At 35.8% G+C, this 144,179-nt stretch overlaps 1 protein-coding gene across 1 annotated transcript; it reads right to left on the bottom strand.

Annotated features, from left to right (window-relative positions):
- Positions 1–60,882: 60,882 nt before the first annotated feature.
- LOC132267278 (systemin receptor SR160-like) lies at positions 60,883–65,035 on the bottom strand. Its single transcript, XM_059768403.1, has one exon. It carries the CDS (start codon positions 64,856–64,858, stop codon positions 61,253–61,255), a length of 3,606 nt encoding a protein of 1,201 aa, XP_059624386.1. The 5' UTR covers positions 64,859–65,035; the 3' UTR covers positions 60,883–61,252.
- Between the last annotated feature and the right edge of the window lie 79,144 nt (positions 65,036–144,179).

Genomic DNA, 144,179 nt, shown 5'->3' with positions numbered 1-144,179 from the left:
GTAATTCATGGAGGCTTATGAGTGATTCCTAAAGGCAAAATAATTACCAAGAAGATGGAGATCCAAGGAGAAGGCATCTTGCTAAGGGATCTACAATAAGTGAGAACATTCACTTTAGAGGAAAGTTTTAAAGGTTTACTCAGACCTTTGATGTAAGTATTCAATCCATTAATTGAATGATACATCATATTTTTATTTTTGCATAAAACTTGTCTCTATGTGATGAATCAAGATCTATGAATCAAAATCCCTCGAAAAGTTTTTAAAACTTGCACGTTTCCCAACACATTCAATATCTTGATATCTGGTACTATATCTGTATGCTAGTTGAGAGTAAGGCTATGCCATTACTTTGATTTACTAGGATAACAACACATTTTGATGCCGGTTCAATCAAAAAGGATTATAGAATTGATTCAATTTGCATGATTAACTTGTTTGATGTGTAGAGGACCATTTTTGCTTACATGATGTTGAAATGTTGATAATAGCTTAGAAATTGCAGAAATTTGCATACTTGAAGTAGTCTACTTTCAACACTTGTTTGATATGTGTCGTTGCTTCTCAAGTAAGAAAGAGTTGTTGATATTTGTGGGTACCATTTCTGGAAACCCTCACGAGACTTCACTCGTCCACTAGGGATAACCTAGGGGTTTAAAAGGCTTATTGCATATGCTAAATGTAACCGTGATCCCTACGAAAGTGGTGTTTCTTTATTTGCTTTATTAGTTCATAGTTGTATATATATTTGTTTCATTCTCATATACTGTAGTTCATTGCTAGGGACTAGCAATATCTAAGTTTGGAGACGTGATAAGTGCTTAAATGTTTCATATTTCAGCACCTAAACTAGCATATTTTAGTCCTTGTATCTATCTTATTTTCATGTTTTAGTTCTAATTTATGTTTTTATTAATTTCAGGTCAATAAGGTTCAAACGGACTAATTTTGGTTCATTAGAGCTTTTTTGGAGACAAGCAAAGACATTCGGAAAAAGTTCATAAAATGACAAAAAGAGGTCGCAACCCATTGTTCGTATAATGTGCTCATCCTTCAAAAGTGGTCAATTCTACCTTTTTCGGGCCTTTGATGATGTTCCCAAAGATCAAGAAGCAAACCAATGAGCCTGGGGCCAAAATGGAGCTAAATAAGGCTTAAAGGAAATTACCAACTCTGGGGGATCAATCCCCCACTATTCACAGAATTAAAAATGTCTTTTGGGATCGATCCCCAAGGCTATGGGATCGATCCCCCAGCACCTAGCAGCATTACGAGATTTTCTTATTTTGGGCTTATTTTTGTAACTTATGAGCTTTAATATGGTTTGTTACTTAAGGCCCAGTGAGCTATTAGTTTAGGGTTAGTTATTATTTTATTTAAGTGATATTATTATATTGATTAATGATTTCTTTATTTTTAGTCTGTATCGATATATTCTCTCTGGAAAAACACGTGAAAGAGGAGAAACAAAGAACGGGCAAGGGTTTGAAAGAGGAAGCTCAGAGATGATGAAGCAGATAATGGAGATTGTTCCGTTTTCGAATCCATCAATTATGAGTGGCTGATTCTTCTACTTAGGGTTGAATAAACCCTATTCTTCTACTTAGGGTTGGATAAACCATAAGCATGTAACCTAATCTCTCTCTTTTCACTTTTTGGAAATGAATTTGTGTAATTAGTGTATAGCCTTGAATGTTTATGAATAAATTCTTCCATTTGATTATCTATGTCAATATCATGTTCTCTTATGTGTGTTTGATTGTTAATTAAGTTCTACACTTGAATTCTTTGTTAATTGATTCTTGTGATGGCTATGAATGGTATTAATTAGATGTAATCGTGTTTAAATTGATGGAAAATTACTTCTATTCGATGGATTGCACTACATGTTTAGGTTAATTTATTATCTAATTAGTTTTAAATTCATGTTTAATTAGTTTAATTTAAGTTTAATTAATTTAATTGCAATTCAGTTATTAGGTAAGTAGATCATCCATACTTATGTTTGAATTCCATACTTTTTGTCACAATTGCATTATCTTCTAGATTAATATAGGCTAGAATTGTAACTTGAATTGATGAATCATTCTTTAGATTGGTGAATTGCACTACACTTAGTTTATTTGTTATTAGGTAGGCAATGCAGGCTTGAAATTGATGCTTCATAATTTTCTTTGTAAGTATTAGCTACATTAGAATTACACTTAATTATTTCCCCAATTAGTTGAAAGTGAGTGAGTTAGGGAATGTGCTTAGTGGTGAATCCTACACCCTAAGTCTCTTTCCAATCTTTTAAACTCATTATTTTATTGTAATAATTTAGCTTAAAATTAGTCTAATCACAAAACCAAACCTTTTTAGCAATCAAATAAGCACTAAAGTAGAATTCAATTCTGAAAAACCTATAATTGTTTAGATCTCTTGGGACAATCTCTGCTCACTTCATACTCCATAGTATAAGTGTTCAGTGGTTTTATAAGTTTTAAAATATGGTGCCCACTTGACATCATTTCTAAACCTAAAGTGTTGTGCATTATTTTGTGCATACGCTCGGTCACACCAATTGGCAAAGGATTTGTTGTACACCTAAGTATCTAGCTGAAATTTACCAAGCTTCGATGAAAGAAAAGGGGAAACAAAAATAAATGAATTTCATTGATCATAATGAGTCAGTTGACATCACAAATCTGAAAATGAATTTCATTGATCATAATGAGCCAGTTGACATTACAAATCTGGATGTATCAAATTTTTTTGAGAACCGTGATGGAAAGATAGACTTCTTGATTGGTGATGGAAATGTTTACACCAATTAATCCTATTTTCTTTTCATATTCTGTCTATTATGTTTTTATTTTCCTTGTATTAAAGTTTCTATTTTCTAGTTTGTATTAAAGTTTCTTTTGTTATAAATGTTTCTTTTCTGATAAAGAAATTTGCATGAATAGGAATGAATCTGACTAGTTCCAAAATAAATGGAGAAGATATATGTCTTGCAGATAGTGGAACGACACACACGATCCTTCGAGATCAAAAATATTTTTCTCATCTAACTTTGACAGACGCTAGTGTGAGTACAATATCAGATCCCACCGACTTGATTGAAGGCTTCGGACGAGCCAACTTCATTTTACCATATGGAACAAGATTACAAATCAATGATGTCTTATATTCTACAAGATCTCGGAGAAATCTGTTGAGTTTTAAAGACTTGCGTCGTAATGGGTATCATATTGAGACCACAAATAAAAAAAATGTGGAATATCTATACATTACTTCCATTACCTCATGCAAGAAACAGATATTAGAAAAACTCCCTGTTTTTTCTTCTGGGTTATACTATATAACCATTAGGACAATTGAGTCAAATGCTGTGATACATAAAAAATCGTGTGACCCAAAACTGTTTATGCTTTGGCATGATTGACTTGGTCATCCAGGGAGTACAATAATGCATCGAATTATTGAAAATTCACATAGACACCCACTAAAGGATCAAAAAATCATCTTACCAAATAATCATCTATACACCGCTTGCTCACAAGGTAAGTTGATTATCAGACTATCTCATTCAAAAGTCATTGTTGAGTCTCCCCCATTTTTATAACGAATTCACGGGGATATATGTGGGCCAATTCATCCACCCTGTGGACCATTTCGTTATTTTATGGTCTTAATTGATGCCTCAACACGATGGTCACATGTTTGTCTGCTTTCTACTTGTAATGTTGCATTTGCTAGACTTCTTGCTCAAATCATCAAATTACGGGCACACTTTCCTGATTATCTAATTAAGACAATCCGTCTTGATAATGCCGTTAAATTTTCTTCTCAAGCTTTTAATGATTTTTGCATGTCAGTTGGAATTAATGTTGAACATCCTGTTGCACACACTCATACTCAAAATGGTATGGCTGAATCTTTTATTAAAAGACTTCAGTTAATTGGTCGTCCTTTGATTATGCAAACAAAATTACCTGTTTCTACCTAGGGTCATGTCATATTACATGTTGCATCATTAATTCGTATACGACCAACTGCTTCATAAGTACTCACCATTGCAACTTATTTTTGGTCAACAGCCAAATATATCTCACATACGAGTTTTTGGTTGTGCTGTATATGTTCCAATTGCACCACCCCAACACACTAAAATGTGTCCTCAATATAGACTTGGAATTTATGTTGGTTTTGATTCTCCATCTGTTATTAGATATCTTGAACCACTGACAGGTGATTTCTTTAAAGTACAATTTGCTGACTGTCATTTTAATAAGGTTGTTTTCCCACCATTAGGAGGAGAAAAGGCACAACAGCAACATGATATTACTTGGAATGCCCTGGAATTGTCTCATTTTGATCCTCACACAAATCAATGTGAACGTGAAGTTCAAATGATCATTCACTTGCAAAATGTTGCAAACCAATTACCTGATGCATTTCCTGATACAAAGAAAGTAATAAAATCACATATACCAGCTGCAAATGTTCCAGCACGAATTGTTGTCCCTGAGAGACCTTCTGTCAGTAATGCAGCAAATGCATCTCGCCTGAAGCGTGATAGACCAGTCAGTGTAAAAGATATTGTTACTCGTAAGAAGAAATCACAAAGAAAAGCTGGCACTCCTAAAGAGGCCACAAAAGGAGCAACAGATCAATCTGAGATAATAGCCTTTGATAAGGCAGACGCTTTTGATGAGTCTCAGGTACCTAAAAATGATGAAATAATAAATATTGATGAGGCAAAGGCAACAGATGATAATATGGCCCTTAATGAGGCACATGCCCTTAATGAGGCAAAGGTACTTAAAAATGATGAGATCTCACTAAATTATGAAACGAGATGGAATAGAAATAAAATTGTTGTCGACAACATATTCTCATATGTCGTTGCTCTTGATATTGATAATAAGGATCCGGAACCTTAAAACGTCGAAGAATGTCAACGAAGAAATGATCAGCCAAAATGGAAAGAAGGAATACAAGGAGAGCTAAATTCATTAGCTAAACGTGAAGTATTTGGACCGGTAGTCTAGACACCTGGGGGTGTTAATCCTGTTGAGTACAAATGGGTGTTTGTACGAAAACGTAATGAGAAAAAATGAAATCGTGAGATACAAAGCTTGACTTGTAGCTCAAGGTTTCTTACAGAAACCTGGTATTAATTATGAGGAAACATACTCCTCTGTGATCGATACACCCACATTTAGATTCATAATACATTTGGCAGTCACAGAAAGATTGCATATGCATCTAATGAACGTGATTACGACATATTTATATGGATCACTAGATAGTGATATTTATATAAAAATCCTAGAAGAATTTAAAATGCCTGAAACAAAACCACGGAATATGTACTCAATAAAATTACAGTGATCCTTATATGGATTGAAGCAACTCAGACGAATGTAGTTTAATCGTTTTAGCGATTACTTACTCAAAAAAGGGTATGTAAACAATCATATTTGTTCATGCATTTTTATTAACAAATCAAAATCTGATTTTGTTACTGTTGCAGTATATGTTGATGATCTGAATCTTGTGGGAAAATTGGACGAGATCGAAAAGACGGCCACTTATTTAAAGAAAGAATTCGAAATGAAAGATCTCGGAAAGATAAAATTTTACCTTAGGCTGCAGGTTGAACATTTTTTAAGCGGTATTCTCATCCATCAATCAACATATACAGAAAAGATTCTGAGACATTTTCATACGGATAAAGCCTATCCATTGAGCTCTCCAATGATTGTCCGATCACTTGACATCAAGAAAGATCATTTTCGTCCTCGAGAGGATGATGAAGAACTCCTTGGTCTTAAAGTGCCCTATCTTAGTGTGATTGGTGCTCTTTTATATCTTGCAAATTGCATAAGACCTGATATAATTTTTCTAGTTAATTTATTAGCACGATACAATTCTGTACTAACTCGCAGACATTGGAATGGAATCAAACACATATTGCAATATCTTCGTGGCATAACTAATATGGGATTGTTTTATTCAAAGGCACCAAATTCTCAATTAATTGGATGTGCAGATACCGGCTATCTCTGACCCACATAAAGCTTATTCACAAATAGAATATGTGTTTACCTGTGGCGGCACTGCTATATCATGGTGATCTATGAAACAAACAATGATTACAACTTCTTCAAATCATTCTGAGATACTCGCAATTCATGAGGCAAGCAAGGAATGCATTTGGTTGAGATCAATGATACAACATATTCGAACAACATGTGGTCTCTCATCAATAAAAGAAAGCCCAATAGTATTATATGAAGATAATGCGGCACACATTGCACAAATAAAAGAAGGGTATATTAAAAGTGACAGGACCAAGCACATCTCACCAAAATTCTTTTATGCATATGAACTCCAGAAAATGGGTGATATTGATATTCAGAAGATACGTTCATGTGAAATCTAGTAGATCTATTCACTAAAACGCTTCCAACTACAACATTCAAGAAACTGGTGCACAACATTGGAATGCGTCAACTAAAGGATCTTCAGGGTTAAACTAATAAGGGGGAGCAATTGATCAAAAAGGTATTGGCATGTTGTACTCTTTTTCCTTCATCCAAGTTTTGTCCCACTGGGTTTTCCTGGCAAGGTTTTAATGAGGCAGTTTTTAATATATGCAATACCATTTTCAGATACACAAGAATACTATACTCTTTTTCCTTCGCTAGGGTTTTGTACCGCTGGGTTTTCCTTAGCAAGGTTTTAACGAGGCATATTCTTAGTGTAGTATTGTGGACCCTAAGGGAGAGTGTTATATATATATAATTGTGTGGGGTCCAAATGGATTAAGTAATCTTTGAGGTCACTTTTTTGCGTGGAGGACAAGGCCACATTTGTGGTTTATCAAGGAAGCTAAACTTTGAGCCTATATAAGGCCATGTATGTGTACTACTTTGAGACATACTGGAATAAATGTTTTTCGTTCTCTCTCTCTCTCTCTCTCTGTGAAAGTTTCTTTTCATTTCTAAAATAAATATTACTCTATAGATATATATATACACATATATTTATTACAATTACATTATACGGAGTACTAGTCTCTTGACGAACTTATCTACATCTCTCACTTTCATGGTCAATTAGAGTACTTAACCACGTGTATGATCACCTCAGCTTAATTATCAGAATGGGAAGGAGTGCGAGAAAGCGAAAATATTTAAGCCTTACAGAGTTTGAGCGGGAATAAAAGGATATGCTAAACCGTTTAAATGTGAGGTGACATTGATTGTGCGTTGTAAATTGTCTGAAATGTGACATTTATGATATGTTTTGGTTGAAGAAAATGATTGAAGATGGATGGATGAGAGAGAGTATGTATGTGTAAAAATTCGTCTAACTTAAAAAAGTCAATGAACCTTGCAATACATTTAAAAATAAAACAAATAAAAAAACAATATTAGCAGAGAATTGTTTCTCTTTATTGGGAGGTCTATGCCTCTACTTATAATGACTTATAAAGGTTGAAATTAACTAGGACACTCGCATTGTTTGTTCCTCAAAATTATACCATATAATATTTATTTCCTTGTATTACAAGTTTTCATAAAAAAATATTATAGTAAGAATGTCTCTTCCTTCATATTAGATTCTGCTTATTCATGGGTCGGACCTTTGCTTAAGAATGGGTCAGTATATGTATCATGACTAAATGCTCCACTGATGGACTAGACCTTAGTCACGTTCCTTCTTGACCACGAATTTGGTCTTTGGCCTGGTAATCCCCTGACCGGTCCAACTTGATATTTTTCCCGTGGCCCTTACATTCTGACATGGCACGTTTCTATTGGAGGGGAATTTTTTCCCTCCACTCTTTGTGTGATACCCCTGAATTTTCGCGTGTAAGTTGGCCAAGCTCACATCTAAAGATCCGGAGATATCAAAACAGTTGAGTAATAAACGAACACAGAATACAAGAGGGAATAAAATAAAAGTAATAATAATGCTGAAAGAAAACTAAATTAATAAATTTAATAATCTCTGATACAAAATTTTAGGATGATAAATAATGAATCTCTAACATATAACTCGAGAATCTGAATATTATGGACCCTTAATAAATCTCATACTGAAAACAACGCCTAAGTTTACTGAACAATAGATACATGAACTAAATCAACTTAGCGAAGATGAACACTGTAATATAATAGATTAGCTTAAATACAAGAGGGTAGATTAGCTTAGCATGTTCCTAATAAAATAAATTAAATGTTATGTTTGCTAAGTATGGGTATGTGTGGATGGAGTTAATTCCATATGGAAAAAAGGAAAAATGAAAATTCGGGATAATTAAACAAAGTTGTCATTTCATGAATTTGTGAATTCCAATGACGGAATTCTTTTTATTAAGGGGGAAGAATGTAATACCCTTATATTTTAAAGGAATTATTTAATGGGATTTATTGATTTTATTTTAATTTAAATGATTTATTTGAATTTAATTTGGAGTTCTAATTAATTGTCTTATTTTGATTAATTATATTTTGTGATCTTACTTGATATTCTGGCATTTGTTCTTCTTTGATTTGAGTACATTGACTGAGAGTGTTGTTTGATCATTCTATATTGTGTTTGTCTGCATGTGTTTGTTAGTTATTTTTAATTATTATTTAAGTAAATTATTTATTTATTTAATGGATTGGGTTTAAGGAGGATTGGGCCAAAGGAAGAGGCCTTGGATTTTAGAGAATGGTCTTAATGGGCCAATGATTATTATGAGGATGGATATATGTATATATAGGTATAATATAATATATATATATATATATATATATATATATATATATATTGGATTATTATTATGAATTATAATTATTTGTAATTATAAACATATTACATTAGTGATATATATATATATAGTAAGTGTATATAGTTACAACACGTATGTACATAAATATGTACCATATCTGTTAAGAGGGATTTATATATATATATATATATATATTTCATAATTCACATACATATACATATATTTATGTATAATTTGTATATAAAATATTCTTGGGTGGTCTAATTAGGGTAGGATTTGGATAGGTGTATCTACATATATATATATATATATATATATACACACACACATATTGTGTGGAGGAAAGGGGTTATTTTTGCGTGAAAAGAAAGGAGAAAGAGAGAGAGAGCCAAGAAGAGAGAGAGGGCCAAGAGAGAGGAAGAAAGAGAAGAAGAATGGAGGTCGAGCAAGGAGCAAGGTTGGATCAAGTAGGAGGATATCAGTGACTGGGAAAGCTATCGGAAATGAGGAGTGTGACAGCCCAAGTTTTACAAACCCGGTACATCAAAAGTGACCCAAAGTTGATTCGATATCGGATCTGGAATGCGGAAGCGAATAACATAAGCAAAGTCTCTAGAGATGTACATCATCCCTAGGACACAAAAGTGACCTCTCATGAAGTCACGAAACTCAAAGAGAACAAAAGCGGAAACTGGGGTTGAAAATAGACTAAGTATAACCCCAAGGGTAAAATAGTTTTTTCACACATAAATGAGTCTTATCGTGCACACTGTTGGAAATAAGACGAAAAATAAATAATTTTAAACTCTAGATTCTCTTGATTCGGAGTCCGGATGACAAAGATATGAAGATAGAACAAAGTGGAGTCCTACGATTAAGAGATACCACGATCATATCTCACTAAAACTATCATAACTCTCACTGCGGTTGGATTTTTTGTATGTAGTTGGTACCATTGGAAAGTTAACTTCAATCTCTTGATAATGGACTCAAAAATCACCTATTTTGGATTATAAACGAGCGAGATATGGCTGTTCAAAGTCAGCGTAACAAGGTTGTCCTAAAAACTAAAAGGGTACTGAGATAAATGGAGAATCAGCAAGCTGATAGCAAGGATCAGCCGGCTAAAACTGCATCATCAGTTGGCTGACGGAAAGGATCAGTAGGCCAAAACTGCATCATTAGCTGGCTGACGGCAAGGATCAGCCGGCCGAAATGTCCTGTCAAAGTGCAAACTCTCTGTCAAACCAAAAAGAGAGCTATCAGCCGGCTGAAACTCTTTGTCAGCCGGCTGGTGCACCAGATAGCAGCAAAAATGAGTTGCTACAAAATATGGAAACTTGACCCGGTCCAAACCTAGTCCCATACATGCATCCTAAGTGTCCCAAAACAGAATTTAAAACGTCCCAAGGTACCAAACAACCTTTTATAATGTGGAAAACCAATGCAAGTGTGTGCATCATGCCATAGTGTACAATTTGCCCCAAATGGAATTAAAATGAGAAAATGACCCCGAGACCTCGTTTAAACATGTCTGCAAACGTATCTTACATAAAGAAATGCGTTACAATGGCCCATGGCCTCATTACATGTCAAATACCAAAAGTCATGTCTCAAAACCCTATAGTTACAAAACAAGTCCCAAAAAAATACATAATACACCAAAATAAGCATGCTAAACATATTATACGCATCCAAAGCATATAAGGTATCCAAATGCAACCAATCCAAACTAAGGATGTTGTGCATCCCAAAATAAAGTCTCCTTACTTGAAAATATCCCAAATAACTACGATGAGTAAACAAGTTACTTGTAAGAAGAAGTGCATGCATATACCCTAAAGTTTTAAGTATCTTGCAAATTCAATATAGACTAATACAAGGGAGCATTCCACCTAACGTCTAAGTTGCAAGGTACACTAAGGGATCATCTCAAGCTACATAAACAATTGAATGATAAAATACAAGGCATATAAGTATACAAACACAAGTATATTAAACCATAAAGAAACTTTAAGCACTAAATCACAAGCTAGAAGTAATCTATGATTAACAACTTGGAATTGAATGCGAAAATCAAGTAGTTGGAAAAGACTAAAACATGTGATCTCAAGACCATACAAGTTATTCTAGGTAATTACGACCCAAAAGGTACTTCCCAGTGCGCAATATGTGGTAGGGAGAACTCTTATCTCCCATACTAGAGCTGAACCCTAACCGTCACATTTTTCACATCCTTACAAGCTTTCCAAAATCAATAAGTTTATGTCATATACTCAACCACAATGCATGAAACTACCTATCAAGCACAAATAGGGTGAAGCCATACAAATCATGTCCTAAGGTTTCATGTCTACAATGGCATACACCATGTCGAATCTTCAATGTACAATTCGTTACACACAAGATAATGATATCATATACAGCACTAAACCAATTTGTTTACTTGAAATTCAATCAAGAAATAAATAACCAATTAAAATTAAATAGGTAATTGTTTAATTGAAATTCAATCGAGATGTTTCAAATCATTTATAAATAAAATAATAAAATGATTTACCAAATAATAAAATAAGTTGCTAATTCAAATACATCCTATAAGTTACTAATTAAAATAAATCATATTATGCTTGGAATTCTTTAAGGTTATTGCAACTTTAATTTTTCTATTTTATTATATTTCTAACTATTTCCTAAATATAAATATAGATCAAAATCTATCCAAATAATAAAATAAATTACCAACTAAAATTAATTAAACAAGATGTTTCAAATCATTTATAGATAAAATAATAAAATAATTTACCAAATAATAAAATATGTTACCAATTAAAATAAATCCTACTATACCTAGAATTATTCAAGGTTAAAACAACTATTTATTTATTAATATAAAAAATATTTAATTTTTAATATAAAATGAATTAAAATAAAAAAAGTTTACCAAATAATAAAATAAGTTACAAATTAAAATAAATCCTATAAGTTACCAATTAAAATAAATCCTATTATACCTAGAATTCTTCAATTTTAAAATAACTATATTTTTTCTATTTTATTATATTTCAACTTTTTTCCTAAATATAAATATATATCAAAATCTGTACAAAGAATAAAATAAATTACCAATTAAAATTAGGTAAATTCAATCAAGAAGTTTCAAATCATTATTGAAACAACTAAAACAAGTTATGTATTAAAATAAAATAGGTAATTATTTAATAAAATAAGTTACAAAATAATAAAATAAATTGCCAATTAAAATTAGAAAGGTAATTGCTTAATTGAAAATCAATTAAGATGTTTCAAATCATTAAATAAATTATCAATTAAAATTAAATAGGTAATTATTTATTTAAAATTCAATCAATAAATAAATTACCAATTAAAATTAAATAAGTAATTGTTTAATTGAAATTTAATCAAGATGTTTCAAATCATTTATAGATAAAATAATAAAATAATTTACCAAATAATAAAATAAGTCACCAATTAAAATAAATCATATTATGCTCGAAATTCTTATTAAAATTAAATAGGTAATTGTTTATTTGAAATTCAATGAAGAAATAAATTACCAATTAAAATTAAATAGGTAATTGATTAATTGAAATTCAATCAAGATTTTTCAAATCATTTATAGATAAAATAATAAAATAATTTAGGAAATAATAAAATTAGCTACCAATTAAAATAAATCATATAATTTACTAATTAAAATAAATCCTATTATGCTCGAAATTCTTCAAGGTTATTACAACTTTAATTTTTCTATTTTATTATATTTCTGACTCTTTCCTCAATATAAATATAGATCAAAATCTATCCAAATAATAAAATAAATTACGAATTAAAATTAGATAGTTTTTTAATTGAAATATTTATTTAATGATTTGAAATATCTTGATAAAATAAATGACGATTACTAAATTACCAATGAAGATGTTTCAAATCATTTACAGATAAAATAATAAAATAATTTACCAAATAATAAAATAAGTTACAAATTAAAATAAATCTAATAAGTTACCAATTAAAATAAAAAAGTTATCTATTAAAATATAATATGTTATTATTTAATAAAATAATTTACCAATATCCTATAAGTTACCAATTAAAATGAAATAGGTAATTGTTTAATTGAAATTCAATCAAGAAATTTCAAATCAATATTAAAACAACTAAAATAAATTACATATTAAAGTAAAATAGGTAATTATTTAATAAAATAATTTATGAAATAATAAAATGACAAATTAAAATTAAAAAGGTAATTGTTTAATTAAAATTCAATTAAGATGTTTCAAATCATTAAATAAATTACCAATTAAAATTAAACAGGCAATTCTTTATTTGAAATTCAATCAATAAATAAATTATCAATTAAAATTAAATAGGTAATTGTTTAATTAAAATTCAATCAAAATGTTTCAAATCATTTATAGATAAAATAATAAAATAAGCTACCAATTAAAATAAATCCTATAAGTTACCAATTAAAATACATCATATTATATTCGAAATTCTTATTAAACTTAAATAGGTAATTGTTTATTTAAAATTCAATCAAGAAATAAATTACCAACTAAAATTAAATAGGTAATTGTTTAATTGAAATTCAATCAAGATGTTTCAAATCATTTATAGATAAAATAATAAAATAATGTACCAAATAATAAAATAAGTTATCAATTAAAATAAATCCTATTATGCTCGAAATTTTTTAAAGTTAAAACAACTTTAATTTTTCTATTTTTTTCTATTTCTAACTCTTTCCTAAATATAAATATGGATCAAAATCTATCCAAATAATAAAATAAATTACCAATTAAAATTATGTAATTGTTTAATTGAAATATTTATTTAATGATTTGAAATATCTTGATAAATTAAATGACAATTAATAAATTAGCAATCAAGATATTTCGAATCATTTACAAATAAAATAATAAATTAATTTATCAAATAATAAAATAAGTTACCAATTAAAAAAAATCTGATAAGTTAACAATTAGAATAAAAAAAGTTACCTATTAAAATAAAATAGGTAATTTTTTAATAAAATAATATACCAAATAATAAAATAATTTACCAATTAAAATTAAATAGGTAATTGTTAAATTGAAATTTAATCAAGATGTTTCAAAACAGTAAATAAATTACTGAGTAAAATTAAATAAGTAATTATTTAATTGAAATTCAATCAAGATGTTTCAAATCATTCAATCAAAATTTCAAATCATTTGATTTTTAAAAGACATCTTAATTTATTTTGATTGATCTGTTTTGCAACATGATTCAAAATTTTTTATTAATCATGTTAATTTATTTTTATTTTTTATTTTTCTGTGTTTGTTTAATTATATTATGTCAGCATTTATAAACTAAACAATTAAGTTTTTTAATATTATATATTTTCTTGACTATAAGTTTTTAAATATTATATATTTCATTATCTAATTATATACACATTATACAAATAATTGCAACATCTTAAAGTTTAGGTTTTATTCTTAAATTTTAATCTCGACAACACATTTGGTTTCATAAATATTTAAAATTTTAATTACTCAAAAAAGTTACTAAACAATTATTTGAAAAAATAAATTTATTTTGGTAATTTTTATATAAATTTTATAATTAAAATTATAAAATAAAATTTCATCACAAGTGTGTTTTACTAGTTAATATAAAGTTACTTATATTTTAAATGTCATTTGAAACATATGTTTTTTAACACATTACTCATCATTACGTGATGGAACTCACATATGCACTTATATATCCCCTATAAAAAGTATTTCTTTGTCCCACAAAAAAATTTCTACCTTCCAAATTTTACTATCCTAAAATAATTGTTTCATTTTAAAATTTAATGTATTTTTGAGATTTTTTGTGGGACAGGGAGAGTATACATTACCTTTTATTTTTTTGTTTTTATTTTTTATTATTTTTTTTCATATCACAGTGGCTATTTTTATCTCAAATCTTACATTTAGGCTTTGTTTGTTTGGATGTAAAATATTTTTTAAAAAATATTTTTTTATTTTTTGGCGTTTTATTGTCGTAAAATATTTACGAAGAAAAAAAATATTAAAATTTAACAAAAATAATTTATTCCTAAATTTTCGGCAAGTTATTTTACATGTTCCGCTCGACGGATTCGACCTCAACCTCAACCTCAACATAGATCTTTGTCAAACACCGACAAAATAAAAATAAAAAATATTTTACCTGAAAAATAAAAATATTTTCTAAAAAGAATATTTTATGTTGAAACAAACGGAGCCCTAAAACACGAAAACTTTAACCATTACAATGGCATGGTAATTAATTGAAAATTGAATTACATATGGGCCACGTGGCGAAAAACCGTATCACTCATACCCAACACTCGTTGTAAGCGTATTGTATATTACGTGCCTTCACAGCTATAAAAAACAGTATACAGCGCGTGACAATTGTGGCTCGTAAAAAGTGGAGATTGACCATGTTTAGAATTTGTGAAGAGGCAGACTCCAATTAATTTAGTAATTTTTTAATAAAAGCATTAATTATGATTATATTATTAATTATTATTTAATAGGGCACGTAATTCAAGCGTGTGAATTAAGTAAAAATAAGTATAAAAAAACACATAGAAAAATAATATACAAAAATTGAGAAAACTGACGAGGACTTGCGAACGACGATTAAAATAATGATATCAGGGCCGTCTCTTTTGTTTCTTTGTCGTTTCGTCGTCTTTATCCAGAGATGAAGAGAGAGGGACCCACTTTCTGGGTCAGCGCACGTGGGCAGCCCATTTGCTGAGCTACCTCCAGTCTTCCATTATTGTTCGTGGCCCACTTGCCCCCAAACACTGTCCCAGCTTTGTCTGCTGCCCGAATCCGGTCAACTTCACACGTGTGACTTTTTACTGAGTCTCACTATTGTCAGCACGTGTGAGAATCTAGAAAATTATGTAGCAATATTCCATTGATTTTTTTTTTTAGACCAGACCTTAATTATTTTAACAAATAGACCAAAATAATAAACCCAATAATTATTTTCTTTGAAAAAAGTATCAATATATCAATACTAATTTTATTTATTTTTATTATTTTTTGAATCCAATCTAATTAAAGTGTTTATGTTTAAATATCTCAATTCAACTTTAATATTGGATGGATGATTATACTTGTTGGATAAATACAATTTTTTTTCCGGTTTAGATTGATAGGATGAAAATTCAAGCTAAATTCTCATTAAATTTGAGTTGAAATGCAGAAAACCTAGTACGAATCAAATTGAGTATACGTGCCATTGATTCTCATCGTCATCTTATTTCATAAAAAGTGGGTCACATAATTTATTATTATTATTATTTGTTTATTACAAATCATTTAATCAAATATTTTTATATTTACACAATTACTGATCATTTAATTATTATTGGAGGGATCCGAATTTCACCGTTAGCAATGAGTTGAAATCAATCAAATTAGCTGATTTATGGGATTTGGTCTTCTCATATTATCGGACCCCATTAATTGCTGTTCTTCTCGTCCTCGTTAGGCTCCCCCCTCCATCCATGGTCCTTGCTGTTAGGTTACGGCAAGAATGAGATTGCAAGTCCTATATCTTGTTACACAAATAAAATTATATTTATTCTAGTGAAATTAAACATAATAATTTTTATGACAAAGATATGTTATATATATTAAAAAATAAACAAAGTAAATGATAATATTTTTATATATCAAATCAAGTACATCATAGACAAATACAAAAAAAGATATAACATTCTCTTATGTAACCTATTAAAGATGAACCTAAATTATTGAAAATGAACTCTCCGATCTTTAAGAGAATCAAATTCATTAACTATCAAATCTTTATTAATATCTTCAGCAAGTTCTCTTTCAATGTTGAAAATTATGCAATCTGTAAGAAATTCATCAGCCATTTATATTTGTTCATGAAGATGAGAAATCGGACCCAGACGCTCAAAACTTATGAGGGCAAATACCACAGCATGTTAAGAGGAAGAGTAGTAAAAATTAATTACATATGGATTGGGCTGATAGAAATAGTAATACTAAAAATTGATAGCATATGGACTCGGCTAAGAAGAAGAATACTATTATTCCATCAACCATTTATATATTGAAATAATAATAATTCATTATGCATGTATATTAATACTATGTTTGGCGGTACCGAATCATGACTTAGATTTGAGATTGGAGAAAATTTAATACAAAATTTGAACTAAACTTCTTTTAATTCTAAATTTAAGGCACCGAATCGATATTCTAAACATAATATAATAGAAATTGATTAGGGTCTTGTAACTTTTTTTTAACCGGAAACATCTCATACAGAAGTTCGATTTTAAGGTAAATCCACATCAAAGTTGATTTCAGTCAAAATTAAGAATTGAAACCTTAACCCTACAACACTTATACAAGGTAAAACAAAAAAGATCTAGAATTATTGTTGATGAAATAGAATATGTTAAATTGCAAGAATAAAATTCTTACCATAAGTTTTCAAATTACATGTGATAACAAAATTCTAGATCATCTGTTCTTTTACTTCATCTTCTTGGTATCAATCAGAGACTAAAATTAGGGAAGACTTTCAGATTGGTGCTCAAAATTAAGGTCATCATCATAATGTAACATCTTATGGTACTGTTTGTACTTTGGTAAGGACAATCAAATGACAGATTAATTAAAACTATTCATAAGTAAAGTTGTAACCCTTGCATATGCATCATCACCTAATATGTTGTTATTATAAAAGGTAGTAATCAGTGAGTGGACGAAAAACTAGAATGCGTTGCATCCCAAATCACTCATCTTTGGATTATTATCAGATTGAACCATCATCATATCCAAAAATTGGGAAATCAAGGATATGATAACCCCCGAAATATTCTAAAATTTTTCAAATCGTCCAACTCTCTAGAATCTCATAATGCGTCTCAACTTGTTTAAAAAGTTGTTCTTAGAGTCGGGACACATATTTTGAATGCCTTACTCAAAATGTGAGGGGGTAGGGTCGCGGCATTCATAATGTGAGAGTGATGGGGTTCTTAAAAACAAGAATGAAAAAAATTGTTTTGAATTTTGAATTCAGAATGTGAGAGGAGTGGGGTAATAGTAATTATAAAAATGTTTTTGGCATTTGAAATGCAAATTTCATCTAGGAATAGGTTTGGGTTTAGAAGGAAAATACATAATCCTTTTCAACGGGGAATTTTTGAAGAATAAAATAGTGTGGGGAAAAAAAATAGTAGTAGTTACCTAGAAGTATATCAAATTATTATCTAGCTCAATCCAATTTAAGAATTAGAGGTATCTACTTTAAATTCAATTCTATTTTGGTAAAACTACATATAAGTAGACTTAGTATCCTTAAATAATAAAATAGTCTTCATTTAAAGTTCATTTTTCAATTTGATTGAATGAAACAAAATAATTACAAATACATCAATAATAATTATTAAGGTCCAAAACACCCTCCAAACTCTTATTCTAAAATACCAAAATATCCTTAGAGTTACATAATTTCAAAATATTAGATGTCAATTAAGGAACTATCGAATCTTGACGGTGGATCCTAAGTTTGGAAGAAGCATGAGTGAGAAAATCTGTGAAGAAAATCAAATCCATTACAACAAGCATGACAAAAGATCTTACAAATCCAATTTTTTTTACACGGTATTTTCTCTCTTTATATGTACTATTTACATGTTTACACATATACCATATCTTCAATTAGATATGTTCTGATTTTTCCATTCTTTTTTATTTTCTCTTCAATAGTAAATTTTGGGATCAACCCTAGATGTTTATGGTTCAAGTTGTGACGCTTGTTCTTAATTTTGAAATAGATTTTCTCTCTTCAATGAGACTTTCTCTCTCTTCAATTAGATCTGTCTGATTTCAAAATTTTCTGAATTTTTTTTTTTCTAGGTTATATATGTAACATACTGGATATGGATCAATTGAGCCAAGAACCAAAATTTCTAGTTTATCCTTTATTTATTTTTGGTAAGCAAATCATTGTAAATAAAAAGATGAAGCTTAAGCCACTATACAAGAGATATGACGAAGACAACAAAGACAAGCCAATTAAAGTTTGTATAATAATCGACATGGCGGTCGCTCCCTCATCAAAGTGGTTGTTCAAAAAAGTTATCAAAACCAGGGCTAGAACGAGAGGGAAGAGAGAGACGATGAAGATAGAGAGGGGCACGGAATGAAGAAGAGAAGATAGCGGGAATGGAACCCAATCTAATTGAAGATAGAGAGAGAGAGAGAAATGTCATTTTGGAAAGGAAAAAAAAATGGTAAGAGCGATGATGTGTCCATGCCGCGTAAGAATCAGACCAAATTAGGCTCTAAAATATTGGACCAAGTATCATTATTCTTATATAATTATAAGGATATTTTAGTATTTTAGAATTAGAGTTTGAAGGGTATTTTGGACCTTAATAATAATTGTTGATGTATTTAGGGGTGCACACGGTTCCGGTTCTCACGGTTCCGGCTGGAACCGGAACCGGAATCAGAACCGTTCACGATGGTTCCTTGAAAACGGAACCGGAACCGGAACCGTATAGCATGGAACTGAACCGTAGAAATGGTACGGTTCCAGTTCGGTTCCCATGGAACCGTTAACTCTCAGGCAAGCACGGAGCTTCAGACGGGTTAGGACTGTTAGGTTTCGGCATCGGAAAGAGATGAGCATGAGAGCTTCGTCACCGATACTCGCAGATCTGCGATTGCATTTCAGAGAGAGTTTAGTCACCGCATCGAACCTCGAAAACAGAAACAGAACCACCGAAAGCAGCTCGGCTTGGGCGTTGAGAGAGAGATGGTGATAGCTCTGTCCCTCGATCTGAAACCACTGGCGACAGACGAGAGAGCATCGTTTCCGATTACCGGAGCCAAGCGACTGGAATATGCAAGCTAAGCACTTGTCAAGAAGGTTGGAGATGTAGTCGGGGAAATCAGGAGCGTCGGATAATGATGTCCTCAATTGACCAACATGCCGACGTCGGTTAACTCTCGGCAAGCACAGAGCTTCAGACTGGTTAGGTTTCGACATCGGAAAGAGATGAGCTTGGTACATCCGTACTAAATTACTAATCCCAGCTTTTCATCTTTGCTGCTTAATCTTGAATCTTCCACCTCATCAACTAAAAGAGCCTCGCACCCAAGAGCTGATCTATCAGTATCATCTCTCAAACCACTAGATTTTGTAGTGTACAGACATACAGTTGCAGAGAGAGAGGACAAGTTCAGAGTCGAGAGAATAGAGATGGAGATTGGAGCGATTGGGGAGGCTGAGGCTCAAATTAGGACAAAAAACTAAAAAAAATAGGTATATATACATACACGGTTAATTATATATAATATTTATATAATTATATATTATAATATGTATATATATACATATGGTTCCAGTTCTTACCGGTTCCCACGGGCTGGAACCGAAACCGGAACCGTATGTATACGGTTCCTAAATTCGGAATCGGAACCGGAACCGAAACCGTGAGAACCATGAAAAACGGTTCCGGTTCCGACGGTTCCGGTTTTTTTGTGCACCCCTAGATGTATTTGTATTTATTTTGGTTAATTTAATCAAATTGAAAAATGAACTTTAAAATTAGACTATTTTGTTATTTAAGGCTACTAAATTTACCTATCCGTAGTTTTCCCTCTGTGGTCACATCAAAGAATCTGAAAGTATATAAAATATAAAAAAATAAAATAAGAATAATAATATCCACTTCGGATATGGCCTAGCGGTTTACTATCTGAACTTTGGAGCTTAGCAAGGCCAAGGTTTGGGGTTCGAATTCTGTTGAGTGTTCTTTGTGGTTAGCCTCCGCTACCTCTGTAGTGACTTACTCGACCCAAGTGGGGAGGTGCCCTTCTGGATCCTTGGGGATTAGTCGAGTTGTTGAAAGACCCTAAGGGTTCGTGCCGTCCTGGACACCCGGTTAACTTAAAAAAAAAAAAAAAAGAATAATAAAAAACAAAATTTACATTAGAGAAATATGGTAAACCTTATCTATATGGAACCTTTTTATTATTTTTTATTTATTTTTTATTTACAGAAAATTATGCAACAAGTTCAACCATCCTCTTTTTTATTTTTATAATGAAGAATCAATCCACTCGTTAGTCACTTTCAATTCTGAGATGATTTAATTTCGAATGCACCCAATTATATGCAAATCACGTGCATTATTTAATTTTAAGTCTCACTTTTGAAGAGTCTCAAACCAGAGATCTATGAAGAATACATTCAAAGGAGGGGCTAAGTATCTAAAACACCCTAAGGTTTACTCTTTGACCAAATAACACCCATCTTTTACTTTGGGTATATAACTTCCTTAAAATTTTAAAAATGTTGTAAATTAGGACTTTTCGACAATTAACCATTAGGAATGTACCGTTAACAAACAATGTGCCTCACATATGATTAATTAATTGTATTAAATACTAAAAATGCCGTTAGCTTTTTTTTTTTTTATTTATTATTTTTATTATTATATAAATTTCATCATCTCCTAACGGGATCGTTTAATAAAGGTTATAATAGTCATTTTACAATAACTGAATTTTTTATTTTAATTGTAGGAACGACGTTTTAGTATTTTTATAACTCCATTAACGGCTGAATGAGGGGAGGTCCTTGTTTGTCCCTAAAATAAACATTAGGGAGTTTACATAATCTATAGGGAGTTATATGAACTATATGCATACTATGTGAGATATAAATTTGTAATTGGCATATTTTGTTGTCAAAACGAGTCCGATTGAATTGTAAATTTTCAGTTCGATTTGTCATATGATATGAGATAATATAATATGATCCTTTATGTTCTCTCCTCTCCTCTATACAAAAAGTAATCCTTATCCTTATATAGGTAGGACAAATGACATCCAATGCAATGACCCGGATTTTTCGGATAAATTTTTTCCGTTGTCTTTTCCCTTTTGAATTTGGTTTCTTGTCGATTAGTGTCATCTCGAGTGCTCAGGAGTGATTTATGAGACTCTTTTCTTTGGATTGACAACTTCCTTTGAGGATCGAGTCATTTTCACATTTTTTATTTTTTGACACTATTCACTTTTCGTCCTTTTCCCTATTTCGTCTTTTCCTCGTTTGGCACTTTGTTTGCGTAACCACACTTCTTGTATTCGGAGTTGGTTTTTGACTTCACGTATCTTCATTCCCAATGATTTCTATGAGATACGTATCTTTACTTTCGTGAGAAAGTACTCTGGTTACTCCCGGTGTCCATAGGGGCATAAATGCAAAGTTCTTTGGAAACTTTTTCTTTTCTTAGGGTATTTTTCATAAATATCTTTTGAAGATATTTTATTTCAGGGGTATCTAAGAAAATATCTTTTGGAATATATTTTCATTTTGGGGCAGTTTCGCAGTTTTCACTTTTTAAAGGGTCATTGTGCAATTAATGAAAGTTATTGCTAAATGCCTTGATTTGAGCCTGGATCCTCGTACAAGATTCATTTTCACATTTTGTTGAGTCACGGACTCTTAGAATTTCCTCCTGGACGATGTTTTTCAGTTTCAGGGTTTCTGGCCTCAGTTTGCGCCAAACTTGTTTTGGGTATAACTCTCTGCTCGGGACTCGGTATTCAACGCTGTTTCTTTCATTATTCATATTTTCTCATTTGGAATCTTTTTCGTTTACGGAGTTTTGCCATTTGAGCGCGTTTGCGCGAATTCCACTTTTCCGGACCTGGCGGGGCCTGTTCGGGGCACTTTTTGAGTTTTTCTATAACTAGGAGATCTTAGAAAGAAAAATCAGATTTTTCTCTCTCTCTCTCCTTTCTCATGGCCGATCCAAGCTCCATCCATGGCTGCCATCTTCTTTATCCTCTTTTGGACTTCTTCCCTTCATTAAAAAATGGTGATGCCTTTGTGTTTATTGTTCCCCTCGGCGAGGACTTCAATTCCAACCGATTGGAATCTCGTTTTGGCCATTTCTTGAGTTCGGGTTTGAAGTTAAGTTGTGTTTTTGATGTGGCTTCTTTGGGATTCATGTTCGTGGTGTTGTCCCCGACAAAACCTAGGAGTTTCGTCGGATTCGGAGCCGATTTATTTTGGTGGGGATTTGAGATTTCATCTCAAATGGAGGTAGGGAATGTTTTAGGCTTTTGTGTGTGTTGTAGTATTTAGCATGATTATACAACTTATATATGTGCCTTGTATCAAATCTAGAAAGTTGATAATTTTTAATTCTTTGTAAAAGATTTAAAATTCATGATGATATATGACTTTGATTTGAATTGTGGTATGGTAGAAAATCTTGTTTTAACATGTTGGTTAACATATATTAAATTTGGATTAATTAAATAAGAATTGCTCTTTTTAATTAATATTTATCTTTTGTGAAAGATTTAAGTTCATGGCCATACCTTACATGGAATTGAGTTGTGTTATGCTTCTAAATTAAGTTTTGGCATGTTTGTTAACATACTTTAATTTGAGAGCATTTGGTTGAGTTTGGAAATCTAGAGACTTTAATTAAGGGAATTAATTAAAATCTATTTTGGTGGTTTCATGGGCCTAATTAAGCTTGTGTGTGAATATATGTAATGACCATGATATGTCTATTAACATATATTAAATTGGGGCCAATTGGAAGTGATTTGAAATCTAGAGAGTTTAATTATTTTGATGTAATTAAATTATATCTTGTGTATCCATGGATCTAATCATGTTTTAGAAGTTATTTCTATTTTAAGAGCATGGATTTAGACTTGTGAAGTATTCACTTGATTGTGTTATATGCATTGAAGGGCATTGTTGTTAAATTTATATTTATGAGAATATGTTTCTATATGAATATATTGTTGGCTTGTGATTTCGTAGCATTATGGATATGAAATGCTTATTATGCACAATTGAGAGTTATATTGCTAACTTGTTACTATGTAATAGTAATATGTATAAGTTATGAACTTATTTGGCTTATTTTGGAATCTTGGAACATTGTTGAGTTGAGATGGCTAGGGTTTGGCTCTAGTACGGGACGTGAGTCCTCTAAGTCATTGAGATAGTGCGCACTTAGGGTGGTCTTCCCTACGGGTTAGTGCCCGGAATAACCATTGAGGTCTTGGCAGAATTCTGAGCGTGATGTCCAAGTCTTCCACTATTTGTTTTCGTATTCAATTCCAAGTTGACAATCATGTTTACCTTGTTGACTTGTGGTTTTGGCTATTGGCAATTTTGATGTTGTTAAGTACATCCATACTAAATTGCTATATTTAGTTGATTTCACACTTTTAGATTTATAGTTGATAACCTAGAGAATCTATGTCTTGATGTGTGTAATTAGATATTCTAATTATGCTAAATTGTTATATTTAGTTGATGTTGCATTTTAGACTTCAAGTTGATAACCTTGAGAATCTATATGTTGTTGCTTTATGTAAGCATGCGCCTGTGTTGTTGCTTTGTGTAAGCATGACCCTATGTTGCTAAAATTGCATGAATGAGGTGATTGATGCTAGAAATGATCTTAGGTAGTTAGGATGCTCCTTGAGTCTCACCTTTGACATAGACGTTAGGTGGAATGAACCACTATAATTAAATCATGCAAACTTGTAAAATGTAGGTCGATGCATACTCATTTCCTACGAGTAGCTTTATGTTACTCACCCCTGCGATACTAGGGCATATTTCAGGTACAAAAATTAAAGTTGAGGTCTTCATTATACTTGGATGGTTTGCGGACTTGGAGACTTCCATTTTAGGTGAAGGTTGGCTTGGAATGCCAGTTGTAGTCTTATATGTCAACATGTGTACATTTGATTCCATATATGTAATGTGTACATGAGTACACTCTTTACAATGTATTTGACATGTATGAGATGAGGCCGGAGGCCAATTACATGTAAATTGTATCCTATGTAAATTTTGACTTCATGGAATATTATGAAAGTATTGTAAAATATTGAGTTTTTGCTTCACCATGTTTGCATTGTGGGAATCTCATTTTGATTTTTCCATTAGCATTCATTCACCATGTATGAAGTGTGACCAAGGGCCAAACGGCATTTTGAAACCATCTCATGATTTTAAATTACAAGTTTTCGTTTCAAACTTCGTTTTTGGCATTTTGGCCGTTGGGGGGGTCATATTTTGTATCGGCCATATTTTTGGGCCATGGACCATTATAGCACATTTTACTAGGTAAGTTACGTTTGCGTGCATGGTCGTTTCCGGGCAAAGCTTCTTCTTTGGTGAAATGAGCCTCCTGCGGACTCATTTTACACTTTTGTTGCATATTCTAACCTAAGGGTATTTTGGAAATTTTCTTTAGGAAATAAATTCCGTTCTTCACATGGTCACTTAAAAAATGTGATTTTGAGGGGGGGGGGGGGGGGGGGGTTTCTTCTTCGTGTTTTTCCAGAAAATGCCATCTTGGCATCGGAAATCGCATCCGAAGTTCAGCTCTCAGTTTTTAAATTTAGCAGCTTTTTGGACCCTCTGGACCAGTTTTCTTGGGAGGGCATTTTGGGCATTTTACATTGCGTATTTTTTGATTTTCCAGTATGTCACATAGAAAACTTGATTTTGAGGGGGGTTTCTTCTTTGAGTTTTTCCAGAAAATGTCATCTAGGCCCTCAAATTTCTATTTTTTTCGGAAAAACCCCTGCTGCCAGGTTTTTGGGTCGCACCTTTACTGCCCCTTCACATCTAAACGGTTACGAAGGGTTTCGTAAACGGTTAGATGAGTGTGGGTAGCGTTTTTTTCACTATTTTTGGCTTCCTAACCGGTTAGGAAGGTCTCCTAACCGGTTAGATGTTCTAGGGTTTGCACTTTTTGACCGTTTTGCCCCTTCTTCTTCCGTTAGCCATATCTTCTTCATCCGGACTCTGAATCAAGTGATTCTTGAGTCTAAATTCATTAATTTTTTGTTATCTTTCCGATGGTGTGCTCAGTGGCACTCACTTTTAAGCTAAAAATGATGATTTTTCCCCTAGGTTCATTCTTGTTCTTTTTTGAAACGTTGCTTCCCCATTTGATTCCTTTGGGTTCCGTGACCTCGTTGAGGGTCATAATGGTGTCTTAGAGCCATGTTGTATCTCTATAGACTATTGTTTTGTCTTTTGCTTCTGCATTTTGGATCCGTTATCGGATCATCTTTCGGTTCATCACTGACGCACCGGGTTAAAAAACTTGGGCCGTCACATCCAAAATGAGCTGGGGTCGTACAACAAATATTCCCCAATGATTGGATAAAGGACAACTTTTGTGAGCTGAAAATTAAACTTTTTCGCACTGGAGGAAGTTCAATCGATCAAACCTTGGACTTGGATCGATCGAACTTGCTGAGATCTATCGAACTGAGGCTAGATCGATCCTCAATGGCGGCGCCTTTTTGGGTAAAAACAAATCTGAGATATTTTGAAGATATTTTTGGGAAAAGGACAAAAGTGGTTGGTAGGGTGGTACAACTGGATAAGATCAATTATTTGGATAATGACAAGAATGTTCGATCGATCGAAGAAGGAAGTTGGATCGATCGAACTTTTGAGATCTTTGAACAGAGACAAACATGGCTCAGATCTATCTTGAAGTGCTGAGATCAATGAAAGTTGGATCGATCGAACTTTTCTTGAGATCGATCAAAGTTGCTGAAATTCCACCCTTTGCTTCCTTTTGCTCTACTTTGCTCCTTTCTTTGATTAATCCCAGAATTGCTTCAATTATGCTCTTATTTGGCTGAGTTAGCTTATTTTGGGGATAAGTACCTGAAAATAAAAATAACATGAAATCAATACAAAACGGTAAAATAAAGTAGATAGAGGTTCTAGAATACCTAAGGTTAAGGGGTTTAAATATGCGCTTTTCAGCACTCATCACTCCCTATACTATAGTGCGCACTAGGGGAAGGTACCCATGGGTTAATAGCCCTAAAGTGATCTCAAGAGTACGGTTTTAGTTCGGGTGATATCCTGGTATCCACCTTAATTGATTTCACACTTTAATTTCCAAATTGATAACCTTGTGATATTGCATCTCATTGTGCTATGTTAAAAGTTTTAATGTCATTTTAATAGCATGGACTAAATTCAATTGAATTGTAAACTTTGTAATAAGTTAAACTTATGCATACTCATTCCCTACGAGTAAACTTGTTTACTCACCCCAAAATTACCGAGTGTTTTTCAGGAAAAGAAGCTTTATTGTGGGATGCACAACACTATTAGACTTGCTAGATTTCTTGGAGTATTTTTGGTGACATTCAATATGCACTTGTTAGCATATCATGATCCTTTTTGGTGTATTGTATAAAAACTTTTATTTTTTTGTCTAAGCTATGTAATGTGCACTTAAGTGCACCTTTTGTTATCCTATGGAGGTGTTTGTAATGAGGCTAAGGGCCAAGGAACAATTATATGACATGTATGCTTTATATCTTCATGTTTGTTTATGGAATATATGGGATTTCATGTATTGAATGGCCATATTTTGCATATGACATGCCATGAGACCGTAGGCCATTATAGCGCGTCTACTTATCCATTTTACGTATGCGTGCATGTTTACATTTCACTATACTTTTAAATTCCAACTTTTGAACTATTTTTGGATGATTTATGAAAATTTAAGCAAAATTCATGCATTGAGGTATCATTTAAAGCTTTATTTTGATTTAACATGTTTTAGATAGTTGCATGAGGCTAAGGAATGTTTTGAAACTTGTCCAGATCCAATGGGAAACATGCATAGCTTTAGGATTGAGCCAAACACCATCCCCATGGATTACAGCAGCTTTTTCTACTGCTACCAGGTCCATCGGTCGGCTGATAGCAGTCATCGGTCGGCTGATGACTATTCGAGACCAATTCCAGTTGCCTTTTTGGGATTTTTGGCAGCCGGCTGATGATTGGGGTTCGGTCGGCTGATGATGGGATGTAACAACCTTGGATTTTTCAACCCAGTGTGTCCTGTGATGACCCTAACTGGATCCAAGATGCGGAAACTAGAAACAAGACAATGGTCTCTCAAGGCACAACACACCTCTAAGACCCTAAGATGACCTTCCATAAGGTCACGGAACCCAAGGGATAAGTGCGGAAGCAAGAGATCGGAAAGATAACAATTAAGCCCCCAGGGGCAAAATAGTCATTTATAAGGATATAGATTCGGGTGTCACCGAGCACACCACTGGAAAGACTATGAAAAACTAATCAAGATGGACTTAAGAATCGCATGATTCGGAGTCTGGACAAAGGAGAAACGACAAGACGAAGAAAAACGAGCACTTAAGGCTAAAAGGATAAAATGGTAATTCCAAACTAAAATGAATACCCCTGTGTACACCATTGGATAGACAATGAAAAATTAACAAAGATGGACTTAAGAATTGCATGATTTGGAGTCCGGATGGCAAAAATATCACGTTCTGAAGTCAAAGAAAGGGAAACCTTATTCCGGTTCGAACCAAATTCTGACACTACCTTGCTAAAACATGAATATCTTGAGTTACAAATGGAATCTGAAGCTCTAATTAGTACCATTGGAAAGCTTATTTCAACGTGGTTAGTTTAGACTCAAGAACAGACCAATTCAGAGTTGAAACGAGCGAGATACGACGACCCGAAGTTAGAGGCACAGAGTCCAGAAGCAAGGCGAGCACTTGCCCAAAACCCGCGGGCGCCTGCCCAAATGGGCAGAACCATGGGAAATGTGTGGGGCCCTACCGGTCCCTCGCGGGCCCCAGCCATGTGCCCCCTCGGGCCTTGTAACGACCCGGTCATTTCCTTCCTTTTCTTTTTTCTTAGAATTTTACGGATGAATTTTTTTCGTAGAAATTTCTTTTCTGAGTTCAATTTCTCGTCGCTTAGTGTCATCTTGAGTGCTCGAAAATGGTTTCTGAGACTCTTTTCTTTGGATTGACAACTTCCTTTAAGGACCGAGTCATTTCCACATTTTTCGTTTTTCAATACTATTCAATTTTCGTCCTTTTCCCTATTTTGTCCTCTTCCCTATTTTGTCTTTTCCCCATTTGTCACTTGGTTGGTATATTTACTTTTACAAAAAAGTACTCTGGTTGCTCCCGGTGTCCATAGGGGTATGAATGCACAGTTCTTTAGAATCTTTTTCTTTTCTTGGGGTGTTTTTCATAAATATCTTTTGAAGATATTTTATTTCAGGGATATCTAAGAAAATATCTTTTGGAAGATATTTTCATTCTGGGGTAGTTTTGCAGTTAACCCTTTTTGTAGGGGTCATTGTGCAATTAACGAAAGTAATTACAAAATACCTTATTTTGAGCCTGGATCCTCGTACGGGATTCATTTTCACATTTTGTCGAGACATGTACTCATAGAATTTTCTTCTGGTCATTTTTCTCCAGTTTCAGGGTTTTTGGACCCGGTTGCCACCGAACTTGTTTGAGGCATATCTCACAGCTCGGGACTAGGTTTTCGACATCGTTTCTTCATTTATTCATATTTTCTCATTTTGAATCTTTTTCATTCATGGGGTTTTGCCGTTTGAGTGCGCTTGCTCAAATTCTACTTTTTCGGACCCGGTAGGGCCCTTTCGGGGCACTTTTAGGGTTTTTCTATAAATATGAGACTTAAAGATAAAAAATCAAATTTTTCTCTCTTTCTCCTCTCTCTTGGCCGGCAGCTATGGCAACCAAGGGGTTGCCACCCTTCTTCTTCATTTTCCGGCCACCTCCCTTTGTTGAAACATCGTAGTGCCTTAGCGTTTAATGCTTGTCTTGACGACGCACATCTTTCACCCTTATTAGAACCCAATTCTGACCATTTTGTGAGTTCGGGTTTAAATTCAAGTTGTGATTTTCATGGGGCTTCCTTGGGATTCATGTTCATTGTATTGTCCTCGACAAAACTTAGGAGTTTCATCAGATTTGGAGTGGTTTCAATTTGGTGGGGATTTGAGATTTCATCTCAAAATGAGGTAGGGGATGTCTTAGGTTTATATTAATGTTGTATTGATTGTTATATGAGCATATACAACTTGTAAGCATGCCTTTGTTCAAGTTTTATAATTTAATTTAATTATTTTCTATGTTTAAGATTTAATTCTCATGAAGGTGTGTAACTTAGAATTAAATTGTGGCATACTAGAAATTTAGGCCTCGGTAAACTTGTTGACATATATTAAATTGGGAGTATTTGAATAAGAATTGCAAAATTTATTTAATATTTATCTTTTGTGAAAGATTAATTCACATAGTTGTATCAAGCATGAAATAAACTTGTAATGTGATTTTTAAGTAGGCCTTGGTGAGTTCTTCAACATATATTAAATTGAGGACATTTGGATATGTTTGAAAATCTAGAGGAAAATTAATTAATTAGCTTAATTAATTTTATTTTAAGTGTTGTAGTCGCTTAAATTGATTTTGGGTATGATATATGTGAAGACCATGTTATGACCTTTAACATATATTAATTTGAGCCTATCTGGAATTGACTTGAAATCTAGAGACTTTTCATATTAGGTTGATAATCCCTTGAAATGGAATATGTTTAATTACCTTGTGAGTGTGCTACTAACTTGTTGTAGAATTAGTACTCGTAATCTCTAAAGATGGTAATTTGACTTAGCATGATAGGTGATATCATTGTCTTGAATAGCTTGTTTAAATATATCTTGTGTAGGTATATAGCTTGTTAGAATATTACAATTGTTTATCTTGAAAGCTTGATACTAAATTGTAGCCTATTTAGTACTTGTGGCTTAAGATGGTAATGTGGCTCAATTGTTGTAAAATATTCTTGTTTTGTATATAAATTGCATATTGAGGACATGACATGTCATATGCTATTTAGAGTTGAATTCTAGGATATGAATTGTGTGGATTCAACCTTACTTGTGCATGGAATGTGGTAACTTGCATTTGATTTTGTATAAGTTTTGAACTTATTGGTTTTAGAAAGCTTGTGAGGACATAATTTATGTGATGGCTAGTGTTTGGTTCTAGTACGGAGACAAGAGTCTTCTAAGTCATAAGTGCGCACTAGGTGGTACCTTGTGGGTTGTAATTACCCAAAAATACTTGCTTAGTCTAGCGACCACATGTCCTAGTCTTTCCACTATTTGATTTCGCATTTAATTTCAAGTTGTTAAACATGGATTACCTGTAGCTTGAGAATTGATGCTTGCCTTGGATATTTGAATCCTATTTAGTATACTTAAACTTGTATACTTGCTCCGTGAGTTTAGATTTCATTTAGTATGCTTGTGTCGTGTATACTTGTTTTAGGCGTATCTCTCTTAACTTAGTATACTTGTGTCGGTATACTTAATTTACAAGATTTTCATATAAAATGCATACTTGTGTGAATATGCTTAGACATTGCATGACTTGTCTTGATGTGGTTTAGTATACTTGGAAAAGTATGCTTGTATGTTGTATAACATGTTTTAACATTGCTTAGTAAACTTGAGCATGTAAACTTGTATGCCATTGTTCACTTTAAATTGCATGAGTAGCTTATCCCTGAGTCTTACCTTGACATAGACGTTAGGTGGCATGAACCCCTTTAACATGTTTCATCTTAAGGTGATAATTTTGTAAAATGCTAGGTCGATACATTCTCATCTCCTACGAGTAGCTTTATGTTACTCACCCACGTAGTGGAGACATTTTTCAGATACAGGGACCTTGATTTAGGATGCACACTATGCCATGGATGTAATGACCCGTTTATTTTCCTTCCATTCCTTTTTCCTTAAATTTTATAGATATTTTTTTTCCGCTGTCTTCTCTTTTCTGAGTTTGGTTTTTCGTCTCTTGGTGTCGTCTTAAGTGCTCGGGAATGATTTCCGAGACTCTTTCCTTTGGATTGACAACTTCCTTGTGAGGACCAAGTCATTTCCTTATTTTTATTTTTTCGGCACTATTCACATTTCGACTTTTTCCCGTTGTCACTTTGTTGGCACTACCTCACTTTTCGTGTTCGGATTTGATCCCGTTTTTTTTTTGCATGCATCCACGATATTTAAATTCCATGCCACGTGTATTTTTACTTTCTTAGAAAAGTATGCTAAATGTTTACTTTTCTTGTAAAGGGTATAGATGTACAGCCTTTTTGTAATATCCTTAACTTGTGGGGTTTTAATGTAATTAAATAAAGTAATTATTTTTCGTCTTAAGGACCATTTTGTAATTTAATTTAGAAAATATTTTGAAAAAGGACCTTTTTGTAATTTTTGAAAAGTGTGACAAGTGTCACACTCTCATTGGTCCACTTGTTGACATTTGTGTGGAAACACTTTGATGCCTTAGATGATGACATGTGGAGGGTGGAGATTGAACTACTTGTTGACCTAGGATAGGTGCACTTGTTAGCTTGGATGGTTGACAAGTGTAGGCTTAGGATTAAGCTTATAATAGATGCTTAGATGAGTGACAAGTGTATGCTCCAAATTAAGTCTTGCAATTATTTTTGGGCCACTTTGGGATTATGGTTTTAAAGAAGGATTTTTGTACAATTGACCATAGATGTGTGTGTTGACCATTGTGTAGGATCACATAGTGAGTGGAGGATTTCTATTTCCTCCAATCACACATTTTCACATTATGTCATTTTCTTCCTCATTAGAACCCTAGCCTCCATGGATGGAGCTTGAAGCCTTAGGCCTTGAACTTGATTTTTGAGGCCCTTTCACTTACCTTAGACTATAAAGCTTGGAATATTTTTTGTTTCCCTCATCCTCCTCTACATAAACCTTGAAGGGTTTGCCATTTTGTATTGATTTGCCTTGGATTCAAGAGGAACAATCCTCTTGTGAGGTAGGGGATGTTGTAGGTTTATATTTTTGTTATCTTGCATACTATTGATACTTATATAAGTTGTATGTATGTCTTTTGTTAATTTGAGAAATTAATGATTTGTCATAACTTGCATATAACTCATATTAGACTTGGTATATGGCATGGCCATGACTTGATCCTTGTTGTATATTAATTTGAAATGATTTAAATGAGTTTTCAAATCTAGAGATTTAATGAATTTAATTTGATTTAAATTCTAGTTAATTGTGTTTTGCTTGTATTCCACTTTAGACTTGATATATGGTATGACCATGACTTGGTGCTTGTTATATATTAATTTGGGATTATTTGAATAACTTTTGAAATTTAGAGATTTAATTAATTTAGATTAATTAAATTCTACATGATGATGTCTTGCTCATTTTGCTCTTTTGATTTGATCTATGTAATGAGCATGCTATGTTGTTTAACGTATAATAATTTGAGGTTATTTGGATTTGATTTGAAATCTAGAGAATTTAATTATTTTGTTTAATTAAATTATATCTAATGGCTCCATGGATCTATTTGTGCTTTAGAAGTTGTTTCTATATTCAAATCATAGACTTGGACTTGTTGTGTATTCACTTGGCTGTGTTTTGAGCATTGGATAACATTGTTGTTATATTTATATTCATGAGAACATGTTTTCTTTATGGAATATATATTGTTGCCTTGTGTAATGAATTGCACACTTTGTAATTGATATTATATTTGCCATTTTAGAATTTAAACTCTAAGGCATGGATTGTGTAGTTTCAACCTACTTGTGCATGGAAGGTGATTTCGTGTATTATATAAATTACGTAAAGTTTTGAACTTATTTGATTATTTTGAAGTCTTGGGACATTGTTATAAGTAATATGGCTAGAGTTTAGCTCTAGTACGGAAGGTATGAGTTCTCCCTATTTTATAGTGCGCACTAGGGTGGTCTTCCCAGCAGATTAATGCCCGGAATAACCATAGTTCTTGACTTTATCCAAGATTTCATGTCCAAGTCTTCTATTATTTAATTTCGTATTCAATTCCAAGTTGACAATTATGTTTAATTGTGACTTGTGGTTTTGGTTATTGGCGATTTGATGTTGTTAAGTACATTGGTGCATTATGATTTTAAGGAATCATCGCACGTTTTTAATGTTGTTAAGAACATTTGTGCATTATGATTTGCAAGAAATCATCGCATGTTGTTAATGTTGTTAAGTACATTTATGTATTATGATTTACAAGGAATCATCGCATGTCCTTGATGTTGTTAAGTACATTTATGTTATATTGTTCAAATGTAACTTAGGGATGATCCTATAGATTCATTTGGAACATAGACTTTAGGTGGCATGACCCACTATAGTTGTTTTCATGTTTTAGATTTCAAATTGATAACTTTGAGAATCTATATCTTATTGCTTTGTGTAGCATGCACTTATATTTTCTGGAATTGCATGAATGATGTGATTTATGCTAGAAATGATCTAAGGTAACTTAGGATGCTTCCTGAGTCTCATCTTGACATAGACGTTAGGTGGTATGAGCCCCTTTAACATGTTTCACCTTAAGGTGATAAAATTGTAAAATGTTAGGTCGGTGTATGCTCATTTTCTACGAGTAGCTTTATGTTACTCACCCACGTAGTGGAGACATTTTTTAGGTACTGAAATCAAAGTTGAATTTCTCATTACGCTTGGATGGTTTGTGAACTTGAAGATTTCCATTTTTGTAAAGGTTGGCTTGAAATGCCATTTGTAACCTTATTTGTCAAATGTGTATATTTGAGTTTAAACTTGTAATGTGTGCCTAAGCACACTTTTGATTCCTACTTTGTATGTATGACATTAGGCCAAGAGCCATTAACTTTAAAGATTACAAGTATGCTTTCTTTAAAACTAAAGTATTGTCATTGTAGCCTATTTGTGAGAATTTAGGGCTTAGTATGCCAAAACTTGTAAATGTATTGTGATGAGGCCATAGGCCATTGTAGCACATCTATTTTATCATATTACATACACTTGTATGCTCACCTTGGCAAACAATACCCTTCTTGATGAAACAAAAACTTAAGATTGCATTTTTTTGAGTTTTTATCCTATTCTGTTCCACGGGCATTTTGGATATTTCAAAATGTGTTTTTTTTTCATTTTTTTTTCCCATGTTGTCAGGTAGAAAACTTGATTTCGGATGGGTTTCTTCTTTCTATTTTTCCAGAAAACATCATCTTGGCCCTCAAAAACCCATTTTTTTTCCCGAAAAATCCTTGCTGCCAGGTTTTTGTTGATTTTTAATACAAGTGTACATGGTACTATTCATCGACTTTTTTTTGACAAGTGTGACGACCGATCCGAAACTTCTGGGGGTCTTGTGGGTGTATTTTAAGATTGTATTTTCAATTTAGGCAATTTAAAAACCTCCCGAAGCCCTATTTCCTTTTCTTCGGCAGTAGCTCGGAATGATTTTTGCCCTCTTGACCAAATTTTTTTGGGGGCATTCTAGGCATTTTTCAATGCATTTTTTTTTTTTGTTTCCGTTCTCATGGCCGGGTAGAAAACTTGATTTTAGGGGGGGTTTCTCCTTTGAGTTTTTCCAAAAAAGTCCGTTAGATGCCCGTTTTTACTCTCAGTTGCAGCGGCAGTGGGTTGGCGCAACCATAACAGTCATGACCCTTGTCGGGCCGCCGCGACATCGTTTTTGTTTTTGACCTTTCTCCCCCGTCCGGACTCCAAATCGAGTAAACTTTTTTTGAACTTGACTAATTTTTTGTCGTCTATCCAAAGGTGTGCTCAGTTATGCCTGTATATTTCTGAATAATTACCAGTTTACCCTTTTTGCTTTATATGTCCGTTTTTCTTTGTTTTGCCGTTTCTCCTTTGTTCGGACTCCGAATCATGCGATTCTTAAGTCCATCATGATTAGTTTTTCATTATCTTTCCAACGGTGTACTCAGTAGCACCCAAATCCATTTTTTTTTCACAAAATGACTATTTTGCCCCTGGGGGCTTATTTGTCATATTTCTGATCTTTTACTTCAGCGTCAGTTCTCATTGAGTTACACGACCTCATGGAAGGTCATCAAAGTGTCTTAGAGGCGTGTTGTGCCTTGGGAGACCATTGTTTTATTTCTTGCTTCCGTATCTGGATCCATTAACGGGTTAATCTTTGGTTCATCATAGGACGCATTGGCTAGAAAAAATTAAGGCCGTTACAATGGAAGTTTCGTAGACTTGAAGTATCATTTTCATGAAAATGTTTGCGTGAAATCCTATTTGTAGTTTTGTATGACAAAACTTGTATTTTTGTTCCAAATATGTAATGTGTACATAAGTACACTTTTTGTAAGGTAATTGATGTGTATGACATGAGGTCAAGGGTCACAAACTTTAAAGTTCAAGTGTATGTATGTAAACTTTAAGTTTTGCCTTTGAAATGCATTTTTATCATCTATGGAGGTTTGGCATGTCAAATTTTGTAAATGATATATAATGCTGCTATGGGCCATTGTATCACACTTCAATATATAAAGTACACTTGTTAGCATGCTTACATAGTTTTAAAGTTTGTTTTTGAACCATTTCATGATGGGGTTTGAGGCTTAGGTGAAGCCTTATTAATTCTAGTGCATAACAAGTGTTTTTGCACCTCTTCAAGTCATTTTGGTCATCCAAAACTCTATTTCGGTCAACCGATAGCTTTTGGTATTTGTTTGAACATCAAAAGCACTCATTCCAGTAGCCAAAATTGCCATTCAGGGCCATTTCGGTCGACCGATGGCTTATTTCGGTCGACCGATGGTTTATTTCGGTCTACCGAACTAACCAACCCTCAAAAACATGTTTTCAGAAAAGTTTCTGCCTAGTTCGGTTGACCGAAACTCTATTTCGGTCGACCGAAATAGCTTGTTTTCGCACAGCCACTCAGGTATATTTCAGCACTGAAGTTCCAACTTCAAACGGCCATATCTCCTTCATTTCTAATCCAAATGGGGTGATTCTTGAGCCTAAATTCATGAATTTTGAGTCAGATTTCCAATGGTACTAATACCATTCTCAGATTCAAATCATAGTGGGAGTTATTCAAGCTTTAATGAAGTAGTGTCAGTTTTCGCTTAAACCGAGAAAGGGCGTTTTATGGGATTCTTGTCCAAAGTTCTTAGAACCTTTTGGAATGTTGTGAAATGATTATATTAGGTTGTATTCACCTTGTTTGAATTGTTTAGAGTCAATTTTCCCTTTCTAATTATGAATTGACCATTTTGCCCTTCATTGACGAATTTTGCTCGTTTTTGACACCGTTTACTCCTTTCGTTTTCTTTAAGTTCCGTGACTTCATGGAAGGTCACATTGGTGTCTTAGGAATGATTTATATCCCTAGAGACCTTAGTTTATTGTTTGCTTCCGCATTTCGAATCCGTTATCGGGATAATCTTCAGGTCACAAGTTGAATAAAACTCGAGTCACTATAGGCCTTGTTTGGCGGTGCACGAGATAAGTTCTAAGGCTACGGATGCTTCCTAATTGACCTGGACAAGTTTCAAAAACATTCCGTAACCTCATTAAAGCGTCCAGAACATGCTAAAACAAGGGGAACTCAAAATGACACCCCATGCATGAATTTTCAATATTTTCATAGTATTACATGAAGTCAAAATTTACATTGGATGCAATATAAATGCCATTGGCCTCCGGCCTCATTTCATACATGTCAAATACAGTACAAAAGGTGTACTTATGTACACATTACATATATAAAATCAAATATACACATTTTGACAAAATGACTACAAGTGGCATTTCAAGCCAACCTTTACAAGAGTCATGAACAAGAATACACTCAAGGAACTTCAATTCATCGCAACGATCCCAGGATATTGTGCATCCTACACCAAGGCATCCGTACCTGACAAAACCCCCAGTAACTTCGGGGTGAGTAAACAAGTTTACTCGTAGAGAATGAGCATACATAGACTCAATATTCTTATAGAGTTTTAGACTAACATGAAACGATTCAAAAGGATCATGCCACCTAACGTCTATGTCAAAGGTGAGACTCAGGGATCATCCTAAGCTACTCATGCAATTGAAAGGAGATAGATGACATACATGCATACCGGTTATAAGTGTACTAAACGAAGATGAAAACATGCGAAATAAGTATACAAAACACAGGTATACTAAACGGAATCAGAAACACACAAGGCAAGTATACAAGACACGAGTATACTAAATGGAGTTCTAGATACAAGAAGCAAGTGCACGGTTTCAAGTGTGTCAAACAAGATCTAAATACATGACGCAGGCATAATGTCTATGCAATTAAGCAAGGTAGGAAATACCCCATACAATCACAACAAGGTTCTTAGATCTTCAAGAGATAACACTTGAAATCTAAGGGTTCAAAGATTATGTTTGATAGTATAAACTATTACATGTGGTCCATGCCACCTAGAATCTAAGTCAAGATGCTTATATAGAATCATTCCTAAGTTATATTAACATGAAGCAACATGAGTCATGATGTCTATGAAATTGAACAAGGTTGGGATAATCCAAAGAACACGACAAATTTATAAATTAACATGAATCACATTATCAATGCAATTAGCATGATTGGAACATTTCAGTTAACACGATAAGAAAAATACATGAAGTCCAGGATAATGCATACTATCTATGCAATTAGACAAGGTAGGAACAATTCATATAACACAAAAAGAATTACACGTGAATCAAGAACAAGGTATAATATCTATGCAATTAAATAAGGATGAAACATTCTATGAAACACAAAAAAAGTCTTAAATCTTCAAAGAATAGCACTTGAAATCTAAGGAGCAAAATCACGAATGAAGCATAAAATCTATGCAATGAAACAAAATTGGAGCATTTCACATACACGATAAGGTTTAAATCTTCAAGGAATAGCAACTTGAAGTTTAAAGAGTGAAATCAACCAATGTGGAAACTTGGTTATCGCCCGAATTAAAACCGTGCTCTTGGGATCACTTTAGGGCTACTAACCCATGGGTACCTTCCCCTAGTGCACACTATAGTGTAGGGAGCTCTCTATCTCCCGTGCTAGAACCAAGTCCTAGCCATGTCAATTCTTGATTGATATCCCAAGTTTCATAATCAACAAGTTATGCAACCAAGAATGTATTAAGATACAAGCAATGCATTAAACCACATTCCATGCACAACTAAGATTTTGGAACACACAAGTCATGCCCTAGATTCTCAACTATGATGGCATGTGAAATGTCAAAAAATCATGGTATGCATCTACATAGAGTACAACCAAGATATATATATATATATATCACATGGAATCCATTAATGTAAGTATACAACTAGTATAAGATTAATGATTCAATCATTTGTTTAACTACACTTGAACAATTAAATCATTCCAATACAAAGGTGAAAGTTCATTGACTATATTAATGAAGCTAAGTTGCAACAAGTCATGATACATGCTAAATAGGCAAAAGCCCCATGAAATAGATGTCCAAATCATTAGAACACTAAGTAGAAATTAATTAACCTAATTAATTAATTTCTCTAGAAATCAAAGTTGTCCAAAAATTCTCAAAATAATATATATGATTGTCCATTCCATGGTGATCACGAATATCATATCAATTTCACAAAGTGAGCAAAATATAATCATGTGGAATTTAATTAATCTAAATTAATTAAATCTCTAGATTTCAAAAGTTGTTCAAATGATCTCAATTCAATATATAACAAGGATTAAGTCATGGTCATGCCATATATCATGTAAAAAATGAAAAACAAGCAAAACACAATTTACTAGAATTTAAATTAAATTAAATCCATTTAATCTCTAGATTTGAAAACTCATTCAAATGGCTCCAAAAAAATTATACAACAAAGATTAAGTGAAGGCCATGCCATATACCAAGTCAAAAGTAAGTTATATGTAAGTTACAACAATCATTAATTTCTCAAATTAACAAAAGACATGCATACAACTTGTATTTCATACAAAGACAATTAAAAGCACTTAGAAAATAAACTATAACACCCCCTACCTCACAAGAGGATTGTTCCTCTTGAATCCAAGGCAAATCAACACAAAATGGCAAACCCTTCAAGGGTTATGAAGAGGAGGATGAGGGGAACAAAAAATATTCCCAAGTTCAAGCTTGGAAATCAATGGAAGGCCCTCAAAAATCAAGGTCAAGGCCTAAGGCTTCAACCTCCATCCATGGAGGCTAGGGTGCTAATGAGGAAGAAAATGACATAATATGAAAATGTATGAGTGGAGGAAATAGAAATCCTCCACTCACTATGTGATCCTACACCATGGTCAACATACACATCTATGGTCAATTGCACAAAAATCCTTCTTTAAAACCATAATCCCAAAGTGGCCCAAAAGTAATTTGCAAGACTAAATTGTGAGCCTACACTTGTCACTAATCAATGGCTCCTTCCTAGGTTTAATCTCAAGCCTACACTTCTTAACCATCTAAGCCAACAAGTGCACCAATCCTAGGCCAACAAGTGGTTCAATCTCCACCCTTCACATGTCATAATCCAAGGCATCAAAGTGTACCCACATAAATGTCAATAAGTGGACCATTGAGAGTGTGACACTTGTCACACTTTCCGAAAATTGTAAAAAGGTCTTTTTTGAAAATATCTTCCAAATTAAATTCCAAAATGGTCCCTAAGACGAAAAATAATTACTTTCATTAATTACACAAATGACTCCAAAAGAAAGAAGAATTATAAGGAAAGTATGCATCCACACCCCTAAGGAAGAAAAGTGAACAAATAACATGCATTTCTAGGAAAGTAAAAATACACATGGCATGAAATTTAAATATCATGGATGCATACAAAATTGGAATCAAATCCGAACATGAAAAGTGAGGTTGTGCCAACAATTTGATAAATGAGAAAAGGACGAAAGATGAATAGTGTCGAAAAACGAAAAGTGTGGAAATGACTTGGTCCTCAAAGAAAGTTGTCAACCTGAACGAAAGAGTCTCGGGAACCAATTCCAAGCACTCGAGACGACACTAAGTGACAAGAAATAGAACTCGGAAAAGAAAACTAAACGGAAAAAAAATTATTCGTAAAATTTCAGGAAAAAGGAAAGGGAGAAAAATGAATGGGTCATTACATGGGGGTTCAGCCAGCTGATCCTCCCTAGAACCTTTCACTTTTGACTTTCTTGGATAGCTTTGTTGCATCAACTTCAAAAAGCCGTAACTCTTTCATTTCTTATCCAAATCAGGTCGTTCTTGAGTCTAAACTCAAGATCTTGAAGTTAGCTTTCCAATGGTACCAACTATAAATCAAAACTCCAACCGTAGTGGGAGTTATTGCAGTTTTAGTGAGATAGGGTCGTGGTAACTCCTAAACGGAGAAGGCCATTTTGTTCTAAATTCATATATTTTCCTTCCAGACTCCGAATTAGGTGATTTTTGAGTCCATTTTAGTTCTTTTTTTGTTGTATTTCTAATGGTGTGCTTGGTAGCACCTACTTGAATTTTGGAAAAGACTGTTTTGCCCCAGGCTCATTCTTGTCCGTTTTTGAAACGTCGCTTCTTCAATTGGTTTCTTTGGGTTCCGTGACCTCGTTGAGGGTCTTATAGACATGTAGTATCTCTAGAGACCATTGTTTTACCTTTTGCATCCGCATTTTGATTCATTGTTGGTTTTATGTTCGGGTCACCGCTGATGCACCGGGTTGGAATAAAACTTGGGTCGTTACAAGTGGTATCAGAGCTCTTAGGTTCGAAAACCTTAGAACAACGGGTTTTGAGTTCATATCATGCTTTTGTTGGTGTACTTGATTGATTCACATGTCTTTGATACTTTGGAACTACTCTACACTTTTGGGGCAAATTAGAATTTTTATAAACTTTGGGGTCTTGACATTCAATTGCATTGTAAAAAACTTCATGATAAGAATTATGCAATGACTGAACAATAAAAGAAGGAATTATGCCACTCGACTTCTCATTTTCAAAACAAAGTTAAAAAATTTCCCTTTTTAAACATTTGAAACCCAATAAGTGTGATCACAAAGTATTTTAACAAAGAAAGATCATTTTACCAAAACAATTCACTCAAATCAATCAAAACTTTTCAAAGAGGTCCAATTGAAACATTTTTATGCATTGAAGATAAGACTTAGCATTTTCAATTTCAAAATCACAAATTCATGTCAATTCATGCTTGCACTCAAGTTAGATAACTTAGAACACACCCATGCATTTCATATTCAAGACAAACAAGTGAGACAAGTCGGGACTATGCTCTCAACAATTTAAATTTTTCAATGCCATGTAAGTTCAAAATCAACATCTCAACTTTTAAAACAAGTTAAAAATTTCTTTATTTTCAATCCAAAATCAACTTTAAAATTCTTTTCAAATTCCAACTCAAGTTCCAAAATCAAACCACATGCCTTTTTGGATTTTAAAATCAAAGTTCAAAATTTTTTTGAAAATCCGGCATGGTTTCCCCTTAAAAATGGACTTTTCAAAATTTTTTAACACAACAAATTCATGCATTTCATTTAGTCAACCATCAATTTTAAGAATATATGGCACTCAATGAGTTCAACAAGCAAATAGGGACACTGCCCGTAACAATTCACAAATCCAATTCAATTTTTGCCCATTCTCCTTCTAAACTATATCGAGAACACAAACCAATCTCCAATACATCCAAGTATACCCACCACCATTCAACCAAAATCAATATTAAAATCCTCAATCCAAAGGTATATGCACAATTTTTTATTTTTTTATTTATTATTTATTTTTTTTAAAAGAAGTTTTGCATTTTTTTTAATTTGTATTTGTTTTTTTTTTTTTTTTTATTCTTTTCAATTTTTATTTGTTTTCCATTTTTTATATACAAGATTATGTAAAAATGACAAATAAAATGAAAACTAGAAAAACAGACTAGCAACAATAAAAAAAATAAAGTAAACAAAATAAAACAAAATAAAAATATTTGGCACATACCCGACCCAAAGAGGTGAAGAGTAGAGTGAGATGAAGAGATTTGGGCAAAAATGGAGGTTTTTCAAACTCGCTGGAGTCGGAGAAGATGACTGGAGACTCGCTGGAATTTCAGAAGCTCGCCGGAGAATGATTCAAGTCTTCCTTGGCCTAAATCGGTTGGAGGTAATGATTTTGATGGCACCCGAGAGAGAGAAGAGAGATTGAGAGTGAGATTTGGCCTTAGGGCCAAAAATCTTGCCGGCTTTAATGGAGGAAGTGGCGGCAAGAAGTTCGGGCTTCTTGGGTTTTGCTCGCTGGAATGGAAGAGAAGGTGGGGTGGTGAGGTTTGGTTAAGGTAAGGGAGATTGATAGAGATTGAGAGATGGGAAGAGATGGAGAGAATCGGGGATAGAGAAAGAGTTGGGTGTCAAGAGGAAGAAGAGAAATGGAGGAAGAGAGAGAGAGAAAAAGAAAAGGAAAAGAAAAAGAAAAAAGAAAATAAAAATAGGGGAGGAGAGAGAAGAAAAAGAAAAAGAAAAATAAAAAATGAAATTAGGGTTTGGAAAATGAACGGCCAAGGGATTTCCAGAAATTCAAATGACGCTTTTTCAATCGATTGAAGGATTTCAATCGATTAAACTCTAAACTTTAATCGATCCAAAATGGATTTCGATCGATTGAATTGGACTTTGATCGATCGAAATGGAATTTGAAAGGTCCTCAACCCAGGTGATTCGATCGATCAAAGTGCAACTTTGATCAATCGAACTGGAGTTCGATCGATCGAAACCGTACTGGTAGTGCACAAATGCAGGAAACGGCCCGTAAGCCGGATTTTTCAATTCACCACATATCTAGATGACATAGAAATATATGAAAATAGAAATGAGGGAGGAATAGGGTTGTCAAACCCTACGGAATGCACTGATCAAAAATCTTGAATTGCATCCCCTCCTTGGCGGGGTAAATGGAATTTTGAATCCCACCCAATAAATTGTTCCATAAAGAACTTGTTGGATTTGATTTAAAGGAGATTGATGGTCCTTTGTCAACAAAACTTTTAGGCTTCTATGCCTTTCTGACACTTGTTTTTAAAACAACATCCTTTGGAATCTTTTTAGAAGACAAATCATTGGAGTTTTCAACTTCAAGCAAAGACTCAATTTTTCAAATTCACTTTCAAGACATTTTTCTACAACACACACTTCTTCATGCTTGTCCATGGAATTGGGGGTTGGATTACATATGTTCAACTTAACCTTCTTATGGCCAAATGAAATTTTCATTATCCCCGTCCTACAATTGATGTTGGCATTAGCGGTTGCCAAGAAGGGATGGCCAAGGATAACGGGAATTTGGCTCTTGGGATTTGGAACCGGTTCCGTGTCAATGACAATGAAATCGACCTGGAAGAAGAATTTCTCAATTTTAATTAAGACATCCTCAATGATACCCCGAGGCTTTTTGATGGATCGGTTGGCTAGTTGCAAAACTACTGACGTTAGTTTTAAATCTCCCAAGCCCAATTTAACATAAACCGAATATGGAAGAAGGTTAACACTTGCTCCTAAATTAAGAAGAGCCCAGTTACTGACATGGTCACCAATGATGCAAGAAGTAGTAGGTGAACCGGGGTCTTTAAATTTTGGAAGAGTGTTGTGTGCAAGATAGAGCTTAATTTCTCAGTCAAGACAACTTTCTTTGGTACTTGGCTCTTATTCTTCCTCTTTTGGGTGTAAAGATCTTTCAAGAATTTGGCATAAGTCAGAATTTGTTTAATTACATCTAAGAGAGGAAGATTAATCTTCACTTGCCGAAACACTTCAATTATTTCATTGGCTTTGGTCTTTTGCTTTTCAAGAGAATTGGATCCTTTTAAGGCATCTGGAAATGGAGCCTTTGGCTCAAAAACTTTTTCACAATCCTTTTTGGAATCACTTTCAACATAAGAATTTTTCAAATTATCTTTCAAAAATTTCTCAACAAAGGGGTCTTGCATATGCAATGAAGGAGGAATAGAATGTGAAACAAGACGGATGTCAACTTTTGGTTGCACCGCTTCACTCTCATATTCTATTCCTCATTCATTGCATGTGCATGACCCCTTTGTTGAGAAAGTTTTGAAAACTGATTTGAAAAATTCTTGTGTTGAAAGTGATTCCAAAAAGGATTTTGAAAAAGCTTTTGAGACAAAGGCTCCATTTCCAGATGCCTTAAAAGGATCCAATTCTCTTGAAAAGCAAAAGACCAAAGCCAATGAAATAATTGAAGTGTTTAGGCAAGTGAAGATTAATCTTTCTCTCTTGGATGCAATTAAACAAATTTTGGCTTGCGCTAAATTCTTAAAAGATCTTTGCACCCAAAAGAGGAAGAACAAGAGCCAAACACCAAAGAAAGTTGTCTTGACCGAGCAAGTAAGCTTCATTTTTTAACACAACACTCTTCCAAAATTTAAGGACCCCGGTTCACCTACTACTTCTTGCATCATTGGTGACCATGTCATTAACCGGGCTCTTTTTAATATGGGAGCAAGTGTTAACCTTCTTCCATATTTGGTGTATGTTCAATTGGGCTTAGGAGACTTAAAACCGACGTCGGTAGTTTTGCAACTAGCCAACCGATCCATCAAAAAGCCCTGGGGTATTATTGAGAATGTGTTAATTAAAATTAATAAATTCTTTTTCCCGGTCGATTTTGTTGTCATTGACACGGAACCGGTCCCAATTCCCAAGAGTTAAATTCCCGTTATCCTTGGTTGTTCCTTCTTGGCAATCGCTAATGCCAACATTAATTGTAGGACGGGGACAATGAAAATTTTATTTGGGCATATGAAGGTGAAATTGAACATATTCAATCCAATCCCCAATTCCGTGGACAAGCATGAAGAAGTGTATGTTGTAGAAAAATGTCTTGAAAACGAATTTGAAAAATTTGAGTCTTTGCTTGAGGTTGAAAACTCCAATGATTTGTCTTCTAAAAAGATTACAAAGAAATTTTTTTTTAAACCAAGTGTTGAAAGGACATGGAAGCCTAAGAGTTTTGCTGACAAAGGACCATCAATCTCCTTTGAATCAAATCCAACAAGTTCTTTAGGGAATAATTTGTTGGGTGGGATTCAAAATTCCATTCACCCCGTCAAGGAGGGGATGCATAACAAGATTTTTGATCCGGGCTAAAAAATCCCAATATCTTGCTAGGGACGTTAAAGACTAGTGCATTTCATAGGGTTTGACAACCCTATTCCTCCCTCATTTCTATTTTTATATGTTTCTGCGTCGTTTAGATATGTGTTGAAATGAAAAATCGGGCTTACGGGACATTTCCTACATTTTGTACACTGCCAGTGAGGTTTCGATCGATCGAACTTTAGTTCGATTGATCAAAATCCCACTTCAATCGATCGAATCACCTGGGTTGAGGACCTTTCAAATTCCATTTCGATCGATCAAAGTCCAACTCAATTGATCGAAGTTCATTTTGGATCGATCAAAGTCCAACTCAATTGATCGAAATCATTAGATCGATCGAAAATGCGTCAATTGAATTTTTCGGAATTCTCGTTTGGCCGTTCAGTTCCTAATTTTTTTTTTTATTATTTATTTTTCTTTTCTTTTTCTCTTCTTCCTATTCATCTTCTCTTTCTCCCAAACCCTAACCTCTCTTTCTCTCGATTCAACCCTCCCTCTCCCATCTCTCAATCTCAAACTTTCTCCCTCAATCTCCTACCTCCGCGACCCACACCAACACCTTCTTCTCTCTTCTCACTGCCGACGGCACCTCAAAGAAGCTGAAGCTTCACCGCCATTTCCACCATGGTTTCCGATGAGGATTTTTGGCCCAAAGGCCAAATCCTATCTTCCACTCTCTCTTATTCTCGCTCGGGTAGCATCAACCACATCGTCTCCGCTTGATTTAGGCCAAGGAGACCTCGATTCCAAGCTCCGACGAGTTTTGAAATTCCGACGCGACTCCGACGAGTCTTCGGTCACCTTCTCCGACGTCGGTAAGGTTGGAAAACCCCTGTTTTGATCCAAATCTCTTAGTTTCACCCTCTCATTCTCTCTTTTGGATCGGGTAACCTCTCAATCTTCTTCTTTTATTTTTGTTTATTTTATCCTTTTCTTCTGTTTTCTTTTGTTTATTTTTACTTTGCATGACCCATTTTTATTTTCATATGCATATGGATAATTTTATTTTATTTTGTATTACTGTTTTATGCTTGTAAAAAAAAAAAAAAAAAAATGGAAAGCAAACAAAAATTAGAAAAGAATCAAAATAATAATAAAAAAATCCTTATAAAAATTAAAAATTGAAAATTGTTTATAAAAAATTAAGAACATTTGATTTAGACTGAACTTTGATGTTGGTTGCATGTTGATGGGAACAAAAAAAAAAAATGGATGATGGATTGTGGTGATTATAGTTGTAAGAAGAAGAATGGGCATAATTAATTGGATTTGAAAATTGTTGTGGGCGGTGTCCCTTGTTGGTGAATTGATTGGATTGATTTGAATTGAACATATTCTTGATTGTGATTATGATTCGCATGAAATTGTTATGTTTGACAAATTTTGGGAAGTCCATTTTTGAGAGGAAACCATGCCGGATTTTCGAAAAAAATTTGAACTTTAATTTTAAAATCCAAAAAGGCATGTGGTTTGATTTTGGAACTTGAGTTGGAATTTGAAAATAATTTTAAAGTTGATTTTGGATTGAAAAGAAGAAAATTTTAACTTGTTTTAAAAGTTGAGATGTTGATTTTGAACTTACATGGCATTGAAAAGTTGAATTGTTGTGAGCATAGTCCCGACTTGTCTCATTTGTTTGTCTTGAATATGAAATGCATGGATATGTTCTAAGTTATCTAACTTGAGTGCAAGCATGACTTGACTTGAATTTGTGTTTTTGAAATAGAAAATGCTAAGTCTTGTTTTCAATGCATAAAAATGTTTTAAATGGACCTCTTTATAAAGTTTTGATTGATTCAAGTGCATTATTTTGGTAAAATGATCTTTCATTGTTAAAATGCTTTGTGATCACACTTGTTGGGTTTCAAATGATTAAAAAGGAAATTTTTTTTGAACTTTGTTTTGAAAATGAAAAGTCGAATTGCATGATTCCTTCTTTTGTTGTTCATTCATTGCCTGATTCTTATCAGGATGTTTTCCTATAATGCAATTGAATGTCTTGACCCCAAAGTTTGTAAAAATTCTAATTTTGCCCTCAAAGTGTAAAGTAATCCCAAACTTGACCAAAATGTCCTTATTTGAGTTGAAGCTTGTTCCATTTGCATCCATTTGCATATTCTAAGTGCCTTTGAACTTGTTTGTGATGTAATTCTTGATTCTTACCATGCTAGGGCACATTTTGATGTCTTTTGACCTTCCTTATCATGATTTTTGATCTTCTCTTGCAAACTGGGTTGAATTGTCATTCCAACCCATCTGTGTGAAGTCAATTAATTCCATTGTTGCTTAAATGACTTTGAAACTTATCAACTGTGATCTCTTTTGAATAATTGTGTGCCCTTTGGAATAATTGCATCCTATTGCTTGTATATACACCATTTTGTACACACTTGTCTCACATTGACTGTTTTTGAGATTTTCTATGCATCTTTTGAGCCTGTTTTCTTGGATTTGATTTCTGACTAAGTTTGGGGGTGTGTTATGGATTCTTAGAGTTTTAACTGCATGATTTGGATGTAGTATCTGTTCTTTGGCCTTAGTCTCTCTTCTTGAGCTTCAATAGAATTTTGAAATGCATTTGACCTGACTTTGAAGCTATGCTTGTTTTGTTTTGAAAAATATCTGTTTCCATGCCATTGTCTTGATATCTTCTACACTTGTGATCCATTCTTGATGACCAAAGTTCTTTTTGGTCCAGATCTTAATTCCACAATGGTAAGCTTCTTGTATTTTTAGTATTTAACCATTTTATGCTTCATTTAAGCATTAGAGGAGGTCACGAGCCGTCAGTGATCATAGGATGTTGATTTTGTTACATTGCAGTACATGATATTTCTTTATCTGGAGCTTGTTAATATATGTGCATCATTCTAATATATGCCATCTAGTTGCATACCATGTCTAGGATTCATTCTAGAACTTGCCTGTCATAACATGCCTTGGATTGTAGTGTTTTACAACCGTGTATTTCGCTTAGTCTTTATTACATGACATGCCTATTTCATGAGTCTTAGGTTGACATTTTCCATGCCTATATGCTCTATGTTATCATACTTATTGTCTTTGATCTTCACTTTTACACTTCTAGACATTCTTGTTTAGGAATTGATATGATGTCATCCTAGGGTATTCTTATCTTGTCATTGTAGCATCTACTTGAGTTTTAGGTTTGTGAATGCACGTTGCCTCATTTATGCACATTACAACCTATACCTGCCCTGTTGTTCATCTTTTTGCTCAAAATTCTATATGTGACTTTTCTGCCCTCTATACCATTATTGCATGTCTGATCTATTTTGTTTAGCCGAGGCATATAGGATGATGATCTTGAAGTTTTCTTAATCACTTCTTGCACAAGCATGATCTTTCCTGTCTATCCTCTGTTCTTATCTGATTCAGACATGCTTTGTGTTTCCTTATCAGTTGCTAACCTTATCCTATACCTGTGCACTGATTTATACTTGTGTTTTTACAGATGCAGCGTAGAAGAAAGAATCTTGCTAGGAAAAGAGTTCACAGAGCTCCATAGCCTCCATCTCCAGTTATAGAGCTTTCTTCTTCTTCTTCATCTTCGGCATCAGTCTAGTATGAGACATCTGCCATGGACGCTGAACATGCCATTATTCGAGAGGTCCCCGCTAAGTCTTACGCCAGTAAGACACGGGAGCCCGAGTACAGATTTGATAGAGACCTATTCTCTACTTTGGATCAGACCAAGTGGTCTTATGATGAGCTTGTAAGGCTGGGTATTAATGCCATTATAACTCCAGTAGACACAGTCGTCTATCCCCGGTTGGTTGCTCTGTTATACCAACACCTCCCGATGGATGAGGATGACTAACTTCTTCTTAATACCACCATTGACGGCCAGGAGATTGATATTTCTCTTTCGGCCATAGCTGCTGCCAGTCGTTGCCCCCATACTTTTCTGTTGGCTTATTATTCTTAGGAGCCTCTATATTCTACTGCTCCACCTTTTCCCACTGAGCTGAGCATGGTAGCTACATTATCTCCACATGCTGCATTTAAAGGGCACACCTTTGCAGACCGGGTCAAGATTGATCCCCGATATTGGTTCTTTAATTCAGTGCTGCACCTCAATGCATTCCCGACAGGCCATGGCACTAAGCAGCGAGAGGGGATATTTCAGGTTCTATATTGGCTAGACCAGGGGTACTGGATTTCTATTCCTGCACTTATATGGGAGCTCATGCACAAGTTATGCAAGAACCTGCATCACACATACAGTACTAGAGTAGAGACTTGGTCCTTACTTTTTGGCCATTTGATTACTCAACTGCTTCTAGACTAGGGATATCAGTTTGACGCTGAGGAGATTCCAGAGCCTGATGTAGAGAGAGCGAAGAGAGCTTATGATCTGATTCGGTGGAATAAGACTTTCAATTCATGGCGTAAGAACAGGGAAAATAGGGATATGAAGAGACTACAGGCACAATAGCAGTACAGGTAGCTGCAGCAGACGATGCTCCAGAGGATGATACTGCAGATAGATCACCCCTCAGACAGAGGCGTCACATTACCACTTCAGGTTCTACTTCCCCAGCTAGATGTATATATTGCATCTCAGCAGACTGGCCCTTTACATGCCCCTCCTACTGAGCCAACAACACATACCAGTACTGATTCTAGCTACAGATCAAAGGTAACTCAGCTGCACACAGACTTCATATCTTTTAGAGCTGATATGACTGGGTGGCACGAGGATGTCACGAGAATGCATGATGATCTGGTGAGGAGACATGATGATCTGGTGGGGAGACACGATGATTTAGTTCGGTGATCTGATGAGCTGCGAGCAGATGTAGCTAAGGTGAGACGTGAGCTAGGCACAATGCGGACTGACCTTACAGATTCTCTCACTCGCCATAGCGCCGAGATGTCTGTCATGCTGCAGCACATTGCTGATATGATGACCCCAGATCCCACCACCTGATTCTCGTTATTTTCTCTCTCCTACTCATTATTTCTCATTGATATCTACCCTATTATGACTGAAATATTTCTGCACCATTTAGACACTTGCACTGGTTTTGGATATTGTTTGGATGTTTTAGATATTTTTGGATATTACTGCTTACATTACACTGATACATTGATTTAGCGATATCTGATCTTGCTTTTCTTTGTTATATATGGATTTTTGGGATATTGATATCAGTTTTGGCTATTCTATGCTATATATTGCTATATGCCCAGTTCTCAGTTTTACTTCTCATTTATATCATTGATGCATATGCTTTGACAGTTGTTAGTGTGACCATTTTCAGATAGGTTTTCGGAATCTAAGTTTAGGGGTGCGCCTTCTAATGCTAAGCTTCTGTTGCCGGGTCCCTTTTGCTTCACCCATTGGGTATACTCTTTCCATTATCTATTATTTCTTTGCACATTGAGGACAATGCACAGATTAAGTTTGGGGGTGTATTTGCATACTTTACATATCGCACTTATTTTCTATGCATGTGATATGATTTGAGAGTCTTAGGCTATGATTTTGATCTTTTGAGGATCATGATACTTTGAATTTAAAAATTGCTTGTCTTGAGAGTCCAATACTCCTTGTATGCCTTGTGGATGCCATTTAGGAGTACATTTTTCGAAAGATTGATATCTTGCTTGCATTTATGGTCCACATCATCTTGATTTTGTGATTGTTTTGAGATTCACCCTAGGATTCTACACTATCACAGGCGCACACTAGCATTCATTTGTGGGGTACATGCTTTGTTGATTATTAATTTAGTTATATCCCAATTGAGCTAGTAGTGCATTGAAAGCTTTCATCTTGACAAAAGTGGATAACAATCCCTTTTCATTGAGTAGCCGGGATTTTAGCCTCATCAAACATTGAATTTCTTGCGCAGAAAGGTGGAGGGTCCAAACTGTAGGTTAAAAAAAAAAAAAAACAAAGAAGTAGCAAAAGCAAATAAAAAGTGAGGACTTCTCCCAAAAAGTGACAAGTGGAAAATGATTAGATAGAAATTGTTTTGATTTATAGCCTAGTTGATTTGAGCTTGTAAGTGCTTAGGGGTGTTTAAACACCTAATGCCCTAAAGCTGTCCGGTTTGGGAGTCATTGACCTAACGCTCAACCTCATGTATCGCTAGAAAGCTTAATAGATCAACACATTGCACCATGCTTCCATCTTTGATCCTTAGGATTAGTAAAAATTAAAAAAAAAATAAATAGAGTGAAAAAAATAAGTGCACCTAGATGAATAAAAACTTTAATAAAAGGTCCATTCTTTATTTTAATGATCCGTACTAGATTTGTGTGCTAGTTTGAGGGTAAGGATGTGATCATTTCTTTAGTTTGCATAGATAGCAACATATTTGATGTCGGTTCACTCAAAAAGGATTCTTGAGTCAAATATGAATTAGTTGAGGTGATTCTTGTGTCTAAATTCATTAATTTTTTGTTGTCTTTCTAATGGTGTGCTCAGTTGCACCCACTTCCATTTTAGAAAAAGACCATTTTACCCCTAGGCTCATTCTTGTCCGTTTTTGAAATGTCGCTTCCGCAATTATTTTCTTTGGGTTCCGTGACCTCATTGAGGGTCACATTGGTGTTTATAGACATATAGTATCTCTAGAGACCATTAATTTATCTTTTGCATCCGCATTCTGATTCATTGTTAGATTTACGTTTGGGTCACCGCTGACGCACCGGGTTGCATAAAAACTCGGGTCGTTACAGTCTATGCAAAATAGAAAGTTGAAACATAAAAGGAAACAAGGTTTCAGAATTTGCTAAAGGACTTGAACCAGTTCAGCTTCTCCTTGAGCCGGTTCAAGTTGGCCAGTGTGAATTTTGAAATCCAATTTTTAAATACTTGAACCGGTTTAGCTATCCCTTAAATCGGTTCAAGTTGGCCAGACCTGAATTAGGGTTTAAAGTTAGAGAAATTAAGTATTTAAAGTTTTTAAAAACAAGCAAGTGTCCTAAACTCCACACTAAACTTATTAAAGTGTTGTTATTATCTTTTTTGAAATCATTAAGCTATTGGACACGACTAACTCTATCAATTCCGCTTTCGATCTCGATCTTGAAAAGTAAACCGAAAATTACAGCTCGATTGGATTTGTTTTGTCAATGAAATATGCCAATACAAAATATACCTCATAAAAGAAAAGAATGTGAGTTCTTGGAAAATAACGTGTAAAAAACGTTTATGAGAGAAAAATAACAACTAAGAACAGTGAGTTTATATATTTTTTTTCAATAATTTTGAGGAGAAAATATTTTTATAAAGTTTAAAACTATAGATACAAAAGTAAAATATACCAAAAGTGTGGGGTCAATTGTCTCCATTCCAACCATGCGTGGCTTCCTCACTGACCATTGCTTTCCATCTAATAGTTGAGAATGCCAAACTCTCACTGAAATTTACACACACACACACACACAGATAGATAGATATATATATTCATGCTAATCCACCTCCATCACCATCAATTAGGGAATACTTGTGCCTTTCAAGAATGAATTCTTAATTTTTTTTTTATAGTATTTCTCTAATAAAATTGAAAGGAGAGGAAAGTGAACAGCGGAGTATGAAACTTGGCATGCATAAAGCTTAAAGAGCCTATTATTTATCATATCCACAAAGAGAATTGTTAATGAAATATTGATCAAAAACTTTAAAATACCAATTTCTGAATTCTTTATATTGATCCTGTTGAAATTCAGTATTAATGGCAATTCTATCAGGGACAAAATCCATTAATACTAATATTCATGAGGGTCATTGATGTCTGTAGGATCATCAAATTGATCCTTGACAGATTCATTTCCGATTCCCATTTCAGATGGAGTTGGGCTGAATTCAAGTCCAAATTGGCGGCGAGACATACCTATTGGTGCTTTCTCGTAGACTCCTCTTGGAATTTGATTCTGAGATTGCTGTATTCCTTTCAACTTAAGTCGATTGGCACCAACCACTTCAGGGAGATCTTCCTTTCGGTAATCCGACGAGATCGAATGGCGAGAAGGAGGACAAGAAACATGATAAGGAAGATGACTTCCTTTAGATGATGTAGATCTAGGTAGATCTATGGATTTTCTGAAATTCAGAAAAACATCACCATCTTGGTCCTGAATAACACAGTCTAAGCTATGATTAGCAATTGGCTGTGCTGGAACGGCATTAGAAATCGTCCAGTGTTCAGGAAATGTTATCTCACTCCAAGGAATCATCCTTTTTGTGGCAACATTTGAAGATAAGGTTTTTCACTCTGTCCATCCTCCCACTGAACATTTAATTCTGAAAAGGATTGACCCTGACAGTGGTTCCAAAGTGGAAACCAAGGCTTATAGCCAACCTAGAATAATTGATCCATCCTGTAATGCTACTAAAAAGGACATTTCTCATGTTTACAGGCAGAACAATTATACTAATGTTTGCTTACAAACGGTAGGGTCCCAGCTTGGGAGAATTGAAACAGGCATAGACACGGTATTAAATACAATTAATACTAAGTGTATTACTGTTAAAACTTCTCCTCTAGAAGCTTCCTTATCCAAAGCATTGGTGAAACCTGTAATTGAAGTTCAAGGCTTCAATCTTACACATCCTAAGAAGAATGAAGAATTTCTTACTCTTCTTACTCAGAAAATTCAAGGACTTAAACTTCAGACTTTATCCCATGATGAATCTGAAATTGGTTCTGATTCTGAAAATGTGTTACCTCATCTTGAGGTATTCCAAAATGATTTTACTCAGAGGCCTGAGTTAAACCGAATAGTCTATGATAAGAATATCCACTCCAATACAGCTCCTGCTCCGAGTAGATATTATTATCCCAGACCCACACCTCAAGATATCTTGTATGAAGAAGATTATTTCCATACATAGAAATCTTTTCATGGCAAGACCATTTATGAATGGAACATAGATGGCAAATCTGATTATCAGATTTACGAGGTTATTCATCAAATATTGATGTATAGCCAAGTTTGTAAAATCAACAACAACACTGACCCAACCATTGCTAAGTTTGTCGTTGCTGGTTTTACAGGAATCCTTAAAGGATGGTGGGATAATGTCCTCACTGACGTTCAGAAAGCTGAAATCTTTTCTGCTACCAAGCTTGTTAAAGATGAAACTACTTAACAATCAGGACCTGCTCCAGATGCGGTTTATACCCTCATCACCACCATAATCCAACATTTTGTTGGCCCTGAAGGTGCTAATAGTGAACGCAGTCGTGAACTTCTACAGAATCTAAGATGTCCATCTTTAACTCATTTCCGGTGGTATAAAGATGTATTCTTGGCAAATGTTCTCCAACTCAATGATGCAAATCATGAGCACTGGAAAGCCAAATTTGTAGATGGTTTACCAACCTTCTTTGCTGAAAGAATCAGGAAAAAGCTTAGAGATATGAATAATGGTATCTCTATCCCTTACAGAAACTATACCTATGGTGGGTTAGTAAACATTGTAATCCAGGAAGGTCTAGCTCTCTGTAATGATCTGAAGTTACAATCCCAGTTAAAATCACAAAGATTAACTGGTAGAAAGGAAGTAGGTGAATTTTGTGATCAATTTGCCTACCAGACTCCCTTATCTTATCCTAAACCTAGGAAAAGAAATAAGGTTGAAAAACCTTATAAAAGGAAGTATCCCAAAAGAAAGAATTATTCAAAGGAAAAGGATAATTCTAGACAGTATACTAAGCCTAAAAGGAAATATATTCCTAAAGCAAAGGGTAAAGGAAAGCCCAAAGCTGAGGCTAAATGTTTCAAATGTGGACGTATCGGCCACCATGCAAACAAGTGCAGAACTAAGGAAAAACTCAATAGTCTTCACATAGAAGAAGAACTGAGACTTCAATTAAGTAAATTGTTACTTAATACTAGTTCTTCTGAATCAGAATCATCAAGTGATTATGGGGATGTTGTTATGGAATTACAGTCTTCTTCTTCCTCTGAAGCAGAAATTGGAAATCCCAAATGTTCCTGTAATCCCTCTCATGATGATTATTATAAGGCAATTGTTGAGATGAATGGGTTAAGCTTAAATGTTTTGACTTCGACTCAACAATCCTTATTAGATCTTATAGATCATATCCAGGATCCTCAAATCAAGATGAAAGTCTTTGAAATAGGTTCTGCTCTGGCACGATCTAATGAGGATACGGATAATCCAGATTTTCTAAGAGCAGAAAATCATTACAGCATGAAAGAAGTTCTAAGTAGATTAGAACACCAAGGACAAAATTCTCGTCCTGCTAATCTCCCTGATCTCAGAATGGAGATTAATCTTTTAAAAGAAGAAATTCGTCAATTAAAGTCTCGTCAGACTAAGATGGATTTGGAAATTACTCTTTTAAAAGCACAATCTGCAATTACACCTTCATCATCCCAAGATGAAGTCCCTCAATCAGAAGGTACTAATTATCTTCAACTCTTGAATCAAGTTACTTACCAAAAATGGTATATATCTATCAATTTGGTAATTAATCAGGAGTACACAATCACTAATGCAATTGCCTTAGTTGATAGTGGTGCAGACATGAACTGCATACAGGAAGGATTGGTTCCTACTCAATATTTTGAGAAAACCACTCAAGGTCTTACCAGTGCAAGTGGAGGTAAGATGCAGATTAAGTATAAACTTAATCATGTTTTCATTTGTAAAGAAGGTATTTGTCTACTATCTACTTTCTTATTCATCAGAAATATGGCACAACAAGTTATTTTGGGTACTCCCTTTTTAGCTTTAATCATGCCAATTGAGAAAATTGATTCTCATGGAATATACTCTAATTTACATGGCCAGTCAATTACTTTCCAGTTCTTGACCCCACCAGTAAATAAGCATATCAATGCTCTTAAAGATAACATTATCTTTAAGGAAAAGCAACTGAATTATTTGCAAAAGGAGGTATCCTCCTTAGCAATTAATCAAAGATTGGTACAACCCACTGAGCAACAGAAAATTGAGTCACTACGACAAAACTTTCTAAAGGAAATCTGTAGTGAGATTCCTAATGCTTTTTGGGCCAGAAAGAAGCATATTGTTTCTTTACCCTATGAAAAGGGATTTACCGATCGCATGATTCCTTCTAAAGCTAGTCCCAGCCACATGAAAGCTGACTACTTGGAATTATGTAAAACTGAAATCAGCTCTTTAATGGCAAAGAAGCTTGTCACTACTAGCTACTCCCCCTGGAGTTGCAGAGCTTTTTATGTCAATAAAAATGCTGAAAAAGAACGAGGAATTCCTCGATTGGTTATTGATTATCGGCCACTCAATCTTGCTTTGAGTTGGATCCGATACCCAATTCCCAACATCAAAGATCTTTTAGATAGGTTACAATCTGCTGTAATCTTTTCTAAATTTGATCTTAAATCTGGATATTACCAGGTACAGATTGCAGAAGAGGACAGGTACAAAACAGCTTTTTGCGTACCTTTTGGACAGTATGAATGGACAGTGATGCCATTTGGATTAAAAAATGCCCCTTCAGAATTTCAACATATTTTGAATGACCTATTTAATCCTTTTACTGAATTTTCTATAGTTTATATTGATGATATTCTCATATTTTCTAATTCAATAGATCAGCATTATAAACACTTGAAAATTTTCAAACATGTTATTTACCGAAGTGGTTTAGTAGTTTCTGCTCCTAAACTAAAACTGTTTTTAACTAAGGTCAGATTTCTTGGTCATGAAATTTGTGATGGGAAAATTAGACCTATTAATCGCAGTATTGAGTTTGCTTCTAAATTTTCAGATGAAATTAAGGATAAAACTCAGCTTCAAAGGTTTCTGGGTAGTTTGAATTATATTCGCAATCACTACAGAGATCTTGCACAGGATACCGCAATTTTGTACACCAGGTTAAGGAAATCTCCTTCCCCATGGACTTTGGAACACACCAAGGCAGTTCAGAAGATTAAACTCAGAGCAAAACAAATTCCTTGCTTAGCTCTAGCCAATTCTTCATGGTTCAAAATTGTGGAAACAGATGCCTCCAATATTGGATACGGTGGTATTCTTAAACAGAAAAATCCAAACACAGGAACAGAGGAGCTTGTTCGCTTCACTTCAGGAACTTGGAAAAATGCACAATTAAATTATTCAACTATCAAAAAGGAAATTCTTTCTTTGGTTAAATGCATTTATAAATTCCAAGATGATTTAATCAATCAGAAATTCTTGTTACGCATTGATTGTAGTGCTGCTAAACAAGTACTGGAAAAAGATGTAAAGAATTTGGTCTCCAAACAGATATTTGCTAGTTGGCAAGCTGATTTATCTGCTTTTGATTTTTCTATTGAATATATTAAAGGCAGTTCTAATTCTTTACCTGATTTTCTAACTCGTGAATTTTTGCAGGGTTCATGAATCCGCCCCCCCATGGGCAGGGCCGGGGTAATACTCCAAAGGCTCGTGGCAAAAACAAGGCTAAGGCCAAAGTGGTTATACCACTCACTGGTGATCAATTTCCATATTTGGAGCATGTTGCTGATCTGCTCAACACACCTTCTAAAGGAAGCAGCAGTACCCAGCAAAAACAACAGAAACCAACCATGAAAGAGGTTCTTGAACAAGAAACTCCATGGATACCTAATCAAAGGTATATTCAAACAGTATTGGTACTGGATTCTCAGGATGAGCAATGGATGCCAGATCCTTGGGAAGTAAAATCCAGATATTTTCAAACTCAACAATATGCTGCACCGGATGGTCGCCATAGATATATCTATGAAGCTATTCTTACTGAAACTTCCTCTGTGGAGATCAACCACACGAAGCAATTTCCGAATTCCAAAGATAGTCCTCTTACTTATAGTAAAGCTATCTTTAAGAGACTTATAAGGCCTAGTGACTGGGGATTAAATCCTAATTTGCCAAGGAAAATATCCTATGGTCACAATTACAATTATTGGGATTATATCTCAGCTTGGACATATTCTTTCTTTTATCAAAATCCGAAGCATAAGCATTCTTGGTTCTTCAAGATATGCCCTCAATCAGTTAAGGCTGATTTCCCAAACTGGGTTATACCCTGGTGGGCTATATTTGGCCCTGATCTGGATATGTTGCCCGAATCAGTCAGACAATTATACTTGCCATGGCAACAATTTCATCCTCAATTACGGGGACAGGATAATATTCCTGTAGGGAAATCCACCCTATTGTTCTTTACTGAATTTGGAATCCCTTGGATTTGGAAATGGGATTTTCAATGTGGTTATACCACTGACAAGTTACCAGTCCTTCAGAGGATCTTTTATTACCGATGGTGGTCAGGCATGACTCAAGAACCTATCCAAGCCCTCCTCCATCAGATCAGAAAGAAAACACTGGAATACATGGATAAGATTCCAAAGTTAACTATTCTAGAACTCGAAATCTTTAACCCATTTGAACTTGTTAAAGATATGATCAGAAAACAACAACCATTAATTACCGAAGCTGATTTAATGGTTAAATGCATGGATTTTATGAGGACCAAATTTGTTAAATCTTTTGATTCCTCCACACCCACAGTACGAGATGATGCATCCATGGTGTCAGTCTCTAGCCAGACCAGTCAAGAAGGTAATCAGTTTTCCTATCTAGCTGGTTATGCACAAGATCCCAATGAAGATCTTATTTCTGAAGATGAGCCTACAGTAGCCGACTATTGGGACTCTCTCACCAGTCACTTGATGGACAAGATGAATCCACCTAAAAAGTAAAAGATTCCTCTTATCCTGCCGACAGAAGAAGCCAAAGAACTTTTCCCAAAAGTCTTTGGTTCTACAGTATTTCCTTCATCAGATATCCACTTTCCATCCGATAAGGAGACAGAACTTAGTGGTGGGCCAACCGACTGCATTATTCCAGCACACGATCCCATGCACTATGCGGACTTCAAAATGATAATTTCAAGTCCATTTTATGTATAAATAGAGGACAAAGTTTCCCTTCAATGTATCTTTAAATTTCCTTTCTCTCTTTTGTAATATTTCTCTGTACTAACTTGGAAGTTCAATAAAGAAGGTTTTCTGTAAGTCTGTTTACATTATTCATAGTTCTTATTATTGTCAATAGTTCTTATTATTGTAATTATTATTAATTAACTAATTGCATTTCAATGGAGCAACATGTTGTGACATTTTTTTTATAAACAAAAATGGGTTAAGTGTAAGAAACACCCTTAGGAAATTCCTACTACATTTTTTTTTTTTTTTGCTCAACTAACCCTTACTGTATTTTTTGGTGCAAATTACTGCTAATCATTTATTTTGACTAATTCATTTTTGTAAAATTCCAAAATGCCCTCCTTGTCAGGTGAAAGCCATCGCCCGGTGAGCACCATTAAAGAGGCAGTCAACTTCCTGTTTTTAGTTTTCTCTGACATTCTATCTAATTCAATATTTCTGTACCCATACTGGCAGAATTATGTTTCCTAAAGTTTCTCTTGGTTTAAAGACCTTTGCTATGATTGGCATGCAATGAAAACATTTTGAACATTAGAGCCACCAAAAGACTTTAAAATTATTTAATTCACAACCTGATACATTTAATTCTAGCTCTAGGTCCACCAAGACAAACATATCTAGGTGGTTTTGAACAGCTTGGTCATCAAAGACGACGAGCTGCGAGGATAGGTGCGTTGTTCGGAGCTTCGCCGGATTGAAGCTGGGTTGATGGAGCTCACTGTTGAAGCAGGGTTAATGAGGGCCACGAGGCTCGCCGAACTAGAAGCTGGGTCTTTCTGTTTTGGCCAAGCTTGCCGTTCTTTGATCTTTCTGATGGGTTTTTAATGTATTGAGGCTCGCCGGAGTTGGGACACTCGTCACCGGAAAATGGTATCGGCCGGCGATGAATTTCGCTGGATTAGGAGGGCATTTTGGGATTTTGCTAAAAATAAATTGGTCAAAATAGTTGATTAAGGGGTAATTTACAAAAAAAAAAAATGTAATAGAGGGTTTATTTGCACCCAAAAAATTAGGAGGGGTGTTTTTTTTTTTGTTTTTGTTTTTGTTTTTTCTTTTTTTTCTTTGCACTTAACCCAACAGAAATAAAGCAAGCTAAAAATATTATAAGAGGACAGAGAACACATAATGTACCATGAAGAAAGGACCAAAAAAGCCCTTCACTTTGTCACTAACAATGAGGTCATAGATCCAACAGCTTCTTTCGAGGATTAGATCTTAATCCAATGTTAAGTTTCAAAGATGAACTAACAACAAAATCAACTCCAACAGATTCAAGCTACCATATGTACCAGTGTTACAACAAGTTTAACAAATTTTTTTATGTTTAACAACATTAACTAATGGTACTTACATGAACTGTTACAAATATACAAGAGAGATTTTTATTCCATTTTAAAGTTGGTAAAAGAGTGGGAAAATTTGGGAGCTCAATAAATAAATCTTCACTCCCTTCTTCCTTTTCAAAGAATTTTTTGGAAAATTGTAGTAGTTTCATCACCTACTGCTTTCCCAGCTTAGTGTCCTCTTTTATGCTCATTTCTATCCCTCCAACTGCACTAAAACTTTGATCATCCGTGCCAATGGCGGACGAGGAATCAATCCCGGACCCTGCTTGGATTTCCTTGAACATTGCCATGACTTGAATCATGGTGGGGCGTAGCCACGGTCGGTCATCCAAGCATGCACAAGCTACCTTCAGGTGCTGCAGCAGCTCAATCCTTAAGCCGGGGACTTCTTCGTTCATTAGCCGTGGATCAAAGACATCACTTATTTTCATGTTGGCATGCTGCTTCACCCACCCCACAAGATTATTGTCACCAAAATCAGATGAATCTATTGGTTGTTTCCCGGTTAACAACTCAAGCAACACTACACCATAGCTGTAAACATCGCCTTCCGTTGAGCATCTAAAGCTCTGGTAGTATTCAGGAGGGACATAACCAGGAGTGCCTTCTAGTGTGCTGACACTCAAGTGTGTGTCCACCGCGCTCATGAGCCGTGCCATACCAAAATCAGAAACCCTAGCTTCCAAGTTCTCATTGAGCAGTACATTGCTCGATTTCATATCCCTGTGAATTATACGAGGAGTGCAATCATCATGAAGGAATGCTAATCCGCTTGCAGCCCCAATCGCAATTTTCCTCCTCGCAGCCCAATTTAATTTGATCCCAATATTCTTCCGGTCATGTAAAACATCGAATAGGCTCCCATACTTCATGTACTCATAAACCAAAAGCCTTTCTCCTCCCACCTTGCAATACCCCAAAAGAGGAACGAGGTTTCGATGCTTGATCTTCCCAATGGTTTTTATTTCAGCAGTGAATTCCCGGTCACCCTGCCCACTAATGTGTTTTAGTTTCTTGATTGCTACAATGCTACCATCTTTCAATTGGGCTTTGTAGACATCACCAAAGCCACCCGAGCCTATACGGCCGTCAATGTGGAACCTATTCGTGGCTTCAAGAAGATCAGCAAAAGTGAGGTTCCTAAGGGGCTTTTCAAATGTCTCCAGGGTGATGCTCAATGCCTCCCGAACACTGGGTAGCTTCCATGCGGTAGTTGCAGTACCTGAATGGGAATGACCATCAATATAAGCTTCGAGAGAAGCCGCCTCCTTTTTCCTCCTTTTATTGGTTTCAACGGCAATTATTATCAGACCAAAGATGCAGAATAGGGAGAACAACAGTCCCATCGCCACGCTCCCTGCAAGAGATGCTTGTCTCCTGTGAGACTTCTGATGCTGGCTGTTTCCGGAGTTAGAAGTCCCGCAAGTTGGAAGAGGATAGCCACAAAGGCCTGAATTATTCATGAATCCGGAAACCGGAAGTGTATCAAATGGAGGCACTTGAGGAATCATCCCAGAGAAATTGTTGTTCGACAGATCAATCTCGCTAAGCAATGAAAGGCTAGTCAAGGATTGTGGAATCAACCCATTAAACCTATTATAGGACAGATCAAGAATGGCTACATTATTCAAGCCATCAAGTTCTTCAGGAAGAGAACCGGAGAGATCATTGTGCCCCAAATTCAATACAGAGAGATAGTGCATGGACCCAAGCTCCTTTGGAATACTACCATCCAACATATTGTAAGAAAGGTCAAGAAAAATCATCGACCCATTGTGATTGAAAGTGGGCCGAATAAAGCCATTGTACACTCTAGTGAAGTTGCAGGGATGCTTCGTAGAGATTCTATTCAACTGTTCCGGTCTGATTCCTCCAAACTCAAGCAAATTCCCAGCTCCATGACACTGCTTACTACCATCATTCTTGATATAAGCATATCGCTTTCCGGTGAGCAATGACACTGAAATATTGCCAGATTGTTTGAACAAAGCAGGAGGAATAGTCCCACTCAACTTATTGGTGCTGAGATCCAACCATAGTAGGCTACGACAATCTCCCAGCTCCGGTGGGATGCTTCCATTGATCGAGTTGTTTCCGAGCTTGATGATCACAACTTTCGCCAACCGGCCAAGGCTGGCCGGAATTTCACCACTCAACCGGTTGTTCGATAAGGAAATCCAATTCAAATTAGTACAATCCCCCAAACCAGCTGGAATTGTACCCTCCAATTCATTGAAATCAAGAATCAAATTCTCCAGTGTTTGGATGTACATAAGCTCATTTGGTATCTCCCCATGAAGCTGATTCAACCAAATGATCAAATCTTTCAGCTTCGACAGCGACCCTAAGCTAGACGGAATCGTCCCATTGAGGAAATTGAAGCTCAGATCAAGCGAAACCAACTCCGAACAGTTACTCAGACTCTCTGGGATTGGACCATTGAAATTATTGTTCTGAAGATAGAGCACTTTCAAGCTCTTTCCATGGTCTTGACCACAAAGTTCCCATGGAATAGAACCAGAAAGATTATTAGAACTCAAATCCAAAGTCTCCAAATATGGCAATTTGGAGAGTGAATCAGACAACCCACCATCGAAATTGTTGAATGACAACACCAAAGTCTTCAAATTGGTGAGGTTGAGAAGGGTATCAATTGGTAGTTCACCAGAGAAGTTGTTACTAGAGATGTCAAAAAGTTGCAAAGAAGAGCATGAACTAAAGCTTTCAGGAACAGTACCAGACAATTTGTTCTCAGAAATATCCAACTCTACTAAGCTCGAACATACATCAGTGACATACCATGGTATCTCGCCGTGAAAATCATTGCCGGAGAGGTACAGCAGCTCTATGCTCCCACTCGGAATCTTCGGAATGGGACCCGAAAACAGGTTGTTGGTGAGGTTCAAGAAACTCAGGCTCTTGCAGCCGGAGAGGACGGTGCTAATGTCGCCGGAGAATTTGTTCGACGACAAGTCAAGATGCTGCAGAACAGAGCAGTCGCTGAAAGTAGGAAAAGTTGAGCTTAAATTGTTCTGAGAGAGATCGAGATGTTCCAAGGTAAGACACTTAGATACCGGAATAATAGCTCCGGCGACTTTGTTCCCCTTCAAGGACAAGTATCGGAGGTTGCCGCAGCCACCAGAGAACAGCCAGGGGAGGACGCTTTCGCCGGAAATCCGATTGTTGGAGAGATCAAGAAACTCTAAATTGAGGTTTAGATCAGCGTAGGCAACAACTGTGAAATCGAGGTTGTTCTTGGAGAGGTTCAGAGTCCTCAAGCTCGAGCAAGAGGACAAGCTGGAGAGCTCCGAAATCGAACCCGAGAGGCCATTTTCGGCTACATCTATCGAGCTGAGAGACTCACTGCATCGAGATTTAGCAACCCATTTGAGCGAACCAGTGAGGTTTGTGCTCTTCAACGAAAGGGTCTCTAAATTGGGAAGAGTAATCAGAAAAGAACAAACAGATCCAAAATCGAGATTTAGATGAACAAAGCTCAGATCTATTGACGATACTCTAGAATCTCTGCATAATACTCCAGTGAAATTACATGGGTTTTTGTTGAAATGCCAGTTTTGGAGTGTGTTTGGACTTGAAAGTGAAGCTTTGAAGTTCAGAAGTTGCTGTGAGTCTTTGGAGAGTCCATTAATGGACGCTGATGAAGCTTTTAGAGAGAGTAGTGTGACATATAAGAAGAGTTTGTTTGAGGTGAGAGAGTGGTAGTGGTGGTGATAGTGGGGGCTATTGAGAGTTTTCATCTTCACATCTCAGATGGGGAGGTACTGGGTTTGGTTTTCGTAGGCTTTAATTTCAGCTCAGAGAGAAAAAGTCGCAAGAAGGGTATATATAGGGAGGGATGAAGAGGGAGAGGTCACAGCGGGGAGGGATGAAGAGGTCCATCACAATAAAAACTGTGAATGAGGTAATACACCAACTGATAATAGTTGTAGAATTCACTAAAATAAAATTCTTATGATTTAATTAATTAATTTTACAAATAAAAATATATTAAAAATGTAGAAAAGCTTTTTTCGTCCATCACATGCCATGTAGCCCACACCCATTTCTCCCACTATATCTCTAATCTTTTTCTCTCTATGTATAATAATTATATATATGTATATATTTTCTTTCTCTGATACAATCTGTTTGTCTCTCTAGCTTTATGCGTACGTGCGATAATGGATGGATCCCATCACTGTCCATGTTATTGTATTTGTTCACAATCGCGAGGATTAATTAAGGAAGTGATTAAAGCACTTCTATTTTATGAATGATCTTCTTCTTCGTTTTTTCAATAGAGAGAGAGAGAGAGAGGAAAAAAATAAAAATAAAAAGCCAAAACTAATAGCATACGCGGACAGCTTCCCCTGTTGAGAAGAGGTTGCCTTTGTGATAGGGTTATCTCCGTAGGTTGCGCCCGGTAAGAACAAATTCCTCTCGTGTGAAATAGTGATTCTATATATGTAGGTTATAATATTTTTGTAAAGCTCCAATGTAATTCTACATGCATACATCGCAACATCCTACATTGATCTTATATACTTATTAAGGGGTGGAGTGCTAATTGCAGTCGCGTAAGTGACTGTTCATTCACAATCACAATTAGGACTGATTAGTTTAAAATGTATTAATTATTTTGAATTTATATTTTTATGGCACTCTATTAACATTATTTTTTAGACAAAAATATCCTTTTAAATTATGTCTTTCTTCTTATGTAATCTTTTAATCAATTCATATGAGAATGTGTGTGTGTATATATATAATAATAATAATAATAATAATTAACGTGATGTGAATGGATACTGAAAAAGGAAAAAAAAAAAAAAAAGTGAAATAGGATAATTCATTCACAAGAAATGAATCCTGAAAAAAAAAAAGAAAAAAGAAAACGAAAACGAGATAGAAAAAAATCCAAAAAAGAAGAAGTAAAAAGAACAAGATAGATTCTGAGATTTAAAAAATATATATACAAAATTAGTTTTATATACATATATATTTCTTTTTTGGTGAAGGAATTATTTCCTTTTTTTTTTAAAAAAATCCATTTATACAAAAATAAAAACAAAAAGAAACATATATATATATATATAGGAAAAAACAAAAAAGGAAGAAATATATACTCGATTTTTTTTATTTTTTATTTTTACCTTTCTTTTTATTTTTTTTGGATTTTTTTTTTTTTCCTTCTTCCTTTTATTTTTTTCCAAATCCATCCATCTCTTGTGAATGAATTATCCTATCTATATTTTTTTCCTTTTTCAGAATTCATTCACATAACTATCACACATACTCTGCATTGGGTAAACAACCAATACTTCAACAACCGATTGGCCCAGTCTTAGGCGAAAGGGCCATGAGGGACGAACACGTACCGTTACTAATGAAAGCACTCCATCTATTTCGAATTCTTTCTAACTTCCAAGCTACTTAACTCAACTAAATGTCTATGTCATTTTCACCTTCCCTTTCAAAGGTTCGCTCACCACCTCACAGGCACGATTCGGGACTATAAAACAAGAAGCAAAGTGGGCGACGAAGCTAGGACCAAATTCTCACATGTCCGTTTCGTTATTAGAACCTTTTTTTTTTTTTTTTTATGTCAAAGACTCGAAGCTACACGCAAATTCTCATTGGAAATCTAAAACAACATAGGCTCAATGATGGGCAAAGTGCGGAGGTAGCTCTTTTCGAAACCTAAAGGCAAGTAGCACTTACAAAAATCCATAACGCACCAACAAGATAAGACTAGATTCAATAGTATTTGCAAGTAGGGCTACTGGGCGACAATCTAAGGATAGAGGCCAGGTCAATAACCGCTAAACAGGACAAAGGCAATTTAAGCTAATGCAAGAAGGCAAGACAATGGATTGATTCGATTAAAAGAGGAGAGAAGAAGAGAAGAAGAAATGTTAGATAATTTAAAAGGGTATTTTTTTTCTTCTATAAAGTAATGTTAGTAGAGTCCCATAAAAATAGAATTTCAAAGAAATTAATGCATTCAAAACTAAACAATCCTAACGCGATTGTGAATGGCCAGTCACTTGCCATTAGCACTCCTCATACTTATTATAACATTTTTATTATGTTTTTCACTAATAATGTAAAACGACCACTATTTGGTCGGATAGAATTCTAATTGACTATGTAAAATTAACCAACCAACTTAAATGGTGCACGTGAATTAATTTGATATGCCCAACTTACCCTTTATCTAATAGAGTAATACTCTGAGTGTGAAAACTAATCACTTTTCAGTTCATTGATAACATTATTGCTTTGAAGTGGTACATTACCAAGATTATAAATTATCTTATAATTTGCTTAGAGAGTTAATAAATGAGCTCTAATTTTTTATAAATGCATTTCACTTTGAATATGTAATTATAAAGTAAAATTGATATTTATGTCATTTAATTTTTTAAAAATGAAGTGAATACTGATAGGGAAAAATAAACCTAACCTACCTTGACCTAACGATAGAGGCAACTAAGAGTTGACTAGCCGCTAAACCTCTTTGACTTTCGAACGATGATATTTCTATCGGATAAGAATAATAATATTTCATTATCAAGGATAATGAAAGATGACGTGGTACAACAGGGTAAGGATAACCTTAGCACAATTTGAGGAAGTCAAAAGGGTTAAATCATATCCCTGACAAATCTGGCAACAAACGGATCTCCTCTGATCTCGCATAAGCGAATCTCCTCCGATCTCGCACAAGCAGATCTCCTCTGATTCCGTAAATGAACTAAGGGAGAGCAACTATAAGAATGAGATCCTACCAGTCAATAAAGGTATGACAAAAAACTATTATTAAATCCCTGCCTTTCTTTTAGACCTCCGGTAATTGACTTGATCGTCGGAGAGCTCTTGGCAGGCACCACACCGGTGCCGTCAAGATTCATCAATTGTGACGACCCTGGATTTTTCAACCTAGTGTGTCCTGTGATGACCCGAAGCGGATCTAAAATGCGAAAGCAAAACAAAAAAAAGTCCTTAGAGATGTACGTCATCCCCAAGACACTAATGGCCCTTTGAGGAGTTTCGAGGCTCAACGGAAGCAAAACGAAGATAATGGTATCAAAACCTTACCAAAGGAAGGACCAAGGGTAAAATGGTCATTTTACCCTAAGAGGAAGGAATTTGACTTCCAACAAGTCAAATGAGAACAAAAACATCCAAAAACATCATTTGGTAACTTCACATGAAGTCCCAGGGCCAAAGGAAGTGAAATCCCAGATGAACCCTATCCCAGTTTGAACCTAAACTGGCACCCTCTTACTAAAACAAGGATATCAAGTGGTACAAATAAAATTTAAAGCTCTAATTAGTATCATTGGAAATTTTATTTTGACATGGTCAATTTAGACTCAAGAACAGACCAATTCGGAATTAAAAAAAACAGATAAAACAATTTGAAGTCGGAGGTGCAGTGCTGAACAAAGACACACACACACCCATGAACAGTACGGACGAGCACTCGTCTAAGGGCGAAGAGTGCTCATACAGAGCATGCCCCAGGGTAAAAACCCACTGCCTTATTTACGAGCGCTCGTCCCCCATGGATGAGCGCTCATCTTGCAGACAAGCTCAACAGCTTTTTGGGTTTGAAATGTGATTTTGAGGACTTTCTGGGCCTTTATGAAGAAAACACAAAGAAGAAACCCCTCGTCAAAATCAAGTTTTCTACCTGACCCCATAGACTGAAACAAAAAAACTCACTGTGAAATGTCTAGAATGCCCCTAGATCAGATTAGGCTCAGAACGGCAAAAATGCAACTTTGCACCAAGTATGCATTTGACCCCAAATGCATTTCTAGGCTGAAACGAATATGCACACAAACGTAATGAGTGATTTTGAGCATGGGGGAATGGTCCGCGAAATGACTGATGAAAAATCTGACCCCCCGAAGGCCAAAAAGGCAAATATGCACATGAAATGAAAATTTTGAAAACCAAAATTAACAAATTATTGAAAATTACCATTTGGCCCTTGGCCATACTTCATACATGATTAATGAGACCCTATGAAAGAGTAAGAATGGAATTCCCACACCCGATGCAACCATGGTGAAACAATAACTTGTCATTTTTCAATACTTTCATAATATCTCATGAATTCAAAAGTTACATAGGGTACAAAATAATTGTCATTGGCCTCCGGCATTATCTCATACATATCAAATACATTCCAAATGGTGTGCTTATACACACATTACATGTTTGAAATAAAATATACAAGTTTTGAAATATAAAGTTACAAGTGGCATTTCAAGCCAACCTTTACAAGAACGAAAACCTTCAAGTCTATAATCATCCAAGTATAATGAAAATCTCGAACCTTGATTCATGTACCTGAAAAATGCTTCGGTAACTTTGGGGTGAGCAACATAAAGTTACTCGTAGGAGATGAGCATGCAAGGACCTAACGTTTTACAAGATTATCACATTAAAGTGAAACAATTCAAAAGGATCATGCCACCTAATGTCTAGGTCAAAGGTGAGACTCAGAGAGCATCCTAAGCTACCTTAGATCATTTCTAGCATAAATGACATCCTTCATGCAATTCCAAACAACATAAGGGCATGCTATGTAAAACAACAAGATATAGGTTCTCAAAGCCCTCAACTTCAAATCTAAAATACAAAAACGACAAAAGTGGGTCATGCCACCTAACGTCTATGTTCCAAATGAATCTATAGGATCATTTCTAAGCTACATTTGAACATTTTAATATAAATGTACTTAACAACATCAAAGACATGCGATGATTCCTTACAAATCATAATGCACAAATGTACTTAACAACATTAAAAACATGCGATGATTCCTTACAAATCATAATGCACTAATGTACTTAACAACATTAAAAACATGCGATGATTCATTAAAAATCATAAGGCACAAATGTATTTCACAACATCAAATAACCAATAACCAAAACCACAAGTCACAATTAAACATGATTGTCAACTTAGAATTCAATGTGAAATCAAATAGTGGAAGACTTGGACATCACGTCTCAGAATGAACCAAGAACAAAACGATTATTCGTAGCATTAACCCAATGGGAAGACCACCTTAGTGCGCACTATCTCAAATGGGGAGAACTCATACCTCCCGCACTAGAGCCAAACTCTAGCCATATCACAGTAACAATGTCCCAAGTGACTCCAAAATAATCAAATAAGTTCAAAACTTATACCTAATTTATATAATGCATGAAACCACCTTCCATGCACAAGTAGGTTGAAACCATACAATCCATGCTTTAAAGTTTCAATTCTAAAATGGCATATATAATGTCAAATACAAAGTGTGCAATTCATTACACAAGTCAATCATATATTCAATCATGAATACCGGTAAGACTAGCTCGGATGAAGGCCTGGTTCGGCGGAAGATCAACAGGAGGCTCATCCCATTCAGCGTCCTCCGTCATGGGATCATCCTTAGAAAAAGGAGGAGATGGAGAGTGGGGCAATGGAGGAGCAGCGAGCCGAGGGTGCCGAGAATGGCTTAGAACATTGGTCCACCGGCGGAGGGTAAAAGTCTGAATCTTTTTGCCTCTCGGTTCATGAGGAGGAATAATGAAGCCTTTGTGCTTCAAGAGCTTGATAACGAAGAATGGCAATGGCAAAGGCCGATTTTTAAGACACTGCTGCCGTGCATTGATACACTCGTCCCAAAACCGCATAAATGTGTCCCAAATGAGCTCCGTGACAGAGAACCATTTGCCTTGGTCCATGGCATACAAGGCTTGCAACATCAGGCCTCGGTGCTCGGTGCTGTGCGCCAAGGGGTAAACATTATACTTGAGAACGGAGTTAAGGAACCAAACTCGCTCCGGAAGAGTGGATTTGAGGGTAAAGCTCTGGGGTCGATGAGGGTCATCCACATTGCAAATGGCAGCGGTAACCTGCTCCACAGTTAAAGTATCCGGCTCCTCATATAAAGGAAGATTCTCACGATTGACAATGTCATCGGGACACTCCAGAGGACAGCCCGAGACTGCCACCATGTCAGCAAGAGTGAAGGAAAAAGGGATGCCATCAATAGAGGTGGTGAGAGAGATAGGCGGCTCTTCAGGGCAATTGAGATTCTGGTAGAAGAGTTGTACCACATGGGGGTAGGTGACCTTTACAACGGGTTGGCAAATGTGCTGAAGGCGCCGGTTGACTAATTCCGCAGCAGCCCATGAAGTGGTGGGAAGAGTGTTAAAGACACCCGTGAGTGGGAAGAGAAGCTCATAATTGAGCTTTTTGTCGAACCAAGGGGCTCGGGGCTGCTCATGAGGAACGACGGGGACATCCTCAAAGGGTCTAGGACGATGAAAAGGGCCGGCACGAGACATTTGGAGAGGCGGACGTGGTTGAGGAATTTCAGCGGGCACCTGGCATGCACTAAGAAAGAGAGAATGTGAGAATGAGGAATGGATGAAGAAACCCAAAAATTAACAGACACAATGCTCTCTATTGTAGAGCATAGCAACAATCACAACCAAACTCCAAGGATTTGATGCCTATACACCTCAAATGTAACACAAATGGAATAAAAAGAATGAAGAGAAAGAGGGAAGAGACATACCTTGAAAGAGGAATGAATAGAAGCATGGATGGAATGAGGAGGAATAGTGGGGGTGATGGGTATTTATAGGGATGGATGTGCAGGAAGGAGAGGAGTGAAATGGGTAGAGGAATTATGGAAGGGAGGGGAAAAGGTAGGAGGACATGGGTGGTTGGTGCATGAATGAGAGTAATGGGATGGGTTAGGAGGTAATAGAGAAAGAGAGGAAGTTGGAAGGGTTGAGATCATGGGGTGATGGAAGGAGTGTGGGGGTGGGAGGGAAGTAAGAGAGGAAGAAGGAAATGGAGGGATAAGGTCGTGGGTTGAGAGAATTGAAAGACGTGGGAGAGAGAGAGTCAAGACTAAAAAGGAGGGAAGGGGTTCGAGCGCTCGAAGTTAGTCCTTTGAGCACTCAAACTTTAGGCAGTAAGTTTCGAGTGCTCAAAAGTGACACTTCGAGTGCTCGAAGTTTGGATAGTGAGTTTGGATTGGCTTTTGAGCGCTCGAAGTGTGTCTTTGAGCGCTCGAACTTGAGGCAGTAGCTGTTTGAACGAAAAATGAAGGCTTCGAGTGCTCGAAGCTTGGACTTCGAGTGCTCGAAATTGGACCAGTGAGCAAAAACCTGGGTGAAATGACTGGAATTGCAAAGTTGTCAACCTCCCTTCAATGCATGGATGGAATTTGGGAAAAAATTTCAAACTTTGCAACATCACTCCAATACATGGATGGAGCTTGGGAAAAAATTTCAAACTTTGCAACATCACTCCAATACATGGATGGAATTTGGGGAACCATGATCCAACAATGCATTAAAAATGAGAGGTTACACACATGTGCAGCATTCCAAAGATCCGATGAAATTGCTGGAAAGAGATGGAAACATCCGGGAATGGAAACAAGGGTTGAGAAGGTCTAAGAAAACCAGTCTGAATTGCGGGAACACAATTTAAGATAGTTCTAGATAAGGTTAAAGTTTTGGCTTTTCTTAACCATTTCCCAGAAAATTTCAAAGCTCAGGCAATTGGAAATTAGGGAAGCATGGAAATAGAAAGAATTTCTTCCCTTAAGTGCTAAATTTAACGTCGATAGCTAGACGTACCAAGATCAGGTTACTCCTCATTACCCTATACCATGTCTCTCATGAGAGTCATACTTCCCCAAATAAGAAAGTTCTTTTAAAAGCGGAAGAGAAAGAGCTTGAAGACAAAAGTTGAAAAGGGGTACAGGAAAGACCTCAACCCACTCTTCTTCCTCAATGAAGAACTTTGGATTATTTAGGGGCTATTTTGGATGATGGAAAGGTGGATCAAGTGAGGGCACATCAAGCAAAGACTTGTGAAGGGTCATATTGAGCACGGGAATGCTTGACAAATTATCCTTCAGACTTTCAACATCCTCCTCACACTTATCTGGCGGTTCGGGCTCAACAGCTTGAGATAACTCAAGTGAAGAAATGAGAAGAGGTGCAAGCTCCCAGGAGAGGGATACATTTGATGTTGCCCAAGGAAAGAGAGTGAATGGGTGGAGGAATATCAAGCAAAGAATTTACCTCCCAAATAGAATTGTCAACATCAAAATCCTCACAATTGAAATGAGCCAAGCAAGCTTTTAGAGGATCCTCCATTGAAGGAGGTGTATCAAGCGAAGGATTCTTAAGGGGTTGTTTTGAATTTTTAAAGGAGACAATCTCTTTGTCATTATTTTCCTCATTTTGAACCACAAATTCTTCATTTTTTTTTTTGTGTGGCAACAATTTGATCTTCAACCGCAATTTCTTCATTTTCACATGTGGTAACCATTTGATTATTCTCATAATAAAAGTTACTAGGAGTAATCTCATCATTCATAGAATTTTCTTTTGGATTGGCCACAAGTTTAATGAGAAATTCTTCTTCCTTTTCATGATTTAGAGCATTAACCATTTGTTGAATTTGGGCAATTTGGTCATCTAACTCAACTCTAGATTAGGAATGAGAATAAGTGGTGGATTGCATGCTAACAATATCATCCAACATTTGCTTGTTGGAATCCATCATTTGCTTGTTGATAGACTCCATCATTTGTTTGTTTGCAGCGATGAACTCATCCAATTGAGATGGTGGAAAAAGAGAAGAGGGCTGGAAATAATGATCATTGGGTTGAAAGTTGGAGTGAAAATATTGCCCATGAGATTGTGGGGCTGAATTTCCCATGTCATGCCATAAGAAGTTTTGATGATCTCCCCAACCCGAGTCATAACCATTGAAGTATGGATCATTACCCGGTTCAAAGAAATTTGCATTGGGTTGCTCTAGATAAAAATCTGAAAATTGTCCTGGTGGAGGACAATCTCTTGTATGATGTGTATGACTAGAGTAAAATGCACAAAACTCATGTGGTGTGTAGAATTGAGTTGGAAGATAATGACCCTCTATCTAGGATTAATTCAGCCACTTGTTTAGATACATTAAGATAAATTCACACAAAATATATACAACACAAACAAGATACATAACAACCATTCACCAAAACATCCACATGCAATGATCCCTTTCTCCTCAATTATCAAGACAGAAATGTAAATGGCCACGACAAGGACCGATGCTTTGCAATTAAAAATAAACAAGACAATAGCCTCAACAAGGGCTTCACAACTTAACTATCACTAAATTTAACACATGCACGATATTAACAATTTCGAAACTAGAAGGTCAAGAAACTTACCCGGAGTCCTCTAGACTTACAAATTTGCTAGCGTTCCCTCAGTGAGCATCAAGTCCCTAGAATCTCACAAACAACTTACAATACAAAGATGATCAAAACCACACAAGAAATATTCACAAATCACAATATTAACAATCAAACCAAAATTAACCCTAGCACTTCGGTTGCTAAACCGTTTGCAGTCCCCGGCAACGGCGCCAAAAATTGATCGGTTGAGAATTCGATTTTATAATAAATCAACCTTCGCAATAGCACGAATCATTGTAAAATAGGGCTATTGGTCGGGTAAGTCGAACCACTGGGACTGCGCTAATTTATGGCAACCTAAGTGTCTAGAGTCTTTTTAGAATGATACGGGGTGTTCATAGAGGATTTGTTGGTTGTCACTTAAGCTATGAAATTAAGATGCATAAAATAAAAGCTTGCAAGAATTTAAAGGAGATGAAATACAAGTAAAGAGGACTAGGCAAGTGAATCCGCCTCCATCCCTATACACATGCTAGATTAGAGCTAAATTGGGCGAAAAATAATATATATTATGGTCATGATACATAGCAACACTTGGTTGCTATAATATCCTCAAAAAGTTTATTAAATCTCAAGCAAGCATGATCCATCAAAGGTGAACATGTTTAGACTACCTAACTAAGGTGTAGCTTAACCACATTTACTTGAATGAAAGATTATCAAGCCCTAGATAAAATGATGAAGCACATGAAGGTAAGAAATAAGCATAAACCATCAAAGGCTTCACCTAAGTAATGATCTATCAAAGTCCTTATCAACATGCCATTAAACCATTTCATAACCTTATCTCCATTCTCACCATGAAAACTCAAGCAATATGATTAATATAAGACATCATCTAAAACAAGATAATCAACTTACAGAAATCATCCATATATATCAACATTCATTACAACAAATGAAGTGCTCTTGGTTATGAAAAGACCATAGAATATACATTGTAATCCCCAAAATATAGCCTAAATTAGAACATGCTTATAAAGGAGGGGCCTCATCACCTCCTTAGATGGAGGTTTAGTTACCCATAGGAGCCTTAGAAGAAGGAAGAAGCTTGGAAGATCCCTCTATTTTTGAGCTCTTTTGTTGTAGCTTCAAGAACTCAATCTTTTCCTCCTTCTCTCTCTCTAGAAATCTTGCAAGATAAGAAATGATCTGTTATGTGTGATTCCCCTCACCTTCTAGACATCCTCTCCACCAAACCCTACCAAACAAGGCCCTCTTTTTCTTTTCAAAAGACATCTCTAACCAATTCATAAAGATAGAAATTAGAATTGAGGGAATCAAGGTGCAAGTGGGCTGAAATTATGGTTCCCGGAGAGCATTCTGCCCAATTTTCGAGTGCTCGAAATAAGCCCTTTGAGCGCTCAAAGTCAACTTGTTCAGCTTTGAGATACTTTGGTAAAATAGCTATAACTTTCTGCTCTGAACTCCAAAGGACAAACTGTTTGAAGATTTAGAAAGCTAATTCAAAGCGCTAAGTACGCCATGTTTTAATAGAAGTCCAGTTCTCAAGTTTGGTGGGTCTAAAATGAAGAGCAAAGTTGAACTTCACTGCTGCCAGGCTGTTCTGCGCACCTTTGGTAAAAATGACATAACTCTTTGCTCTGAACTCCAAATGAGGGAAACTCTATGTCTATGGAAAGCTGACTCATAGCCCTTCATATTTCATGTTTTACTAAAGGCCAAATTCGCACATACATAGGGTCAAAATTGGAGGCCAAAATATGATGGAAAATAAACCGGCGCCCGCGCTGTTACAGCCTTGCACCAATTTGCTACTTGCAACCTGAAATAATTTGGCTCGGCCCGAAGACGTGGCAATTCTTCCTAGAACTTTTTTCATAGAGCATCATGAGTCCCATGGATCATTAATCTTGGCCAAAATGAAGGTCCCTGGCAACGGCATGCTTTGATTCTTTAAGAACTCGTCAAAGCATCTCTTTTAAGTTTCTCTGGGGAACCAACCTAAAAATAAACAAAAGCATGCAAATGAAGCTAGAATATGCAATATGATAAAATAATGGACTTAACTAATGCAAATAAGGGTGCTTGAATATGCAATATTCGGCGCTTATCACCTATTCTCCCACAAATGTCGACACGACAAATATGAAAAGGGAGCAAAAAGGGAAAAACTAAACATGAAGGTTGTGCACAAAACAAGGAAGTGCAACTACCAAGAAAGTAAATCTACTCACATAGATAAAATCAAGGGTACATGCAGCACATCTCCACGTAAGCACAAAATCATAGTAACAACATAGTATCTCTAATCATATAAAGAAGGCATGTTAATGCCACAGAACAAGAAAGCAATGTGGACAAACTTCCATCTACTCATGCATCACAACATCCTAAATCACACTACTAACATGGTAGTAAAAGAAACTACAGAAGATAAAAATGATGCAATAATGAACCCTATGGACATCGTGTCCTAGAGTGTTTAGGCAAAAGGAAAGAACAGTCCTAGGCATAAACTGACTCCAAAAACTAAGGCGACAACAACTTATCTCAAAATAAACGTAAGCCCTTACCATAATAGTAAGACTTTAACAATCCATCTCTGAATCTAGAGGTGACATTACATGTGACACTAACAGTACAATGCTTTTTCTACCCGAAACATCAATCAATCGACTTAATCCCAAAAGCGTCATCACGCAAGGAGAACTCAAAAAAAATAGCAACTATAGCCATACCAACAACAACCAAATCAATCACTACGGCTGATCTTTAAGACAATAATCATCATCATCGATCAAAAGGACAATGCCTATCAAAACAAAACCAACATTGATTACATCCGAACTGCACTTGTAGCTAGCCAGTACAATAGCATGACAGTGCCATGCACCCGCCCACAAACATACCCGCTTATGAAAATTGCAATCCTAGAGGAATCATCTCGAACAATTAAGGATCCTAAGAGGTCCATAACCTTATCATGGCCCAAAACCAATAAATTGAGCACTACGGTAAAGTCAAATGACTCACCTCATGAGAGTCTAAACAAAAGGTGACTTACTACCTACCTCAAAACCAATGTTAGGTTGATAACAACCTATACTACCACGAAACTGTGATTACAATCACCATCAACCTCAACTCGTGCCTTAAAAATCAAAATATGCAACACAGTTATGCATATACTAAATCTAACCTAGCATACATCATATGTCATGCTCTTTATAAAAAAATCAAAACAAACAAACGGCATGCCACATATAGCACATAGGCATGTAAGCATGGCAACATAAGCATGATATGCACCCAAAACCCATCATCCAAAGGTTTTCGAACCTAGGAGCTCTAATACCACCTAGGACGACCCTAGATTTTTCAACCTAGTGTGCCCTGTGATGACCCGAAGTGGATCCAAAATGCGAAAGCAAAACAAAAACAAGTCCTTAGAGATGTACGTCATCCCTAAGACACAAGAATAGCCCTTTGAGGAGTTTTGAGGTTCAATGGAAGCAAAACGAAGATAAGGGTATCAAAACCCTACTAAAAGAAGGACCAAGGGTAAAATGGTCATTTTACCCTAAGGGGAAGGAATTTGACTTCCAACAAATCAAATGAGATTGAAAACATCTAAAAACATCCTTTGGTAACTTCACATGAAGTCTAAGGCCAAAGGAAGTGAAATCCCAAATGAACCCTATCTGGGTTCGAACCAAAACTGACACCCTCTTACTAAAATAAGGATATCTTGAGGTACAGATAGAATCTGAAGCTTTAATTAGTACCATTGGAAATTTTATTTCGATGCGGTCAATTTAGACTTAAGAACAGACCAATTCAGAGTTAAAACGAAGGAGATACAACAACTTGAAGTTGGAGGTGCAGTACTGAATCAAGACACACACAGACCAATGAAAAGTACAGACGAGCACTCGTCCAAGGGCGATGAATACTCGTACAGAGAATGCCCCAGGGCAAAAACCCAATGCCCTATTTACGAGCGCTCATCCCCCATGGACGAGCGCTAGTCTTGCAGACAAGCTTAACAACTTTTTGAGTTTGAAATATGATTTTGAGGACTATTTGGGCCTTTTTGAAGAAAACACGAAGAAGAAACACACCCCCCCCCCCCCCCCCAAAATCATGATTTTTACCTGACCATGTGGACAGAAACAAAAAAAACTCACTATGAAATGTCTAGAATGCCCCTAGATCAGATTAGGCTCAAAACGGTGAAATTGCAACTTTGCACCAAGTATGCATTTGACCCCAAATGCATTTCTAAGCTGAAACGAATATGAACGCAAATGTAATGAGTGATTTTGAGCGTGCGAGAATGGTCCGCGGCTTCCGAAAATGACCGATGCAAAATTCGACCCCTCGACGGCCAAAAAGGCGAATATGCACATGAAATGAAAATTTTGAAAACCAAAATTAACAAATGATTGGAAATTACCATTTGGCCCTTGGCCACACTTCATACATGATTAATGAGACCCTATGAAAGAGTAAGAATGGAATTTTCACCCCCGATGCAACCATGGTGAAACAATAACTTGTCATTTTTCAATACTTTCATAATATCTCATGAATTCAAAAGTTACATAGGGTACAAAATAATTGTCATTGGCCTCCGGCCTCATCTCATACGTGTCAAATACATTCCAATTGGTGTGCTTATACACATATTACATGTTTGAAATCAAATATACAAGTTTTGACATATAAAGCTACAAGTGGCATTTCAAGCCAACCTTTACAAAAACTAAAACCTTCAAGTCTACAATCATCCAAGCAGAAAGAGAATCTCGAACCTTGATTCATGTACCTGAAAAATGCCCCGGTAACTTTGGGGTGAGCAATATAAAGCTACTCGTAGGAGATGAGCATGCAAAGACCTAACTTCTAGGTCAAGATTATCACATTAAGTGAAACAATTCAAAAGGATCATGCCACCTAACGTCTAGGTTAAAAGTGAGACTCAGGGAGCATCCTAAGCTACCTTAGATCATTTCTAGCATAAATGACATCCTTCATGTAATTCCAAACAACATGACGGCATGCTATACAAAACAACAAGATATAGATTCTCAAAACCCTCAACTTGAAATCTAAAATACGAAAATGACAAAAGTGGGTCATGCTACCTAACGTCTATATTCCAAATGAATCTACAAGATCATTCCTAAGCTGTATTTGAACATTTTAAGATAAATGTACTTAACAACATCAAAGGCATGTGATGATTCCTTACAAATCATAATGTATAAATGTACTTAAAAACATTAAAAACATGCGATGATTCTTTGCAAATCATAATGCACAAATGTACTTAACAACATTAAAAACAGCGATGATTCCTTAAAAATCATAATGCACAAATGTACTTAACAACATTAAATCGCCAATAACCAAAACCACAAGTCACAATTAAACATGATTGTCAACTTCGAATTGAATGCGAAATCAATAGTGGAAGACTTGGACATCACGTCTCGGAATGAACCAAGAACAAAATGGTTATTCCGGGCATTAACCTGTTGGGAAAACCACCATAGTGCGCACTATCTCAAACGGGGAGAACTCATACCTCCCGTACTAGAGCCAAACTCTAGCCATATCACAGTAACAATGTCCTAAGTGACTCCAAAATAATCAAATAAGTTCAAAACTTATACGTAATTTATATAATGCACGAAACCACCTTCCATGCACAAGTAGGTTCAAACCACACAATCCATGCCTTAGAGTTTCAATTCTAAAGTGGCATATATAATGTCAAATACAAAGTTCATTACACAAGCCAATCATATATTCAATATTGGAAACAAGTTCTCATGAATATAAATTTAACAACAATGTTATTCAATGCTTAAAACACAACCAAGTGAATACACAACAAGTCCAAAATCCATGATTTAAACATAGAAACAACTTCTACGATATAATTAAATCCATGAAACAATTAGATAGAATTTAATTAAACAAAAATAATTAAATTCTCTAGATTTCAAATCAATTCCAAATATTCTCAAATTAATATATGTCCTTACATAGCATAGTCATCACATATATCAAATCAAAAGTGCAAGATGAGCAAGATATCATCATATAGAATTTAATTAATTTAAATTAATTAAATCTCTAGATTTCAAAGGTTATTCAAATGATTCCAAATTAATATATAACAAGCACTAAGTCATGGTCATACCATATATCAAGTCTAAAATGGAATACAAGCAAGGTACAACTAAGTAAAATTTAAATCAAATTATGTAATGATCCAGTCATTTTCCTTCCTTTCTTTTTTCACAAATTTTACGGATAAATTTTTTTCCGTTTAATTTTCTCTTTCGAGTTTTGTTTCTCGTCACTGGGTGTCGTCTCGAGTGCTAGGAAATGATTTTCGAGATTCTTTCCTTTGGATTGACAACTTCCTTTAAGGACCAAGTCATTTCCACATTTCACTTTTTTAACACTATTCACCTTTTGTCTTTTTCTCGTTTGTCACTTTGTTGGCACAACCTAACTTTTCGTGTTCGGTTTTGCTTCCACTTTTGCATGCACTCATGATATATGATTTCTTAGAAACATGCATTTTTACTTTCCTAGAAATGCATGCCATTTGTGGGCTTTCTTGCACACTTTCTTTGGAAACTTTCTTGTTTTGGGGGTTACTTATGTAATTACTGTAAGTAATTATTTTTCATCTTGGAGATCATTTTGCAATTTAATTTGGAAGATATTTTAAAAAAGGTCTTTTTTTTTTTTGTAATTTATGGAAAGTGTGACAAGTGTCACACTCTCATTGGTCCACTTGTGATATTTGTGTGGAAACACTTTGATACCTTGGATGATGATATGTGCAGGGTGAAGATTCAACCACTTGTTGACTTAGGATAGGTGCACTTGTTGTCTTGGATGGTTGACAAGTGTAGGCGTAGGATTAAGTCTTACAATTATTTTTGGGTCACTTTGGGATTATGGTTTTAAAGAAAGACTTTTGTGCAATTGACCATAGGTTTGTGTGTTGACCATAGTGTAGGATCATATAGTGAATGGAGGATTTCTATTTCCTCTACTCACACTTTTTCACATGGTATCATTTTCTTCCTCACCAAAAACCCTAGCCACCATTAGAGAAGCTTGATGCTTAGGCCTTGACTTTGATTTTTGAGGGCCTTTCACTCACATTAGACCATAAAGCTTGGAATACAAAAGCTTTGCCTCACCTTCCTCTACAAAACCCTAGAAGGGTTTACCATTTTGAGCTTGCTTGGCTTGGATTTAAGAGGAACAATCCTCTTGTGAGGTAGAGGGTGTTATAGTTTATTTTTCAAGTGGTTTTACTTATTTTTGTATGAAATACAAGTTGTATGCATGTTTTATATCAATTTGAGAAATTAATGATTAATTATGACTTGCATATAACTCACTTTTGACTTGATATATGGCATGGCCTTGACTTAATCTTTGTTATATAATTATTTGGAGCCATTTAAATGAGTTTTCAAATCTAGAGATTTAATGAATTTAATTTGATTTAAATTCTACTTAATTGTACCTTGCTTGTATTTCATTTTTGACTTGATATATGGCATGGCCATGACTTAATCCTTGTTATATATTAAATTGGGATCATTTGAGTAACTTTTGAAATCTAGAGGTTTAATTAATTTAAATTAACTAAATTCCACATGATGTTATCTTGCTCACTTTGTGAAATTGATGTGATATTGGCAATCACCATGGAACGGACATTCACATATATTATTTTGAGAATATTTGGACAACTTTGATTTCTAGAGAAATTAATTAATTAGGTTAATTAATTTCTACTTAGTGTTCTAATGATTTGGACATCTATTTCATGGGGCTTTTACCTTTTTATCATGTATCATGACTTGTCGTATTTTGGCTTCACTAATGTAGTTAATGAACTTGCACAATTGTCTTGGAGTGATTTAATTATTCATGTATGGCTAGACAAATAATTAAATCATGTGTCTTATACAAGTGATATATTTACATCAATGGGTTCCTAGTGTTTTAAATCCTAGTTTGTAGTCTATGTAGATGCATACTATGATTTCTTGACATTTCACATTCCATCATAGTTGTGAACTTAGGGCATGACTTGCGTGTTTCCAAAATCTTGGTTGTGCATGAAACGTGGTTAATGCATTACTTGTATCTTGATACTATCTCGACTTGCACAACTTGTTGATTTTGGAAACTCGGCGATATCAATCAAGAATTGACATGGCTAGGACTTGGTTCTAGTACGTGAGATAACGAGCTCCCTACACTATAGTGCGCACTAGGAGAAGGTACCCATGGGTTAGTAGCCCTAAAGTGATCCCAAAAGTACAGTTTTAATCCGGGCGATATCCGAGTATCCACATTGGCTGATTTCACTCTTTAAATTTCAAGTTGCTATTCCTTGAAGATTTAGAACTTGTCGTGTTATATGAAATACTCCAATCTTGTTCATTGCATAGATTTTATGCTTCATCCGTGATTTCATTCCTTAAATTTTAGGTGTTATGTTCCTTGAAGATTTAAGACCCTTTTCGTGTTTTATGGAATATTCCATCCTTGTTTAATTGCATAGATATTATGCATTATCCTTGATTTTACGTATTATTCTTTTCGTGTTATTGATTTCATCCTTAAGTTTCAAGTGTTATCCCTTGAAGATTTAAAACCCTTTTCATGTCATTGATTTCACTCTTTAAATTTCAAGTGTTGCATTCCCTAAAGATTTAAAACCTTTTCGTGTTATATGGAATGATCCGACATGCTTAAATTACATGGACATTATGCTTTATCCTTGATTTCACTCTTTAAATTTCAAGTAGTATTTCTTGAAGATTTAAACCTTGTCGTGTTATATGGAGTATTTCTTATGTTATTTAATTGTATAGACATTATGCTTACTTCGTGTATTCAAATCTTATTTAGCATACTTGAAACTGTGTACTTGCTTATTGTATTTGTATTTCAATCTAGTATGCTCGTGTCTTGTATACTTGCCTTGTGCGCTTCTAATCTCGTTAGTATACATGTGTTTTGTATATTTACCTCGCATGTTTTCATTTTCGTTTAGTACACTTGTAACCGGTATGCTTGTATGTCGTGTATCTTATTTCAATTGCATGAATAGCTTAGGATAATCCCTGAGTTTCACTTTGACATAGACGTTATGTGGCATGTCCTTTTGAATTGTTTCATGTTAATGTAAAAATCTGTAAAGAAATCGAGTCTATGCATGCTCATTCCCTACGAGTAAACTTGTTTACTCACCCCAAAGTTACCGGGTGATTTGTCAGGTACGGATCCTTAGTTTGGGATGCATATTATCCCTAGATCGTTTTGATGAATTAAAGTTCTTTAAGTGTATTCTTGTTCATATCTCTTGTAAAGGTTGGCTTGAAATGCCACCTATAGCCTTTTATGCCAAAATGTGTACATTTGATTCTATATATGTAATGGGTACATAAGTACACCTTTTGTATTGTATTTGACATGTATGAAATGAGGCCGGAGGCCAATAATATGTATTTTGTATCCAATGTAAATTTTGACTTCATGAAATTTTATGAAAATATTGAAAAATTGCAAGTCATTGTCTCACCATGTTTGCATCGGGTGTGGAATTCCATTTTTATTCTTTCATAGGGTCTCATTAATCATGTATAAAGTGTGGCTAAGGGCCAAACGATAATTTACAATCATTTGTTAATTTTGTTTTTTTCAAAATTTTCACTTCATGTGCATATTCGCCTTTTTGGCCGTCGGGGGGTCGGATTTTGCATCGGTCATTTTCGAGAGCCGCGGACCATTACCGCGTGCTCAAAATCACTTATTACGTTTGCGTGCATATTCATTTCAGCCTAGAAACGCATTGGGGTCAAATGTATGCTTGGTGTAAAGTTGCATTTTCGCTGTTTTGAGCCTAATCTGATCTAGGGGCATTCTAGACATTTCACAGTAGTTTTTTTTTTTTCTTTTTTTCGTCCATGCTGTCGAGTAGAAAACATGATTTGAGGGGGGGGGGGGGGTGGTTTATTCTTCCTATTTTTTCAAAAAGGCCCAAAAAGTCCTCAAAATCACATTTCAAACTCAAAAAACTACTAAGCTTGTCTGCAGGACGAGCCCTCATACGCCTAGGGCAAAAACCCACAGCCCTATTTACGAGCGCTCGTCCATAGGGGGGACGAGCGCTCGTAAATAGGGCTGTGGATTTTTTCCCTAGGCGTGCTCATCTACGAGCACTCATAGCCCTTGGATGAGCGCTCGTCCATACTATTCTTGTGTGTGTGTGTGTATGTCTTGGTTCAGCACTACACCTCCAAGTTTGGGTCATCGTATCTCCTTCGTTTTAACTCTGAATTGGTCTGTTCTTGAGTCTGAATAGACCATGTCAAAATAAGCTTTCTAATGGTATCAATTTTAGCTTCTGATTCTACTTGTAGCTTAAGATATTCTAGTTTTAGTGAAGTAGTGTCAGAATTTGGATCGAACTAAGATAGGGTTTCCCTTCCTTCGACTTTAGGACTTGATATCTTTGTCGTCCGGACTCCGAATCAAGTGATTCTTGAGTCCATCTTTGTTAATTTTTTACTATCTTCCTAATGGTGTGCTCGGTTACAACCGTATCTTCCTGGATAATTACCAGTTTACCTTTTTAGCCTTGAGTGCTTGTTTTTCTTTGTCTTGCCGTTTCTCCTTCGTCCGGATTCCGAATCAAGTGATTCTTGAGTCCATCTTGATTAGTTTTTTGTTATATTTCCAGTGGTGTGCTCGGTGGCACCCGAATCCATATTTTTTAAAATGACTATTTTGCCCCTAGGGGCTTAATTGTTATTTTTTCGATCTCTTGCTTCTGCACTTTATTCCTTTGGGTTTCGTGACCTCATGGAAGGTTATGTTAGGGTTTTAGAGGTGTGTTGTGCCTTGGGAGACCGTTGTCTTGTTTCTTGCTTCTGTATTTTGGATCTATTTTGGGTCATCACAGGACACATTGGGTTTGCAAAAATCCAGGGTCGTCACAGGTGGTATCAGAGTGTCTGGGTTCGAATACCTTGGACGACGGGTTTTGGGTGCATATGATGCTCACGTTGTTTTGCTTTGGTATGTCATTTGTATCTTTATAACGTGTCTTGTTTGATAACATGTCTTGTATGATAATATATTCACATGCTCAGGTGTTTTGAGACATCTATTATTTGTTAAACATGCTTAATGTGTATATGTACTTTCTCATAGCATGGTCTGGGTTGCTATCATGTCCTGGTGTGATATCATGTCTGTGTGCTTATGTTAGCATGACCGTATGTGATGTATGTTGGCATACCTTACGTTTTTCATTCATGTGTATTGTCGTACCATGTACTTACATGCTTCTTGATAACATATTTTGAGTTAATAACATGTTTGTTTGCTTATGTGGTAACCTGTTTAGAAGCTTACTTTGACTGTCTTAGCATATGATATATACATGTTTACCTTAGCACATTATACCTATTTGTTGTTTTATCATATGGTATATACTAGTCTGTTTGAGTACATTGTATACGCTTGTTCATCTTGATATGATTATATGCAGCATATCGTCATGCTTCACGTTCTTCTCCTATATACACTAACATGTCTTATATGATCTTACTACTTATATGAGTAGATAGTCCGTTGCTATGTTGTATGCTAGCTGTTTCCTTTTATGTCTGGTTTTGACATTTTCACTTGGGGTCTGTCATATCCCTTAGGTGCATTCTTGTTTTACGAAGTTCTTCCTTGGATAGGAGAAATTCATTCTGTAAGGACCCATGTCAGGAACCTACTTATCTGTTTTGTTGGTTGGATGTTTCGAGACCTTAGTTTGACTGTTGATGCGAGTAAGGCTCATGTGAGCATAGAATCGCAATCCTTGTCTGGTGAAGTAAGACGCGGGCCTGGGTGGCATCGTTTCTTTTCCTTTTCCTTCGTGGCTTTACGACGTGGTTGGGGAGTGTCACGGGTGTTTTGCAATGTAGGAGCTGCTAGCTCTACTTGCACTGAGGATTTAAGGCCTTAAGAGTAATGGTGCCAATGACATTATTGTTAGAGTTTTGGGATTAGCTACCCTAACTCTCGCAGATGCCTGGTTCTCGTAGTGCTTTTGGTAATGATCATATTCGACATTGATGTCTTCGTATTGATAGGTTTTCCGAGTTGACCTGGTTGGGGACATTTTATGAACTAGTGCCTTATACTGTCATGCTACCTTACTGACAAGTAAGTATGGGCGGGTTCTGGTCGTTGTTTGTACTACCTTGTCATTCTCTTCTTTTATCGTTGTGACGGCCCAAGTTTTGTAAACCCGGTGCGTCAGTGATGACCAAAAGATGACCTGATAACGAATCCGAAATGCGGAAGCCAAAGGTGAAACAACGGTCTCTAGAGATACAATACGTCTCTAAGACACCAATGTGACCCTCAATGAGGTCATGGAACCCAAAGGAAAACAAATGCGGAAGTGTCGTTTCAAAAATGGACAAAAAGGAACCTAGGGGCAAAATGGTCATTTTATAAAAAGTGGATTCAAGTACTATCGAGCACACCACTGGGAAGACAATGAAAAACTAATCATGATGGACTTAAGAATTTTATTATTCGGATTCCGGACGAAGGAGAAACGACAAAACAAAGAAAAACGAGCAATAAAGCTAAAAGGGGTAAACTGGTAATTATCCAGAGATATCTGGGTGTAACCGATCACAACGTTGGATAGACAATGAAAAATAAATCAATTTTAAAAAAAAATTCACTTGATTTGGAGTCCGGATGAGGGATAAAGGTCAAAAACAAAATCGACATCGCGGCGGCTCGACGAAAGGCCGTGACAGTTACAGTGCCGTCAACTCATTACTGCTGCAACTGAGAGTAAAAACGGGCATCTAAACGGACTTTTCTGGAAAAACTCAAAGAAGAAACCCCCCCTAAAATCAAGTTTCCTACCCCGATCGCGGACGGAAACAAAAAAAAATGTATTGTAAAATGCCCAGAATGCCCCCAAGAAAATCTGGTCAAGGGGGTAAAAATTTCTCCGAGCTGTTGCCCAAAGAAAGGAAATAGGGCTTCAGGAGGTTTTTAAATTACCTAAATTGAAAATGCAATCTTAAAATATACCCACAAAACCCCCGGAAGTTTTGGATCGGTCGTCACACTTTTAAAAAAAAAGTCGATAAATAGTACCAAGTACATTTGCATTAAAAATCTGCAAAACCTGGTAGCAAGGATTTTCCGAACAAATATGGATTTTTGAGGGCCAAGATAGCATTTTCTGGAAAAACACAAAGAAGAAATCCCCCTTAAAATTGAGTTTTCTATGTGGCTTGTGAGGAAAAATGAAAAAAATGCATTTTAAAATACCCGAAATGCCCCTGGAACAAAATAGGGTAAAACTCCTAAAAAATGCTACTTAGAGTTTTTGTTTCATCAAGGATGGTGTTGTTTGCCAAAGTGAGTGTGGAAGTGCATGCAATATGATAAAATAGATGTACCAACATAGCCTAAAGCCTCTTTACATTCCATTAACAAGTTTTAGCATACAAAGTCTCCATAGTTGATAAAAATACATTTTCAAGCAAAATATGGCACCAATTGAATACAAGTGCAAATATAAACTTGCTTGGCCCTTGGCCTCGTGTCCTACATGTCAAATGCATTAAAAGGAGTGTACTTATGTACACTTTACATACGTAGAATCAAAGAATACAAGTTTGATACATAAAGCTACCAAACGATCCAAGGCAATGAAATCTTCAAGTCTTGAGTCCTGTACCTGAAATATACCCCAGTAACGTAGGGGTGAGTAACATAAAGCTACTCATAGGAGATAAGCATGCATCAACCTAGCGTTTTACAGTTTTATCACCTTAGGGTGAAACATTTTAAAGGCGCTCATGCCACCTAACGTCTATGTCAAGTGAGACTCAGGGATCATCCTAAGCTACCTAGATCATTTCTAGCATAGTCACATTGTTCATGCAATTCAAACAACATGGAAACATGTTATACAAAGCAACTAGATATAGATTCTCAAAGTCTTCAACTTGAAATCCAAAATACGAAAACAACAAGAGTGGGTCATGCCACCTAACGTCTATGTTCAAAATGAATCTATAGGATCCTTCCTAAACTACATTTGAACATCAAAATACAATTTATGATATCAATGCAATTTAACCGACAATAGAACTTCCAATATAACACAAAAAGCATGCTTTCACAAAGTTACATCTTAAGCTCAAAATAGGAAATCAAATAAGGAACCACAAGTTACGATATCATCTGGTTATCAACTTAAAATGAAATACGAAATCAAACAAAGTGGATACTCGGATGTCACGCCGGATCAGACCGACAACATAGTTACTTTAGGGTTACTAGCCCATGGGTAACCTCCCTATGTGCGCACTAGACTATATAGAGGGACAATCCCCCGTACTAGAACCAAGTCCTAGCCGTAGCCAACAACGACATCCCCAAGTTTCCAAAATCAACAAATTGTGCAATAACGTATATATATCAACATGTATATACAAGATATCAACCATTTACTAAGCACAACCCAAATTTTGGAAACATATACAATACATGCTTAAAGTCTACAACTACTATGGCATGAAAGATGTCAAATACAAAGTGTGCAATTCTTTACACATAGTAACAATATATTCAATAAGGGAAAAACATATTCTCATGAATATAAAAGTAACAACTATGTTATCCAATACTCAAAAGTAATCAAGTGAACATACACCAAATCCAAATCCATGATTTAAATATAAACACAACTTCCAAAATGCAATTAAATCCATGGAGTAATAAAATAGAATTTAATTAGACATAAATAGTTAAATTCTTTAAATTCCAAGTTAATCCCAAATAATCTTAATTTAATATATATTGAAGGACATGTCGTGGCATCACATATATAACATCAAATGACAATTTAAGTGATTAAAGCACTTAAAACAAAATTAATCAAACTAATTAATTAATTTCCTCTAAATTTTTAAACAATTCCAAATGCCCTCAATTTAATCTATGTTAGAGAACATGCCAAGGCCTATTTAAATACCACATTACAACTTGATTTCATGCTTGATACAACCATGTGAATTAAACTTTCACTAAAGATAAATATTAAATAAAAGTTGTAATTCTTAATTAAATGAGCCAAATTTAATATATGTTAACCAACATATCCAAGCATAATTTCCTAGCATGTTACAATTCAATTCCAAGTCATACATATCCTTGAGCATTAAATCCTTTACAAAGAAATTAATTAAAATTAAATTCCAAGATTTATACAAAACATGCATACAAGTTGTATAAGCATATATAATCATCAATACAACACAAATATTATCCTAAGACACCCCCTACCTTAATTTGAGATGAAAATCTCAAAAGCCATCAAAACGAAACAACTTCGAATCCGACGAAACTCCTAGGTTTTGTCGGGGACAACACGATCTATATGAATCTCCAAGAAGCCCCATGAAAATCCATACTTGGCCTAAATCCCAAAATCAAAATTTGGTCAGAAATGGTTTCTAATAAGGGGTAATGGTAGAGCACGACGAGGCGAGCAACAAATGCAAAGGTCGAAGGATTTTCACTTAGGAAAAGTAGGTTAAAGGATAAGAGAGAAGATGGCAGCTCCATGGGCATCCATGGCTGCCTTTGGTTGTACAAGGAGAGGAGGAAGAAGAAGAAAATCTGATTTTTCTTCTTTAAGGCACCTATTTATAGTAAATCACAAAAAGTGCCCCGAAAGGGCCCCGCATGGTCCGGAAAAGTGGATTTTGAGCAAACGTGCTCAAACGGAAAAACTCCATGAACGAAAAAGATTCAAAATGAGAAAATATGAACAACGGCAGAAATGACGTCGAAAACCGAGTCCCGAGCAGAAAGTTATGCCTTGAACAAGTTCGGTGGCAACTAGGTCCAAAAACTTTGAAACTGGAGAAAAACGACCAGAACGGAATTCTATGAATTTACAAGTCAACAAAAAGTGAAAATGAATCCCGTACGAGGATCAAGGCTCCAGATGAGACATTTTGTAATAACTTTCGTTAATTGCACAATGGCCCCTACAAAAAGGGTTAACTGCGAAACTGCCCCATAATGAAAATATCTTCCAAAAGATATTTTCTTAGATACCCCTAAAATAAAATATCTTCAAAAGATATTTATGAAAAACACCCTAAGAAATGTAATTAATTCCAAAGATTTATGCATCCATGCCCCTATGGGCATTGGGAGCAACCAGAGTACTTTTTTGCAAAAGTAAAGATACGTATTTCGTGGAAACCACTCACGATAAGGATACGTGAAGTCAAAAACCAACTTCGAGCACAAGAAGTGAGGTTGTGCCAAAAACTAACAAACGGAGATAAGACGAAACAGGGAAAATGACATAATAGGGAAAAAATGAAATAGCGCATAGTGTCCAAAAACGAAAAATGCCATAATGACTCGGTCCTCAAAGGAATTTGTCAATTCACATGAAAGAGTCTCAGAAACCAATTCTGAGCACTCGAGATGACACTAAGCGATGAAAAACTATCCACAGAAAAGAAAAGACAACTGAAAAAATTTATCCGCAAAATTTGAGAAAAAAGGGAAAAGGAAGAAAATGACCGGGTCATTACAACCTTCCCACTTTAAAGGGATTTCGTCCCCGAAATCCAGCTCCAACAAAATAAAAGGCAAAATTAGGATAACTACGGAGTACATCTCCGAGTACCCCAAACAACATGCAACGAAAATAACCCCAAGGCTGAAAGACAACGTTCAAGCCAATGACATTTGCACCCACGTGCTTACGACTGGACAACCTCTCAAAAGAAAAATGACCGCACGGCCACACGACAAGTCAAAGGTCACTCACAGAACCCAACGCCAGACAAAGGAACGGAAAACAACAACAGTAAGCATTTCTCCTGATGAACCATCATACCGATCCAAAAATAACCCAAAAAGAACTCCAAGATCATCACAGATCAAATCAAAGTACAAAACAAGGACAACGTGGCAGTACGAATAGCGACCAGAACCCGCCCACACTTACTCGTCAGTAAGGTAGCATGACAGTATAAGGCACTAATTCATAACCTGCCCCCCACTAGGTCTACCCATGAAACCTCTCGATACAAATGACATCAATGTCGTGAATCATCATTACCAAAAACACTACAGGAACCAGGCATTTTGTGAGAGTTGGGGTAGCTAATCCCAAAACTTTGACAACAATGTCATAGGCACCGCTAAGCTTAAGGTCCTAAGTCCTCCATACAACAAAACCAACAACTCCAACGCCTCAAAATACTCCTATTAACAACCTCAATCAAGAGTCCAAAGTCTAACAAGCAAAATATCATCTCCGAAATCCCAGATATCATCCTGAAACAGATCAACTACGAAACCACACTGAAATCAAACATCGGATCAAAATCCTTACTACGGATGACCAAATCCTCGAAATACAAGTCTACTAAGTGGTACACATATCAAGTCTTGACAACCAAAGTCACAAAATGAATCTCTCAAAATCGTGCTTGGCATCACTAAGCTAAATCAAAATCCTTTAATTTCAATTTACAATCAGTCATCAAAACCATAACTATGCCTAGCCATAGCTAGGACGAGAAAACTCCATAAACAAGCCAAATCCAACAGCGATCTTCCAAAACTTCTCATAAGAGTCAACCACATCTAAGTCTCTAAAAACCAAAGCAAGTCTCCAAAGGACATTCTCAAAAGAGTAGCGAGTTCACCTCACGAATTAAATAAATCCTCAATGATATGGACGCAAGTCCCTGTAAAATGATCTCACACCAATCAACTCACTCTGAGCACCACAACTCCTTCAACAACCATGGCAAAACTCCCCAAGGAAAGATACGAAGGAAAGGAAACCACTAGTCCTAAGAAGGATAACACCACGACTCCACCTCTGAAATGAATGACAACAAGGTCAAAGACTTCACCCCTTACATGAAAGTAAGTCGACCAAAATCCATCAAATCCTCGCTAAAGACTCAAAATGACAATGATGATCCTCACGGACCAACTAACCCCAAAACTGCGCACAAGGCGACGAAGAGAAGAGACTCATTCCTTATGAAGTCCCAACCACGAACCAAGAAAGAAGAGAAATCCCATTCTCCCACTTCCCACCTTAAAGAAATGGACAGCTCAAGACCAAACATATGTGACAACTCCTCTATAAGGAATCTCACAACAAAATCGGACACACTACGTACGACTGAGGGAAACAAAAAAGAGAATCAAACACGGAAGTCATGCATATGATAAGGAATGCAACTACTAAATAAATAAATCTACTCACATAGATAAAACCAAAGGTACATGCGGCACGTCTCCACGTAATCACAAAAGTTATGTCACAAAAATGCAGTAACAACATGGCATCTCTAAGCATATAAAGAAGGCATGCTAAAACCACATAACAAGAAAACAATTGTGGATAGACCTCCACCTACTCATGCATCGCAATAACATAAATCATACTACTAACATGGTAGTAAATGAAACTGCAGAAAATAAAAGTGATGCAACAATGAACCCTATGGACATCGTGTCCTAGAGTGTCTAGGTAGAAAGAATGATCGGCCCTAGCCATAACTGTCTCCAAAAACCAATGCAACAACAACCTTTCTCAAAACAAACATGAGCCCTTACTACGATGGTAAGACTCTAACAATCCATTTCCAGTCTAAAGGTGACACTACAAGTGACACTAACACTACAATGCTCTCACCAACCTTAAATATCAATCAATCAACTTGATCCCAAAAGCGTTATCACGCAAGGAGAACTTAAATGAAATGGCCACTCTAGCCATACAATCGAACAATCAAAACGATTTCCAAAATCATCCTCAAAATGACCATCAATCACTGACCAAAAGGACTACACCTCTCGGAACAAAACCCAACGCTGATTCCATCCGAACTGCACTCGTAGCTTGCCAGTATGGTAGCATGACAGTGTTATGCACCCGCCCACAACGTACCTGCCCACGAAAATTACAATCTCAGAGGAACCTTCCAAAACAACCAAGGATCCCAAAGGGTCCAAAACCTAACCATGGCCTAAAATCAACAAATCTAGTACTACGGTTGTGCCTAATGGCTCATCCCACGAGAGCCTAAACAAAAGATATCTCTTTACCTACCTCAAAACCAACTCTAGGTCAACAACAACCTAAACTACAATACAACCGTGACTACAATCACCATCAACCTCAACTCGTGCCTCATTGACCAATCCCATGTCATGCCAAATATGCAACACAGTTATGTATATGCGAATCTAATCTAGCATACATCATATGTCATACTCTTTATATTGGAATCAAAATAAGTTAAATAGATAGCATACCACGTATAGCACATAAGCACCTAAACATGTTATCAAACCAAAACATATTATCATGAAGCATATAAGCACGTAAAACAAAGCAACATAAATGTGATATGCACCCAAAACTTATCATCCCAAGGTATTCAAACCTGGGAGCTCTGATACCACTTGTGACGGCCCAAGTTTTGTAAACCCGGTGCGTCAGTGATGATCAAAAGATGACCCGATAACGGATTCGAAATGCAGAAGCGAAAGGTGAAACAACGGTCTCTGGAGATACAATGCATCTCTAAGATACCAATGTGACCTTCAATGAGGTTATGGAACCCAAAGGAAAACAAATGCGGAAGTGTCATTTCAAAAACAGACAAAAAGGAACCTAGGGGCAAAATAGTCATTTTGTAAAAAAGTGGATTCAAGTGCTATCGAGCACACCACTAGGAAGACAATGAAAAATTAATCATTATGGACTCAAGAATTTTATTATTCGGATTCCAGACGAAGGAGAAACGACAAAACAAAGAAAAACGAGCAATAAAGCTAAAAGGGGTAAATTGATAATTATCCAGAAATATCTAGGTACAACTGAGCACACCGTTGGATAGACAATGAAAAATTAATCAATTTCAAAAAAAAATTCACTTGATTTGGAGTCCGGATGAGGGAGAAAGGTCAAAAACAAAATCGACGTCGCGGCGGCCCGACGAAGGCCGTGACAGCTACAGTGCCATCAACCCACTACTGCTGCAACTGAGAGTAAAAACGGGCATCTAAACATACTTTTCTGGAAAAACTCAAAGAAGAAACCCCCCCGAAAATTAAGTTTCCTACCCCGATCGTGGACGGAAACAAAAAAAAAAAAATGCATTGTAAAATGCCCAGAATGCCCCCAAGAAAATCTGGTCAAAGGGGTAAAAATTTCTCCGAGCTGCTACCCAAAGAAAGGAAATAGGGCTTCGGGAGGTTTTTAAATTGCCTAAATTGAAAATGCAATCTTAAAATGCACCCACAAGACCACCGGAAGTTTCGGATCGGCCGTCACAATCGTGTTTCAATGTTTCGTTGTCTTGGGATTCTCTCGATGGTTGACATTGAGTTAACGTGCCGATTCGTATGAGTTATTGTCTTAGTTCATGGTTTGATGTTTATTCAGTTGATCTTGAGACTTTTGGAGTTGTCCTTCAGTGCTTCATAAGCTCTCCGTTGGTTTGACCTGGTGTTCGGTCCTTATTCTGTTCTTTTTCTTCTATGTTCCTAATTTTGGGGATGAAATTCCTTTAAGGAGGGTAGGTTGTAATGACCCAGTCCTTTTCCTTCATTTCATTTTTCTCAAATTTTACGGATAAATTTTTTCAGTTTAATTTTCTCCTCCGAGTTCTGTTTCTCGTCACTGGGTGTTGTCTCGAGTGCTTGGAAATGGTTTCCGAGACTCTTTCCTTTAGATGGACAACTTCCTTTAAGGACCGAGTCATTTCCACATTTTCACTTTTTCGACACTATTCACCTTTTGTCTTTTTCCCGTTTGTCACTTTGTCAGCACAACCTCACTTTTCGTGTTCGGTTTGCTTCCACTTTTACATGCACTTAAGATATATGATCTCTTACAAACTTGCATTTTTACTTTCTTAGAAATGCATGCCATTTGTCGGCTTTCTTCCTTAGGGGTGTGGATGCACACTTTCTTTGGAAACTTTCTTGTTTTTGGGGTTACTTGTGTAATTACTGTAAGTAATTATTTTTCATCTTGGGGACCATTTTGTGATTTAATTTGGAAGATATTTTCAAAAAGGACTTTTTTGCAATTTATAGAAAGTGTGACAAGTGTCACACTCTCATTGGTCCACTTGTTGATATTTGTGTGGAGACACTTTGATACCTTGGATGATGATATGTGCAGGGTGGAGATTTAACCACTTGTTGACTTAGGATTGGTGCACTTGTTGGCTTGGATGGTTGACAAGTGTAGGCTTAGGATTAAGTCTTGCAATTATTTTTGGGTCACTTTGGGATTATGGTTTTAAAGAAGGGGCTTTTGTGCAATTGACCATAGAAATTGATGTGATATTTGCAATCACCATAGAATGGACATTCACATATATTATTTTGAGAATTTTTTGAAACTTTGATTTCTAGAGAAATTAATTAATTAGGTTAATTAATTTCTACTTAGTGTTCTAATGATTTGGACATCTATTTCATGGGGCTGTTACCTTTTTATCATGTATCATGACTAGTCGTATCTTGGCTTCACTAATGTAGTTAATGAACTTGTACAATTATCTTAGAGTGATTTAATTATTCGTGTATGGCTAGACAAATAATTAAATCATGTGTCTTATACTAGTAATATATTTACATCAATGGGTTTCTTGTGTTTTAAATCTTAGTTTGTAGTCTATGTAGATGCATATTATGATTTCTTGACATTTCACATGCCATCATAGTTGTGAACTTAGGACATGACTTGTGTGTTTCCAAAATCTTGGTTGGGCATGAAACGTAGTGAATGCATTACTTGTATCTTGATACTATCTCGACTTGCACAACTTGTTGATTTTGGAAACTCGGCAATATCAATCAAGAATTGACATGGATAGGACTTGGTTCTAGTACGGGAGATAGAGAGCTCCCTACACTATTGTGCGCACAAGGGGAAGGTACCCATGGGTTAGTAGCCCTAAGGTGATCCCAAGAGTACGGTTTTAATCCGGGCGATATCCGAGTATCCACATTGGTTGATTTCACTCTTCAAATTTCAAATTGCTATTATTGTGTTATGTGAAATGCTCCAATCTTGTTAACTGCATAGATTTTATGCTTCATTCGTGATTTCGTTCCTTAAATTTCAAGTGTTATGTTCTTTGAAGATTTAAGACTCTTTTCGTGTTTTATGGAATATTCCATCCTTGTTTGATTGCATAGATATTATGCATTATCCTTGATTTTACGTATTATTCTTTTTATGTTATTGATTTCATCCTTAAGTTTCAAGTGTTATCCCCTGAAGATTTAAGACCCTTTTCATGTCATTGATTTCACTCTTTAAATTTCAAGTGTTGCATTCCTTGAAGATTTAAAACCTTTTTATGTTATATGGAATGCTCCGACATGTTTAAAGTACATGGACATCATGCTTTATCCTTAATTTCACTCTTTAAATTTCAAGTAGTGTTTCATGAAGATTTAAACCTTGTCGTGTTATATGGAGTATTTCATACATTGTTTAATTGCATAGACAATATGCTTGCTTCGTGTATTCGGATCTTATTTACAATACTTGAAACTGTGTACTTACTTCTTGTATCTGGAATTCAATCTAGTATACTCGTGTCTTGTATACTTGCCTTGTGCGTTTCTAATCTCGTTAGTGTACATGTGTTTTGTATACTTACCTCGCATATTTTCATTTTCGTTTAGTACACTTGTAACCGGTATACTTGTATGTCGTGTATCTCATTTCAATTGCATGAGTAGCTTAGGATGATCCTTGAGTTTCACTTTGACATATACATTAGGTGGCATGTCCCTTTTGAATTGTTTCATGTTAATGTAAAAATCTGTAAGGAAATTGAGTCTATGCATGCTCATTCCCTATGAGTAAACTTGTTTACTCACCCCAAAGTTACCGGGTGATTTATCAGGTACGGATGCTTGGTTTGGGATGCACAATATCCCTAGATCGTTTCGATGAATTGAAGTTCTTTAAGTGTATTATTGTTCATGACTCTTGTAAAGGTTGGCTTGAAATGCCATCTATAGCCTTTTATGTTAAAATGTGTATATTTGATTCCATATATACAATGTGTACATAAGTACACCTTTTTTTTATTGTATTTAACATGTATGAGATGAGGCCAGAGGCCAATGATATGTATTTTGTATCCAATGTAAATTTTGACTTCATGAAATTTTATGAAAATATTAAAAAATTGCAAGTCATTGTCTCACCATGTTTGCATTGGGTGTGGGAATTCCATTTTTATTCTTTCATAAGGTCTCATTAATCATGTATGAAGTGTGGCCAAGGGCTAAACGGTAATTTCTAATCATTTGTTAATTTTGGTTTTTTCAAAATTTTAACTTCATGTGCATATTCGCCTTTTTGGCTGTCGGGGGTCGGATTTTGCATCGGTCATTTTCGGGAGCCGCGGACTATTACCGCGCGCTCAAAATCACTTATTACGTTTGCGTGCATATTCGTTTCAGCCTAGAAACGCATTTGGGGTTAAATGCATACTTGGTGCAAAGTTGTATTTTCGCCGTTTTGAGCCTAATCTGATCTAGGGGCATTCTAGACATTTCAAAGCAGTTTTTTTTTTTTTTTTTTTTTTTTTTTTTTTTTTTTTTTTTTTTTTTTTTGTTTTCGTCTGCGTAATCGGGTAGAAAACATGATTTGGGGGGGAGGAGGGGGGTTCTTCTTTTTGTTTTTTTAAAAAGGCCCAGAAAGTCCTCAAAATTATATTTTAAACTCAAAAAGCTGCTAAGCTTGTCTATAGGACGAGCACTCGTCCATGGGGGACAAGTGCTCATAAATAGGGCAGTGGGTTTTTGCCCTGGGCAGGCTCATATATGAGCACTCGTAGCTCTTGGACGAGCGCTTGTCCATACTGTTCATGTGCGTGTGTGTGTCTTGGTTTAATACTGTACCTCCAACTTCGGGTTATCGTATCTCCTTTGTTTTAACTTCAAATTGGTTCATTCTTAAGTCTAAACAGACCGCGTCAAAATAAGCTTTCCAATGGTATAAATTTCAGCTTCAGATTCTACTTAGAGCTTAAGATATTCTAGTTTTAGTAAAGTAGTGTCAGAATTTGGTTCTAATCGGGATAGGGTTTCCCTTCCTTGTACTTCAGGACTTGATATCTTTGTCGTCCGGACTCTGAATCAAGTGATTCTTGAGTCCATCTTAGTTTATTTTTTGCTTTCTTTCCAATGGTGTACTCAGTTACAGCCGTATCTTCCTAGATAATTTCCAGTTTAGCCTTTCAGCCTTAAGTGCTTGTTTTCTTTGTCTTGTCATTTCTCCTTCGTTTAGACTCCAAATCATGCGATTCTTGAGTCCATATTGATTAGTTTTTTTGTTGTCTTTCCAGCGGTGTGCTCGGTAGCACCCGAATCCATAGTTTAAAAAATAACTATTTTGCCCCTAGGGGCTTAATTGTTATTTTTCCGATCTCTTGCTTCCACACTTTATTCCTTTGGGTTCTGTGACCTCATGGAAGGTCATCTTAGGGTCTTAGAGGTGTGTTGTGTCTTGCGAAATTGTTGTCTGGTTTCTTCCTTCCGCATTTTGTGTCCGTTTTGGGTCATCACAGGATACACTGGGTTTGCAACAATCTAAGGTCGTCACAAATTAAATTCATTTATTCTCTAGATTTGAAAACTCATTTAAATCATCCCAATCTAATATATATCAAAGATCAAGTCATGGCTATGCCATATACCAAGTCTAAAATGAGTTATATGGAAGCTATGATAAATCATTAATTTCTCAAATTAATAAAAGACATACATACAACTTATATTTCATACAAAAGCAAGAAAAATCCTTAAAGTAATAAACTATAACATCCCCTACCTCACTAGAGAAGTGGCTCTCTAGAATCCAAGGAAAATGAACACAAAATGGCAAACACTTCAAGGTTTATGTAGAGGAGCATGAGGGGAACAAAAAGTATTCCAAACTTTATGGTCTAAGGTGAATGGAACGCCCTCAAAAATCAAAGTCAAAGCCTAAGCATCAAATTTCTCCAATGGTAGCTAGGGTTTGTGGTGAGGAAGATAATGACATAATGTGAAAAAGTGTGAGTGTAGGAAATAAAAATCATCCACTCACTATGTGATCCTACACCATGGTCAACACACACATATATGGTCAATTGCACAAAAACCCCTCTTTAACAACATAATCCCAAAGTAGTCCAAAAATAATTGCAAGACTTAATTTGGAGCATACACTTGTCACTCATCCAAGTATCCATTGTAGGCTTAATCCTAAGCCTATACTTGTTAACCATCTAAGCCAACAAGTACACCTATCCTAGGTCAACAAGTGGTTGAATCTCCACCCTCCACATGTCATCATCCAAGGAATCAAAGTGTCTCCACACAAATGTCAACAAGTAGACCAATGAGAATGGGACACTTATCACACTTTTCAAAAATTGCAAAAAGGTCTTTTTTGAAAATATCTTCCAAATTAAATTGAAAAATGGTCCCTAAGACGAAAAATAATTACGTTACAATAATTACACAAATAACCCCAAAAGAAAGAAAAATTTCAAAGAATTATGCATCCATAACCCTAAGGAAGAAGGTACACTACTAGCATACTTTTCTACAAAAGTAAAAATAAATATAGCATGGAAATATCGTGGATGCATGCAAAACCATAATCAAATCCGAACATGAAAAGTGAGGTTGTGCCAACAAAGTGACAATGGGAAAAAGACGAAATGTAAATAGTGTCACAAAAGTGAAAATGTGAAAATGACTCGGTTCTCAAAGGAAGTCGTCAGTCCAAAGGAAAGAGTATTGGAAACCATTCCCGAGCACTCAAGATGACACTAAGTGACGAGAAGCTGAACTCAGAAAAGAAAAGACAAACGGAAAAAAAAAAATATCAGTCCAAAGGAAAGAGTATTGGAAACCATTCCCGAGCACTCAAGATGACACTAAGTGACGAGAAGCTGAACTCAGAAAAGAAAAGACAAACGGAAAAAAAAAAGTATCTGTGAAAATCTAAGAAAAGGAAAGGAAGGAAAATGACTGGGTCATTACATCGATCTTCTACTCTTTTCTTTGCAGGAAAACGGTGTCATATCAAATCGTGTAGATTTCACCCTCAATAGTTGGCGCCGTCTGTGGGAACGACGATTCCCTTAAATCAATTACTCGGTTGGGTATATGCACTTGCGGTCCTGTATGGTAATTAGAATAGAAACATCGTTGCAGGGATTCAGTTAAACAGAAGGGTCGGGTGAGCACCTAGACATCCCGAATGACCAGGAACGACTTGCAGCATTAGAATTACTGGTTGAAACTCTGAATCAAGGTATAGATTAGTTGATCCAACAAAATGCTGAGATCCTGTAACATCTTATCCCAGCGGGACCACCACCTCAACAAGAATTGTCCGACCTATATCCTCCCAATTTGAATGATAGGGGACAACATGAGGAGGACCGAGAAAACAATCCTTCTCATAAGTTCGAGGCAGAACAAAGCTAAGTTAGAAACCAACACAGAGAACCTCCTTCCCCGCCTCTACGGAATCCCAAGTCTCAAACAGGCACAACCTTCTGTGTTAGGGAAAAGACAGAGAAAGTTACCTATTTTGACCTACAGATCGAGGATCTCAAGGCGAAAATGGAAGATGAAATGCAGGCTATGAAAGGGAAAAGTCCTGCCACCATAGATAACCTGGTGTAGAGGACCAACTTGCCATTCAGCCCCACCATTATGAAATGCCCCCTGCCTAGCAAGTTCAAGATGCCCTCAATCGAAAGCTTTGATTGGATCAAAGATCCCCTCGATCACCTGGAGACCTTTCAAGCTCTTATGCATTTACACGCCGTGCTAGATGAAATCATATGCCGAGCTTTTCCCACTACACTTAAGGGATTGGCAAGAGTTTGGTTCAATAAGCTGAAGCCAGGAACCATCAACACCTTTGAAGAACTGAGTAAACAATTTTTGAGCCACTTCATTGCAGGTCAAAGGCATAGGAGGCTGGCCACCTACGTGCTTACCGTGAAGAAACAAAAGGGAGAGTCGATTCAGGAATACATCACCTGATTCATTGCAGAGATGTTGCAGGTAGAAGAGGTGGATGATAAGGTGGCTTTGATCACTTTCATAGGAGGACTCCAAACCTCTAGATTCTTGTTCGCTTTATCTAAAGAACCTCCCACCAGCATGGCAAAGTTATTGATTAGAGTGTAGAAATACATGAACGCTGAAGACACCACGAATGCACGAAAGGGAAAAGAAGGAGAGGACAAGAAGAGGTTAGCCCCTCTTACCAGGGATGAAAAGGATACCAGCTATAAGAGATCATTCTTCAGCTAAAGCGATAGGACACATCGTAAAGAGGACTCAGATAAGTATACCGACTAACAATTGTCTCACAGCTGGAACTAGCCTTATCAAGTCATTCAAAATAAAGATTGGGGGCATCTTAGTTCATCATTTTAAATGGAGGGTAACTCCTTCACGTGTTATTTCGTTTTTCAATAAAGTCACCATTACCAATGAGATGGATAACCCTTAATTTTTACGCAATAAAATATTACGTTTTCAGTTACCTACTTATGTGGTAATATTAAGCTCATAGTAATCTATTTATCTTATTAAAGGGACAAGAAGCCAACAACAACTTATTAAAGGTTTTTCTCATTAAAGGGACTAAAGGCCAACAACACATTCTTCCCTCATTAAAGGGACAAGAAGCTCACTACTCCTTCTACACAGAAGGGGGAGATAATTACAGCTTCCTTCATTTACTAGAGAGATGAGACAACTACCTCTCATGTTAAAGGGGTCACCCTCCTTCAGACTACACCTCTTTCCCCCATAAGGGAACGAAGGGTCAACTTCATCTTCTTCCCTTGATAAAGAGACGAGGGGTTAACTACTCCCTTATTAAAGGGTGAGCTCACAACACTCGACCAAATCTACCTCCCTTATTAAAAGGGGCAAGAAATTAAGCATACTTAGCTCAGTAGGACTTGGCATTCCCGACGCTTGACAAAAATCTAATTCCCTTACTAAAGGGATGAGCTGAGTGAAGCTTGTAAAACCTAATTCCCTTACTAAAGGGATGAACTGAGTGAAACTCATAAAACCTAATTCTCTTACTAATGGGACGAGCTGAGTGAAGCTCGTAAAATTTAATTTTCTTCTTAAAGGGACGAGCTGAATGAATCTCGTTCCCTTATTAAAGGAGTGACGAGCTGAGTGAAGCTCGTAAAATTTATTCCCTAGCTAAAGGGATGGGCTGACTGAAACCCATGAAGTTTACAACTAGTATATTGGATTTTCAAAAGAAAAATCCAGTTTTACATCACTAAGAGTCATTGACTAAGGGTTTGATTCATGCCCTTCCAAAACAGATCCTTGATTTGGAATCTGTATAGATTCCACCATCGGGAATATTACCCAATGGAACAGTACCCAGGGGAAAATTACCCAAGGGAACAACACCCAAGGGAAGATTACCCAAGGGAACATTACCCAAGGGAAGAGTACCCAAGGGAACATTACCCAAGGGAAGGGTACCCAAGGGGACAATACCCAAGTGAAGACTTCCCAAAGGTACAAAAAAAAAAAAAAATAAAATAAAGTTTACTGTTCAAATAAACAGTACCTGTGGGCACTGTTCCTAGGAAAAAAGGTTTACTGTTCAAGTGAACAGTACCCGCGAGCACTGTTCCCTAGGGAATAGTGCCCAGGGCAAAACAAAAAAAAAAATTCACATTCCTAAAGCTAGACGAGAAAGCTTGGGAATGGGGGGCAATTGATAGGGAAAAATAAACCTAACCTACCTTGACCTAACGATAGAGGCAACTAAGGGTTAACCAGCCGCCAGACCTCTTCGACTTTCGAACGATGATATTTCTATCGGATAAGAATGATAATATTTCATTATCAAGGAGAATGAAAGATAATGCGGTACAATAGGGTAAGGATAACCTTGGCACAATTTGAGGAATTCAAAAGGGTTAAATCATATCCCTGACAAATTTGGTAACAAATGGATCTCCTCTGATCTTGCATAAGCGGATCTCCTCCGATCTTGCACAAGCAGATCTCCTTCGATTCCGCAAATAAATTGAGGGAGAGCAATTATAAGAATGAGATCCTACTAGTCAATAAAGGTATGACAAAAAACTATTATTAAATCCCTGCCATTCTTTTAGACCTCCGGTAACTGACTTGATCATCGGAGAGCTCTTGGCAGGCACCACACCGGTGCCGTCAAGATTCATCGATCTTCTACTCTTTTCTTTACAGGAAAATGGTGTCGTATTGGACCGTGTAGATTTCACCCTCAACAAATATAAACAAAAGTGAAGTGTATTTATCATTTCTCTTACCTAAGTGTAAAAAAAGTAAGCATAGAAAAAATTTGAATTATATTAATGAGATAAATTGGTAAGTGTCAACATTACAACTATTTATAGGAAATAAAAAAAAAAAAATGATCTACTATGGGATAACCTTTCCAAAAATTAAGCCTCGAGTCACTTACACTAAAGGATTTACCAAAAAAAAAAAAAAAACAAACAAACAAACCTAATAAAATAGGAAAATGTCGAAAAAAAAAAAAAAGAAGAAGAAGAAGCTAAGATAAAGGGTATGGATGATAAAATTTGATTGAAAATTCACTAGGTGTTATGTGTAAGGGGGACTTGTCTCACATCAGATTCAGATAGGAAAATGAATCGATATATATGGATTAGGTGTTATACCCACTTAATAGTTTAAATTTTTTGATCGGACCAAAACAGGGGCGGAGCTACAAATTAAAACTAGGGGGGGAGGGGGACACAATGAACGTGACAATAAATATAAATAGGAAAATATTAGTTACAAAATAATAAATAGAATAAGAAAGATAAATAGTTGACAAAAATTAGAAAAAGGAAAGAAAATATCACCACGAGAGAAAGAGATGGAGAGTACCTCAAAAATATCACCACGGTCTCTGTAATTACTAATGAGAGAACTTTGAAAGGGAAAAAAAAAAATTAGAGTAGGTTTGAAAAAGGAAAATGTAACTTTTTAAAAGAAAACTAAACAAATTTAAAGAGTAAAAGAGAAAATAAATAAAAACTTAAAGAGTTAATTTTAGAAAATAAAAATTTTAAGGGGGACATTATATGAATTTTTTTTTTCATATATATATATATATAGGAAAAAAATATATTTAGTGCATATATATAATAGGTAGGGCAGGGCCAGGGGGTATATGCCCCGTTGGGCATTAACTGGCTCCACCCCTGGACCTAAAGCACCCAGTCCAATATAGTTGATATTAGAGTTGACTCACTTCTTGATCCGCTATCACACCAAGCGCCTAGTCTAGAGGTGTCCGGGACCTAGGTATGCAGGGTAGTCTAACTACAACGAGTTATATATGAATGCGTTGTGAGTTCGGGTGAATGAGAATGTTACAAGGGGGACTTGTCCCATATTGAATTTAGATGGGAAAGTGAATGAGTATATATATGAATTGGGTGTTAATTATTGTCGCACATTAGCTTTTGTGTCCGACCACGGTTATTTTGCATCATACCCTTGTGTCAAAGGTGGTGTCACTTGAAGTAATCTTGTACATGTACTGGATCCTTTTTCTTTTCTTTTCTTTTTTTAATTATTGGAGCAAATAAATTAAAATCTACATGTTAAATTTTTTTTATTATTATTTGGATTCAATTATATGAATCTATTTCAGTCATTCTATTCAATATGAAATTGTCACTTCATTTATACAGCACATAATTATATCTTTTCCTATTTTTTCATATGGTGCTAATTTTGGCCTACCACTCTTTTTTTTTTTTTTTTTTTTTGTAATATCATAGTTTGAACTACATGGTTCTAGTGTTGTTTAAGTTTAATCAATCTTAATTATTTTTAATTCTGTCTTGAATAAGTCTTTTTTCAATATTTTAAAAAATATGATCATTCACTACAACAATTATGCTTTTCACCAGCGCTCAAAAACGCTGGTGAAAGTTTGAAAAAATGTTGGTAATTCAATTACCAGTGTTTCCCAGCGTTTTCGGAAGATCGCTGGTGGTTCCAGCATTGGTTGGGCTTTACCAGCGCTTTTTAAAAAAGCGCTGGTAAAGGCCCTTAAGATGATTGCAATGATTTTTCTTTTGCTGCTTTTCTTGATAAAGGTCCTCATGTTGTTACCTTGTCTGATTTTGAAATTTCAGACAATGAAGATGAAGAAGTCCATGGTGAACAGGTTCGAAAGGATGAGATTGATGAAGAGCAACTGAAAAAAAATGTTTGCAGAAACTGTGGAAGTAAAATCGGCTGTCAAAAAATTAATGAAAGAACTTCAACAAGCTAAAGAATAGAGAGATGAACTGAAAAAAGAAGTTGAAAAAAGTAAATTGAGATTTGTCGAAAGCAATTCATTCATCTCTGATATCAAAGGAAAAGTCAAATCTCTTGAAGGCGATGTAAGTAATGCTAACCTTGTAAATGATTCTCTTATTTCTAGAATTGAATTTCTTGATGTTGAGTTAAGAAAATCACAAGAGAAATTGTTTGCTTTTACATCTGGACAAGTTAAATTGAATAAGACAATAAATATTGTTAAGGAAGTGAATGATAAAATTGGATTAGGATTTGTTAAGGTCTCAACTAGTAATCAGGATAAAACATTTTTTGTGAAACCTGTTAATCAGAACATGCCTGATCCTAAATTGATTGATTCTTTGCATTCTAACAAGTCTTATGTGCTGAATGTATTGCATTGCACTTTTTATGGTAGGACTAGACATAACCAATATTATTGCTTCAGGAAGAAAAAGGGAAAATCAGTCTAGATATCATAATCATAGAACTTATGTTAGGAATATAGTGGATGCTATTGTTACACGAAAAAAATTCTAAAGCTAAGAGTTTGCAAAAGAAAGAAAGTCAAAACTAAAAAAAACTTTTCAAAAGTTGAAACTAAATACTGTCTGGATTAAGAAGGAAGAGTTAGTCAACTATGTACCGGTTAATCCTATGGAACTTGCTTCCAATAGGTCTTTGGTTGCAAAACCATCAAACTAGGTCCTAGAGAGTTTATGTGATCATAGGATGTGATTATTGAAGTTCTTATTACCTTTGAATCCCTTCTTGAAGTCTAGGGTTGTTTTTTTTGAGAGAATAATAATCATATTTTCCTTGAACAGATGTGTGAAAATTCTTTATATAAAATTTATGATGTCATGTTTCTCAATTTTTATGTGTTCCATTTTTCGGGCATTTTTTCTGAATTTCCTAAATTTACGTATTTGTCACCTCGTTTTGCATGTCAAGCACTGTTCGGCATGTTGTGTGAGTTACGAGAGTGATTTTAGACATTTCTTTGAGTTAAGGACTCTTAAAAATGTATTTGGGGTCATTTTGACATTTTTTTTAATTTTCGGTCCTGAAAGTGCCGAGTGGATCCCACGCCGAATTTTTTTTTCTAAACTTATTTAAATGTTTTATATATTATTTGAAGAGTATATACTAGTTATATGTTTAATTACGTGGTTGTAGCTTATTTTGGAGGCATATATACCTAAAGGGGTAATTTGGACTTTTGGTGGTTAAGGGGGACACACTATTGACCAACCATTTACATAGGACCAAAGGAGTCCATTTTTTGCACACTTCTTCCTCATTCCAGCCACAACTCCTTCTTTTCTCTAGAAAACTCTTTTTCTCTTTAGAAACCATGATTTCAAGCCTTGATTTCATCATTTACCCTTAGGATTTTGACTTTGCCATTGTAGGCAAAGTTGAAGCGCTCAACAAGAGCTTCAAGTTGATTGGAGCTAATTCTCAATTGGACAACCTTGAAATTTTGAAATTGAGGGCTGATTGGTGCGGTCATGTCGTAACACCCCGAATTGCGTATAAAAAGTGTGGCCAAGTTTAAATTAATAAAGTGCCACTACTACCTCTAACTACTAATATAGTTAGGATGAGTAGGGATCGTTCCAAAGGATTGGGGGCAATGTTAATATGGAAACAAGGTCGGATTAGTAGGTCGAGTGATCAAAAGATGTTTTGATTTGTTAATTAAACTATAATGTAAATAAATTCAATACAAGGTAACTAAAATAAAATAAAGAGTAGAGAACAAGAGAGAGAGGTCTTGGGAACTAAAGGTCACCACTAAACATCACCATTCTAGATACTCAATGTGTAATGAATGAGAGGAAACATGTGTTGCAATACAAAGATGTGTGATTGATTGAATCAATAAGCATGGATGACTAATTAAGTATACATTGTCTAGATAACCTAGTGAATAGCACAATATATCAAACTAAGCCATTATTCCTTCCTTTAAGCCCACAATCAACACACTAACAAGTTAGAGAATTATACTACTTGCATTCATAAGCATGGAACATCAAACAATAAGCATGGATTGTCCTCACATCTAAGAAAGTAAAGCAACTACACTACATCTAAGCTAAGGACATGAAAATTAAACTAATTAAACTAAGGTAGAGGCACAACATCAAGAAATGAGTATGAACCATCAAACAAATCACAAGAGTATTCTATTTAAGCACTATACCTTGACAATCTCTAGATTCATAACATCAATACACATAGACATGCATCAATATCACAAAACCAAGAGATAAACACATGAACATCTATTCTAGCATACAAAGACATATGAATAGAATGAAATAATCAACTGAAAGTATTAATCAACACAAATCATTGTAAAAACAAGATTCATATATATAAATCAAATGTCAAGACAAGATTACAACACAAATCCCCTCAAAATATAAAACATCAAGGTCTAGAAGGCATGCTTAGGGCTAACTCTAGCCCCAAGAAGATGTGTAGCCACTCATTGATGTAGTCATCCAACCCTCAAGGGTCATCTCCATGGTATAAATGATCTTCTTCTTGATGGAAACCCTAGAAGAATGGAAGAACTCCCAAATAGTGTATGTCTCTCTAATCTCTAACCTCATCTCCAAGATAGTATATGATGATATGATATTCTATGAGATGAGATATGTGAGTTATGATGAGATATGATGTAAAAATGACTCAAAATCCTTATATAGGTAGCTCAAGTGTGACACCTAATGGTCAGGTCTCGTGCACTAGGGTCCTCTCAATGATTGCACCACGAGCCATCTTTTAATGAGCTGGACTCTGTTTTATTTCGGACTTGAGGAGGTTCGATCGATTGAATTCAGATGAGATCGATTGAACTCTGGCTATATCCATCGAAGTTAGGCCAAATCAATCAATCCGTGGCGGCGCCTTTTTGGAATAAGACAAATTTGAGATATTTTTAGGAAAAAGACAAAGGTAGTGGGTGGGGATAAGATCAAGGAAGTTCGATCGATCTGAAGAAAGTTGGATCAATCGAAAATGAAATTTCTTGAGGATAAGGAAAATGGGCATTGATCCACCTTGGTAGGGCTGGATCGATCACTGTGAGATCGATCGAAAATATGTCTGATCGATCGAAGCTTGCTGTTTTCCACCACTTTGCTTCCACTTTGCTCCATTCTTCCATTCAGCTTGTGATTGCTTCTTTTATGCTCTAATTTGGCTGAATTGACTTATTTTGGGGATAAGTGCCTGAAAAGGGCAATAACATGAAATTAGTCTAAAACGGGAAAATAAGATAGATAGAGGTCCTAGAATACTCGAGCTTAAGGGGATTAAATGTGCACTTTTCAGCGCTCATCACACCCCTAAACTTAAATATTGCTAGTCCCTAGTAATGAACTACAAAGTAAAGGAATGAAATGAACGACTATACAACTATGAACTAGAAAGTAATAAAAGGATAACGCCACTTTCGTAGGGAACACGATTGCATTTAGTATATGCAACAAGCCTTTTAAACCCCTAGGTTACCCCTAGTGGATGAGTGAAGTCTCGTGAGGGTTTCCAGAAATGATACTCCACAAACATTAAGCTCATTCTCACAAAAGAGGCACCAATATTGCAAACAACCATTGGGTGAAAACTACCTCAAGTATGCAATATTTCAACCCTTTCTAAGCAATCTTCCAAAATCTCAACATCAAGCAAACAAGTATGGTCCTCCACACATTAAGAAAATGATCATGCAAATCAAAACAACACTAGATCCTTTTTTAGGGGACTGGCATCAAGTGTGTTGTTATCTTAGCCAACTAAAGAAATGATCACATTCTTACCCTCAAACTAGCACACAAATCTAGTACCGATCATCAAGACAAATAATGGACCTTTTATTAAAGCTTTATTTATCTAGGTGCGCTTATTCTTTTCACTCAATTTTTTTTTTTAATATCCCTAAGGATCAAAGATGGAAGCATAGTGTAATGTGGTAATCTATTAAGCTTTTTAGCGATTCATAAGGTCGAGCGTTAGGTCAATGACTCCCAAACCAGATGGCTTTAGAGCATTAGGTGTTCAAACACCCCTAAGGACTTACAAGCTCAAATTAACTAGGCTACAAATCAAAACAACCTCCATCTAATCATTTCCAACTTCTCACCTTTTGGGAGAAATCCTCACTTTTTTATTGCTTTTGCAACTTTTTTTTTTTCAATTGTTAACCTAGAGTTTGGGCCCTCCACCTTTCGGTGTGAGAAATTCAGTGCTTGATGAGGCTAGAATCCCGGTTACTCAATGAAAAAGGTTTGTTATCCACCTTTATCAAGAATGAAAGCTTTCAATGCACTACTAGCCCAATTGGGATATAACCAACTCAATAATTAACAAAGCATGTACCCCACAAATGAATGCTAGTGTGTGCCTGTGCTAGTGTAGAATACTAGTGTGAATCTCAAAACAATCACAAAATCAGGATAATATGGACCACAAATGCAAGTAAGAAATTAATGTTTTGAAAAATTTACTCCTAAATGGCATCCATACGGCAAACAAGGAGTATTAGACTCTCAAGTCAAGAAATTTTTAAATTTTAAGCACTATAGTCTCCAAAAGATCAAAATTATAGCTAACATAGATCTCCAATCTCAATTATGCAATTAAGTCTCAAACTTAAATAGAATGCAATGAAGTCACCTTACCCCCAAACTTAAACCGCACATTATCCTCAATGTGCAATGAGAACAATGGAAAAGATGGAAAGAGTATACCGTGGTGGCGAAAACATGAAGCCCGGTAATGATCCAATATGAAAAGGGTCTCCCCCAAACTTGGAATCAACAACCTATTTGAATAACCACACTAGCAAACTCACATCAAATATTAAATGGGAGAAGAATAATCAAGTCATGTAGTCTAAGGCAATATAACACAAGATGAAAGAGAGATATGAGATCAAATCCTATCGAAAATAAGAAAGTAACATGACTACACATAAGGGAACAATGGGAATTTTTTTTATTTTTATGAAAGTATGTACAATGAAACAAAAAGGAAGAAAAATAAAGAAATAAAAATGAAAATGAACATGTATGATACAAGAGATAAAAGACACAATGTGTCGTATGAGTGCTAAGTTTAACGTCTTTAGCAAGACAAAATGCTGCTTTGAATTTTTTTTTTTTTTGAAAATTCTGATCAATCTGAGAATGATCGATCAAACTTTGATCGATCCAAACTCTGAAATTCTACAGACAGTTTCGAACGATACACAGAGAGAGAGAATATGCAGGCATCCAAAAATTTTCTAAGTATAGAACTTCGATCGATCCTAGGGAAACTGGATCGATTTAGGAATTGTTAGATCGATCGAGAATGAAGTTCGAACGATACATAGAGAGCTAAAATATGCAGGAAATTTATGCACGATGAGACAAAGAGGTGATTGGATGTAGAGATAACTGTTCGATCTATCGAACTTCTTTTGAGATCGATCAAACATGCAAGAATATGCAGGAAATTGAACATCTCTTGAGAACATTGAGTGCATCACTATATTTCTTCATAGATTGGATCTACCAAAGGGCAGCTTCCATATGTCTTTGAAAAACTTGTCCTTCAATGTAAGGTTTCAACCTTTGCCCATTCACTTTGAATGTGTTGCCATTCTTTAAACTTTGAATTTTAACTTCCCCATGAGGCGCAACAGAAATGATTTCATAAGGACCTTCCCATTTGGTTTGCAATTTTCCGGAAAAGAGTTTTAATCTAGAGTTGAAAAACCAAGCTTTTTTACCAGGTTTAAAAGATTTCTTCACAATGTGTTTGTCATGAAAAGCTTTAGTTCTCTCTTTGTAGAGTTTGGCATTATCATAGGCATTATGTCTCAACTCTTTTAACTCACTCAATTGGAGTAACCGATTCTCTCCGGCTTTGTTAAGGTCAAGATTAAGCTTTCTAATCGCCCACATAGCTTTTTGTTCTAGCTCAACCGGAAGATGGCAAAGCTTTCCATAAACAAGTCTATAAGGATATATACCGATGGGAGTCTTATATGCCGTTCGGTAAGCCCACAAAGCATCATTCAACTTACGTGACCAATCCTTCTGGGTTGTGTTAACCGTTTTCTCAAGAATATGTTTAATTTTTCTGTTTAAAACTTCAACTTGCCCACTTTTTTAAGGATGGTAAGGAGTGGTGACTTTATGAGTAACGGAGTACTTAAGAAATAATTGCCTTAAGAATTGGTTGCAAAAATGCTTTCCTCCATCACTAATCATAGCTCTTGGCATACCAAAACGAGTGAATGTGTTGGATTTAATGAATTAAACAACCACGGAGTGGTCAGTGGTTTTGGTAATACAAGCCTCCACCCAATTAGAAACATAATCAATGGCAAGCAAAATGTATTGAAATCCATAAGACATAGGAAAAGGACCTATAAAATCAATGCCCCAAATATCAAAGATTTCAACAACAAGAATATTTGTCAAGGGCATCATGTCTCTTATCGACATTGATCCCATTTTTTGACATCTCTCACACTCCTTGCAAAAATTGTAGGCATCTCTATGGATGGTGGGCCAAAATAGCCCACTTTAAAGCACCTTCAAAGTGGTTTTCTTTGCACTAAAATGCCGATCACATGCAATGGTATGGCAAAACACAAGCACACTTGGAATTTCACTCTCTGGAATGCACCTTCTCATAATTTGATCTGGACAATATCAAAATAAGACAGGATCTTCCCAATTGTAATTCCGGATGTTAGCAAAGAAACGCTTCTTTGCTTGCTCTGACCAATTGGTCGGAAGCTTGCTAATTGCAAGAAAATTCACAATGTCGGCAAACCAGGGCATTTGTCCATTGGAAACTTGGAAGAGTTGTTCATTCGGAAATGAATCATGAATTAGTGGGCTCAGGGAAGATTCTGCTACTAACCTTGAGAAATGATCGGCAACCACATTTTCGGTGCCTTTCTTATCTTTGATTTCAAAATCAAATTCTTGAAGAAGTAAAATCCATCTTATCAAACGAGGCTTTGTTTCCTTCTTAGTCAAAAGGTGCCTCAAAGCAGCATAATTAGAATAGACAATGACTTTTAACCCTAAGAGATAGGACCAAAATTTATCAAGGGCATACACTACGGCAAGTAATTCCTTCTCGGTAGTGGAGTAATTCAATTGAGCTCCCGAGAGGGTCTTGATTGCATAATATAAGGTGCATGGAAGTTTTCCTATCATTTGCCACAAAACTGCTCCCATGGCATAATCAGAGGCATCACACATGATTTCAAATGGTAACGACCAATTAGGAGGTTGCATAATATGAGCAGATGACAATAAGTCACGCAGTTTATGAAAAGCATCAAGGCATGCTTGATCAAAGACAAATGGAGTTTCCTTGGCAAGAAGATTGCACAAGGGTCTAACAATTTTGCTAAAGTCCTTGATAAAACGGCAATAGAAGCCAGCATGACCTAAAAATGAGCGAACCTCTCGCACTATAGAAGGTGGAGGTAATTCAGAAATGAGCTCAACTTTTACTTTATCAACCTCAATTCCCCTTTTCGAGATGACATGACCCAAAACAATACCTTCTTGAACCATAAAATGGCTCTTTTCTCAACTAAGAATAAGGTTTGTTTCACGACATCTTTTAAGCACCAAATTTAGATTTTTTAAGTATATCTTAAATGAAGACCCAAAGACAGAAAAACCATCCATAAAGACCTCTAGATACTCTTCCATCATGTCCGAATAAATTGACATCATACACCATTAGAATGTGGCAGGGGCATTGCACAAACCAAATGGCACCCGTCTATAAGAAAATGTTCCAAAAGGATAAGTAAATGTGGTTTTCTCTTGGTTTAAAGGGTTTAGGGCTACTTGATTGTAACCCGAATAGCCATCAAGAAAGCAATAATATTGTCGCCCGTTTAATCTCTCCAGAATTTGATCAATAAATGTCAAGGGGAAGTGATCTTTTCTAGTGGCGGCATTTAATTTGCGGTAATCAATGCATACTCGCCATGAATTGGCGGTACGCTTAGAAATGGCCTCACCCTTCGATTTTTCAACCACCATAATCCCCGATTTCTTGGGAACTACTTGAGTTGGATTCACCCATTTGCTATCAGAGATTGGATAAATGTTACCGACATCCAAGAGCTTAACAACTTCTTTCTTAACCACTTCTTTCATGTTTAGATTTAATCTCCTTTGGGCATCTCTAAAAGGTTTTGCATCCTCTTCCATAAGAATGGGATGCATGCAAATGGAAGGGTCAATTCCCTTTAGATCTACCACACTCCATCCAATAGCTTCCTTATTTTCTTTAAGCACATTCAAAAGAGCATTCTCTTAATCTTTTTCAAGAATTGAAGAGATGATGACCGGAAGAGTCTTTTTCGGGCCTAGAAAGACGTACTTAAGATCGGAAAGGAGAGTTTTAAGCTCAAGAGTGGGTGGAGAGACTAAAGATGGGGCCGGTGGAGTGCTAGAGAGTGGAGGAAGAGGGAAAATCCAAACTTGCTACGGATTCCATTAAGTCATTAACCTCAATCATTGATCCTTCATTATCAAACCCACAACTTTCATACCTTTCAAGGAGATAAGATACAAAAGGATCCTCGGATAGAAGAGATGAAAGATGGTCCTCGGTTGTTTTTTTTTATAACCATGGAAGGAATGGATTCCTCCACAATCTCATCAAAGACATCTGTAAGATAACACTCGTCTTCATCTATGGGATGTCGATTTGCATTGAATATATTAAGCTTAACCATCATGTTACCAAAAGAAAGGTCCATAGCCCCAGATCTACAATTGATAGTTGCATTTGCGGTGGCAAGAAATGGCCTTCCCAAGATGATTGGGATGTGATTGGTAGGATTGGCAACCGGTTCGGTATCAAGAACCACAAAATCAACCGGGAAATAGAACTTGTCAACCTTGATGAGAATGTCCTCAACCATGCCCCTAGGAGTTTTAATGGATTTATCGGCTAATTAAAGTATCACCGAGGTTGGCTTCAACTCATTCAAACCTAGTTGGACATACGAAGTAAGAAATCAAATTAACACTTGCCCCTAAGTCAAGAAGAGCTCTACGAACTTCATGGTTTCCAATTACACATTAGATGGTCAGAGTACCGGGATCTTTGAACCTAGGTGGAGTGTTATGTTAAATGATGGAGCTCACTTGCTCCATTAGGAACACTTTTTTAGGGCCTTGTCCCTTACTCTTCCTCTTTTACGTGCAAAAATCTTTTAAAAATTTTGCATAAGGCGAAATTGGCCTAATTGCATCCAAGAAAGGGAGATTTATGTTTACTTATTTAAAGACTTCCATCATGTCATGGATTTTTCCTTCTTGCCTCCCAAAAGGCGAAGTCTCTTTCAAAGCATAAGGAAATAGAGCTTTTGGCTCATAAGACCTTGCAACTTAAGGGGATGATGAAGAAGGTTGAGAATTCTTGAGGATGACACTTTCATCTAAGGAAGGAGGAGTAGGATTGGAAATAGAACGGGTGTCAACTTTTGATTGCACCGGTTCACTATCTTCAATTGGTTGTTCAACCTTATTGTCAACTTGCCTACCACTTTTCAAAGTGGTAATTGCTTGCACTTGCTCTTGGGAGGGGGGACCCTGATATAGAGTTTACTTCCACAAGATATTGGGCTTTTGGGTTCCTTTCAGGTTGGCTAGGCAATTTACAAATTTCTCTTGCATCAATGCATTAGCTATCATCCCGATTTAAGACTCAAGTTTTGATATCGATTAAGAATGAGAATGCAACAAAATGGTGTTCATTTCCAAACTACCCAAAGCCACTAAGACCTTATCTTCAAATGTAGAGTTGCTAGAAAGTGCATGAGGATGACTATAGCTACTTTGAGAATTATAAGCTTGAGGATGAGAGAAATGATTCATTCTTTGATGATTAGAAAAGGATGAAACAAATCCTTTTGAACCTTTATTTCTTTGATGAGGAGGAATATATCAGTTTTGAAAATTTTTAACTTGAAAAGGATTTGAATGTTCAATCCACACTGAAACATAAGCATTTGGAAAAGGGTGAGGAAATGCGGCATTGACTTGTTCATATCATTCATCAAGCACATGTCTATGGGGACAATAGGAAGTAGTGTGCAATACACTTGAACAAGTCATGCATGGCTCACAAGAATGATAAAGATGATGATTAAGAAGAGGAGCTGATTGAGTTACCAATTTTGACTCAATAAAAGTTGATCAAGTTTTTGAGTAAGAGTTTTGATATCAGCAACAATCTCCATTGGACTCTCAATTTGACATACTTTCAAATTTCTCTTTTTGTTAATATAATCATGACTCACCTGAGAAGTGTGAGACATATGCAATGAATTTTTCACTCATTTTCTCAAAAATGTGTCAAACATTATCCTCATGTTTTCTGAAATAAGAATCTCCATATGATGTATCAACAATGTCCTTATGAGTGTCGAATAGACTTTCATAAAAATATTGAACCACTTGCCATTGCCATGGTGTGGGCATTTCCTTAGCAGGTCATTCAATCTTTCCTAAGACTCATGTAAAAGTTCTCCTTACCCTTGAGAAAATTCTCTAATGATGGTTCTCATTGAATTGGTCAAACTTACGGGGTAAATTTTTTTCAAAAATTCATTTTGCATTTGTATCCAAGAAGTTATTGAATTTGCCCCCAAATTGTTGAACCAATGTTTCGCCTTATTTTTAAGAGTAAATGGGAAAAGAAGTAACCTAAGAACTTCCTCTGGGACATTTATATATTTCACGGTGGAACATATCTCAAGAAATTCATCAAAATGTTTGTAAGGTTCCTCATCATTTAAAGCATAGAAAAGTGGACACATTTGAATAGTCTCGGGCTTAATTTCATAATGATTAGCCCCAAAATTAGGAAGCACGATGCAAGTTGGTGAATGATATTCATGAAGGTTGTAATGATCATGAAGGATCATTGGAGGAATTGGAGCTTGAATTCCTAGAGGAAATTGGTTGAAAGGCAGATGTTCCATGAAATTCAGGTCTAAACAACCAAGATGACCCTATAGATTTTTAATTAGAATGATGAAGGGTTGATTAAGACCACACAAAAATCAAGCAACACAACAACAAAATCAACAAAGCAAGCACTTCGCCCCCGCAACAGATTAATCAACAAATCTCCACATACGATGATCCCATACTCCCATACTTTTAACAATATGCAAGGAAAATTAAATTGCCTCCACACGGGCTCATGATTTACCTAAGAATTTAAGAACTTGCCACCACGCGGGCCGACGATTTTAACTAGAGATTGAGTTAAGAAGATCTCACAAAGGGTCCTTAAGCAACTTTAATTCATTTTTCAATTTTCGCTTCGTTTCGCAAATTTTTTAGATTTTAGCCCTCTTTATGCTTTGCTTAGCTTCTTGCTTTTCAATTCTCCATTGCTTCACTTCCTTGCTTAATGCACCTAGCCAATCATGAACAAACACAATAAATAACCAAAATAAAATAAAGTAAAAAAAATGATCAAAAGAGTACTAATTCCTAATTGTTTCCAAAACACGGCGTTACCAAATCAATCCCCGAACAATGGCGCCAAAACTTGGTGCGGTCGTGTCGTAACACCCTAAATTGCATATAAAAAGTGTGGCCAAGTTTAAATTTATAAAGTGCCACTACTACCTCTAACTACTAATATAGTTAGGATGAGTAGGGATCGTTCCAAAGGATTGGGGGCAATGCTAATATGGAAACAAGGTCGGATTAGTAGGTCAAGTGATCAAAAGATGTTTTGATTTGTTAATTAAACTATAATGTAAATAAATTCAATACAAGGTAACTAAAATAAAATAAAGAGTAGAGAACAAGAGAGAGAGGTCTTGGGAACTAAAGGTCACCACTAAACATCACCATTCTAGATACTCAATGTGTAATGAATGAGAGGAAACATGTGTTGCAATACAAAGATGTGTGATTGATTGAATCAATAAGCATGGATGACTAATTAAGTATACATTGTCTAGATAACCTAGTGAATAGCACAATATATCAAACTAAGCCATTATTCCTTCCTTTAAGCCCACAATCAACACACTAACAAGTTAGAGAATTATACTACTTGCATTCATAAGCATGGAACATCAAACAATAAGCATGGATTGTCCTCACATCTAAGAAAGTAAAGCAACTACACTACATCTAAGCTAAGGACATGAAAATTAAACTAATTAAACTAAGGTAGAGGCACAACATCAAGAAATGAGTATGAACCATCAAACAAATCACAAGAGTATTATATTTAAGCACTATACCTTGACAATCTCTAGATTCATAACATCAATACACATAGACATGCATCAATATCACAAAACCAAGAGATAAACACATGAACATTTATTCTAGCATTCATAGACACATGAATAGAATGAAATGATCAATTGAAAGTATTAATCAACACAAATCATTATAAAAACATGATTTATATATATAAATCAAATGTCAAGACAAGATTACAACATAAATCCCCTCAAAATACAAAACATCAAGGTCTAGAAGGTATGCTTAGGGCTAACTTTAGCCCTAAAAAGATGTTTAGCCACTCATTGATGTAGTCATCCAACCCTCAAGGGCTATCTCCATGGTAGGAATGACCTTCTTCGTGATGGAAACCCTCGAAGAATGGAAGAACTCCCAAATAGTGTATGTCTCTCTAATCTCTAGCCTTCTCTCCAAGATAGTATATGATGATATGATATTCTTTGAGATGAGATATGTGAGTTATGATGAGATATGATGTAAAAATGGCTCAAAATCCTTATATAGGTAGCTTAAGGGTCACACTTAATGGTCAGGTCTCGTGCACTAGGGTCCTTTCAATGATTGCACCACGAGCCATCTTTTAATGAGCTGGACTCTATTTTATTTCAGACTTGAGGAGGTTCGATCAATCGAATTCAGATGAGAGCGATTGAACTCTAGCCAGATTCATCGAAGTTAGGCCAGATCGATCAGTCCATGGCGGCGCCTTTTTGGAATACGATAAATCTGGATATTTTTGGGATATTTTGGGAAAAAGACAAAAGTGGTAGGTGGGGATAAGATCAAGGAAGTTTGATCGATCTAAAGGAAGTTGGATCAATCGAAAATGGAATTTCTTGAGGATAAGGACAAGGGGTTTTGATCCATCTTGGTAGGGCTGGATCGATCACTGTAAAGATCAATCGAAAATATTTCTGTTCAATTGAAGCTTGCTATTTTCCACCACTTTGCTTCCATTTTGCTCCATTCTTCCATTTAGCTTGATATTGCTTCTTTTATGCTCTAATTTAGCTGAATTGACTTATTTTGGGGATAAGCACCTGAAAAGTGCAATAACATGAAATTAGTCTAAAACGGAAAAATAAGATAGATAAAGGTCTTAGAATACTCGAGTTTAAGGGGTTTAAATGCGCACTTTTGAGCGTTCATCACTGATTTGGGGCTTTTGTTTGATTTTGAGGTAGGGGTTTCCTAAAGATCAAAATCTTTGCTCTTTATGAATTTTCGTCCTTGAATTTGCACTATATCATGTTTAGATTTGAATTTCTCTTATGGTTGTTAGGATTTGAATGTAAGTAACATGATGGTTGTGTTTTATGTGGTTAATATACAATCTACATGCTTAATTGAACTATGATAAAGATGTATGAATGTTTTGAATCAATACATGCCTTCTATGTCTAAATTACCATGGTTATGATGTTGACTATATGCAAGAATGGTTATATTAGTTACATAAGAATTGCCATGTTAATTTCCTTCTAAAGTATGAGTTCTATTAGTGTTTTTGATGTAAGAAATTCTACATTGGCATGACATTGATAAGCATGTACATTGGGTGAGAAGTGGGAAACTAAATTTTGAAATGAAGAATTTCTTTGGGAAATGTTTTGAAAATGATGATTGCAAAAACTGGACAACAAGGAGTTACCTTATGTATGTGGTATCAATGGGACCTAGAAAGGACATGGGGAGACTGCCTTACACGTGGTTAAGTTACCTAAGTTGTGATGTCCCTCGATTCCGGAACACAGATTGATCAGGTTTGCGCACAAAACTGAGGGATAATCAAAACAATTAAGGTAATGAACGAACACAGAATACAAAAAGATAAATAAAAAATAAAAGATATTGCTGAATGGAAAACTATTAAATAAATAAATGAATAAATCATTCATGAATAAAATCCCTTTTATCCTCAAAGATAAATAATAAAATCCAAATAATACAACTCGGGAATCATCAAACATGGACCACTAATAAAATCCCAGGAAAATAATAAATGTCTAAAAACTTAAATAACTAATCAGAAGATAGAATCCTACATCGATGACACCGGAAGAGTGATGATGCCAAGTGTCTAATCTATATGAACGATTGTTAATCCTGCTACTAATGAGGACCTGAAAAATATAACAATAGTGGGTCAAAACCCACAATAAGTCCTTTCTATTATAACCCAAACTGAGACCTGAGAAACTACACATCTATAGCTAACTCATGCAATAATTACATAGTCGATAAGTATATATACATATATATACTAAAGACTCCCACTGAATTAAGGCAGACACAATTGTGTAGTGGGTATCTCATGTAAATCGCACACAAAGGGGGTCATGAGTCCTCTCTTACTAGGGCACACAGATCCCTGATTTAGCAACTCTGTCAATTTGCAATATATACCTCCATCCTAACCACTAATCCTAAGACCTCAAGCTCATATCATGGCATATATCCATAAATATGTAAATCTATATCATATCCATAACAATAAAATAAACCATCCGTCATAAACATTCGCTGGCATATCATTGACATAGTTCTGTGAGCTGACACAAAGAGATGAGACTAACCTTATTAGGTAGTCCACCCACATAATCCAAAATAAAGCCACATCATTGTAATGGCATCAATAGAACCAAATATTGACATTGGTCCCCAAACAAATCCCAACACATATGTATATCATGTCTCAAGATTATAGAATACAGATATGTAATTAATTAAAATCATAACATATCATTACAGCATATAATAAAATATCATGCTATCAAATAATAAGAATGACTTATAACTTATTTAAGCGTCCTACGTCATGCATCATACATAAACTGAATCTCAAACATACAGATAATTTATTATATAGTCAAGTAAGCATTCTCCAAATACATCTCATGCTAAATATTTAATCTTAATTGTTAAAACAGATTAAAAGATTAAATTCACCAAAACTTTAAATAATTTAAATTACATGCAATAGAGTACTAATGCCTATTTAAATTCACATAAAATCATCCCTAAGTCATTATTTAATATTTGGGATCCTCTATAATCAAATCGGGGTCAAAATAAACAATTTATAAAAATTTCCCCAATGGTGATTGATTACCCTCTAATCGATTACCCTCCAAAGGGTGATTGATCACCTTTCATAGGGGGATTGATCACCCCTTCGATCATCCTTCATTGGGGGATCGATAGGGGGATCGATCACCCCTTCATCTAGAAGGGTGATCGATCACCCTTCGAAGGGTGCTAGATCCCTGTATTGGGAAACAACCAGAAAACAATGATTTATGCCCTGTTCTCCAATGTTAAGGGTCCTAAAGCATGTTACTAAGTCCCATTATCACACAAGCAGAAAAATACATCTTTTAAAAATGTATAAGTCCATTAAAAATCAGATCTAAGCCATGAATTTATCAATTCATACAACAAGAACAACCATGAACATAAACTCATAAAAATCAGATCTAAGGGCCTTTACTAGCACTTTTTAATTTTTTAATTTCCCCTTTAAATGTGACGACCCTGGATTTTTCAACCCAGTGTATCCTGTGATGAACCAAAAGATGACCCGGTAACGGATCCGAAATGCGGAAGTAAAAGAAGTAAGATGGCCTCAAGAGATGTATGTCACTCCTAAGGCACCAAGATGACTCCCCATGAAGCCACGGAACTCAAATGAGCCAAGCAATGCAGCAAGAATGCCAAACCCGGAAAGAAATGAACCAAGGGCAAAATGGTCATTTCACACTAGAATTGGAGCCACCGTGCACACCATTGGAAGGACAACAAAAAATGAACAAATTTGGACACAAGCGTCGCTTGATTCTGAGTCCGGACGGAAAAAATGTGAAATTAAAACAAAGTGGCTTTCCCTATTTAAGAGTTACCATGAACCTATCTCACTAAAACTGGAATAACTCACACTATAAGTGGAGTTTTGATGAGTAGTTGGAACCATTGGAAAGCTAACTTCAAGATCTTGAATTTAGACTCATGGATGACCAGATTTGGATTAGAAATGAAAAAGATATGATTCTCTAAAGTTGGAACAACAAAACTGTCCAAGGAAAAAATGAAGAATAGGGTTCCAGGGAGGATCGGTCGACCGAAATGCAGCCATTAGCCGAACAAAACTCAACCACCAGTCAGCCAAACCCCAATCATCAGCCAGTTGAAATGAGGTTTTTTCCTAAAAAGCCTACTAGAATGGTCTCAAGAGTTTGGTCAGCCAGCTGATGGGTCCTCATCAGCCAACCGACACATCTGCTGCAACAGAAAAAGCTGCTGCAATGTGTGTGTGAGGTGTTTGGTCCATCTCTAAGGCTCTACATGCATTCTACATGATCCAAACAAGTTTGAAAACATTCCCTAACCACATTCAAGCATCTTAAACATGCCAAAACAATGAGGAACTTAGAATGATACCCCCAAGCATGAATTTTCATGAAAACTCATAAAATCGCCCAAAAATAGGTCAAAAGTTGAAACTCAAGAGTTTTGTGAAATGTGGACATGTACGCAAATGTAAAAAGACATTTAAGGCGCGTCCTAATGGTTCACGCCCTCAAAATGTCCTAAATGCAAAATATGACCTCTCAAAGGCCAAAAATGCCTTGAAACACAATAAAGGAAACTAGAATGCAAAGCCAAAAATGAAATGGTGTTTGGCCCTTGGCCACACCTCATTCATGATCATGGAGACCTTATGGAAGAAAAAGAATGGAATTCCCACGCCCGATGCAAATATGGTGAAGCAAAATCTTAACATTTTCCATTATTCCCATAGAAAACCTTAAAAATGAAAGTACATAGAATACATATTTGATGCCATTGGCCTATTGCCTTAACTTATACATGTCAAATACAGTGAAAAGAGTGTACTTATGTACACATTACATATATGAAACCAAGAATATAAGTTTTGATATACAAGGCTACAAATAGGATTTTATGCTAACATTTTCATGAAAAGGATACTTCAAGTCTACGAAACTTCCATGGCTTAGTGTGCATCCCAAATTAAGGTCCTTATACCTAAAAAATGTTCCCACTACATGGGTGAGTAACATAAAGCTACTCATAGGAGATGAGCATGCATCGACCTAACATTTTACAATTATATCATCTTAAGGTGAAACATGTTAAAGGGGCTCATGCCACCAAACGTCTATGTCAAAATGAGACTCAGGGATCATCCTAAGCTAACTTAGATCATTTCTAGCATAATTCACATCATTCGTGCAATTTAAACAACATAGAAACATGTTATACAAAGCAACAAGATATAGGTTCTCAAAAGTATCAACTTGTAACTTAAGATACAAAAACAACTAAAGTGGGTCATGTCACTTAACGTCTATATTCTAATGAATTTATAGGATCATTCCTAAGTTAAATTTGAACATCAAAACACAAATCACAAAATCGATGCAATTTAACCAACATTGGAACTTCTAATACAACACATGAAGCATGATTTCTCAAAGTTAACATCTTGAAACTCAAAATGGGAAATCAATTAAATGACAACAAATTACGATATCATCTAGTTATCAACTTGAAATGAAATGCGAAATTAAATAAAGTTGATACTTGGACATCACGCCGGATCAGATCGACACCATAGTTATTTTAGGGTTACTAGCCCATGGGTAACCTCCCTATGTGCGCACTAGACTGTAGAGGGACAATCCCCCGTACTAGAACTGTGTCCTAGCCGTAGTCAAACAACGACATCCCCAAGTTTCTAAAATCAACAAGTTATGCAATAATGTATATATCAACATATATAGACAAGATAATCAACTATCTACCATGCACAACAGAATTTGGAAACACATACAATACATGCTCTAAGTCCACACTACTAAGGTATGACAAATGTCAAATCTTTAGTGTGTGATTCGTTACACGCTATGGCAATATCATTCAATATTGAAAACATAAACTCATGAATTTAATGCAACTCCAAAATCATGATTTAAACATACAACCAACGTCAAATACATGATTAAATCCTTAATACAAAAGAAATGGAAATTAATTAAATAAACTAATTAATTTCCCTAGGTTTCAATTTTCAACCAAATGATCCATAATTAATACATGTTATACAATATAACTTGATCGTTACATATATCAATTCAAAAACTGAATTAGGCCATTGGAACAATAAAAAAAAAAAAAATTTAATTAAATCTTAATAATCAATTCCTTAAATTCTAAAACAATGTCAAATGGTCCCAAATTAATATATGCTAGTATACAAGTCCTAGTCATCATAAATATCAAGTTAAAAACTTAATTAGGCCAATGAAGCCATTAAATAGATTTTAATTAATTCTTTAAATTAAAATCTCTAGATTTTTAAACTCATCCAAATGCTCTCAAATTTACATATGTTAGGGAACATACCAAAGCCTATTATAACATCACATTACAAGCTTATTTCATACAAGTTACATCTATGTAAATTAAACTTTCACCAAAGAAAAATATTAATTAAAAGTTACAATTCTTATTCAAATAATCCCAAATTAATATATGTGAACAAGTATACCAAAGCTTAATTTTTTAGCATGCCACAATTTAATTCTAAGTTGAATATCATCATGAGAATTAAATCTTAAACATATAAAATAATTAAATTAAATTCTAGAACTTAAACCAAACAAGCATACAAGTTGTATATACTTTAAAAATTATCAATACAACATTAATATAAACCTAAGACACCCCCTACCTCAATTTGAGATAAAAATCTCAAATCCCTGCCGAAAGAAAAGTGCTCCGAATTCGACGACACTTCGGGGTTTTGTCGGGGACAACACGATGAACAAGAATTTGAAGGAAGCCCCATCAAAATCATAACTTGACTTCAAACCCAAACTCAAAATTTAGCCAAAAACGGGTTCTAATAAGGGGAAAAGGTAGAGCACGACGAGGCCTATGATAAATGTTAAGGCCGAAGACTTTCTACCAAGGAAATCAAATGGAAGAGAAGAAGAAAAGGCGGCAGCTCAAGGAGCTCCCATGGTTGCCGACCAAAGAGGGAGGAAGATGATGGAAAAAGTGACTTTTCACTTTAAGACATTCCATTTATAGGAAAATCCTAAAAGTGCCCCGAAAGGGCCCTGCCGGATCCGGAAAAGTGGAATTTGAGCAAACACACTCAAATGGCAAAACTCTATGAATAAAAAAGAACCAACATGATAAAATACGAACAACGGGAGAAACGACGTCAAAAACTGAGTCCCGAGCAGAGAGATATGCCCCGAACAAGTTTGACGGCAACTAGGGCCAAAAACCCTAAAACTGGAGAAAAACGACCAGAAGGGAATTCTAAGAGTACATAACTCAACAAAAATTGAAAATGAATCCTGTACAAGGATCTAGGCTCAAAACGAGACATTTTTGCAATAACTTTCCTTAATTGCACAATGGCCCCTCCAAAAAGTGAAAACTGCACTAATGACCCAGAATGAAAATATCTTCCAAAAATATTTTCTTAAAAACCACTAAAATAAAATATCTTCAAAAGATATTTTTGAAAAACACCCCAAGAAAAGAAAAAGATCCTGAAAAACTATACATCCATGCCCTTATGGACACCGGGAGCAACCAGAGTACTTTACTGCAAAAGTAAAGATACGTATTTCATGGAAACTACTTAGAATGAAGATAAGTGAAGTCAAAAACCAACTCTGAGCATAAAAAGTGAGGTTGTGCTAAAAAGTGACAAACGGGGAAAAGACAAAATAGGAAAAAGGACGAAAAGTAAATAGTGTCCAAAAAGTGAAAATGTGTAAATGACTCAGTCTTTAAAGGAAGTTGTCAATCCAAAGAAAAGAGTCTCAGAAACCATTTCTGATCACTCGAGATGACACTAAGTATCGAGAAACCAAACACAGAATAGAAAAGACAACGGAAAAAATTTATCTGAAAAATTTTGAGGAAAAAGAAAAGGAAGGAAAATGACTGGGTCATTACATTATAAATAACCTATTTATTTGTTTGCTGCCTTTATATTTGTTTATTTATTTAATGAACATTTGTTTACTACCAATATGTATATGTGACTGGAATAGATGCAAATTAGACTATATGATCAATCAAGTCAATATCATATATTGCAACTCTTATAAAACATACAACTCCTAAGATCACAACCAATACGTACAACTCCCTAATTCACAAGAAACAAATATAACTCCATAATTCCTCTTTCAAACATTCATAAAGCATACACAGCCAGCCTTCCTGAACAAGTGATAAAAAGTGAATAATTAAAATGACTCATAATTTTTATAAATAATGGTAAAAAGTTCATGAATCCAACATTTCAAAAGCACACCTTATAGAACAAGTGGATCGTATGGCGTTGATGGAATAGCCTCAGAAAACCAAGGAGGGTTGTACCATTGGCGAATGCCTCCCCGTTTGCTCGAATATATGTGACCAGGAGGAAAACTCTCAAAGTGCTTACAGTCATCATTCAAACCTTTCAGTTCCGATGAAATCCAAACTGAGCCTAAAGATAAATAGGATAAGTATAAACCAGTTTCAATTTAAGTCCTAAATAATAAAAAAAATTAACACATTCAAGTCACAACATGATTTAATGAAACATTACCATCAAGTCCCCAACCAATATAGAAAGAAGTAATCCCAATGGCATCACGAGCAACAATGAAGCAAGGGAAATTTTGTGCAGCTGATGGGACCAATTCTTCTTAACCTGATAGTTAGCAAAAGTCCAAGTAATAATATCATTCAAATTCGTCATGCCATGCCAGTTGAGAGAAATTGCCTCAGCCACTGAATTCAAAACTTTATTGGAAAAAGAACAATTAAAGAACAAATGTTGGCAATTTGATATCTCAAACTCTTACACCTCTTGGATCAGGTGTGAAAGGCTTGGTTTGGGCTCCCTCTAATAAACCATTTGCTATTAAGAATGCTTATGATAGCTTCAGAAATCACCATAGGCTTTGGGACTATTATAAAGCTGTTTGGTCCTCTAATGGTATTCCAAAACATTGCTTTGTCTCATACAATGATTCTTTATAGAATGTAACTTACGTATTTCTAGCCTTATGCCCTTTTGGTAAATTGATAAGTGCTCAAATATGACACATTTTAGCACCTAAGCTAGAGTATTTTAGTCCATTCATCTATCTTACTTTCATGTTTTAGTACTTATTTATGTTTTTGCCTATTTCAAGTCAATAAAGTTCAAACAGGCTAAGAAGAGCAATTTAGCTCAATTTTGGAGCTAAGAAGCAAAATTGGAAAGAAGTTAAGAAAATTGCACTAAAGGAACTTCGATCGATCGAAGGAAATCTCGATTGATCAAAGTTGGTAACAATCGATCGAAATGAGGCGATGCCAGCTCAGCATTTTGGATAAGGCCAGGAAGATATTTTTGATGACACGCCAGCTTTGATCGATCGAAGCTAAGTGTTTGATCAATCTTTGATCAATTGAACTAAGTACTGGTAGTGTACTGTCTAATTCCCGAGTGCGCCAGACTTTACTTAACTTTTGTAGCTGCGAATTTCCTCCAATCATAGGCTGTATTTCTAACTTGGTGCCTACTCAAAGAGCTTGTAATAAATTAATTGAACCATATTGTAAAAAGTATCATCTAGTTTTTCTTACTAATTATCGAAACAGTTTCTCTCTCTAGAACTAGGGTTTTGGGGAAGAAAGCAAGGATGAAGGATATGATGCCAACCTCCAAGCTAGCCCTTGAGGGTTCCATGATCACTAAAATGAGTGGCTAAATCCTTCCCTTGGAGCTAGAGATAGCCCATAGGCTTGCTTCCTAAACCTATATTTTGTGTATTTTTGGGGATTTTAGTTGTAATTAATGTTTTGACCATGAATAAATATAGATCTTGTGATTTTTGTATGATTTGTATAGATTAATGCTTTCAATTGATCATTTAATTCTATCCACATGTCTATGTATGCTATAATGAATATTCATGCATTTTTCTCTAGATTTAATGAAATTGATGCATGTCTATGTGTGTTGATGTTATTAATCTAGTGATGGTCAAGGCATGGTGCTTAATTGATTACTCTTGTGGTTTATTTGATGGTTCATACTTATTTCTTGATGGATTGCGCCACATCCTTAGTTTAATTAGCTTAATTTTCATGTCACTAGCTTAGTTGTAGTGTAATTGCTTTAATATCTTTGATAGGTGGACAGTCCATTCTTGTTGTTTGATATTCCATGCTTATGAGTGCAAGAAGTAAATTTCTCTAGATTTTTGTGTGTGTACTAATTGTGGTTTAATTGAATGGTTATTGGTCTTATTTGATAGGTTGTGTTATTCACTAGATTGACTAGACAATCTATGCTTATTTGCCATCTATTATGCTTTATTTTCAATTGGTGTCACACACACATATTTTACAACTTGAATTTCCCCATTAATTTACAATTGCTAGTGTTTGGTGAAGTGAAGCTTAGTGGTGAACTCTAAGCCTCAAGACCTTTCTCTCATATATATTTCTTTCTAATTTCTAGATTGTCATTTTAATTGCATTATTTTAATGGAATCATTAGTTTAATTAATAAACCAAACCATCTTTTGATCATTTGACTTACTAATCCATCATTGATTCCAAGGTACCGTTCATTTCCCTTGGAACATGAGAGGAACGTATTTACTAGTTATATCATCTGCAATCGCCTGAATCTCGAGGCGCTCTTCGAACCAATCATAGACTTTATTGAGATAGGTGGGATTCCCCCTCCGAGAACGATCCTTACTTAGTCTAGCTACATTAATAGTTAGTAGTGGTAGTGGCATTCTATACATTTAAACTTGGCTACATTTCATATCACACCAATTTGATGCACTCTACGACACAACACCAAGTTTTGGTGCCGCTTCCAGGGATTTGGCAACGTCGTATTTTGGAATTAATTAGGAATTAGTACTCCTTTGATCTTGTCTTTATTTTATTCTACTTTGTTACTTATTGTGTTTGTTCTTGATTGGCTAAGTACATTGAGTCAAGGGAACTGAAGCAAAAGGATTCTAAAGCAAAGAAGCTAGTTAAGCTAAGAAAAGCAAAAGCATAAAAAGTTAAAAGTAAAAAATTTGCAAAGCAAGGTAAGTCAAAAATTGAAATTAATTTGAAGTTACTCAAGGACCCTTTGTGAGCTTTTCAAACTCTCTTACTTAGTTAAATCGTCGGCCCGCATGGTGGCAAGTTTTATTTTCTTAGATAAATCGTTGGCCCGCAAGGAGGCAATTTATTTTCTTGCATATTGTTGAAAGCATGGGAGTATAGGATCAATGTATGTGGAGGTTTGTTGAGTGACTTGTTGTGAAGGAGAAGTGTTCGCTACTTATTTGTTGTTGAGTTGTTATTTGTTTTGATTGTGCATGCATGGTCATAGGTCATTGAATCCTACTTTTGTCCCACTAAATTTGAATCTTGAATTCATTGTTCATAATCCTAGGGGAAGGGGTAATTCAAGTGACTCCATTTCATCTATGAAGGAACATATTGAGGACTATGTTGAGGACCTTAGTCACATTAACCAACAAGGCATTATTAACCCTAATAAGCATCAACATCATGATAACATTCAAGTACCATTAGGCATGCTTAGACCCTTCATTCCACAACAATAAGGCCAAGTTCCAATAGGAATGCCTCGGCCATTTTTTGTACAACCTCCACCCCCGTTGTTCAAGCAAATCATGGTGCTCGTGTAGAGCCACCGGTTGTGAATCATCCCCTTGCTTTAAGAGACCATTATGTGCCAAATGATTATAATGCACCAACATCCATTCAATTACCTCTATTTAGAGCACACCATTATGAAATTAAACCACAAACAATTTAAATGCTTCTAAATTGCCATGGGCTACCAAGTGAAGATACTTACAAGCATTTGGATGAGTTTCTTGAAGTGTGTTCCACCGTGAAATACATGGATATGCCGGAAGAAGTTTGAGGCTTAAACTCCTCCCTTTCACCCTTAAAGATAAAGCAAAATACTGGTTTAATAATTTGAGGCCTTTTTTCATAACTTCTTGGGCAGAAAAGTAACAAGAGTTCTTGAAAAAGTACTATCCGGTATCAAAGACCAATTCAATGAGAACTTTAATTTGTGAATTCTCGCAAGGGGATGGGGAATTGTTTCATAACGCATAGGAGCGATTGAACGATTTTCTTAGGAAATGTCCACACTATGATATCCCTAAATGGCAATTAGTTTAATTATTCTTTGAAAGTTTGTCGGACAACTATAAAGGTATGGTTGATGCTTCTATGGGTGGTTCTTATCTTGATAGGCATGAAGATAATTTGTAGCGCTTATATGAGAGCATGGGTGAGAATTCAATGCATTGATCTTTATCATCTAAAAATGGTAGAAATATAAGTGGAAGGAAGAATGTCGGCTTATATCAAGTTGACCATTCTAATGATATAGCCGCCGAAGTGAAGTCCTTATCTCAAAGGTTTGATCAATTTTTAATCAACTAAAGTTTAGCCAACCAAGTCTTTTCATCCCCTAGTCATACTCATCATCCTTCCAACGAATCATACATGACTTGTTCTAGTGTTTTACATTCTACTTCCAATTTTCCTCATGGTACTGTGCATAGTGAACACCATGAACAAATGAATGCCGCTTTTGTTAACCAAGGGAATAATCCCTATGGCACTTATTATAATGCCGGGTGGAGGAATCATCCAAACTTCTCTTGGAAAAGCCAAGGGGAAGGCTCAAACCCTCCCTAAAGTGGTTTCCAAAGCATGTTCCGCCCCCAGTGCAAGGCCCAGGTTCCTAAGGTTATCATTCATCTTACCAAGCATCATATAGAAACCAATTTTCAAACTCTCATTTTCCAAACCAATCTTCATATTTTTAAGGAAATTCAAGAAGTCCGGCATTTGAAGAAAAAGTTCTAACCGCTTTGGGTACTTTGGAGACAAATACTCAATTGCTTCATTCTCATTCCCAATCGATTGCAAAGCTGGAAACCCAAGTCGGGCAAATAGCTAGTACATTGAATGCTAGGGAGAAAGGGAAAATGTCTTTAAATCCACCACCCAGGCAACAATTTGTTGTGGAGACCAATTCCTCTTTGGAAGGTCATACACTTGAACATATGAATGCAGTGACCACTTTGAGAAGTGGAAAGTAGGTGTTTCCAATGAAAAGAGTGAACCGGTGTAACCCAAAGTTGACACCAGTCCTGTCTCACATCCTATTCCTCCTTCATTGCATGTGAAAGAATCCATTATTGAAAATGTCTCAAAGAATGATTTTAAAATTTTTTTTGAGCCTAAGGCTCCATTTTCGGATGCTTTAAAAGCATCCATCTCTCTTGAAAAGCAACAAAGAAAGGCAAATGAAATCATTGATGTGTTTAGGCAAGTGAAAATCAATCTTCCTCTCTTAGATGCAATTCAACAAATTCCAGCGTATGCCAAATTTTGACAATTCTTTGCACCCTTAAGAGGAAGAACAAAAGCCAAGCATGTAGAAAAGTTGTCTTAACAGAGCAAGTAAGCTCAACTTGTAACACAACACCCTCCCAAAATTCAAAGACCCTGGTTCACCAAACACTTCTTACACTATTGGTGATCATGTTATCAATCAGGCTCTTTTGGATTTAGGAGTGAGTGTGAATCTTCTCCCTTATTCGGTTTATGTTTAATTGGGCTTAGGTGATTTGAAACCGACGTTGGTAGTTTTGCAACTAACTGACTGATCAATTACGAAGCCCCGGGGTATCATTGAGGATGTATTGATTAAAATTGACAAGTTCTTCTTCCCGATTGATTTCGTTGTCATTGACACAGAGCCAGTTCCAAATCCTAAGAGCCAAATTCCGTTATCTTTGGCTATCCTTTCTTGGTGATAAACGTCAAATATTGCATATTTAAGTGCCCTTAATTACATAAGTTAAGCCTATTATTTGATCTTTGTATATAGATTATCTCCATTTTTATGTTTTTGCAGGTCTAGTTGCAAAAAAGGAATAAAAATAAGGTTTTAAGGGTTTTTGGAACACAAGTCATACCGGGCCTAAACATCAAGTGGTTTTCAAGAAGAAATAGCCTAAACAGGCGATGGATATAGTCAGCATTGTAGAAGAAAAGAAGAAGTCAAGCATCAGTACCGGGCATCCGGATGCAGGACCTCGAGTCCGGACACTATGCATCAGTACTTCGCGTTCCAACGCAAGTTCTGGCGTCCCGATGCGAGTTATCGTTAGCTCTGCACACCTTTGGTAAAAAGGTCATAACTCTCTACTTCGAACTCAAAATGAAAAACCGTTTGGTTCTGTGGAAAGAGAACCCAGAGCTCTATGTTTGGTATGTTTTAATAGAAGTCTAATTACCACATTTCAGATGTTAAAAATAGAGAGCAAGAGGACACCAACATGCTGCCAGGTGGCAGAACTCAGCTTTGCACTCTTGTGGTCTTTTGACCAAATCTCTCTGGTAATTGCTAAATGGTTTAATGATTTAGAAAGATAACTCATAGCATTATATTTTCTATGTTGAGAGGAAAGTCTAATTTGGACAATTGATAGGTTGAAAATATAGAAGAATAATATGCTTAATTCTACTAAAATGCTGAGCTGTCACACTTTGATTTAGTCAAAGTTTGTTTCCTTAATTTTAAGAATGTCTCTAAATCTTTTAGAATTTGGAAGGCTATGAAATATGATCTCTTTGGAGGGCATTTTTAGTTTATATATCAACCACCCATCATTATCTATCTTTAAGTTTAACTTGGTAAAAGATAGAGAGAGAAATATTGAGAAAGGGAGAGGAAGAAGATGGGGCAGAATTCTGAGCTCATGGAGATGGAGTCTTCATCATCAAATGAGGCTTACACCTTACACATGAGAGGCTAACTCCCTTCCTAGGGATTTGATGTAACCCTTGCCCAAGTAATTATGTCTTGATTGTATCTAAATTTGGGAAACTTTGCATATTTATGACAAGCTGTATAATCTAAAGATTACACTTTGATGTATTTATGCTTCATTCTATATATAATCTTATTGAGACTCTTATCTTGTCTTACAAATTGTTTCTTCATGATTATGCTACTTACATTCTTAGAGTGACAATAAGGATGAGATTATGCAATGGTTATATTGGCATGTTAATTGAGAATTTATATAAGTTATACTTAGGGAAGATGAACCATGCTACACCTTTAGATTAATTTAGTTAGGTAGATGATCCATATCAACTGAAGATAATTTATGATAGATTATTGAATTTCATGTGCTGGAACATACAATTGAAGGACCTTGATAGGCCATGCCTAGGGAAGATGGTTCATACCACAACCTAGTTTAGGTGGATAAACCATGCCAACCAAAGATGGGTTATGCTTAGTCCTGAAATGTATGATTTTCTGGAAGATATTGTAGTTGTCTTGAATTTGTACATATCATGGTTACATGTATAAGTTGTTCCCCAAGTAATTTCAATTAGGCATGTTTACAAGGCTTGTGGTGAAGTAATTTCCCTAACCCTTATCTTTATTATCTCATTTACTTACAATCAAAATTCTGTTTTAGTAATTTTAATTAATTTCAGTTTATGTATGTGACAAACAAAACAATCCAATAACTATATTTCACAAATCAAATTAGGAATTAATCTTATAATCTTTATTGCCATAAGTTAGCATTCCTTGTGGTTCGACAAACCCTTACAATAGCCTTATTCTACATTGATATATTGATATGTGCTATTACAAGTGGTGATTTTAATTGGTAAAAAAATTATTCCCATCACTTGGCTACCGCTAATGCAAACATCAATTGTAGGATGGGGATAATGAAGATTTTATTTGGTCAAATGAAAGTGAAGTTGGACATTTTTAATCCTACCCCCAATTCTATGGATAAACATGAAGATGTATGTGTTGTTGAAAAATGTTTTGAGAATGAATTTGATAAAAATGAGACTTTGCTTGGTTTTGAAACTTCAATTGATTTGCCTTCCAAAAAGGTTTCGAAAGATGTTGTAAAAAGGGCGTGGAAGCCCAAAAGTTTTGTTGATAAAAGGCCATCAATTTTAATTGAACCAAATCCAACAAGTTCCTTAGAGAATAGTTTGTTGGGTGGGGTTCAAAGTTCCATTCACCCCGCCATGGAGGGGATGCATACCAAGATTTTTGATCCAGGCTAAAAGAGCCTAACGTCTTGCTACTAGTGCTTCGTAGGGTTTGCAAACCCTATTCCTCCCTCATTTCTTGTTTTGATATTTTCTGCATCGTCTAGATATGAGTTAAATTGAAAAATCCAGTTTCCAAGCAATTTCTTACATTTTATGTACTTCCAGTGAAGTTTTAATCGATCGAACCTCAGTTCGATTGATCGAAATTCCACTTCGATCGATCGAACCCACTGAATTGATGACTTTTTACCTTCCATTTTGATCAATCAAAGTCCATTTGAATCGATTGAAATCCATTTGAATCGATCGAAGTAAGTGTTTAATCGATAGAAAATCCTTCGATCGATCAAAATTGGGTCATTTGAAATTCCGGAAAATGCCTTGACTGTTTAGCTTCCCCCTTAAACCCTAATTTCTTTTATTTTTCTTTTTCCTCCTTATTTTTCTTTTTCTTTTTCTTTTTCTTTCTTTCTTTCTCTCTCTTCCTCCTTCTCTCTCTCTTTGTTTTCTCCCTCTCTCAGCAAACCCTCCCTCTTCTCTCCCTAATTTCTCTATCTCCCCCCTCTTAATCTCAATCTCTCTCACTCTCCATCCTTAACCAAGAAACATCATCACTCCCACCTTCTCTTTTCATGCTGGCAAGCTCAAGGTAACTCTCTATCTTCGCCGCCGTTCACCTCCATTAAAACCGGCGATGTTTTTGGCCAAAAAGAGGCCAAACCAATCATCCATTCTCTCCATCACTCTTGGTTTCACTCATATCCATCGTCTCCGGCTGATTTAGGCTAAAGAGAGTTCGTTCCAAGCTCCGGCGAGTTTTTAAAATTTTCGGCGAGACTTCGGCGAGTCTCTGGTCATCTTCTCCAGCCACGGTAAGGCCGAAAAACCTCTATTTTGAGACGACCCTAGATTTTTTAACCTAGTGTGTCCTATGATGACCCAAAACGGATCCAAGAATGTGGAAGCAAAACAAAGACAAGTCCTTAGAGATGTACGTCATCCCTAAGACACAAGAATGGCCCTTCGAGGAATTTCGAGACTCAACGGAAGTAAAATAAAGACAATGGCATCAAAACCCTACCAAAAGAAGGACCAAGGGTAAAATGCCATTTTACCTGAAGAGGAAGGAATTTAACTTCCAACAAGTCAAATGACATTAAAAACATCCTTTGGTAACTTCACAAGAAGTTCCAAGGACAAAGGAAGTGAAATCCCAAATGAACCCTATCCTAGTACGAATCAGATCTGACACCCTCTTACTAAAATAAGGATATCTTGAGCTAAGAGAACAATCTGAAATTGAAATTCATACCATTGGAAATCTTACTTTGACGCGGTCATTTTAGACTCAAGAACAAACTAAATCGAAGTTGAAACGAAGAAGTTACGATAGTTCAAAGTTGGAAGACCAAAGCTGAACCCGCAAAAGGGGTACTTGAGGACTTGAATTGGTTCAACCTCTTTGAACTGGGTCAACATAGACAGAACATCCATGTTGGACCCAAATCACATCTTGAACCAGTTCAGCCCTCTGAACTGGTTTAACCACCTAGAATTGAACCCAAACAGCAGAAATAGTAGAAAAGCAGAAAAATGAGATTGAAACACAGTTTTTGATACCAAGACGACATTTTTTGGAAAAATGCAGTGAAAAAGCTCCCCCCAAAATCACGTTTTCTATTTGACGGAGTTAAGACTAGAATTTAATTTCCAAAGGAAATCCCCAAAATTCCCTTAAGCAAGATTTATACAAGAAAAGTGTGAAATAAGTCCATAGGAGGCTCATTTCACCAACAAAAGAGTTTTTCCCGAAAACGACCATGCACACAGACGTTACTTACCTATTAGGATGCGCTACAATGATCCACGGCTTAAAAATATCGCTAATGCAAAATTTGACCTCCTGACTGCCAAAATGACGAAAATGATCATTAAAAGGAAATTTTGAAACTTAAAATCATAAAATGGTTCCAAATTACTGTTTGGCCCTTGGCCACAACTCATGCATGATTAATGAGACCCTATGAAAGAATCAAAATGGAATTCTCACACCTGATACAAACATGGTGAAGCAATGACTTGACATTTTTTAATATTTTCATAATATTGTATGAAGTCAAAAATTGCATAGGATACAAAATGATGATCATTGGGCTCCTGCCTTATCTCATACATATCAAAGATATTGTAAAGATTGTACTAATGTACACATTACATGTTTAGAATCCCCTAAACATTTTGACAAAAAGGTTACAAGTGGCATTTCAAGCCAACCTTTACAAGAATTAAAACCTTCAAGTCTACAATAATCCAAGCATAATGAGAATCTCGAATCTTGATTTCTGTACCTGAAAAATACCCCGGTAACTTTGGGGTGAGCAACATAAAGCTACTCATAGGACATGAGCATGCAAGGACCTAACGTTTTACAATATTATCATATTAAAGTAAAACAATTCAAAAGGATCATGCCACCTAACGTCTATGTCAAAGGTGAGACTAAGGGAGCATCCTAAGCTACCTTAGATCATTTCTAGCATAAATCACATCCCTCATGCAATTCCAACAACATAAGAACATATTATACAAAGCAACAAGATATAGATTCTCAAGGCCATCAACTTGAAATCTAAAATACGAAAACGACAAAAGTGGGTCATGCCACCTAACGTCTATGTTCCAAATGAATCTATAGGATCATTCCTAAGTTATATAAAAACATAAATGTACTTAACAACATCAAAGACATGCAATGATTCCTTACAAATCATAATGTAAAAATGTACTTAACAACATTAAAAACATGCGAGGATTCCTTACAAATCATAATGCACAAATGTAATTACAACATTAAAAACATGCGATGATTCCTTACAAATCATAGTGTACAAATGTACTTAATAACATTAAATCACCAATAACCAAAAGCACAAGTCACAATTAAACATGATTGTCAACTTGGAATTGAATGCGAAATCAAATAGCGGAAGACTTGGACATCACATCTCGGAATGAACCAAGATCAAAACAGTTATTTCGGGCATTAACCCGTTGGGAAGACCACCCTAGTGCGCACTATCTCAATTGGGGAGAACTCATACCTCCCGCACTAGAGCCAAACTTTAGCCATATCACAGTAATAATGTCCCAAGTGACTCCAAAATAATCAAATAAGTTCAAAACTTTTACGTAATTTATATAATGCACGAAATCACATTCCATACACAAGTAGGTTGAAACCATACAATCCATGCCTTAGAGTTTCAATTCTAAAATGACATATATAATTTCAAATCTTTACTATAATACAATGTACAAAACAATATCTTCTACTTAACAATTTAAATCATGCCTCCATGGTAGACTTTAAACACTAATTCTACGACATTGTAGCAAGAAGTTTACAAGGCTAATAATATCAATAATTCATAAGAACCTCATATTACTATTGTATAGTAACTAGTTAGCAATTTAACTTCCAATAATGCACAATAAGCATTCATGTTCATAATACTATGAAATCATAAGAATTTAGTAATCTACTAAATTAAATAACTTTTCCACACAAGTTATATCTACTCAAATACTTGATTAGATCAAGGCGACTATTAAATAGATTTTTAATTAATTCATTTAATTAAAATCTTTAGATTTCAAAACAATTCCAAATAACCTCAATTTAATATATATTAAATAACATAGCATGCTCATTACATATATCCAATCAAAAGTGCAAAATAAGCAAAATATCATCATATAGAATTTAATTAATTTAAATTAATTAAATCTCTAGATTTCAAAAGTTATTCAAGTGATCCCAAATTAATATATAACAAGCACTAAGTCATGGTCATACCATATATCAAGTCTAAAATGGAATACAAGCAAAATATAATTAAGTAGAATTTAAATCAATTTAAATTCATTAAATCTCTAGATTTAAAAACCCATTTAAATCATCCCAATTTAATATATAATAAAGATCAAGTTATGGCCATGCCATATACCAAAGACTAAAACGAGTTATATGCAAGTTATGATAAATCATTAATTTCTCAAATTAATAAAAGACATGCATACAACTTATATTACATACAAAACCAAGTAAATCCCTTAGATAATAAACTATAATACCCCCTACCTCACTAGAGAAGTGTCTCTCTAGAATCCAATACAAATCAACACAAAATGGCAAACCTTTCAAGGGGTATGAAGAGGAGGATAAGGGGAACGAAAAGTATTCCCAAGGTTAAGCTTGGAAATCATTGGAAGGCTCTCAAAAATCAAAGTCAAAGCTTAAGGCTTTAAGCTTCATCCGTGGAGGCTAGGGTTCTTTCAAGAGAGGGATGAAATAAAGTGGTGAAGATGAAATGTGAGTGGAGGATATAGAGATCCTCCACTCACTATGTGAGCTAGCACCATGGTCAACACACACAACTTTAGTCAATTGCACAAAAACCCTTCTATAAAACCATAATCCCAAAATAACCCAAAAATATTTGCAAAGGGGTACCTCCTCTAAATATCTTACAAACTTAATTGCAAAATGGTCATTTTTAAAAATATCTTCCAAATTAAATTGCAAGATAGTCCCTAAGATGAAAAATAATTACTTTACATAATTACTCTAAAACCCCAAAAATCAAGAATGTTTCCGAAGAAACTATACATTCATGCCCTTTACGTAAAAGTAAGCAACTAGTATACTTTTCTACAAAAGTAAAAATACACATGGTATTGAATTTAAATATCATGGATGCATGCAAAACCAGAATCAAATCCGAACACAAAAAGTGAGGTTGTGCCAACAAAGTGACAAACGGGAACAAGACGAAAAGTGAATAGTGTCACAAAAGTGAAAATGTGAAAATGACTCGGTCCTCAAAAAAAGTCATCAATCCAAGGAAATGAGTCTCGGAAATCATCCTTGAGCACTCAAGATGATACTAAGTGACAAGAAGCTAAACTTAGAAAAGAAAAGATCAATGGAAAAAAAATATCCGTGAAAATCTAAGAAAAGGAAAGGAAGGAAAATGACCGGGTCATTACAACCTTCCTACCTTAAAAGGATTTCGTCTGCGAAATCCAGCCCTAACAAAACAAAAGGAGAAACCAGGGTAACTACGGAGTACATCTCCGAGTATTCCACACAACATCCTACAAAAGTAATCCCAAAACTGAAAGACAACGTAAAAGCCAATGTCATTCGCACCCACGTGTTCATGACAGGACAACTTCTTAAAAGAAAAATGACCACACGGCCACATAACAAGTCAGAACTCACACACAGAACCCAAGGTCAGACAAGGGAATGGAATACAACAATTGAAAGCATCTCTCCTAATGAACCATCATAAGGAACTAAAAACAACCACCAAAAGAACTCCAAAATAACCACATATCAAATCAAGGTACCAAACAAGGATGACATGGCAGTACAAATAGCGACCAGAACCCGCCCATGATGTACTCAAATGTGTGGTAGCAATGATAATGCCTAGCACCCGCCCATACTTACTCGTCAGTAAGGTAGCCTCAACGGCAACTTGCACTCACCCACAACACCCAAATTTATATGGTAGCATGACATTATAAGGCACTAGTTCATAACCTGCCTCCCACTAGGTCTACCCATGAAAGCTCTCGAAACAAATAACATCAATGTCGAAAATGATCATTACTAAAAGCACTACAGAGACCAACATTTCGTAAGAGTTAAGATATGGTCCAAAGATGTCCGGCCGGACCATTCTGGCCAATCCAAAACTCTGATAACAATGCCATAGGTACCGCTACGCTTAAGGCCTTACATCCTCAATACAATAAAACTAACAACTCCAACATCTCAAAACACTACTATTAACAACATCAATCAAGAATTTAAAGCCTGAAAAGCAAATAGAAACATCTAGAAATCAAAATGAACCTCATTACAAGATATTTCATCAAAAGTCCTTCATATCTCCCTGAGACAGATTAACTACATGACCACACTGCAATCAAACATCATATCCACATCCTTATCATAGATAGCTAAGTCCTCAAAATACAAGTCCACTAAGTGGCACACACATTAAAATCCTGACAACTATGGTCATAAAATGAATCTCTCGAAACCGTGCTTGGCATTACCAAGCTAAATCAAAATTCCTCAATTTCCATCCAAGAACAATTACTGGAACTACGATTCCTCAAAACTATGCCTAGTCATAACTAGGACGAGAAAACTCCACAAACAAGCCAGATCCAACAACGATCCTTTAAAACTCCTCCTAAGAGTCAAACCACATCTAGGTCTCCAAAACTGAAACAAGTCTCCAAAAGACATCCTTAAATAGCGTCAAACTCACATAACGAGTCAACCAAACCCTCAATCAAATGGACACAAGTCCCCATAAAATGATCTCACACCAATCCACTCATTCTAAGCACCATAACTCCGTCAACAACCACGGCAAAAACTCCCTAAAGGAAGACATGAAAAAAAAAGGGAACCACCAATTCTAAGAAGAACAACACCACGACTCTGTCTTTGAAACGAAAGATGACAAAGTCAAAGACTTCACCCCTTACATGAAAGTAAGTCGACCAAAATCAACCAAATCCTCACCAAGGACTCAAGATAACAATGGTGATCCTCACGGACCAACCAACCCCAAAGTTGTGCACAACGCAACGAAGTGAAGAAACTCACTCCTTGTGAAGTCCCTTACTCAAACCAAGAAAAGAGAAGAAACCCTATTCTCCCACAAATGTCAACACGACAAATACGAAAAGGGAGCAAAAATGAAAAACTAAACATGAAAGTCGTGCACAAAACAAGGAAATGCAACTACTAAGAAAGTAAATCTACTTACATAGATGAAATCAATGGTACATGTAGCACATCTCCACTTAAGCACAAAAGCATGTCACTAAAGTACAGTAACAACATGGCATCTCTTAGCATATAAATAAGGCATGCTAATGCCACATAACAAGAAAGCAAATGTGGACACACCTCCACCTCCTCATGCATCACAACATCATAAATCACACTATTAACATGGTAGTAAACAAAATTGCAGAAGATAAAAATAATACAACAATGAACCCTATGGACATCGTGTCCAAGAGTGTCTAGGTAAAAGGAAAGACCAGTCCTAACCATAAACTGCCTCCAAAAAACCAATGCGACAACAACCTGTCTTGAAACAAATGTGACCCCTTACCATAATGGTAAGACTCTAACAATCCATCTTCGAATCTAGAGGTGACACTATAAGTGACACTAACAATGCAATGCTCTCATTACTCGAAACATCAATCAATCAACTTGATCTCAAAAGCGTCATCACGTAAGGAGAACTCAAAGAAAATGGCAACTATAGCTATACCAATAACAATCAAACCAATCACTACGACTGATCTCCAAAACAACCATCATCATCATTGATTAAAAGGATAACGCCTATCAAAACAAAACCAACATTGATTCCATCCGAACTGCACTTGTAGCTAACCAGTACGGTAGCATGGCAGCACCATGCACCATCCCACAAACGTACCCACCCACAAAAATTGCAATCCCAAAGGAATCATCCTAAACAACCAAGGATCCTAAGAGGTCCATAACCTCATCATGGCCCAAAACCAACAAATCCAGCACTACGGTTACGGCAAATGACTCACCTTACGACGGCCTAATCAAAAGGTGACTCACCACTTACCTTAAAACCAATAATGCTAGATCGACAACAACCTATACTACCACGAAACTGTGACTACAATCACCATCAACCTCAACTCGTGCCTTAATAACCAATCCCGTGTCATGCCAAATATGCAACACAGTTATGCATATACAAATATAATCTAGCATACATCATATGTCATGCTCTTTACATTAGAATAAAATCATGTTAAATAACGACATGCCACATATAACACATAGGTATACAAACATGTTATCAGACCAAAACATGCTATCATGAAGCATATAAACACATAAAGCATCGCAACATAAGCATTATATGCACCCAAAACCCATCATCTAAGGTAGTCAAACCTAGAAGCTCTGATAGCACCTGAGACGACCCTAGATTTTTCAACCCAGTGTGTCTCGTAATGACCCGAAACGAATCCAACAATGCGGAAGCAAAACAAAGACAAGTCCTTAGAGATGTACGTCATCCCTAAGATAAAATAATAGCCCTTCGAGGAATTTCAAGACTCAACGGAAGCAAAACGAAGACAAGGGCATCAAAACCCTACCAAAAGAAAGACCAAGGGTAAAATGGTCATTTTACCCAAAGTGGAAGAAATTTAACTTCCAACAAGTCAAATGAGGTAAAAAAAAACAACCAAAAACATCCTTTGGTAACTTCACATAAAGTTCCAAGGCCAAAGGAAGTGAAATCATCCCAAATGAACCCTATCCCAGTTCGAACCAAATCTGACACCCTCTCACTAAAACAAGGATATCTTAAGCTAGGAGAAGAATCTAAAACTAAAATTGGTACCATTGGAAATCTTACTTCGACACGGTCAGTTTAGACTTAAGAACGGACTAAATCGGAGTTGAAACAAAGAATTTACAACAGTTCAAAGTTAGAAGACTAAAGCTGAACCCGTAAAAGGGGTTCTAGAGGACCTGAACTGGTTCAACCTCCTTGAACTAGTTCAACATGAACAGAACATCCATGTTAGCACCAAATCACATCTTGAACCGGTTTAACCCACCCAGAATTGAACTTAAACAGCAGAAACAGTAGAAAAGCAAAAAAAACGAGATTGAAACACAGTTTTCGACACCAAGACGACATTTTTCGGAAAAATTCCGTGAAGAAACTCCCCCCGAAATCACATTTGATATGTGACAAAGTTGAGACCAGAATTTATTTCCCAAAGGAAATCTCCAAAATGCCCTTAAGCAAGATTTATGCAAGAAAAGTGTGAAATGAGTCCATAGGAGGCTCATTTCACCAACGAAAGTGTTTTTCTCGGAAACGACCATGCACGCAGACATAACATATGATGAGCGCTGAAAAGTGCGCATTTAAACCTCTTAAGCTTAGGTATTCTAGAACCTTTATCTATCTTATTTTTCCGCTTTAGATTGATTTTGTATTATTTCCATTTTCAGGTACTTATCCCCAAAATAAGCTAACTCGACTAAATAAGAGCATAATTGAAGCAATCTTGAGATGAACCAAAGAAATGAGCAAAGTGGGAGCAAAAGGGAGCAATTGGTGGAAATTCAGCAAGTTCGATCGATCTCAAGAAATATTCGATCAATCGAAAGTTCATCGATCTAGACATATCAAGATGGATCCAAGCTACTTTGTCCTTATTCAAAGATCCCATAAAGTTTGATCGATCCAACTTTCTTCCGATCGATCGAAAAGATTCCATCTTATTCAGTTATACCACCCTACCTACCACTTTTGTCTCGTTTCCCAAAATATCTCAGATTTGTCTCTATCCAAAAAGGCGCCGCCATAGAGGATCAACCAGCTTAAGTTCGATAGATCTCAGCCATATTCAATCGATCTCACCACAAGTTCAATCGATGACCTGGGCTCGTACACCAATATTCCCCCCAACGATTGGATATGAGACAACTTTTAATGAGCTGGAAATTGGATTTTCTTGCACTTGGGGAAGTTCGATCGATCGAACTTCCCCAAGTGCAAGAAAATCCAATTTCCAGCTCATTAAAAGTTGTCTCATATCCAATCGTTGGGG

The sequence above is a fragment of the Cornus florida genome, unplaced genomic scaffold, assembly GCF_030987335.1.
Source record: "Cornus florida cultivar Cherokee Brave unplaced genomic scaffold, ASM3098733v1 CherokeeBrave_3.0.0_Hap2_Chr07, whole genome shotgun sequence".
In the NCBI taxonomy this organism is placed as follows: Eukaryota; Viridiplantae; Streptophyta; class Magnoliopsida; order Cornales; family Cornaceae; genus Cornus; species Cornus florida.
Note: the sequence above shows the minus strand (reverse complement) of the source record. Positions and strands in the feature narration are given on the sequence as shown.

Bases quoted from the DNA above. Each gene is read 5' to 3' on its own strand.
- LOC132267278 (XM_059768403.1), bottom strand. From the start codon at position 64,858: ATGAAAACTCTCAATAGCCCCCACTATCACCACCACTACCACTCTCTC.